This window comes from Phoenix dactylifera, chromosome 2, assembly GCF_051530095.1.
Source record: "Phoenix dactylifera cultivar Ajwa chromosome 2, Ajwa_hap1_PhDact_Kaust_v1.1, whole genome shotgun sequence".
NCBI lineage: Eukaryota > Viridiplantae > Streptophyta > Magnoliopsida > Arecales > Arecaceae > Phoenix > Phoenix dactylifera.
In genome coordinates, this window is record NC_143191.1 from 6107501 (window position 1) to 6229342 (window position 121842).

At 38.8% G+C, this 121842-nt stretch overlaps 7 protein-coding genes across 19 annotated transcripts in view; 4 read left to right on the forward strand and 3 right to left on the reverse strand.

The window, feature by feature from the left end:
- Positions 1–24249, forward strand: part of LOC103704336 (serine/threonine-protein kinase STY17-like) — a 45537-nt gene extending 21288 nt beyond the window's left edge. For 4 of the 11 annotated variants that reach the window (XM_088715107.2, XM_088715109.2, XM_088715110.2 and 1 more), the window contains exons 7-18: positions 1452–1502; positions 1816–1952; positions 2063–2170; positions 2339–2412; positions 10479–10654; positions 12444–12539; positions 21622–21702; positions 21817–21867; positions 23154–23294; positions 23372–23400; positions 23492–23621; positions 23783–24249. In XM_088715107.2, the coding sequence (XP_088571233.1) occupies positions 1452–1502; positions 1816–1952; positions 2063–2170; positions 2339–2412; positions 10479–10654; positions 12444–12539; positions 21622–21702; positions 21817–21867; positions 23154–23294; positions 23372–23400; positions 23492–23621; positions 23783–23842 (1134 nt within the window). In that variant the 3' untranslated portion in view covers positions 23843–24249. Of the gene's footprint in view, positions 1–1451; positions 1503–1815; positions 1953–2062; positions 2171–2338; positions 2413–10478; positions 10655–12443; positions 12540–21621; positions 21703–21816; positions 21868–23153; positions 23295–23371; positions 23401–23491; positions 23652–23782 lie in introns of all 11 variants that reach the window. The other 7 variants (XM_039131711.3, XM_088715111.2, XM_088715113.2 and 4 more) reach the window with 4 other exon arrangements.
- A 5305-nt stretch (positions 24250–29554) lies between these two features.
- Positions 29555–31454, reverse strand: LOC103704335 (uncharacterized). The gene is made up of 2 exons (XM_008787573.6): positions 30131–31454; positions 29555–29909 (listed from the first exon to the last, which is right to left on the reverse strand). The coding sequence occupies exon 1, from the start codon at positions 31272–31274 to the stop codon at positions 30159–30161; it is 1116 nt and encodes a 371-aa protein (XP_008785795.3). The 5' UTR covers positions 31275–31454; the 3' UTR covers positions 29555–29909; positions 30131–30158.
- Positions 31455–39288: 7834 nt separating this feature from the next.
- On the forward strand, positions 39289–42578 carry LOC103704334 (protein kinase family protein). Its single transcript, XM_008787571.5, has 8 exons — positions 39289–39676; positions 40795–40912; positions 41013–41071; positions 41156–41220; positions 41334–41427; positions 41491–41571; positions 41664–41775; positions 41848–42578. The coding sequence occupies exons 1-8, from the start codon at positions 39404–39406 to the stop codon at positions 41898–41900; spliced, it is 855 nt and encodes a 284-aa protein (XP_008785793.3). The 5' UTR covers positions 39289–39403; the 3' UTR covers positions 41901–42578.
- Positions 42579–43409: 831 nt separating this feature from the next.
- Positions 43410–45592, reverse strand: MEF21 (mitochondrial editing factor 21). Its single transcript, XM_088715114.2, has 2 exons — positions 45312–45592; positions 43410–45220 (listed from the first exon to the last, which is right to left on the reverse strand). Exon 2 carries the CDS (start codon positions 45153–45155, stop codon positions 43542–43544), a length of 1614 nt encoding a protein of 537 aa, XP_088571240.2. The 5' UTR covers positions 45156–45220; positions 45312–45592; the 3' UTR covers positions 43410–43541.
- A 2521-nt stretch (positions 45593–48113) lies between these two features.
- On the forward strand, positions 48114–55176 carry LOC103704333 (uncharacterized). Its single transcript, XM_008787570.6, has 3 exons — positions 48114–48313; positions 48409–48497; positions 54644–55176. Exons 1-3 carry the CDS (start codon positions 48136–48138, stop codon positions 54773–54775), a joined length of 399 nt encoding a protein of 132 aa, XP_008785792.2. The 5' UTR covers positions 48114–48135; the 3' UTR covers positions 54776–55176.
- Positions 55177–63031: 7855 nt separating this feature from the next.
- Positions 63032–76320, forward strand: LOC103704331 (PH, RCC1 and FYVE domains-containing protein 1-like). 3 transcript variants are annotated; one of them, XM_008787568.5, is made up of 9 exons: positions 63032–63532; positions 65468–65554; positions 66446–66535; positions 66650–66736; positions 66832–66951; positions 68757–70835; positions 70925–71071; positions 75145–75680; positions 75763–76320. In XM_008787568.5, the coding sequence occupies exons 1-9, from the start codon at positions 63485–63487 to the stop codon at positions 75890–75892; spliced, it is 3324 nt and encodes a 1107-aa protein (XP_008785790.3). In that variant the 5' UTR covers positions 63032–63484; the 3' UTR covers positions 75893–76320. The 3 variants fall into 3 exon arrangements, with proteins under 3 accessions (XP_008785790.3, XP_089784832.1, XP_089784833.1); XM_089928706.1 differs by having other exon boundaries at positions 63103–63532; positions 66086–66535; XM_089928707.1 differs by having other exon boundaries at positions 63103–63532; positions 66204–66535.
- Positions 76321–82153: 5833 nt separating this feature from the next.
- On the reverse strand, positions 82154–83715 carry LOC103704330 (U-box domain-containing protein 28-like). Its single transcript, XM_008787567.6, has one exon. The coding sequence runs from the start codon at positions 83618–83620 to the stop codon at positions 82355–82357; it is 1266 nt and encodes a 421-aa protein (XP_008785789.4). The 5' UTR covers positions 83621–83715; the 3' UTR covers positions 82154–82354.
- Between the last annotated feature and the right edge of the window lie 38127 nt (positions 83716–121842).

Sequence of the window (121842 nt, forward strand, 5' to 3'; positions counted from 1 at the left end):
TGGTACAGGTCCTATGTGGTTCTAGTTTGTTTTGGACCTTTCTTTATTTTTAAAATTTGAATTGAAGTCGGGATATGGTTGCTGACTTCAATTCAAAATTCAAAAATAAAGAAAAAAGAGGGAGGTGGGGATCGGTTTGGAATGAAGACGTGTCAAGGAGACTGCATGGTGAAGAGGGAGGGGTTTATAGAGAGAGAAGAGAGAGAGGGGGAAGAGGGAGGGAGGGAGGAATGTAACAATTGTAATCTCTCATAGGTTGTAATGGATGGCGATGATGGGTTACCAGAGCTCGAGTAGCAGCACGTGGGTCTTCTTTATCAAAGCCATGGTGTTTTTGGCCAGTGTCCTATCGATGGCTATGATGCTCCGCCTCTCAAGGTAATCGAGTTCCCTTAAAGCAAGGGTTAGAGAGAGAGAGGGAGGGAGGCGGTCAGCATACTTGGACAGTCGTCGATCGTTGAGATGGGTGAGGGCAGCAAGAGCATGAGCAAATGGGAGAGGAAAGGAAGAAACAAAGCCCTAATCCTTGAACCAGTGCCAATCTCGAATTTATAGTGCAAACTGTGATGGTTACCGACTGAACACAGTATTCCCCGAATTGGCCAGATTGGCAAGATTCAGCATTCCTTGGCTTGGGCCGCCAAAACTGTTGAAACTAAAATTCTTTTGGCTTGGTCAAGTCCAAACCAGAACCAGGATTCTGAACATTAATTATTTTAGAGGATCATGAAATTTGACAAGTGCCAAAATCAGCTGATTTTTATATAAATCTCTATGTGTCATCCAATGTGCCTTTTTCATTGTCCATGTCAAATTATCCTTCTGGCCTTTTTAGTACGAAGCATGCCTTTATTGTGAAAGATACATAAATACCCGAGAAGGGATCAGTAAACCACAAGTTACATAAAAGGAGGGTATAGCAAAAGGTTCCCTATTTTCTTTTCTGCTCTTCTTATCACTCTCCTATTCAATGGTTTTTCTAGAGCATATGTTGCATTTAGGAAGCATTGTTGTTTTGTTTCTCTATCAAGTGATGAATCAGAAATGTCTAGAGCTGGTGGTCATATGAAAAGCTCTTTCATTTCTATACACTCTTCTACATCCAAGGCATTCAATAGAATGGAACTTCCTTCTGCACGTGTGGAAACAATAGAAGTCGTGCATTTCTCTTCAGGCAGGAATTCAATTTATAGGTCACAGTGATTGCTTACACTGACATGGATCTCTGCATTCTTCTGTTTATTTTTTTCCACTTTGCTGCCTTATTTTAATACATTGTTTTATGGGCTTATGCCCATGAACCATGAACTGGATGATAAATTTGTCAACCTTTAATACTATCACTGTATGGGCCCTTGCAAACTAGTAAGGGCATTGCAATTCTGTTTTCTTTTATGGTAGGGATCTTTTCCAAGGCCCAAGTCTTGCTAACTTTACGATGGTATGCTCAGGCAACAGATGGTTTGCTCAAGCAACTCAAGAAGACAGTTGCAAGAAATGAGGTATATTTTTTCTGATAAATAAATCTGAATGACTAACTCTTTTTTGTCTATAATTTTCTTGCTCCTCTTTTCAGATAATTTAGATAAGTTTATCCCTTTACCACACTTTTGCAATTATACATCCAACGTCTTGCTGCTTCATAGCCAATACATGACTCGAAAAAAACTTCTTGTTCCCCCCCATTGAAACATGTGGAAGCAGATAGTATTTATCAGGACTTGCATCTGCATGGGTTTCTTTGTTGCTGTTGTTTATTTATGATTAACATATGATCTATTCTGCAATCTCCTTTTTCTCCCTTCGAACATGTAGGGGTCGTGGTCTGGCTCCTCTCATTCTTCAGCCGCGGAGAAAATACTTACGGTGCAATCAAATGGTTCTGATTGGGAAATTGACAAAAGATTGTTGAAGATGGGAGACAGGATTGCATGTGGATCTTGTGGAGATTTGTGAGTTGGGAATTGTGACATAGACTGCTGCTTCTGTTAGCAATTCTTCTTTTATGTATTTGTCAGAAGTTGAACGTTGTGGTCCACCTCATTCTGATGTTTATGTACAGGTATCGAGGGACTTATCTCGGTCAGGATGTTGCTATAAAAGTTCTTAGATCGGAGCATTTAAATGAAGCTCTGGGGGTAGAATTTGCTCAAGAAGTAATGATTTTAAGGTACATTTACATAGTATTGCCTATGTAACCTTTGATCATATCTTGTAACCTTTTTACTATTTTAGAGGCTAATTAATTCGTCTACTTGTTAAAAAAAGTCGACAATGACACAGATAACTTTGTTGTTTATAATTCTGGTTTTCTTTTTTCCTTTTCCTGTCATTTCAGGGAAGTCTATCATAGGAATGTCGTTCGCTTTATTGGTGCATGCACAAAACGTCCACAATTATGCATAGTAACAGGTAATCTTTTACTGGCATTGATTTCCTTGTTCTATTGTTGGTTTAAAAAGAAACTACTCTATCTTGCATCCATGCTTGTAGAAAGTTTATTTTTACAGTCCACTTTCTCTTAGAAGAAAGAATATGCCATGATGAATAGCAATTTTATTCTAAAATCTAGGATATATGGGTACTTCAAAATTCAAATTGCATTCTATTTCTGTAACCGATACCTAAGTGTCCTTTAAAAAATATGTAAAAAATAGAATGTGCTTATTGGATATGTATGGATGGTTCCTGGTTAATTTGGGGATGAGGGAGAAGCGTTTCATTTTTTCGCATGATGAATGCTAACCTTTTAGGATGGCAATCACTGATGGTTCATTTTAAAATGTGATATTCATGTAGTTGCACAGATGATGATGTTATTGTGGAATATAGAGTATGCTACTGTGATAAACCATTGTTCTTTTTAGATGCTTTTCTACATGCATAAAATATATTGTTATCATTTGTATGTGTCATCTTTTTGTTTTTTAAAATTTTTTTGCAGTTCTTATCCTGTGTATGTGTCCATGCCTCATAAGCTAAAACATTTTCTGTTTATGGGGTTATTTTTTTATGGGTACATTTAGATCAAAAAAGATTAAATTACTGTTTTAAGTCCATGGTCTGCCGTACCGGTCCATACCGGCCGGTACATACCGGTCCGGCCTCGGACTGGTACCAGATCAGCGTGGAATCCGGTACCAATAGCTTATCGTTGGAGAAACGGTATGGGACTGGTACGGACCGGTCCGGGCCGCCACCGTTACGCCGACCGGTAGCGGTATGGCGGATCTTGGTTTTAACTATATAAATTAACACAGGAATATATTTTTTGACATCTTAAACATTTGTTAATTTATGAACATCTAATCTTCATAGTAATTTTTCTTTATACTTAATAAGAATAAAATAATCCTAGTAACGTATTATTCAGGGCATACTGGATAATCCTATTGAATTCTCAGCATTGGAAACAGGATTTTTAGTATTATAGAATAAGAGGCCTGGCTGGCTGGCTCTATCCATGTCAACTGGACCTCTCTTAGTCCATTTCTGCAAGATGGAAAAGAAGACCTGTTGAGGTCCTTTTTTTCTCCCTATGGCATTCGAATTGGCCCACTCTGAAAAAATTCCTGTGAATTCTGTGAATATAGGCCTAGCCTGGTCTGTGTTCTCATGAATCCTGTTGGATCGCATAGTATTAACCAAACAGACCCTTAATGAATTCCTGTTATTATTACTAGAATATTATATAATTGAATATCTGACTTGATGTTTGGCTGAGGTTGCAACCCTGATATGACTGACATCTTCCATAAAATAAACATGTTTTTGGCATGTGCTGCCTGGTGGATGATACAATAACTCCAAGATGTGTATATGAGGATTTACATCAGGGTATTTTGTCTTATGAGTAACGAGTTAGACTAATGACCTGCATTTATTGTACATGTTGTAATGGTGGATATTATATTTAATATAAATTGTCAAAATATATTAGATATTTCTTTATTTTTACAAGGAAACGCTGTCATTAGAACCGTTATGAGGTTGGTAGTGATCTTTTGTGGAATACCCGAATTATTTGCACCTATTGGGTTTTTTTCTCCCCTATAGACCCCTCTATATTTTTTAATATTGCGCTGCTCTATGTACCACTATGTAATTTTCTTGTGTTTCTTCATCCATTTTATTTGTTTGCACTAATTTTAATAAACCATTGCCTTCATATGAATTTTTAAATTAATATTGGCGATGATTTTTACAATAATCAAGTACAAGTAGGTCATGGAGGCAATCTGTAAGAAACCAGACCAGATCCTCCATTTCAGTTTGAATTAACTAGAATTTGTTAACCAGTCAGTTGACTCAAAAAGCTTAAACAGATAGTGAAAGGGTCAACAATGTATATGCAGCTTCCTCCTGTGCGACTGGGATCATGCACGTGTAAGGATAACACAGCCAAGACATAACTAAATCAGGATAACAGATAACCGAAGATAATTTGATCAATAATTGAACTGTGGAGGGAATTCAAACTCCTGATGTATAGCAAGTCTGAGCTCTGATACTGTGTTAACTAACCAATTAAACGAAAAAGCTTAGGATGATTGGTAAAGGGTCAACAAGGTATATCTGCTTAACAGAACTAAATACGTCTATGGTCTGAATGTGACTTAATTAGCTGTGGAATATTATAAGACCTGATGATTTTTCTATTCTGCTTGAACCTTAAAATAGAAGGATCAGACTAAAAATGCAGCTAGTTTTTCATATGGTTTAATCTCATGCTGTTTTGGTTTACAAAGAAGAAAAGATTATAGGACACAAACATGTCCTTTCTGGTACTACAACTAGGTAACGACTAAACTACTATTGTTACAACCCAAGATCTCATCCAAAATGGCTAGCTGGAAGTTGTTTTTTGGGTTACTTGGCTCTATATAGATACCTAAGATCTACCTAGTGTATAGCCAATATGAGACTAAACACGGGCCCACACAAGGCCTCATGTGCTCCTCCTGTTTAAGTCCTGACATTCTCTTTAGGTTAAGGGTCTAAATTCATTCAAATCCAAACATAAGTACCATAATTCCAATCACAACCATCATGATCAGTCCGTGGTCAACCCAAGGGGCCTATGCTGCAGTGCCCCCAGTACACATGGGCTATGGGTTGGATCCACTCTAATACCATTTATCACAATCCAGGATCTCATCCAAAAAGATTAGCTGGAAGGTATTATTTGGGTTATTTGGCCCTGTATAAGTATCCAAGATCTACCCTGTACATAGTTGATGTGAGACTTAACACATGCCTACGTGGGTTCTCATAACTACTTAATCATCACAGACGAATACACTAGTCAACAAACATTAGAAAAGAGAACCTATTAGGGTGGAGATAATAATAATTCACACAGTTTAAGCAAACAATCTATCCTCTTGATTCATTTTTGACTAGAGCGGACACTTCATATTTTTGAAATCCAATTGAGCTGTGATGGCACTTGTTGGAGTAAGATTACAACAAAGAATGTTGAAGCAACCTGAACCAAGCGGTTCGGCCTGAATCGATGTTAGCCTGGAACAGTTTAGTCGTGCGGGTTGGTTTGAGTTATAAAATCTCTCTCCTTCCCTCTCGGTTTGAACTAGAGCTTCGAGAGCCTTCGACGACTCCATCCTGCTCTCTTTGCTAGATGCTCGGATCATCCGCTCTCTCTCTGTCGGACGATCACTCAAGGTAAGCGCTGTCTCTCTCGCGGTCCCTATCACCGAATCCGGATGGCTCGAAACTACTTCGAGCCCTTGCAAAGCCCTCACTTCCCGTCACTCCCTCTCCCTCCAACCTCTATCCCCTCATGAAGCTGTCGTCGGACGCCTCGGCCTCAACCTCTCTCTCTCCCCCCCTCTCTCTCTCTCCTTCCAATCTCTCCTCTCCCTCTCCCTCCCTCCTCTCTCTCTCTTCCTCCTCTGTCCCTCCTTGTCCTCCCTCTTCGCCTCTCTTTGTTTTGGTATGCTCTGGCATAGTACAACAAGGACCCATATCGGACCAAACTTGTTTCTGACCAATGCAAGCTCCGATACTAGTTTGACAGACCTTGGATGTAGAGTGTTAAATTTGTCTGTTGAGCCTTCTCAAGTATCAAATAGTATTTTAAAACCTGCTCAGGTTGAATAGATTGTCTTGTCGTAGTTGCCAACTGCCGAGTCTAGTTTCTAGACGTAGGTTTGATTTTTTTTTTTTAATTGTTTAGCCTGATGCTTTGACCACTTGAGTAGTTAAAGACCCTAGTTCAACATTTTTGAAAGATCAAATTTTAATATGTACCATGTAAAATGAAATAAAATTGCAATCCCCTTGAAGCCCAATCACTCTCAAACCCTAAATCGCTATTATCCCCCTCACAGTCTGGGTTCAAGTTTTTGAAAGATCAAACTTTATACGTTGCAAAATAAAATAAAATAAAGCCACATTCACCTAAAGCTCAATCTCTCAAACCATAAATCCCCATCACCCCCCTACAATCCCGAAGGAACCAGATGTAGGATATGGTGGTGGAGGGGGAATGGGCTTGGATCTATTAATGATGGGGCTTTTAACAACAATGGAGCAGTATTTTGGCATCAAAGATCAGAAAGTCAGAGTGGATGTTGTTGGTGTCAAAGAGGCAGTGCTGCTAGGGAGAATGGGAGACTGGGGTTTTGGGTAGTGGAGGTAGAAAGGCAATCTTAGCATAGGAGGGAAGGGTGTTGGGGCAAAGCTAAGGTCATGGTCAGCCGAACCGAACTGAACCATCTGGTTCGGCCCGTACTGAGCTGGCTTGGTGGGGGATCGGATCGGTTCGGCTATTAAATTCAGGATTGGTCCCGAATCGGCTAGAAATGGCCGAAACTGGACAGAACCTGTCACGCCCCCGCCTCCGCAGGGCACGTGCAGCACCCAGTGGCCACGTGGGGGCCACATGAGGGGAGAAATGGGGCTTCCTGTCAGATATTGTCTGGTTTCGGGGCCCGCATGCGCGCCGCACGCACCGCTCAGATACCTCTCCGGTTTTGTTTTCCACCTAAAATACGTCTGCAGGATTTGGAGACACCCGCCTCATATGCCCAGACTCTGGAACGAGTCTTTCCGATGCGGGACTATTGGGCCTCACACTCTTTCCACCATCGGACAAGAGCCGTCCTCGGCTCTGATACCAAATGTCACGCCCCTACCTCCATGGGGCACGTACGACACCTAGTGCCCATGTGGGAGCCACATGAGGGGAGAACACGGGGCTCCCCTGCCCGATATTGTCCGGTTCCGGGGCTCGCACGCGCGCCGCACGCACTGCTCAGACCCCTCTCCGGTTTTGTTTTCCACCCAAAATGCATCTGCAGGATTTGGAGATACCCCCCTCATATGCTCAGGCTCTGGAATGAGTCTTTTCGATGTAAGATCATTGGGCCTCACAGAACCTATCAGAACCGGTCGCGAACTTGCCGGAACCAGCCGGTTCCATGGACGGTTTGTACTGAGTCGGGATGGTTCGGAACTGGCCTCCTTCCCTTTTCTTCTTTGTTATAATAAGATGTTGGAAAGGCCCGAGAAACTCTTGAGCCTTCCCAATGTTTATTCTGTTCTCTAAACTTTTTTTTCTTTTCTTCGCGGTGAAAATCACACCGATTCAGCATGATTGAAGAAAGATCTAAGCCTAAATAAGGCGTGTCTCCTCGTTCTCATTCTTTCTATTTTTTTGGGCTCCAAAAAATAGCTCAAAATTTGCCAAATAAGAGAAGATCTCAGCAAAATTTTTGATTTTGGCTTGATTTAATGATATGTTGTTGATCTATGGATGATCTACATGATGACATAAAAAATTTTAATTTTTGAATTATATATAATTTTTAAAAATTAAAAATATATTTTCAGATTAAAAATAAAAGTATAAAAAATAAAATTCAAAAAAATTTGTAAAATCATAGGCGTATTTAGGGGCATGCAAGCTACTCTCCAGCAAAATTTGGTGTCCATTTATTCAAGTTTTGATGCGATCATATGCATAGTGGCCTGGGCAAGTCCACGAGTTTAAAAAAATATATGTAGTATCCATTGTTGGATTCAAAAAATTATGAAAATTAGTATCACATAATATATATTTCAAAAGGCCCTATGGAGAGTGTGGAGAAGCCTGTTCACTTAGATTTAAAAACTAGGAGTAGCAGCTTTGGTGGTCATGGATTTGCTGGCTAGCGAGTGGAGGACATGAGACCACCGTTTATGAGACAGTCATAGGATTATCTTCAATTCACGGGTGAGTTCTAGTTTACGCATGCTACACAGAATAGAGATCACGGTGCACGATTTGGTAGAGCCTGCGAGGATATGATTGCATATAGTTGATAGACTTCTTGAGATCATTCAGGAGGACATGATGCAGCTACAGATGACCTTGCACGTGGAGTAGAATCCATAGATGTTTCAGATTTCGAGTCGTATATTGGATTCTATTACCCACAGTCATAGGCAACCTATGTTCCGTACGGATACAATTATGGATATAGTGTCTGAGGCATTGTCTTCCGGTGGCTACTATTCTATGCTGTCCAGAGTATCTTATGGATCGAATTTTGCTGCCGGTTTATTCGGATGGATCCTTCCACAACCGTTTTATCAGATAGAGGACATCTCTCAGAGTCAGAACTTCAGCGAGAGATCTGAGAGTGCTTATAATCTAGAGCGTGTTCTTTATAGGATGAACATAAAAAACTACAACACTGCTTGGTTAGAAGGATGGGTTGATATGCCGTCTGGCTATGCTAATGATCTAGATTTCTACAAGAGGCATTGCCACTCGACGAAATTTTAGATATCGATATGTAGGATGTACTTTAAATATTTAATTGACAATAATATTTTATATTTTTTTATCTCATTAGTTGATTTTAAGATATTTCATGTTGCTTCTTGTGGCATATAACATCTCACTAATCATTTTATATTTTGTATCATTTTAAAAAAATAAAATATATTATTTAGATTAAATCGAATCATAGAAACATCAAAAAATATAAAAAGATTCAAAAAAAATCAAAGAACCATCAAATTAGACTTAAAACCATTTAAAAAGCTGCAAAAGATTGATTATCAATTAATTAAACTTGAAAAACTTGAAAAAAAAAAAATTGGGCGTGCCGGTCTTTATATTTTGTATCACTTTAAAACAATAAAATATATCATTTAGATTAAATCAAATCATAAAAACATCAAAAAATATAAAAAGATTAAAAAAAAACAAAAAACCATCAAATTAGACTTAAAACCATTTAAAAAGTTGCAAAAGATTGATTACCAATTAATTAAACTTGAAAAACTTGAAAAGAAAATTGGGCGTGCTGGTTCCCAAGCGTACCGTGTGTGGGTACGGTATAGTATCGACACACCGAACTGGCACGCCCAAGCGTACCGTATGTGGGTATGGTATAGTATTGGCACACCCAAGCGTACCGTATGTCGGTACGGTACTGAACCGGTACAGTACCGACCCGCCCGCCGACCAATATGGGTTTCGGTACCGGTTCGGCGGAGCATGGCTAGGGTACTATTGAGGATTGTTTGGTGTGCCTCCTGGTATGGAAAATAGAGGCCTTCTCCAAATGAAGCTCATGAGGACCACTATGGGAACGAAAAGGTGAGATTAGGGATTAAGATCACTAATCACAAATGTGTAAGGAAAATATGTTAAATGAAGGTCTTGGCCGGCCAAACCACTAACCCATGACAACAACCAAAACAGTTTGGGCCGTGATATGTGTTCAATCGCTGCTACTGAATCCATGTTAAGCGATCCTGATCAAAATTAACTGCAATTATATGAGAATATTGTTTTTTAAAAAAGATTTTTTAAATTATAGTAATTATGGCATGTAGCTGATCAAGGTGATGACACTTCTGTCTTATTCCATAATGTCATAGAAAAATCTTGTACAAATCCTGAAGAAAGAAGTTTTCATGGATATCAGTTACAATTTGTTTTGGATCTGGATTTTTTTTTTCAAAATTATCTGCAAATGGTTGCAACTACACTGAACAAGTTATTTAACTGACTACATCCTTGATTATTCTTACTTGTTTCCCATAATTTAATCATCTAATGGCTTATTTGCAAGTAGTTGTCTTCATTATAGTTTCATATAGTATTTCTAGTATAGTGGGTTTTGTATTTGAGCTGAATCATCTTTATGATCCTTGGAATTCGCCTCATTAACATCATACATGGTTTCTGTTCACCATTATACTTATACTCTATACATAATTTTGTATATTATTGACAAGGGAAACATCTTGTACTGCATTAGGATATTGTCTCTCTCTTGTAAGTTTAAGATGATAAATTTCATAATGAATAGTTAGTTTCAGTTCTTGAGAACGTTTTCATATTGTTTATCTTGCCATTAATGGGCAGAAAGCATATGTATAGCACTTTTGTTTGGCTGGTGTTTGTCATCTTGGAATATATTCTCATGGTTTACATAATGGTTAAAATTGTATTTCAGAGTACATGACTGGAGGAAATCTCTATGACCTCCTGCACAAGCATCATAATGTTTTGGAGCTCTCTCTTTTGCTGAAGTTTGCCATTGATATCTCCAGAGGGATGAGCTATCTGCACCAAAACGACATCATCCATAGGGATTTAAAGACAGCTAACCTGTTGATGGATACCAACAATGTGTGTAGCCTCTGTTGATATTGCATTATGTTGGATTATATATGATTATATGATTTCCTTACATCTTTGGTGTCTTAAAAATTTTATGTATTTCAAGATCATGCTTTTATGGTTGTGTGGAGCTAGATGCATATGGAAAGAAAAAAAATTCAGAAAGCTGACTTTATAACAAGTATTAGTTTCTGCAATCAAAAACATAACAGATGCACCTTTTTCTTTAATGTATGTATTTTTTATCGCCATCAGAATAAGAGAAGTTAAGGAGGGAATGGAAGAGTTCTAGTGTATTTCATGCCTGGAGGTTTCCAGTAGATTGTGTGCTATGATATTTGCATATGTTCATTACAAAAAAGAAGCAGCAATCAAATAGCACATGTTATGAAAGAAAAGGTCATAATACATGAATTTTTCTCTGCTTAGAAAACATAAGCTTTATATTAATGAATTTCATAACTGGACTATTTGACTGGTAAACTAACTTGTTTACACTAACTAGTATTAACTTTTTTAACGGCAGAAGAATTTGCTTGCTAAAGTTTGTATTCTCACATAAAATTTTGTGTTAGGAAATACAATCCAAATTGGGAATAGGACTAGTTCATGTGCTTAGTGAAATATATTTGTTTGCGTTCTATTTTACAATTCTGCAATTTTTTTTCTTTTTTCAGAAGGAAGATATGGTACCTTGAGTCATCCAAAAATTCCAGAGGTAATTGGATTGGTATGTCTTGTCAAAGCTACATTTTGAGATTTTAATCTTAGACAAGAATGCTGAGGTCGATATGCAATAAAATTTGGGAGAACTAGGATTTAGGATATAGTATCTTTGAAGAAATGTTAAAGTTGCATTGACAAGGATAAAATCAGTAAGGAAGGAGATGGTGTGACGTGGTGCAAAGGATAGAAGCTTGATATTTCTCACCTCCCAAAAACTAACCCAGCATAATCTCGGTCAGAGAAATGACATTTTCTCTAGTATTTTCAAACTCAAGATTTTATTGAGGCTATGTTTTAAAAATTTTACCAGAAAAGTAAAATTCAAGATTCAATAATTTTTGCTAGAATGAACCAGTAATTTATTCTACATGTTTTTTTCTCTTTTCTTCCTTAGAAGAAACACTTGTTTATGAATTAGATGTAGCAGCATAATTTGTTTTTAGGTGAGTAAAATTCATTTAGCTGAAAATTAGATGCAAATTCACCAAACTTTCTATACATGACTCTGGTACAAGCTAGATATTTTGGTGTTCTTTGACGATCATTACTTAATGTTGACTAACATCTATCTTTTCTTGAACAACTTTCAAGGAAACAATGGAAAGGCATTATTCTGTCCCTTTATATTAAGAGGATATACCATTTGTCCTAGTCTGAGAATGTGGGGTTTCTACCAGCAATTTTTAGATGCTCCAAAACCATGGACCCGAGGTCTGTTTTCTGTATCCGGTTTGGAAGTGACCAGAGGCTTTATTTTCTTGCTTGAGGCATTGTGTGTGTTGTTCCAAGGCCCTTGTCCCTGTGTTTCTGCTAAGTTTTGTCCTTAAGACTTCTCAGATCCTTCCTTTCATATTAAAACTCATAATGTAACTGAAAAAAATAAACACATGATTGAGGTACTTGTTTGCATGGATTTATATATATGTATTTTATATTTGAGGTTATTCTTTGTTTTTTGTATTTGAGGTTATTCTTTGTTTAAGTAATACTGATGCAATTCATTAATTTATTAGTTGAGGATCATGCAACTTCACTCAAGATGAGTTTTATAGTTTTACTTCTACTAACCTAGGTTGTGAAGGTGGCAGACTTTGGTGTGGCTCGGTTTCAAAGTCAAGAGGGAGATATGACTGCAGAAACTGGGACATACAGATGGATGGCACCTGAGGTATTATCTTCATTTTATAAATGGATTACTTATTTTGCTATATCTGTTGATAGTATGTATTAATCTATAATTTTATGTAATGAACCTCAGCTTATAGTTTTGTTTTTGTCCTTTGAATTTCTCTTTTACTGCCATTTCAGCAAAATAACAATCATTACTAAATTTTTCGAACTTGTTTTCTCAAACTGTTTTTTTACTGTAATCTGATATGTTAAATGACATGGTAGACATTAGAATGTTAACTGATGGCACTGATCGCTGCCACAGCTTTCCAAAATGGTAGCTACAGATATATAAACTAGTCCCTCCATGTTTCTTTTTTCTGTTCATTCTACAAATAGTCTTATCAAGTGAAATATTACCTGACCTCAGGAAGGTTCCCGTATCAATCATGCTATACACACAATCCAGTTAATGATGATTGTGTTTCAGCAAGATTTAGTGAAACTGATTTAAAATAGTTGATTAATTTTCTCTAAAGAAGAAATTATTAACTGGCCTGCATATATTTTTATCTAACTATTTGAAATTTTATAGTACTTTTAATTGAAAATTAGAATAAGGATTCATGAATCCTGAAACAACATCAGAGGCAACCCAAAATAGGTAAACATGGCGACTGTGAATTCACAAATCTGACCACACAGTTGGGACTAGGCTTGATCATTTTGGTTATGCTTATGGATTTAAAAGTTCAGAATGGAGTCAAAGCATTTTATATACAATCTGACAAAATGCTTTTGTTACACATAATGAAATTAAATGGAAATATGCACTATGAAATTCATTGTATAAAACATAAAGGTACAGGAAAACATATCGTCATTTAATTGTTAAAGATTATATAAACACAATTAGATGAATATGCTACCCAAATTGCATGGATAAAACTGAATGCTTTTCATATATGGTATATGGTAGTTCTGTTTGTTAAGCCCATTTGAGTCAGCCTAGGAATCAAAAATGGATTGAACAAAAAATAATGTAATGTACTGAAGTCAAAAGGAGTACAAAGGCCTACAAACTAATAGAATACTAAAGAATATTTAGCATAATCTCTTTTTCATGCGGCATTTCCAGGTAACATGTGTAGTTTATCATTTTGATATGTTGTCACACCCCTAACCCAAACTCAAGCTGGGCACGACATGGCTGCATATTTTTGTAAGCATAGCCGAGAGAATATGCAAGACATTCAAATCAATAAAAAATCTCAATTAGATTGAATAATATATAAATCATGTTCATTATTTTTTTAAAACAAACTAAATTATTTTCACTAGTAACAAATAATTATCCAGCTATAAGTTCCAAACACTCGAGTGGTATCAGAGATGCTCTAATTATTCCACTTCTTACTCATTACCACAAACTTAGCCTAGTTCGAAGCATCTTGTGGCTCTGAAAGGAAAAATAAAGGAATGATATAAGCTAACGACTCAGTAAGAATGTCCCCCACACATGGATATATATTAAATAACGGACAAAAGAAATTGTCTAACAACAAGTATAGCAGTTACAATAAGATAAAGATAGCATCATTATGAAATATATATTCAAAAGAACTAGTACTTGAATGCATCTTTCTTTCATTACATGAGACAATAACAATAATAATTAAGCAAGTAAAATTAATAACTCCATACTTTCACTAAATTGGTCATTCCCATTTATATTATTTTGTAAGGTATGCAATCTAGCAGACATCAGTTTACAAATGTAATTTAATTTGAATTCATCTTTGGGCTAATCTCGATCATGTTTCCAACCCATGATAGGGCAACAATAGTGTCGTATTTCTAGCATATGACGGGGCAATAATAGTGCCACAATTCTAGCTTGTGATAGGGCAATGATATTAATGAGACTAGCCCGTGGCCCACATCCATCCATACACATGGGGATTGCATGTCAAGTAATTAGTGTAAAACCCTACACACTAGTCTTCTTGCTTGGAAAGTCGTCCCCCTATTCAAAGCTAGGCCACCTAATGTTAGGAAAAATGATAAGAAAGATGATTACAAAGTGGTGGGGTCTGTTTAGGGTTAGGGTGGAAGATTACCCCACAAATGAGAACCTTGAGTTAACAGGAAAATTCGGGGAAGAGGTAGGGTGGCGGATGTCGAGAGAGAGAGAACAAAGTAGAGCGGAGGGGTGGTCGGTTTTTCGCGGTTGATGTTGGCTCTGAAAGAGTTGTGAATGGCACAGAAAGGAGCGAACAAAGAGGCATGACGAAGCACGAAGAGGTGGAGGTGGTGAAGTTCGATGGGTGCGGCAGTGAGATCGAATCAAGGTGCCGACAATCAAAACACGGGAGGAGGAAAGCAGGGTCCGGGGTTGGAAAAAATCAAGAAAAGTGAGATATGGAGTCCTTAGGCATTGATGAGCTGGGTAGGCCGGCTTAGATTTGAGAGAGGGAGAGGGGGAGAGAGAGAGTTGAGAGGCGGTGGTGGAAGTGAATGTTGGTGGATTTGAGAGGCAGCAGTGGAGTTGAGAGGTGGTGGAGAGGTTAGAAAAAGGGGAATAGGGAGAGCTGGTCCAGTGATGAGCCCGTTGCAGATGCAACGACCGTTGATAGTGAGAAACTGGAGGAAGAAGGGTGGTGGCGGTGGTGCTCAACAATGAAGGAACTGAAAAGATGATGACTCAAAATAGGGGAGACAAAATAGAAAACAAGGAAAGGTTGGTGCCTTGGTGGTTGATAGGCCGAGGACGACAAGCACGGAGAGATTATGGTTGGAAATGGTTGTGGTAGTCGCTTATCGAAAGAGGAAGTAGAGAAATAGAGGGAACATGGTGTTGGTTCTGCTCGCCCCGTCTTTATTGGTATGGTAGTTGCATGTCACCTTTATTCGGTGGCTATTCTGCATTCGATCCCATCTCCTAGCATTGGTTTCAAAACAACTCTCCTCTCCATGATGGCAAGGAGATGACTGCCTCTCCTATTTCGGGTTGTAGCTATGAGATAATCCAACCCTCAATTTGGGTCAGTTCATCTGGGCTGGTCCATTTGGATTTGTATCGGTTCTTGCTTCCTCTCCCCAAGAAAAAAAAATCATCCTTGAAATTGACATTATTTGGTCCTAAAATGTTGAGGGTACTTAACTCTAAATCTCATCTTCAAGTATCCATTAAGCCTCCCTCTAAATGTATTTGGTTCACTGAACTTTGTTATGAGGAATAGTGTAGCATCATGAAGTTTCAATCCATAATGTGTACTTCTTGTGGGTTAGATCCTCATGAAGTTTCAACAACTCAAACTCCACCACATAACTAGGATCAAGCACATACTTCCTCAGCATTGATACATGAAACACATTGTGTACTTCAGATGGTGGGTGTAATGCTAATATGCTACTACTCCCACTCTATCAAAAATTTCAAATAGACCCATATATCTGGAACTCAGCTTGCCGCGAATTCCAAACCTTATCACACTCTTAGTAGACGATACATTCAAGAAAACATGGTCTCCTACTTAAAATTCCAAAACTTTTCTATCTACTCCGAGTTGTACGGAGTCCTTCCGTAATTAGCTGAATGTTTTTCATAATTTGCTCTACCAACTCAAGGCCTAACAATCTTCTCGCCAACATCCCAGCATGGCGGACCCGCACCCTTTATCATATAGTGCCTCAAATGGTGCCTGCTGAATGGTTGCTTTGATAGCTGTAATTATAGGCAAATTCTATCAGAGACGTGGCTATCCCAAGCACCATCCAAGTAAGATATAGGCCCTCAACATATTTTCGAGAATTTGTATGGTCCTTTCAAACTGCTTATCAATTTGTGGGTGGAAAGCTGTATTGAAACTCAATCTAGACCAGTAGCTTTATGCAAGTTCTTAGAGAACTGAGATACGAACCTAGTATCTCTATTCGATACAATAGCAATTGGGACTCTATGCATCCTCACGATTTGCTTTATGGACAAATTTACCAACCTCTCCATAGAAAGACTAATTTTGTAGGGTAAGAAGCGTGCTGATTTTGTCAATCGATCAATAATCACCTATATAGCATCATTACCTTTAGGGGTTCTACATAGACCGGTCACGAAATCCATGGTAATATGCTCCCATTTCCACTAAGCGACGAGAATGGATTGCGATGGTCCTGCAGGTCTCTCATACGCTAAACGTAGATTTGCCGTACCAGTAGGTACCGTACCCTAGCGATACCAAACTGGTATGCAGTCTTATACCGTATTGATATTCGGTATGCCTCGCCGTCTCGTACCATACCGACATTCAGTATATCTCACCGTTTCGTGCTATGCCGTGTATCGACACTATAATAGGATGACACCAGTACGGGGTTTAGTATCGAGACGACGAACCTTGCATTAAATACTTGCTCATACACTAAAAACTATGCAACATACCGAGCAATATCTTTTTTCATATCGTTCCACTAGAAATTCTCTCTCAAATCTCTGTACATCTTGGTGTTGTTAGATGCACAATGTATGCGGAATTATGGGCAGATGCACAATGTATGTGAAATTATGGGCCTCAACCAAGATCTTTTTCTTCAACTCTAGAATTTTAGGTAGAAATAACCTGCTACCAAACCTTTGGGAGCCATCTTCATGTATTCTGAATTCTAGGTGGCATCAAATTCTGCCTCTCTAATCTTTGGAGTTCTGGATCTTATCCGTGAGATGCCTTAATCCTCTTGATTAGGGTAGGCTGCACTTTAAGATTAGCTAGCTAGGCATCAGGATGATGCAGCCGTACCTTAATTTCAAGCCTCTCTAGATCCATCAGAACATGCCCTTGTATGGTGATCAAAGTTGCTAAATCACTTGAAGATTTCCTGGTCAAAGCATCAGCTACAATATTTGCCTTACTTGAGTGATAATTAATAGTCAGATTATAATCTTTTACTAACTCCAACTATCTTCTCTACCTCACGTTTAGGTCCTTTTGGTGAACATGTACTTTAAACTTTTATAATCTATGAAGACCTTACGTGGCTCCTCATACAAACAATGCCTCCACTTTTCAAAGACCACATCTGCTATCTTCAAATCATGAGTGGGTTAATTCATCTCATTTGGCTTTAGCTCTCTGGAGGCATAGGTTACTACCTTTCCACTCTATATCAAAGCACAGTCCAAACCCTTCTAAGATGCATCACTAAAAATTATGAAACCTGTCACTGTTGGAATGGTTAGGACCAAGGCTATCACTAATTTCTTCTTTAGCTCCTCGAAGCTTTGTTCGCACTCTTTTGTTTCCTCAAACTTGGCTTGTTTCTAACTCAAGCGAGACAATGGTATAGCAATGCAAGATAATTCCTAACGAATCTTTAGTATTATGCAACCAATCCTAGGAAGCTGCGCACCTCAGATATATTAGTGGGCTGACTCCATTCAACCACTACCTCTACTTTCTTCTGGTCCATAGAGATGCCATCTTTAGAGATCACATGCCCAAAAAGCTCATATTGCTCAACTGAAACTCACATTTTTGCATCTTAGCATAAAGTTTCTTTTCTTTGAGGGTATGCAGTATTATCCTTTCCTCATGCTCTTCTTGGCCATTCAAATATGCTAAGATGTCATCAATAAACACTACCACAAATTGATTTAGGAAGGGTTTGAACATCCTATTCATTAGATCCGTAAAGCCTACAAGTGCATTCGTGAACCCAAAAGGCATCAGCAAGATTCATAATGTCTATACCTAGTTCTAAAAGCTATGTTGGGCACATCTTCAACCGTAATTTTTAACTGGTGGTACCGGGAGTGAAGATCAATTTTTGAGAAGACTTGCAATCCTTGTAACGGATTGAAAGATCATCAATTCTTTGCAAGGGATACTTGTTCCGTTGTTTAGCTCCTGGTAATCCATATAGAGTCCGATCAAGTAGTTCCTTTGGATTGCAGGTTATCCTTGGGATCCCGTACCTTTGGGATCGAGATGTAATCTTATACTGGCGTCTGAAGAAGTATCGTCTCATGAAAGATGTGGAGTTCATGATCAATGCCTCTAGAACACAAGGTAACATTGACCTTGTAGCTGATGCCCAGGCAAAGCGACTTGTTAATGCCTGGAATAAGTTTGTGATGATGGTACGAGAACTTAATACTACTTATAAGAGGCCAAACTCTCGTATGTTGGTTCCACTGACCGATTTACCGAGATTGAGATCAACGGAGGAATTGTCATAGTCATCAACGAGGAAGAACAAGGAGGGTACCTACCACGAAGTTCAGATGCAAGAGCAGAGCAAGTGGTTTGCCGAGACTCGAGAGCAAAGGAGAGCTAGGTCAGAAACCATCTTCGAGAAAAGCTAGGTGGGTCGACCGTGAGACGGGAAAGCAGATGTTTTTCCACTTTCAGTTCTAATTTAGTGGGAACTAAATACCCTAAATAGAGGGAGCCTTAATCCAGGAGGATCTTTAGATTCAATATGGATCACTTTGGCTATTACGAGTATCCAAGAGGATTACCAAACTCGATGGAGACTTTGGCCACTATAAGTATTCAAGAGGATCACCAGACTCGATATGGAATGCTTTGGCCACTATAAGCAGGGCTAGATAGGGTTCTGGAGCGAGATCTACCACATCGGAAAGTCGAGTCGCATGACAAACTTCCGAAGGTTATGTCTTGGTTATACTATGCCCGATTGAGATGATCTTTTTTTTCAAATTGGGTAGCTTTTCAAGATCTACAACGGAAAGGTTGAATTGGAACAAAATTCCACCATTTAGGCTCTGAAATGGGTTGGCCAAACCGAAAGTTTTCTTTTTGGATAAAACTTTGATCGGCATAGTTTTCTATTCGAGAAGAATCAGGCGGAGCGATAGAAGGCAGAGTTAATGTAAAAGTCGAGATCTACCTCCTCAGAAATTTTAGTTTGTTTTACAATATTTCTAAATTTTAATTTTTTCTAGAATATTTCTAATAATCATATTTATTTTAGGATATCTAGTCCTATTCGAGCAAGGAGAGGAATTCAATCCAAATTGTGAAAGGGGCTATGTACCTTAGTTTCAAATTCTATTTTTTAGTACCCCTTTCCGAAATTAATCGTAGTCCTATGTTTTCTCTAACCTAACCTTATTCCAAGTGAACTATTGAAATTAAATAAGGAGGTTAGGGGCTTACCTCGATCAAGTGATTAGTGCAAAAGGCTACACACTAGTCTTCTTGCTCGGAAAGTCATTCCCCTACACAAAATTAGACCACCTAGGGTCAGGGAAAATGATAAGAAAGATGATTACAAAGTGATGGGGGTTTGTTTAGGGTTAGGGTCAAAGATTACCCCAATAAGTGAGGGTTTTGAAGAGAGTTAATAGAAATTCGAGGAAGAAGGGTGGCGGGTATCAAGAGGGAGAAGAAAGTAGAATGGAGGGATGGTCAGTTTGTCATGGTTGGCATCGGCGCTGTAAGAGTTGTGAATGGTGCAAAAAAGGAATGATAAGGCTCGACAAGGTGGTGGTGATGAAATTTGGCGGGGCACTGCATTAAGATGGAATCAAGGCACCGACAATCAAAACGCAGGAGGTGGAGCATAAGGGTCTGGAGATGATGGAAAAAATAGGGGAAAGTGTGACTGGGGGCCCTTAGGCACTGATTGGTAGGGCAGGCTAGCTTAGATATGAGAAAGGGGAAAGGGCGAGAGAGAGAGAGCCGAGAGGTGGTGGTGGAACTAAATGTCGGCAGTGGATTTGAGAGGTGGTGGTGGAGTTGAGAAAAGGGGGAATAGGGAGAGTTGGTTTGGCGATGAGCCCCTCGCTGATGCGGTGATTGTTGACAGTGAGACACCGGAGGAAGGAAGGTGGTGGTGGTGGTGCTCAACGGTGAAAGAATCTGAAGGATGGTGACTCGAAACAGAGGAGAGAGAATGAAAAATAGGAGAGGAAAAGTTGATTCCTCGGTGGTAGATAGTCACTGGACGGTGAGCATGGAGAGGATTGAGGTTGGAAATGGCAGTGGTGGTAGCGAATCGAAAGATGAAGAGAGAGGGAACAAGGTGGTGGTTGTGCTTGCTGCATCCTCACTGATGCGGTTAGGCAATGGTTCCGCATGGATCATGCATGCACCTTTATCTGGTGGCAATTGCACATCCAGTCTCGTCTCTTGGTGATGGTTTCCCAACTGCTTACCTCTCTATGATGGCAGGGAGATAGACACTGCTCGAAGGCATCCATCGAGACCACCCATCCCTCATGTTGGGTTGGTTTGGCCGGATCGGTCCAATTGGACTAGTGATGTGTTTTTGAGCAAAGTGATCCAATGCTAAAATTTGTTGATTTATGTCAACTAAAAGTTGGTTGAATTTATATGGTTCAAATGAAAAGCCATCAACTTTATCAAATGCTATTTGTTTCAAATGAAAATGATCTGTTTAAATTGAAAAACATGAGTTGTTCAAAAGCATATGGAAATAATAGGAGTTATTCACATGTAATTTAGTATATGAAATTAGAAATCACTTCTAGTATCTGTCCTGATGGTCATAAACATCAATTGAATAAAATAAAAAATAGGCAAAGAGCTTGAAGCAGAAATTGTTCAAACTTTCATATAATCTTTTAATGATAAAGGACATTTTCAAGGACAGCAGACCCATCAAAACCAATTCTTTCGGATAAGAGGCATAAAAAGGAGAAAAAAAAAGATGTCATTGGCCTTGCTAGAAATAAAAATCTCATGAAAACAACCATAAAAAGAGAGAGTTATAGAATGGGCTTTCCTGCTGAAATTCCTTCCTGTTGTTCATGAGGCAGACTTTAGAGCCCTGGTGGGAAGAAGAAGATGCAAAATGAAATTATTAAAAGAAGTGGATAATCATCCAGGATTTTATATATAAGCTGTATTGCTGATAATAACTACATTGCATGATATAGGTCTATATGGGTGAAGTTATGGCTCATATCAGATAAAATTGAAGCTATAAACATGTGTTGACCTGAAAAATAAATTGTGAATGCTTCAAAATTACTTTCTCCCACAATTATAATCGATACATACCTCATACCATGTAAAGTAGTATTATCATACTTATATTTTAAATAATGATAAACATATTTTCTGATTTTTATATTACAACTTTGCTCTTTCCAGGTTATAAATCATCAACCATATGATCATAAGGCTGATGTATTCAGTTTTTCCATTGTGCTCTGGGAGCTAGTAACATCAAAGGTACATGCTGAAATTGCACTCTTTCAACTTATGGATTATTGATCCAGCAAATTTTGGAAGATGGGACCATATGATTATGAGGTGGAGTAACAAGTTTATGATGTCATTGTGCAGGTCCCATATGAAACCATGACACCCTTGCAAGCTGCATTAGGAGTAAGACTGGTTTGTATTTTTCATCACATAGAAAAATGTTCTCTGTGTTGATCATAAGGATCTAGTTGTCTTGGTTACAGATTGCTATGGTTATCATTGTTTCATACCTACTTGTGACAAGCTTAGGTGCTTTAGCTCAAGTTCATTGGCTGAATTGCAAGGACAATGTCCGCATATTTCCAAATTCTCTCTAGTCTTGTCATGTGAAAATATTTTAGGTTGAAAAATTATGTTTCATGTGTCTTATTAACATTCCTCCATGTGTCTTGGTGTTACTATCCAATGTATTATTTTATCAGAAAGATTGTAACTTACTATTTCAAGCACAGTTTTAAATCTCATGTGATGGGGATGTCCTGGTTTCTTCATGGAACGGGATGCCCCAAAGTCCCACACCATCCTGTCTCTCTCCCCCCTTCTTTCATTTCTTTCTTTCTTTTTTTTTTCTTCTTTATTTCCTTCTTTCTTTTTCTTCTACCTTTCGTTCTTTCCTTTCCTTTTTCTTTCTTGTATCCTTTCCTGTATTTCTTATTTATTTTTTCTTCTTCTTTCGCTTTCCTTTCTTCCTTCTTTCCTTTCTTTCTTTCATTTTGTTCTCCCTTCCTTTCTTTCTTCTTTTTCTTTTCTTTCCTTCCACTTTTTCCTTTTCTTCTTCTCTCCCCATGTGGATGGGTTTCGAATTCCTAACCCTATCCTATTCCCGTTTTCTCACAGGAATGGGACGGGACGGCTGGGACGCCTTTCGTCCCACTGGGACTTAAAAAACTTTGGTTTTAAGTGCTTTTCACACATGGACCGACTCTAGCTTTCTATTGTCTTGCATGATTGTTTTTGTTAGTTCAATATACAAGGTGTCAATGTCTATTGTAAAAATTTCTCTCCATGAAATAAATACTTTTGGCAGTGACATGGTTAGAATAGTGGTAATTATATGTTTCGAAAGCCCAACTTTTAGTTGGACATATAATGGATATTTGATGTAATAGTTTTTATATGGTGGAGAATGATACCTGTTATTTGACATGTTCATTTCTCATCTGATAAAAAATAAAAGTTAAATGTCCATCAAACTACATAAAGAGAAGTTTTTTAATATTGTCATGATCAAATAGTTTGCTTGTTTTATCTGTTCCCCTTTAAAAAGGCTAATAATAGACATTATTACAGCCATGATTTCAATCCAAATAAATGCCGGAAATGATATCATTGACTCATTGGTAGGCTAAATGCTAAAAATATTTTTTTATATAGTTTTTAACCATATTTACGTATTACTTCTTTATGTGCGATACTAGGGTTTGCGTCCAGAGATTCCGGAAAATACGCATCCTAAATTAGTTGAGTTGATGAAAAGATGTTGGGAGGCGGTTCCAGCGAAACGACCCTCTTTTTCGGAGATAACTATTGAACTTGAGGAACTCTTGCAACAAATTCAGGTAGATCCTCCATCTAGTTATTAAATTTAAAGTTGACTAGCTGTGCACCCATAATAATAGAAGTTGTTTAATCCAAGGTCCACAAAATTGGTACTAAACCATATCGGTACGTTACCGATTCGGTATGGCATCCATCAAGCTTGCAACACTCTTTTCTCTCTCTCAGCTATTTACTGCTCAAAAACCGGGCATTACAGGCCAGTATTGGGTTGTGTAGAGCAGTTCCGCTCGGTTTGGACCAGTTTGGCTGATATATTGAACCAAACCTCAGTACCCTATCACTACCTTACCAGTATAGTACAGCACGATCGGTATAGGGCACTACGGGTCGGTATGGCAGACCTCCAAATCTAAGGTGTTGGTATTTTTGTTATGTCTGCTAAAGTATCAACATTATTCTGATAAAGTTACTCTTCTTTAAATGAGGTTTCTTGTATGGTAGGGCAACTCATGACGTTGACGAGTCATTTGTTTTTCCGCATTGGCAGGGAACTGGGAAAACAAGTCAACAGGAAGAAGGGAAGATACCAAAACAATCAGCAACATAATTGTTCCGTGTGATTTTATTAGCAATCTGGTTAATGAATACTTTGTTTTGCTGGCTACTCTTTTCTGAGGTGTTGGCATGTGCAGATGCAAGCAGTGTTGTTGAGATGTCATGATGTATGCAATTATCTTTTTGCTACATTTTCTTTTTCTGTGATTTGGTTCATGTGTTGTAACTAGTTATTGCCATTGTCATTATCAAGAAGAATTACGAGCTTACCAGCTGCAAGCCACGCACACAAGTTTTGATTGTTATTGTGAATGTTCCTTTAGTGAACCTTTTCTACTGGAAGCCAGAAAGCATGTGTGTCACGTGGAAGATTAGTGAAAGAGACTTGTAAGAATTGAAAATTTACTGATTTTTTGTATTAAATACTAAATATTGGCTGTTGATGTGTTACCATCCTTCTATTTCGGAGTTTATAATGCTTGGAAGCTTCATGTTATTGATGTAATGGGATTCAGCAGGCTGGGGCATCTTTACTGCATACACTTTGTTAACCATATGGTGATATTCGTTGAATTTCTGATGGGTGTCCGATCGTAGCTAAGATTTACAAGTAAGCTAACTCGTCCATTTCCAGGAGGGTGAGACCTTGCTGCAGCATGAGTCCAAATATTACTTTCAGATTTCATCAGTCATTTTCAGTCCCGAAGTTACCCCCTCTTTTTAAAATGCGTAAAAATCTCATGCTAGTTAAAATTATGCTATACAAATTGGTTAGATATAGAAAATATCTGCCACAATCAGATAATTATGGTGAAACATCTAAATAAGAAATCTAAAAAAATGCCAAATAAATAAAATTAAGAGTAAATCACAAAAATTCTCCTAATGTTTATCCTTATTACATTTATATTTTATAGTTTATAAAAATGTATACTTACGTTTAGTTAAATTAATAATGTTAGCAAGGTTGTTCATCTTAGGTAAAAAGTCAAAATTGTCTTTGGGTGAAGGGAAGAATGTATATATTTTTTTAGTTCGTTGAGTGGTGGTTACATCACTTAAGATTGTTTTGGTCATTCTTCAATTTTTTTCGGGTTTTATTTAATGTTAACAGTCTAGCTAATGTTTTGCTAAGTTATGAGTTAAAGTGTTTTATAAAATAAGCCTCAAGGAGATAAATGTAGCCTTTTCAAATTATTAGGTGTAAGTGCAATTTATCTTTGATCTTAAGGAGGTTTTTATAATTTATTCTAACATAAATATATAGTGAACGAGTAAAAATATTTTGAATATAGAACATTATATCAAATTCTAGCTAATCATAATTGAGTACAATTGATGTGGTCGGATATTTACATTGAAGAAAAAGTCAGATAAAGAAAATTTGAAACTATTTCGGATTTGTAGTTGAATAATTATCATGAGTAGAAAATATCTGAGTAAAGAAAATTAAGAAATAAAGAAAAGTAAATAATCAGTGAGTACAATTTTTTAAATGAAGAAAATTTGAAATTATTTTAAGTCAAGTTAATCATAATTGAGTAAAATATTGGTGATTAGAATAATTTTAAATTAAAATAGTCAGATATATATATTGAATAGAAAATTATTAAATAAAGAAAATTAAAAAAATTATATAAAGAAAAATAAAAATTTATAGATTGCAGCAATGGGTTCATAAGTACTTGTCAATATATTAAACACTGATCAAACTAATGTCTCTTTGTTGAATATAGATTAAAACACATTTATATTCACCAGGGCCCTTAGCCCTGGCAATGTGGTTACCAACATGATCTAAGATCGAGATTCCTGATTAGTTTCAGGTATGGTTCCTGGAGTTGATTCTTGCCTCTTGATCCCATTGCATTAATGAGCACTGATGGATAGCATCATTTGCATTCTGTGCATGCAGTTGAAAGCATGATTTATAAACACCCCGATCTTGATTCCACCCAGGGCAAATGGAGTGTCCATTGGCCTAATGCTGTCGCATCAGGAGATCGAGTTAAGCATCCCCGGTTCAGTCTAGCCTATATTCATCATGCTTCTCCTACATCGATCAAATATTATTGGGAAACTTACCATCTGGTCCTTTGTTGAATGCCATTTTATGTGGATATCATTTTACATTTTAGTCCTTATACATGGTTGAGCTTGATATGTAAATAGAAGTGAAAGTAGATCGAATAATATCCATCTGTATCTATTTTTTATCCGAATTTATTCGAATCTAAATAGCAATTTGAGCATCTGACTAATATCCGTATCCATATCTATGTTCGACTCTATTTGTAACTCCATCTAATTTTATATAGCACTTATAAACTTTTAAGAAAAATAAACGACTACATTAACATGCTATTAATTAGATTTATCATCTATTTAGCAATATCTTTGATTCTATGATTATAAAATTTAATTAAACTTATATCCATATTTATATATATAATAGCATCCGATTTTATATCCGTATCTATTTAAAATAAATATAGCATTCATATTCATATCTATATTCATCAAAATAAAATATACATGAATATAAATACACTGGTATTAGATTCGGAGATGATCCTATTTCAGTTCTATATCTAAATGGATAATCCAAAGATGAGGAGTTAGCAGTCAATTCAAAGATGGATCCAGATTTTCTCCTAGCATTATTTGCATTTGGCTAATGATTGAGCATTTGAAGCGTTGACAATGTGGATATTGGACTCGAATTGTGGAGAATTGGGGATGGTTGTGGGAAAGGAGAGAGGGGGCCCATGAAAGAAATGGGTCGCATGTGGAGGTGGACAGCGGGAACTAATGCCGGATTACAACGGGAAGTAGCAGTGGAATCTCATTCCGATAAGACGGAAGCAAGCACGAACAAGAAACAAAAGGGTCAGATGCTGAGTGTGATGATAACGTGCATGGAAAAAATGGCCAAGGCGACGCGGAAAGCGAGACACCAGGCTGGCCGACCGGGCCCGCCCTCCGGGCTCTACTGACACTCCACGTCCCAAGATGATGTTCCCTCGTTATAACTCAATTATTGCACGTCTCCACTGTAACGATTGACGGTGCGAGGGTCAGTAGATTCCAACCCTTCTGCGTGGATTGTTGCCATTGGATGCACCCTGAGATTTTTCATGCATAAAAAAAAAAAATTTATTTGCATGTGATGCATATATTATTTTTTATTAAAATATTTTGTATAAAAAAATTAACACTGCAGTCGATTGAATAGTATCTTATGTATCAACTATACCGTAAGTATATTATAGAATTCTAACCCTCGCTAACTCTGGCAGATATATTTATATCTATTTGATTTATTAAAAAAATATAGTATATTAGATTTAAATATATAAGATCTATTTGAATGATTGGTTGAAAATATATGGCATTTATGGGTTGAGCTAGTATGACCAGCAGAATTATAGAATTGCAGGCTGGCTAGGTCTGTATTCGAAATACTCATAAATGACTTTGGAATGGACGGATCTGAAGGCTAATTTATTCCATTTTGCTGATAGTGGAAGCTTTGGTTCTTCATGTAAAGCTCAATGTCTGCCTGATTACGATGAGCTAGTTATTTTGATAATTACGAATTCACTCTTTTTACTGGAGAGTAAGTACGTAGTTTCTGACCTGATCACTACCACAAGGGCCCCACTCTGGGGAGGGTGGGGGAGTAGCTGTTGTTTGCATCTCAAAGCGAGCCCAGTTGCAGTGCTAATTGGATTGCCATGTAGTACTGACAGTCCAAGCGCCACTTATGGGTTACATAATCCATAGACAAGAATATATACATCGCGGAAAAAGCAAATGCAAAGCACAGAAATACGACAGAATAAACTAGTGGGAGAAGAGCGGCCAGGTTGTAAAGACAAAAGAATCATCACAAAAGCTAAAGCATGCAATTATTATAGGATCAATAGTACGTAGCTCAAGAGTAACAAAGCTGTAAAGACATATATATATATATATATATAAAAAGTCACAAAAAGCGAAGTCAAATCACATAAGTATGGCGGGATCGATTGGTGGCAAAGTTGTAAAGAAAAAAATTGCAGAAAAGCTAGATCATCCTTAGAATTAGATAGAAAAAACTAATTAAAGAATATATTTTTTTAAAAAAAAATAGGTAACATTTCATGCAAAGAGTTAATTATATGGTTTTGGAGAGGAGACAGAGGCACGCTTATATAAAAGCTAACAAATGAAAGTAGCCCAATCTTTCTTTAAAACACGACCATTACGTGATTCTAATTAGTTAAAATTATTGCTGTCCATTAGACTCCATGCACACTTTTCCTAGATCCAACATGGTTCTCCTTTATTGCTAGGATATGATCATGTTTGAAAGAAAAGGCCTCCAATTATTGCAGCTTGCGTGGAAGTTGCTGCCAAAGCTACCCTCCAAGAGTGAAGTCCAGCTTAAGATTTTTCTTTCCTGTAAGGTCTTCATCTTGGCGATCTTTTGACTAATCAAGCTCTTCATTGCCTTCTCTACTTCTGTGCACTTTCAGTTTCAGCTTTGAGGGTGAAGGTGGGCACGTATCTGAGCCACCAAATTCTGGTTCCATGACCCCACACTGACCTCTCTCCTTTCCAGCTTGGTGCAAGAACCAGTGGATAGGGAAAGAGAAGTTGAACAACAGTAATGTCGTAATCTACAACGAAAAGTTTTCAGAAGATTGTGAATGATACAAGGCACACAAATTAAAAAAATAAAAAAGAGGAGGAGGAAGAAGACAGCTAAGAGAATACGTCAGAAACCTCACAATAATTTAGGGATCTTTCAGTCTTTGTCGGCAGTTTGCCATCCAAGCAATCCAGTCCAAAGGTTGTACAAAAATCTGTATCGGCTGTCTGCTTTTCCTGATAATGGCCTTAATTGTCCTTTTGATCTCTGCTTTAATTTAGTTCATATTTTACACTTCTAACCACATTTTGGGACCATGCATTATGATTCACTCTTGATCTGGACTGGCGTTGCCTCTCAAGCTTAATTCATAGACCTGATAATATTAGCAAAAAGATAAATGCTGTTTCATGAGATCATGGCTTCTCTCCCTCCTTCAATCGATCCCAGGAACGAGGGTTGGCATGATTACTTGCAGAGTTCTACCATGCAATTCTTATATGGGCGGCGTGCTCTTTCTTTAAGGGAGATTATGAGAGGAGTAATGCTCGCATAGGGTGACTCTTTGAAGTCAGTTTTTTCTGACTGGCTTAATCATTTCTATCATGGAAAACATAAGCTAGGGATTATGTTTGCGGCCCACAAGATTTGTAGATTATTAGCTGCCTCATTGTGGTATCACTGAGTGCTTATTAATTTGGTAGTTCGAGGTGTTCTTGGTGGAAATTCAAATGGCCCAACTGCAATCAATATTGTTGTTACTAGCTATAGTTGATGTAAGGGTGGGTCATGAGTAACAACAAATTTAGTATGCATAAATCTCATCTATAGCTAGCTGCATTTGATCATAGGTATGATCACGATGTCGAACTACTTATCGACTTAAATTCACTTCCTCATTTAAAGTTATAGATGTTCCCCATTTTCATCCTCTTTTGCTCTATCACTAGCTGTTCAAACTTATCTTCATCATGTCTCTACTATGATGACAAACCGCTCCATGCAAATTAATTAGTCCTTAAATGTAAGAGCTTTTCACTCTTCATGGCCACTTTTTAATTACTTCAGATACCCGAAACTTTGTATAATGCGTGCATTCAACAACTGGACATACATGCTTCTACTGGCTACTTGCAAGTACAGTTATGATTGTAATAACTTCTGGGTTATAACTGAACATAGTAGGAGGGATTGAAGGAAATCCCTAGAGATTTGCCAAAATACTAACAAAAATACAATTCAAAAGCAGGAAAGAGCAAGTACATATGCTTATCTCCTCTTTCCACTCTTTTCCAGCTACTAAGCAGATGCTTCTGCATTACACGATATAAAGAAACTTTATTCACTCCATAGAAGCATCAGGGGCCACTTCTTTTGTAGAAGGAACCTCGATTGCTTTATTCTACTCTCCACAACCCTAGTAAAACCTGCACTTGATGCTGGTTCATATATGGCAACCATCAGGAAAGATAAGTCTTCATCCCTGCAAAATAATAAAAAACGAGAGGGGGGTTATGTTCCAATGGTGCTGTTTTAAAATTGCCCATGTGTTTTCCATTTGGCTTCGGCTTAATTAATTAGCTCTCTTAAAAAAAAAAGAGAAAGAAAACAAAGAAAGAAAGAACAAGAAACATCCGTTTGTTATTACTCCAAGTAACTTCATTTTTAACCATATTCTGAGCTCAGAAAATACAAGCAACTAACCCTTTTGGTTTCGACGGTGTTCTGCCGCTTAATAGTGATAGGGAGGAGGAGGAGGTGAAGTGTAGTGATAAACATGTGGAGGTGGTGGAGGAGACTTATACTTGTAGACTGGAGGGGGAGGTGGTGGTGACTTGTAGTGATAGGGAGGTGGCGGTGGTGATTTATACTTGTAAACAGGAGGGGGTGGTGGTGGTGACTTGTAGTGGTAGGGAGGTAGGGTTGGTGATATGTGATGGTAGGGAGGGGGTGGTGGTGATTTATATTTGTAGACAGGGGAAGGAGGACAAGGTGCCTTGTAATGGCGAGGGGGTGGTGGAGATTTGTACTTGTAGACATGGTGAGGAGGAGGTGGTGACTTGTACTTGTAGACAGGAGCAGGGCGGTGAAGAGGGGGTGGGGGAGATTTATACTTGTAAGCATGATGAGGGGGAGGTGGTGACTTGTACTTGTAGACAGGAGCAGGGTGGTGAAGAGGGGGTGGTGGAGATTTATATTTGTAAGCATGATGAGGGGGAGGTGGTGACTTGTACTTGTAGATAGGAGCAGGGTGGTAAGGAGGTGGTGGTGGAGATTTATACTTGTAGGGATGATGGTGAGGAGGAGCTGGTGATATATGGTGGTAAGGAGGTGGTGGTGGAGATGTATACTTGTAGGGATGATGGTGAGGAGGAGCTGGTGATATATGGTGGTAGGGAGGGGGTGGTGGAGACTTATACTTGTAGGCATGATGATGATGAGGAGCTGGTGATATGGGGTGGTAAGGAGGTGGTGGTGGAGACTTATACTTGTAGGCATGATGATGAGGAGGAGCTGGTGATATGGGGTGGTAAGGAGGTGGTGGTGGAGACTTATACTTGTAGGCATGATGATGAGGAGGAGCTGGTGATATGGGGTGGTAAGGAGGTGGTGGTGGAGATTTATACTTGTAGACATGGGGAGGGGGAGGTGGTGATTTGTAGTGGTAAACAGGAGGAGGTGGTAGTGTTGGTGGTTTGTGGTGGTGGAGAGGTGGTGGTGGTGGTGACTTGTATGGGTAAGGATAATTTGCTTGTGTCTGAAGAGGCAAGCTCAGAGAAACAAAGAGCACCATGAGAGTGGAAACAAGGCAGGCCATGGAGGCCTCCTCCCTTCCTCTCCTATCCATCAGTCTAACGTACGTGTCTCGACCCAGTTGAGCTTCCCTTGTCTGAGAACACCCAGGCTCTCAACCTTCCTTTATATAGGCGAAGAGACTAGGTAGTAGGTGCCGCGTTACTGGACTTGGCAACTGTGATTCAAATGAAAAATAAGACATGGACCTTAGTTTATCCATGCAAGGCTGCTGGTTACGAGTTTCTGGACTTCCTTGCTGACCCAAAAGGAAAACTTGGACACTGTCGTTTTCGCCCCGGAGAGTGCATGCCAGCTTGAAAACGTGACATGAACTTTTTTTTTCCCACTCGGGACCACTACTTCTTGACTAAGCTCTCTCTCTCTCTCTCTCTCTCTCTCTCTCTCTCTCTCACACACACACACACACACACACACACACACACACACACACACACACACACACACACACACACACACACACACACACACACACAATTATACCCTGTATCACATTGATATCACAATTATATCCCATATCACATGTATATCACAATTATACCCTACGTCTGATGTCCCAACTTAGCGGTGCACCAAGTCAATAATAGGCCATCACATGAACTCAAAGAGGGGAAAAAAATGTGGCTTCCGCTTTCTAGCCCTCTTTCTCTTCTTTCATGGCCTCCAGTCTCTCCCAATGCTAGGCTTGGATAAGGGTTTATGGACAGCTCAAAGCTCCTCATCCTCGGTGCGGCTCCTACTAGATTGCTTCTTTCGAAGCTTTGACAATATTTGATCGATGATTCCATCATTGACGAACTACATAAGAGCATGCAGAGTGCTCGGAGCTTATCCTTACTGCGGCTCTCATTGGGCTGCCAAGATGCGGAAGCTACATGGCTAGAGGTGGAAGGCAAGGCAAAAGAAAGTAGAGAGGGGAGGAAGAGTGCTAGGCTAGGGTTTCAGAGGAGGGGCAGAGTATTCGTTTGGAAAGCCTTTTTTTTTTTTTTTTTGTTTGCTGAGCTGATACACATGGCCAAAATACTCATTGGACGTAGGATATAATTTTTCTGTTTACCTCTTGCTCTCGCTCGAGAAAATATACCCTAGATCAAGTGCATTATATCAATGATGCGTTATTGGAATAATCCAAGCTGTACGATAAAATGTAAGTTCACAAAATAAAAAATTATGATTGGTGTGGTCCACGGGGCTGCCAGTTGTGCTTCTGGCCAAGGGTATAATTTCTTCTCTCGGCTTGCTTTCTCTCTTTCATACACACACGCGCATATGACACGCACATTTATTTCGTACGGCTAATATTATAAGTTAATAGCGTCTAATCACGTTCATTTGAGTGGGGGCAGTTTTGTACGATGGGTTCAATCATTTCGCTTGTAGCGGAATTAATGCCGGCGGATCTTTCCATATGCTTTTAATTATTCCCCCGACACTTCATGTGTTTATATTAATTGGTTTTAAGGACTAAAACTACTTCCACCTTGGTGTAATCCGGTGGGCTTATCCGTGATCATGGGCAAGGCCATGAAAATTTATTAAGATTATAAATTATGTTGAAAGTGGGACTCCAACCCAAATCACTAGTACCCAATCTTCAGTCATTTTATCACTTAAACTAATCATCACTCTCATAACTAAAATATACACTTTCAATAAACTATATTGATTATTCATGAATTAATAATAATAAATAACGATGTATACAATATCCATTTTTTTGTATTTCATGTTTAATTGAAGCCAAACATGATTTGTTCATGTAAATCTAAGACTATATCTTTCAATCCCTTAATTAAAGTTCCCTAGATCTTTTGATCCAGTTTCCTAGAAAAAAGAAAAAGAAAAGAAAAGTTATGTTCAGGCATTTGATACCACTACTCATCTTTTGATGTGAATCCATATCACATAATGACCTTGATAGGTTGCAACATGAACATGTTAATTCCTACACTGGCAGTATTATCCAAATCATTGGCTATATAAAAATATTTTTGTTTTCTAGAAAGTACCTAAACTTACCTTTACTCATCTACTCCGTAAAAACAAGGGCCCCTTGAGCCTGTCAAATTTGTCCAAGAATGAAATATTATTTGATTTACAAATAAATTTTATTATATAACAATCATTTATATCGATAATTAAAAAATGCGTGTAAAATACTAATCTTATTCAAACTCCTATATCTTCATAATGTCTGAATTCCTTTCTCTCAATCTAAACCAACTTCTCTCAAACAAGTTTATTTTCCTTCTATTCCTAATTTTATCTTTGATATCCTTATCCACCTCCAATTTTTAGCTATTATTTTTTTATTTTAATTTTTTTATTTACCTAATATTATTTTTTATTTTTATCTATTTTATTTTCTAAATAATCTTTCACTAAACCATTCTTGTATAAGAACAATATAAGTTGTGGCCGGTGGTTAAGAGCTCACCCTTCAGAGGGATTACTAGTTTGAAAATTCTCTTGTTTTTTGAATTTTAGATTATAAAATTTATTTTGAGAATTTTTTGCTTGTACTTATAATTTCTAAGATGGTACATAAGAAAATGCCATAAAAATATCAAGAAGGATATTTGCAACATTCTTGTTTGTTTATAGCGGTATTTGAAAATACTACTAATAATCATTTTTGTTGTAGTGATTGTAGTTACTCATGTACTAGTCACGAGAAGCAGTTTGCCAAAATTCCGAGTCTAATCTTCAAAATATTTTTTTTGTTAGAATAAAATACTAATTGCTACAAGGGCCATTATTATTCCTTATCATAGCAAATGGCAAATAATATAGTGAAACACCGATACAATGAAACCATTCCTTGTCACAATTAAGCATATTCAAAATCAAGAAAAATAGTATCATCCAAACATATATTTTTTCATTAATCTTAAGTTTTTCCATGTCAATGACCCAATTGTCACCTTGTCCTCAATTTTAGAAATTCCACTACCAAGAACTGATGACTTAAGGAAGCCCCTCCTTACAATTCTGGCGAGAAGCGAAAAAGAAGGAAAAGATAATAGCATTAATTTTAGAGAAATTTCTAAATGAATGCTCACAAAAAGGCAAATGGTTTAGTAGCTCATTCACAAAAGATATCAAAATTTACAAAAGAAAAAAAAAGACTCAAGCTATGGTGCTTTCAAATTGCTCCTCCGGCTGATAAATTATATGTTTGTCTGCTTATCTGCAAGGGACCCATAAAAAAATCCCTGTATTCCAAACTGTTGAGTTATTTACTCTTCCCCTAACTTTATATGCTTACACTGCTGAACAAGATGGCAGTAAGGTTGTTGTTAGTGAATAAGAATTTGAGAACCTGAAGACACGTTTATTTCATAAACTCTTGGCTGCTATATCCCTTAATTAGGATGTGCCTTCGATTCTAGACTTCTAGGCAATAATGTTAACTGAGCTCCGGCGTCACATGCATGTGGGCCCGGATGCGGCGTCTAGGAGTCTGCATTCAGCGGGGCCTAAAAGGCGCAAATCCGGCAAGTGGGGCATTGTTAGATCTTGACCTGTGGAAAAAAAGAATCACTTCAGTTTTTCAAAGCAGAAGGGCCTACAAGGGACTGCATTACAATTATCATGTCTCTTCAATCATGCATGCATGCATGCACGGTAAAAAGATAAGGAGGGCCCCAAGAGTTGTTGAATATATCTCTTTGCTAAGAAAATCTCTCTCCATTTTATTTTATTTTTTTGTGGCAAAACTGAATGCGAAAAAGGAGATTAGGAAGAATATGATGTGCCAATGATTTGCATTGAAACTTAGAGCTGAGGCTTGAAATTCTTGTCATATGTATTATATTGCGTAAATAATTTATCAAAGCTCGCGCACACACGTCCAAAATGGATGCCTTCAGCAACGCGGCAGTTGATTGCGATGTCTTCTTCTTATTGCATGGAAACACTTCATTGTGATGAGGACAATGTTTGCATTAAATTCTTCTTTTACTTTGATTTCTTTTAAACAAAATTGACCAACCCGCCCCTCTAGCTCCCTTTTTTTTTTTTTGTAAGACAGATGTGTTACACTGCACGAGAATTAGTATATCCTCTCGAATTGTTGGCAATATGAGTGGCGATCCAATTACTAGTAGAATTAGCTTGAGGAAAAGCATGCTTTTCTTGTAAAGCTTCCAGCTTCGTGGACATCCTCCAGATATCGATGATCGTAGGATGAACATCTAAATAAGGCATTGGATACTTACTATTAATTACTGTTTTTGAATCTCCTTCAAGGCAAATCTTCTGAGCTTTATTCAATTTCTCAGTAATATATACCATCTCCTCCTATGCAGCTCTTAAGTTCCACTATAGGCTAATTGGTGAGAAACAAGAGCACAAGACCAACTACTACTAACGCTCCTCGATAATCCGTAATAACATAGCCACACCATCAATGCTAATCCCTCCTCTATCCGATCCATTGAAATTTATGTTAATGGAACCGAGAGATGGAGGTTCCTAAGTGAATTGAATCATCTGCAGGAGAACAATGCACTTGGCAGGAGAAGCCCAGGTTTCCCTAGACCAAGTAAGATGACTTGGTGTTCAAGTTGGAGGTGTATTCCTTGGCATGCAGCTTGGCTCTTCAAGGGATCCAAGATGCACTCCAAGTTGCATGTCCACTTGAGCACATTCATTACATGAAGCCAGAATGTACAGACACATGATAATTTAACCCATCCAAGCTTCCACCAAAATAGAGCAACTCTTGGCTGAATCTTAAGTTTCCAAATCTATCCTACGTCCTGGTAACAGTCAAATTATTTCTATCACAAGCACTACCATGCACCAAATTTCTATCTTTTTCAATTCCTCAAGGTATAGGAATAGAATTGATTTGTTGCACCAATTGCTGGATAAAAAGTAATGGAGTCTCTAAATCTTACATTCTTTTCACTAATGAGTAGCTCAGGAATCTTACAGTTCAGTAATTAATTAGCATCAAATAAAGCAGTAAAATGAGAAAATGTTGCGGAGGTGAATCACCAAGGGTTGTTCCACACATCGATGTTTGAGCCATCTCCAATCATCCATTGTAAATAAGTTCTCATCACATCGGTATGCTTGCATAATTATCTCCAAATGGCTGAGTAATATCTGGGAGCTTTTAAGGTATATTCGACAATGCGAACCCTATATCTAGTCCTCATGTCAAGGATGAGAGATTATTAGGCTCTAAAATAAACAACCTTCCAAGCCATGAGATGCATTTTCCCAAGAACTAAGAACTGAATAGGTTAGAACAATTAATGAAGCCTGGCATGGTGATCTCCGTTTCCATCCTATAAGCTTAGTGGCAATTTTCTCGGAGAAAAAATTATAGTTAGAAGAATTAAGGCTTTAACTAGAGATTGGATTAACTCCAAGTGCTGCCAAGTACTAGCAGATTTAGTACTATCTCCAGCATGTACTATCTTTGCCTTTGCAAACAACAACAAACAGTCATCGACAAAATATTGATGGGAAATTTGAGGCGTCAGAGGAGTGAGTTGATAACCCTGTAACTTTGGTTTATTCAATAGCCTGATTTAGCAACGGAGACTCCAAGTTAGCACAAAATATGAACAGATACGGCGAGAGAGGACAGCCTTGTCCAAGACAAGAAGCCCACGGACCTGGAAGTCCCATCTCATGCGATCATATGCTCTTTTCGTATCAAGTTTAATTGCTGTCAAACTTTTGAGCAGCTGCGCTCTCTCCAATTCATGCATTATTCCTTGAGCTATGAGGATATTATCTAGAAAACTCCACCCCCGAAAATCAACGGGCTCGAAAAGAGCGCATAGTGTTTCAAAGAGTACTTGGTTAATAATGGCAAGACTCATTTGTTGGGGAGCACTATAAGGAAAGTTCTCTTGACCAACACTCTAGCTGTTTATACTTCTTTGAACGGTATTTTGTTTTCTAATTTTATTGGACATATTCATATTAGGCATGTATGATCTCCGCCTTATCAAAAATAAAAAAATAATAGCAAGACTCCAAGGCATCAGGTGTTTTAGAAATTAAAGTGATAGAAAGTTGACTTCTACTCTTCAAGCATGTATCAAGAAAGGGATTTTTTTCTTTTTGAGATGAAGTGAATGAGCTGTACAGCTCTAGTGTAAATCCAACCTTGAGAGTTGGTATACAAAAGATCTCGAAATTGGGAAGGAAGAAGAAACATGGAGTCCCAAAAAAACTGCACTACAGTGATGGACCATGTAAGAAGCAACCCAATCAACCATGCTGCTAGCTTCCTTGTACACATGTGATGTTTCAAAGTATACAAAAGTGGCTCCCGTTTGCTTGATGTTCTGTACTAAGGTTGAGTGCCTCCTACATCAGCCACCTGATGGACACCAGCTTATCATTGTTTTGAAATCACTTCTAAAGTGATGTGCATGCCCTAAAACTCTGTAGCATAACTCAACCCCTCCTATGCTCCATGCAACTTTGTATTGGTGCTGAAATGTCAAGAAGCTACGTACCCCTAGCAGCCAAAAAACATGCAACTATGGTTCTAGATAACAAAGCCGGCTCGCCCATGGCCACCTCCATCTTGAATGCTACCATCAAAATATATCGATCACAACGAAATAAGAGGATGGTGGCTCCCAAGTGAAAAATATTATGTTAGGAGATGCAAGAATTGCACGATAAGAACCATAGATTTTTCTAGCTATCAAAGATTTTTCTGAGGCAATCATCTGAATGAACCATTGCTTGCATGAAGGCTTTTAGAAGGATCAACTGGGGCTTCGTCCAATGCCCTAGAAACATATCCGTTCTTTGCAAGCCCAATAGTATGCCACGAAAAGAAAAATATTTTGATTGCAAGACACACCTTAGGTTAACTATCTTGCATTTCGTTAAATAACAAAATGGGGGGAAGCCATCTAGGGGCTTTCTTTGAAGACATAAAAAAATAATTGCTTTGATTTTCTGATTAGTGTGTGTTGAGTGTACGTGTGTTTGTATATAAATATGCATGTTTTTGTTATTTCCCTCACTGTGAAAACCTAATTTAGACCATTAAACTGATCTTCCTGCACTATAATCCTTGACATGTTGTTATGGTGCTTATGATTTGTTTCTTTTTGAAAAGTTAGTGAGTGTCAGCCCATTTTGTTGAGATAGTGAAAAAAAGGATTCAGCCATAAAGTTGAGGAGCAAATCAGAATCATATGAAAATTAGGGAAGAAAAACACCTTTTCCATGGAGTATGCAATCTCATGTTGATCCAATTAATCTCAAACATATTTAAGTCATGATTTTTGTGAGAGCACCAACCCATTCCCTCTTTTTTCTGTGTGATTTTCCTTCTACTTATCAGTATGCAGAGAAATTAAGAAAATCAAGGATATAATTCTACTTGACTACTTGACAACTAAAATTTGACCCCCTCCTTTTTCTTTTCAACCCTTCATAATAGGAAGATTTTAAGAACAGAAGATAATAACGGGAAAAAAAAAAGTATATCGAGCCCTAGGAAAAATATGATAAATCTTTAATTAAATTTTGGGGAGCAGAACTGGCTTTGGGCCTAGAAAACGCAATTTGAAAGTTGACCCAACGGAACTCTGGCCCATTTCAGTAGAGTGGGGTTGCATCTTTGGATAAAAATATTCATTGATCTTCGCACCAATCCACCGTTGAATCATCCATCAGTCACTTTGGGATTTGCGGAGGAGGATGATGATAGTACGAGTTGCTTTGAGATCTGTGCAGTGGTGATCTAATGATGGATTCATGCGAAGAAAGATGTATCCTCCTTTTGCATCAAAAATACAACTGCTTCCATTTTTAAGTATAAAAGGCGGTGCTTCACTATTTACCCCATTTCACTTATTTTTACTTATTATAGATTTGATTACATCATCTATTTAATAAAATTATCACATTCAAATCTAAAATTTTATCTATTTAATAAATTAATTAAATTTAAATTGATAAATTTTTGATCAACCGTCCATCCGGCTTGGCCCGGTTGCTATAATTGTCAACCCTGAATCACAGCCGACGGTTTATTTGGCGCTGGTTTGGGGAAAAGCGGGTCTACTTACCTTTGGGTAGCTGTCCGGGGACTCGCAAAACGCTTGAGATCGTGCTTGTCGGTTGGCTCGTGAGAACAGTGATGGCTTGTAGTGCGGAGAGGGGACCAGGATGAGAGAGAGCGAGGGACGGATGACGGAGGAGCGGCCACCGCCGTCCATCGCCGGCGACGGGGAGTACGAGGTGAGGGGGAGGCTGGGAGGGGAAGGGCCGTTCTCGATCGTGTGGAGGGCGGTCCACCGATCGAGCGGCCAGGACGTCGTCTTGAAGCAGGTCCGCCTCTCCGGGCTCACCAGGAACCTGAGGGAGTGCCTCGATTGCGAGATCAACTTCTTGGCAAGCGTCTGCCATCCCAACATCATCCGCCTCCTTGATGTCTTCCAGGTTCCCTTCCTTCCCTTTCCACTTCATTTCTCTTTTTTTTTTCTCTCATTTTTATTTCATTTGGACGTTAAACTTGTGTTTTAAAGCTTTTGATTGAGGGGAAAGAGCTTAAAATTGAGGCTTCTTGCGGGTTATGAATCAGAGATTTGATGTTTAGACTGAATTAAATAGTTCAGAAATGTAAAGATTTGAGCTTTCAATTGATTTCCCAGTTTGAAAGTTTTTGGTTGTTTATTCTATCGAGAAATTGGTTCCATTAGCTCTTTTGGATAGCCGCTAGTTGGGGTTTCGGAACCAGGTTTTGGTATTTGGATTGAATTCTTAGTTCGGAAATCAAATAGTTGGAGCTTTTGAGGAGTTGTTTGCTCGAACTTTAGGGCTTTTAATATCTAGAGTAATAGACTTCATTAGCTTCTGATCACATGCTTCATGGGAATATTTTGGGTTTGGGGGCAATTTATTGGAGGAGGATCAGTAACTTTGAGCTTTATATCCAGGGCTTGCTGTTCAGAATAGGAAATTTTGAACTTGCCAAGTAACGAAAATATTGCAAATTTTTTCTTAACCTGTTGTTGGAGGGCAATACCTTTTAACTAGGACTGGTGCTTCATTGCGGAGTTTTTACCAGAAATTCTGATGGTGGAGCCTTGGCTATTTTGTGTTCCATCATGGCTCTATCAAAATTTTTATGACGGAAGTTGGAAGGAAGGCCAATCATGAGTTTCTTCATCCATTAAAAGAGCAAAATGAAAGAAAATAAGATCAAATGCAACAGCTGAACACATTTAAAACTCCAAGAAACTTATAGAATTGATGTAGATCACCTTATTTTTCTTAAAGCTAGCTGTTTCACCTGAAGATTCAGTGGAAAAGAAGGGTTTTCAACTCCCTACTGAGGATTGTATTATGTGTATATCTACATGGGTGCCTTTTTACATCAATAAGGCCAAATAATTTGGGGCTTTTTTTATCACAAACACCAGCCATGTTCAAAACTTCCAAAGTAGAATTCAAAATAAGTTCCATTATTGTGAGTTATGCATCATGGTCCCTGTGATGAACATTAATAGAAGTTTTACGTTTTCACTCTTTTGCTTCTCGATATTTTCCCATTTCAGGTTGATGGATGCATATTCCTTGTTTTGGAGTTCTGTTCAGGAGGAAACTTAGCCACTTACATTCAGCAAAAAGGGAGGGTGCATGAAAATACTGTCAGAAAATTCATGAAGCAGCTAGGTATTTGTATCATCAATGAACTGATAAGTATCAAGCAAGTATTTTTGTCCCACTAATATTGTGGATATGATACAATAGTTCATTTATCTTCATATTGCAGGAGCAGGTTTGGAGGTAATGCATGCTCACCACATAATCCATCGGGACTTGAAACCGAAGGTACAGAACAATGTTAACCATCTAATTCTACTTATAGAATTCATGCTCTTCATAATTCATTGACATTTGCTGTTAGTGGAGCAGAATATTCTACTTTCTACTCCCAGCAGTGATGCTGTGCTAAAGATAGCTGATTTTGGTCTATCAAGGTATCGGTAGCAAATTACTGGAGTATTCCATATCAGAATTCAGAGTATTTTGTACAACTAATTGTTTATCTTCAGAAGGAATTCTTACATGTTCTCCTACTGCTTTCAAATAGAGCTGTTCATCCTGGCGAGTTTGCAGACTCAGTTTGTGGAACACCTTTCTACATGGCTCCAGAGGTTATGGAATTTCAACAGTATGACGACAAGGTAAAAGTCGCTCTCTCTCCTCCTACTCAAATGACAGCAAATTGAAATGCTTTCTCTAACCAGGTAGATATGTGGAGCATTGGTGCAATTTTCTTTGAGCTTCTGAATGGGTATCCACCTTTTCGTGGCAGTAACAATGTTCAGGTGGCTAATCTATTTACAAATAAGATTATTGCATCATTATTGTAACCTTCCTTTTTGCCTTTGTTCTGGCTTAATGTTGGTTTCTTCTGCAGCTTCTAAAAAGCATAAAGAGTAGTACGTCCTTGCCATTTTCACAGCTCATCCTCCCCAGTTTGCATCTTGACTCTATTGATATGTGTGCTAGGCTTTTGTGCAAAAACCCAGGTGTGTACTTTTAACCTCAATTTTTCATCTAGTGTTTCATGTGTTGCTGACGAAGTTCTCTATCCTTTGCAGTGAAACGCCTGTCATTTGATGAGTTCTATCATCACAGATTCTTGAGAATATGAGTTGTTTGTTTAGAAAGTAAGTTGTACAGCCAACAGGTCTTCAGCTAACTGTTCAGCTAAATCAAGCTGTATTCTGGTGTTTTTTATCTTTGGACTTTGGCATGCCCTTTGGATCTCTGCATTTAGCTTATTGTGTTCCAGCCTTCAAAAAATTTGAAGCTTACCATCAGTCCTGCTGGCAATGCCTGACAACATGAGGCAGCACCGATCATGAAATTGAATGCTTCCATCAGTTGCTTTCCACACTTTAGTTTATCTTGTGTTGGAGATTGATGAAGCTTCAACATTGCATTCTTTTTACGGAAGGATATTCTCCAGCTTCAATTGAAGGGTTTCTTCAATAGTATGCTCCTGGTTTCAAGCATGCAGGCTACTCTGTCAAAGATGTAACTTAGTACCTGGCCATTTCATCATTTTCAAAATCAAACAAGTACAGTTCATTCTCCTCTTCATCCCCCTACTCCAGCTGAAACGAAGCATTGGCTCTATCCTAGCCATAAGGTTGGATCCAGCTTTCTGAAGATCCGCTGATCCTGGAATTCTGTCACTGTATAAGTTGTATGTAAGATGAATCTGTTAGTATATTTGCAGACATTGTATATTTTGTATTTATCTGTAATTGCAAAGACATTTTTCTTTAGGATTTTAACTTCAAAGTGATCTTTACTGTGTTGTTCAGCGCATAGCCATAAGTTTCGCATGATGCTTCATTGTCAGTAACTAATGCAAAAACTTCAACCATTAGAGTGTTTATGTTTTTTTTATTTTGATCCATTACTGTGATGAACAATGATAAAGAACTCACAGGTCATGTTTTTAACCTAAAAGCGATTCTCGCTATGGGTTCAGTGCACAGTCCATGTGTTCCCCGAGTGCAAATCAAGCATTCAGAATAACTAATGTGAAAGGTTCAACCAAATTAGAGCATTTATTTTTTGTTTTCATCCATCATTATGATCAACAATAATAAAAAGTATGTTGGATGATTTCACCAGGGCCACCTTCTACTTGTTGCTGGAAAACACTAAAAACCATGGCATGTTAATGATCAAGAAGGATCACTGAATCCATTGTGGATTAGTTTAGCCACCAGGTAGGTCTAGGTAAGGTTTGCTATCAAGATCTGCTGCATCCAGGACAAAAATCATGACACGTAACTTTTAGAAATTATGCTTTCTCATCAAATATTTTTCTCAGCATTTAAGGTCAGTTTAATATCGTTTCTTCTGAGGTTCGTTGTCTCGGTACCGGATTCATACTGGTGCCATACTAGCATAGTATCAGTACGGTATAGTACGAAATTTTTTTTAGCATACCGAATATCGGTATACCATATGTACCAGGGTATCGGTACCAAATAGATATGATACGGCGTACCGTCCGGTTCGGATCAATATGGCGTATCATGGTTTCTTCTATAGAAAAAATCTTCATAAAGCATCATGGTATCAATTGACTACTGCAATTTTGTTTTGCCAATGACATACATGCAAGCAAAAGTATAGTGAGATGCAGTTTAAGTGTAGTCACTTGTTTGAGGAATTTCTTTTACCTCTTCTGTCTCGTCTTCGAGCTTTGCGTTATTTACTGAGCAAAACAAATATCGTTGCCGAGCTTGTGAGATGAATCTGTAAGCTTTGCTTATTCTTTAGATTCCATTGTTCTCTGATATCCATAATGGCCAAGCTGGGAGGCCAACAAGTATAGCATCCCTGATATCTCACCAAACTGCAGGTTCGAATCATCTCCAGCTACAAACTCCTGAACCACATTGTTCACCTCTATCAAGCTGCACCCTGGTGTCTTCTTCAAGCTCTTACTCCTTATCACTCTCCTCATCTTTGCAACACCATCCCATCTCCCGGCTGCTGCATATATATTCGAAAGCATGACATAGTTCCCAATGTCGTCTGGCTCGAGCTCAACGAGCCATTCCATTGCCTTCACAGCTGTCCCAATATTACCATGAGTTCTGCAAGCACTGAGCAAAGACCCCCAGACAGCCGCATCCGGTGGAACAGGCATGCTCTCGATAAATTCTACTGCACGATCAATGCAGCCTGAACGACCGAGAAGATCCACCATGCACCCATAATGCTCGACACCAGGATCAATACCATAGACCTCTTTCATCGAATCAAAGTACCTGAACCCCTCATCCAACAAACCAGCATGAGAACAAGCAGATAGGAGACCAATAAATGTAATGCCATTTGGACTCACTGTTTCATCTTTCTCCATTTCCACAAACAGTTCGATTGCTTTGTGAGCTCGCCCGTGCAATGCGAGACCTCCGATCATCGTGCTCCATGAGATCACATCCCTGTCTTTCATTTCCTCAAACAATCGAAGAGCCTGATCAATGCTCCCACATTTGGCATACATTTCTATAAGAGCATTACAAATGAAGCTCTTTTGAAGCAGTTCATGCTTATCACAGCAGGCATGGATCCATCTGCCCAGCTCCAGAGCCCCTAGCTGAGCACAAGCAGGCAAAACTGATACAATACTAATATCATCAGGCTCGAAGCCTTCCAATTGCATGCGATGAAAAACCTCCACCGCATCAAAGTACTGCGCAGCCATGGTGTACCCAGAGATCAATGCAGTCCAAGAAACCACTGTTCTACTAGGCATCGAGTTAAATAAAGCTCTAGCTTTCCTCATTTGCCCCAGCCTAGCATGCGCCGAGATGAGTGTATTCCATGAGACCGCATCTCTGTCCTCCATTTCATCAAACACTCTGCGTGCATCGACTAAATCATCACATTTTGCGTACATCTCCATCAGCGAATTCTGAATTATAGAGTTAGAGGTTAGCCCGGATCTAAATATATGGACATGAACCAGCTTGCCAAGAACAAGGAGAAGTAGACCGGCACAAGCTTTCAGTACAAATGGATAGGTAAATCTATCAGCAAGAACTGAATTTTGGGCGTGTCGACGATTCAACATCTGTTTGTAGAGGCTGATTGCTTCAGAGCAATGCTGGTTTTGGGTGCACGCTTTGATCATGGCATTGTAGAGGAACAGATTTGGTTCCTCCACTTGGTTGAAGACTAGAGCAGCATAGTCTACCCTTCGATTGCTATTGCAAATATTTATGATTTGAGTTCCAAGGAAGTTGCTTTGAGAAAGGGAAAAGACCAGAATGTGAGCGTGGAGTTGCTTCAATTTTTCCATATTGGTGCAGTTTCTCAACGCCGGCATGATTCGATTTTCCAATTCTCTGATAACCCAAGTGGGGAGTTTCATACCGAGCAAAACGGAGCTGCAAAGGATCGCAGAACCTCCTCAGGAGTTGTTCGAAGGATTTGATGCTGAAAGTGTGGATAAGATGGGTTTTAGTTCTGATCTTCATGTTGGGCAATGAACACATAGATTATGTATGAGAAAGTATTTAGTTCTGACACTGAAAGCATGCAGTGGTCTTGGAGAAGTTTGTGAAGGAACCCAGATCCAGGCTTTGTTGATTACAAATGGATGTTCTTGTTTAAACAATTGGATTTACTAGCAGCAAGAAAAGTATTTGATCAGACCGTGCCAAAGAATTAGATACTATGGACGACCTTGAGCTTAATGAAAATTTAAAAAAAAATCGAAAATGAAGCACTAAGCTTGCATGGTTGATCTCCTTGGCGGTGCAGGCCAAGTGAAAGATGCTAAGGATCTCGCAGACAACATGCTACTAGAAGCTAGTGTTGGCATTGGCAGACACCTCTAAGTGCTTGCAGGTACATAGACCTCAAGATGTGGAACCAACCAATAATAAAAAAAAAAAACCTCAAGATGGGCAAAGAAGTTGGAGAAATCCTGATAGGTGGAGAAAACAGTGGGAGCTTGTGCAGATGTGTATTTAATTCTATATTGGTTATTCGTTGAGAAGATCTTGGATACTTGTACAGAACTATGGAGCCCAAAAAAATATCTTTCGGCTAGCCATTTTGGACGAGATCTTAGGTTGTTAGAATGACCATATGAACTATGTGATGATGTCAAACATTTTCGCAAGAGCATGTGAGAGGTAAAGAAAGGCGGGTGCTCCAAGGTGGAGATCGACATGGATGGAGGTGATGACACCTGCCCCGTATCTGATAAAATGCATGCCCATCTTACACTTGGCGGACTAATAACGGATTCCTTGTCGATAAACCAATTTCAACCAGATTTTGTAACATTGTTATTAGAGTCACAAAAATAGAAACCACCAGGAAATTCAACCAAAATTCTGTCTCGGGCTACTAATAAACAAGAGAGGCACACAGGCCCAAACGAATCTGAATTATAAAATTTTTAGGATTAAAACTTATCACTCTTTATGGGGCTTTTGGTATAAGATGATCATCTCAAAATTAAAAATAATGTGGGTGGATATGACGAGACCACCATATTTGATTACACCATAATGATTTCTACATAGCAGTGATCCAAATCATCCTCATTTATTAAATCACCGTCTAACTTAGTGATGAAAAACCGGTGCTTGAGGTTGGGTATCCAAGATCATTCCAAGGCAGTGATCTCGGATTGAAATTTAGCAACAAAAATATCCCTCAGTCCAGTAAAAAAAGTTGATATCTTAATATACCTCACATATTATATCAATATATTATATTATACAATATTATGTTGATATTACATATATTGTATTTATAATATATATTATACTATAATATATTACTAATCATATACTGTCATAGATACCAATTATTGTATTTATAATTTATATTATCCTATCTTTATATTTTGAAATTATTTAATAGATTACTTCTATTTGCCTTATTTTTCCAATCAAAATAAATATTAGTATTAAAATAATAATATATTATAACCATAAACAAAAATATTAATTCTATAATAACAATTAATATATTTTTATAGAATTAATAAATATATTTTTATAGAATATATTAATAATATATATATATATATTATTTGATAAAAAATATATTTTATGGAATATATCAGATGTAATTTTGTATTATATGATTAGTGATCTTGGGTTTTTATATAATACCAAATAAGTTACTTATGGATACTTAGAAATCTTCAATCCCTAGAACATGGCATACCAAATACAATAATCAAAGATTATCAAGGATCAAATCACCTCAGGATATGGGTTACCAACGATCAAAGATTACTTTGGTAATCCCGTTTGGGTCACTAAACGCTATTTTAAAGAACTTTAAATGGAGAATGGTATTTTAAAAAATTCATGAAGAAACCACATAGAATTAGGGAGCTAAGGCTTGGGTTTTGACAATTGAAGAGGTACCGAAGTCAGGTGCGCTTGCTTGGGAACTAGAGGGGATGGGTAGAGAGGCGGTTGGCTGGCCTAGAAGCCATCCGCCATTGTTACAGCGGGCAGGAGAAAGTTTTTGAAAAGAGGGGAAGAAGAGGATAGCCTCTAGCGTCACTTATGACCTTGGTCATCATGGATAAGAGTTGTATCTTTTGCACGAAAAAATGATTTCCCTTCTTTCGCATAAATCCACTATTAGATTGTGCATACAGATGAATGAAAGAGTTTGGAGTATCTTGAGATATGTAGTGTGCAATCCAATAGTCGATATCGTGAAAAAATATTAATCATTTTTCATGCAAAAGATACAAACCAAACCAGCCTTTATTTAGTTCCACTTCAATATAATTGGATTATAAAAGACTTGGCAAATCTCACTAAGCTTTTATCTTAAATATGCCAAATTGGATAATTACTCTCGCAAAGTTGCTATTTGCATAGACATCTTTATACATGTATATTTTTTTGTATGTCTACACATTAAAAGTATTTCAATCATTTTAATTTTAAACTACTTATTTTTTTAACGGCATTAGATGATATAGGTACACATACAAAAAAAGAAATAAAAAAAAAGTATACATGCAAAACAAGTGTTTATGTAAGTATACATATAAATAACAACTTTATAAGAATATTCATACAATTTTATATATTTAGAAGTATATATATATATAAATAATATAGTATATATATGTATGTGTGTGTGTGTGTAAATCTCAATTCCAAACCCAATCTGAAAGTTCAGTAAGCCTGACTTTGATTCCGATCCATTTGTTCTCTGTCCGGTCCAGTTTAGGGTCGGCTCAAGTTTGCGTCAGGAATCAGCTTTACGGTGGGGCGTGAGGGCTGTACCTCTCTCGCAGAAGACGGCATATCATATGCCGTGTTTATTGGGAACTAGTATTCCAGGGTGGTGGGCCGGTACCTATGTTCGAGAGAATGGCACCGTCCAAACGAGGCAAAGCGAAGGGCGACTCCGCCGCTCCGGCCTCCATCGCCCCGGCAGCGCCGGCAGGAATTCCCGCCTGCCTCCGCCTCCTACCCACCTCCTCCGTCGCCATAACCGTCCACGCCAAACCGGGCTCTAAGGTCGCCACGATCACAGGTTCGCTCCCTCTCCTTAACCCCCCCTCCTTTTGATCACCTATTGCTATTTTGTCGCATTAAAACCCTAGTTTTCCTTCCGTCCGTCGGCCTCAGATTTCGGCGACGAGGCGCTGGGCGTGCAGATCGACGCTCCGGCGAGGGACGGCGAAGCCAACGCGGCGTTGGTCGACTACATCAGCTCGGTTAGCCCCCTAAATCGAAAGTTTTTTTTCCTTTCTTAATTTTCTCAAAATTACGTTTTCCTTGTAATTTGTTTAATTTATCATCTTACGATCTTTGAAGTTGAGTTCATCGGTGGTTTATGGGTTGGGACCTCTTGGGGGGAGAAGAGGTTATCTTATATTCTGGTTTCCGAGCAGTAGAGTCATTAGGAACGATATTATTGTGGTCTTTCCTTTGTTTTAAGTTGTAGATTTGGTTAGGAGTTCTCAACCTACTGATAGGGAGAAGAGTTGGAAGGGAATGCCATTTTCTTAAAGCTATGAATAAAAGAGTAAGTCTCACATCTGGATGGGGATTGTGTTACAAGATGAGGTTACATTAACATAGACATTAATGCCAAAGGCAATTCTGGTTTTTCAGATCAAGTTTACCTGTACATGTGCTATTTCATTTACTTTGATTATCTCAAGAATAATTAGTTGATTTCTCTCAAGGAGTAATATTGGAGAAATACATTAAAAAAGTAGCCATCCCTAGTTTGAGAAAGATGATGAGAAAAAAATACAAGCCAAAGTGTTTGATGCTTTGTTGGTTAATTTAGAAGCCTGAAATCAGGAACATTTTGTTGGAGATTTTTGCAACTTTAGGGTTTTTAGTTTACCAAAAAGAATCAGGAGAGTATGGTAACGGGAACTATAAATGTTTGTCATTTTCTTTTAATGGTTGCAGAACTAGAGTTCAGGAAGTCAGAATAAGGACACCCTTTTGGAAGGCAACAACTTTGAATTATTTGCACAATGAACTACAACAAAGGGGATTTAGTACGGAGAGTGCATTTACTTTAATGTGGTTTGAAGTTGAATTATGCAAAATTTGGAGATTGAGTTGACATCAATATGTTTCTGTTAGGTTACTTAGTTGTGGGTCTTCAGGAGGGATTTATGGCAAAGCAGAATCTGAGCAATCATCATTGTTGAATCATGTTGATAAAAAGCCAATAAAGTACTTGATCATAAGGGCATTTTCTACTTGTGTGGTTCTAAAGCTGAAAGGTGAGCTAAGCCTTGACATCTGGGTGAAATCGCTTTGGACAAAGAAGTGGTTTGTCGTTTTACCTTTTTATTGATGAGGCAAACATTATAATCCCCATAATTCTTCTTGCATTCTCCTCTTTGATCAAAATGGCTTTTACAAAGACATGCCTTGAATAATTCAATGGTGTTACTTTTTTGTTATGGTTAATTTCTCAACAGTGTTGATATTTCAGCTCACAACAGATGTTGCTTGAGAATTTAATGAGATGGTACCATTTACGTTTATATTTTGGGATCGGTATTTTCACAAAAAGGCGACTTTGAAAGTAACTCTTGTTAATGTAATTGCATTAATTTTAGGGTATGTGTTAGATTTCGTGCAGCTAAGTAGGCTTGCACTTCATGGCCTGCACATAGTTTTGACTGTAATTTAGGTGGAGTGGAGGCATTGACCTTTTATATGGGATAGAGGACTTTTTAGAATGGATGACCTTGGAAGATAATCCTATTAGCATGAGTAGATGTATTATAGGTCTTTTATTATGTGGTTCAAGGGGTACCATGAACTAAAATATTCATTTAAACTTTAAAGTGCATGTGATGATCTCTCTATAAAGGAAGAAGAGCTACCCAACAAATATAGTAGCAAGATAGGAGGAAGAAAGCAATGAGAATGACAACCACAACTTACAATGAGGGGAAAATAATTGGCAATTTTATTCAACCTAAGGTGGTATTTACTTGTCCAGGCGCCCCTATTTATAGATCTAAAATCCCTATGAATCTTTCTTTTATGTCTACATTCAGTCATAGTTGAAAAGAGAATATTTATTTATATATTATCTCCACAAAAATGCTGAAAGGAAAGATAGAAAAAAATCTTCATAATTTGATTTTCAAATCAATGGGGCTTTGGTGGTATCTCTATTGATTCTGATTTCAGATCTTCACCATCAAATCTTATATTCCATCTTTAGCTACTGTGATGTCAACATTGTGTTAGCAGTATCTTATGAAATCTACGAGATTTATTTCGTAGACAATGTCCTTCTGAGTATTTCTTCCACTTATAACTAAAAGGATTTTGGAGAATAAGATGAAATCTGGATTGCTGAAAAGAATTGGTAGATTTTAGTTCTCTACTAGTAATGCTTTATAATTGGTTCTTTCAAATCAATCACATGTGAAGTTCTTTGGACCTTTTTTCTTGAGCCAGTGCAATCTCTTGGCCTTTAAACATGGATTCTCAAGATAGATCTCGGCTAAACCTGTGGCTATTTTTCTCATTTCCTCTTGTGCTTATTCATTGTCAAACACAATACAAACCTTGGTCCTTTAGATTATTTAAAATTCTTAAATATTAAGAAGCACAAGAGAGTTGTCTAACATAACACTCAAGTCATCTTAGGACATCATTTTGCTTGAGGTAGTAAGAGTTGATGAGGATGGCTTCAATTGAGGTTGGTCCTAGAAGATATTGGGGCTAAACCAAGTCACATCTCCATGAATATGCAAGGTTATAAACTTATAATAGTAGAAACCATCTTAATAACAAAATTTACTCATGATTAAGTTTGAACAATATCTACAGAATTGAGGAATAAGGTGTTCTGACCATGAAATAGTATGACGGAAAGCGAAATGGGGGTTTGGTTCGGGCCAGACTTTAGGTTTGATTAAAAAAAAAAAATCTTAACCTAGATGCTGCCCAATTATAATCAAGTTGAAAAACTAGGCCATAATTAACCTGTTTATTTTATATCGTGTCATACTCAGCATGGAACGCAATTAGGCTGCACTTGTCAGTTCTGCCTCTAAAATGAAAATTGAATAGGTTCAAGAAGAGGGGACCTAGGGTTGGCTTCCTAATAAAGAGCCGGGGGGGGGGGGGGGGGGGGGGGGGGGGAGGATGGAGGTGGGACTGTGCAATAAAATTCTGATCGCATTATCCTTCTTCACTTTTTTCTTTTGTATTTCATGTTTTGTTCTTAACCATGAACTGCATTGTTGTCCTACTCACTAAAACCAGGCCTTGACTAATCCATGGCCTGCCATACTATTACAACTATCATGGGGACCTGTGGCTAGATTTCAAGGTTTGCCCAACCCATGGCTGCTTGTCGGGTCTGAGGGCCAAATTGAACCTGACCCAGTTATAATCGAGTTAGTCTTATGTAACCCAAACTCACCCATTTATAGAAACTCTCCACCATAGCCTTGTTTATTTCTGGCTTGTTTGGCCAAGTGATGTAACCCCGAATTGTTATGGGATCATATAATATTAATAGCTAAGAATTGATTCAAATCTCTAATTAGATTTGAATCCTGCAACTTCAGAAGCTGCTTTTTAACTATGCTGAAAGAACCTGCTGTTTAACAGCAGTGCTAAAGCGTAGAAAGTGGGAAGTAGAGTAGAAAAGAGTAGAAGACAGGAGATAATAATAGAAGAGTAGGAGAAGAAGACCCAGTGGAAGGCCAGTGGTTGCTCAAGTCAAAATGAACTTCTTGAACTATTTTGCCAGCCACAATGTCAATATATTTTGATAGCCTCAGCTGGACACCTTTCTTTATAACAGTAGGACTCCTAAACAAGAAAAAGTAATGCTATATGGCTCCCCTGATTGTTGAATTGCTAAGTTGGCCATTATGGGCCTGATGAACTTCTCGGGTGCAACCTGCGGGTGCCCAGAATCATTTTTCAACAAGAAATAATGAAAAGAGGAAATAATGATGAAGCCCACCCCACTAATTCTGGTCATATCCCTCTTTTTGAGCGATGTTAGGGTCTATTTGGCTCATGCTTTGGTTATTCCATAGGAATCTAATATGGAAGGTGATGAGCGGAAGTTAAATAGTGCAGAGAATGAGTATTTCTATTATTGGGCTGATTAAGGAACTAAGAATCCTAAAAAAACAGCAAATACTGTAAATCACCTTTTACAATCAATATTGCATCCTGATTTTTTCATGATTTTTTGCTTAGCGGATTCATCAAGGGTCGAGTTTCTTCCTTCATTTTGCAATGTCTCTCTTTGAATTAGTTTAGAGGAGATTTTATCTATGGAATATCTTATGAGGACATCCAAACAGGCCCCGTTAAATGGAAAAAAAGGGAGCTGAATCCTTTTAATTTTAAGAGGGATGTTCAGCTATTATAGTTCCCCAAAGTTTGACTCCATCTAGGAATCTTAATTAAAAATAAATTCACATATGGGGTGCCTGTATGCAGTGCAAATTGATGCATGGGAAACTTCTAAAAAAGTCTCTTAAGACTCAGCAAAATAATTCCAATAACAACTTGAAAATACTATAACTAAAGAAAACAAAAATAGACAAACTAATGGCCTGAAAGAGGTCGATGATAACTGCCTATGTTGACTTCTCTTTAGCCAGTGATGATCAGCCAAGAGAATGTGCATGACTGCTCCTTGTGGTCCTTGGACTGCAACACTAGGTTGGCGAGTCTCACCAAATTTTGCCACTCTTGTGTAAGAGTAACCTTGTGATAGACGTCCTGGTGGGTGGGTTGGGGGGGGGGAGGGGGGGGCAGGTTGCGGAAGAACCACAATGAGAATGCCACTAATTATTATTTAAGAGTCAAACACCTTCTAGAGTTTGAACCTAGACTGAAACACCTTCTGGAGGAGGGCCACAACCAGTGGGCTATATTGCCTCTATTGAAGCAAGAGTAATGGATAAAGCAGCTAAGAACTAGATGATATACTTCTCTTAAATCAAAGCTAAGGCTTTGACAAGATAAAATAGCTATTATTGATTGCTAAATTAAGCTTTATCACTTGATTTTCTGCACTCATGTTTAAAAGGTATGCATGGTTGGTCAACTTAATGTTTTTCAAATAGCCTTGGCAGCCCTAGGTAATGGACCCTTCTATAGCCTAGGCAATTAGATGACCGCGGAGGCAACAAATTTATATAATATCTGCAAAATAATTTAGGCTTCATATATTTCAATTACTAGTTAAAACTTGCATATGTTGTCAATAAATTATCCATCATACATGATCCAAAGGTGTGTCGGTAATAATTAAAGCATGACTTCTGCTTGAATCATATCACTTCTACATCTGCTAGGATAGTAGGAGTAACACAGTATGTTACTACTTTCTACCATGACAATAATAGTGACACAAGCTTGTTACTACTGTTAATGAGATAAAATTTGGAAAATATGAAAACAAAAAATAATACAAGAGGAAAAAAAGGAAAATGAAACAATTAAGTTCTCATTTTCTTAAAACAGATAACAATATAAAAACATTTCAAATGCATTGAAGCAGTAATAAAACTGAAAGTTGTCTTGCAATGGTTTTTTATTGAAAATCATTTGGAGGGGAAGCAAAGACAACAAAGATTATAAAGATGGAGGGAATCCAAAAAATCTGATCTAAGGGCCTTTTTGGTAATGTATTCTTTTGTGTTTGAATCTTCAGAACTTTCTGATTTCTGAGCTCTAACCCATATTTAAAAAGATAAAACAGAGAACTAATATCAAGATAGACTGACATGAAGTGCAAGTTGACAAAATGATGCTGCAATCCAGCATTGTGATTCTCACCCAGCAACGCATATCACTGCCTGCTTCTTGTCCTTTCTGTACTCTTGCTACTTGCTTGAATCCATTTAAGCAGGTTGAGTTTTCCAAGATCTCATCCCAAGCTCTCAGTTGACAATCCTAATCAATCCTAACAGGATGTCTTTGAAACTTTTCTGAAGCACAAGAATTAGTTAATGGAACCATGAAAACTGTGGAACATTAGGAGTAACAAGATAAAATACAATCATGTTAACAAATGATGCTGCAATCCCCGAAGTGGCTTCAGATGTGATATCCAGTATTTGCAGGAACTATGAGCATCTCTTGAAGCTTCATTATTCTTTATTTTCTATTCGAAATCATATTTTTTATTTGAATAGGAAGATAAACACGCATAAGACTAAAAACATTATGGCGATTTCTTCTGAAAACTAGGAAAAAAAATCACAATCCTAATATACAATTTACTTTTTATTCCAATGAGGGTTTTTCCCATGAACTATATCAATATTAAATTAATCAAATATACGATTTGCCTGACCAGTTGTTGAAAGCTCAGACCATGTATAAAATGCAGGTTTTAGGAGTGAAGAAAAGGCAGGTATCTATTGGTTCTGGTTCAAAATCCAGGGAAAAAGTCGTGATTGTCCAAGACACAAATCTTCAGAATGTTTTTGATGCTCTGAATAAGGTCTGCAAATGCCAATGAAGGACACCGAAGTACTTGAACCAGATGGGCATGTGATGTACAAGCTTCTATTATGTCTGAAACCTACAGAAGACCTCAAGTATTGATAAGACTGTAGAGTATTGTATATTTTTCAGTTTGCCATTCTTGACTTGCTAGATTTATGTCTGCAACATGTATGATCCATCTGCGAACTTGGCATCATAGTCATCTGACTCATGCTTGTATAGAAGCCTTTTGAACCTCTGAGAAGCTGCCAGATCTTAGAATCAGCCATGCGTAAAATGCTAAAACAGCTATACTATGATAACATGATGGCTAGGCATGGATGAATATGTTGATGCCAGTTTTACATTTGTCGGATCACTTCAGACAATGCAGACAATATTTACCAGTGCTTTGATAACTGAATTGTAGAAAAAGACTTCAATGGCTTGTTGCAAATGTCAGAACAGTTACAGCTTACAAATGTTGGAATTTGTAAGCCGAAGTATCTTTCTTGTATTTTTATATGGGCACTCCCTGTTTAGGGAAGACCTAGGATGACCATGATAGAGGTCTCTGTTTCCAGCTTGAAAGATTGAAAAAGGGAGAAAAAATGTATAGTTTTACAGAAAACTTGCATGGAAGCAGTGAAACAATATGTTGAAATACTTTGTTTTGGGGAGCCTGGTCCTGTATCTGAGAGCGAATTGGGATCTCCTCTTTGATAAGGTAAAAGCCCATTGCCTGTTACTAACATTTACCGTTTGTACCCATAGTTTGTTCATTTTGGATACATGTCTTCCTACTCTTGTCTTTTCCAGAATCTCCCTTGAGGAAATAGAAGCTGGAGAAGAAATATAAAAGGTAAGTTCACTTTGCTGAAATTGATGATTTTTCCTGCGTAACGCCTACCAATTCTGCTTATCCAAGTTATGATAGTTAAATAATTGCTCCCAATAGTTGCCATCAGGGGAAATTGATGCAAAAGAAGAGTAAAAAAAGTACGAACTGAAAATGATGGTTAAGAATGGGATTGTAACCATAAAGCATTTAAAACATATAATGGAAAACCCAGTGTTTATACCCCTTTACTTAGTAACCAGAGATTTGAGATTTATAAAACCATCAAGAAACAAATTTTATGCGTGGATATTCATTGTGATCAATTTGATTATTAGATACAAATCTAATTTATGATATTAATAAAGAGTTTTTGTGCTAGTATTTGCTCTCTTCGTACTTGAAAACAAATGAGAGGTTGTCATGTTCTAAAAAGAGGATTGGTGGTTTTATGAACAATTAAGGAGAACTTTAATCCAATTTTTTCTCCCCTCCCCTTCCCCCACTCCCCCTCTCCCCCCTGCTATGCCTCTTCGATGCTTATTCTTCTCATAAATCAGGTTTTGGTGTGAGTTTTTTAGTACATATACTTGTCTAGCTGTGAAATAGACCTTATACTCTTTTTTTTTGCTAAAAAGACCTTGTACTTTTCACACAGCTCAAATCCAACTGTTTGCAAATTGGGCTTGTAATTGAAACCCACTCATTGACAAATCTTGTGGGCAGAGCAGTTGGCCGACCCACGTAGCTCTAGTACTCACATTCTTGCACTGATTTGAACTCATGGCTACCAACAAACTTGAAGGCATGAAAGTGGAATCCAGTAGACTCTGAATCATGCTGTGAATTATTTTCCATCACATGTATCCTGAAGTATTGAGCAGGTATTCAAAAAGTGGGTGGATTTTACAAAAGAGGAACCATTTCATGCAATTTTATGGAGATATATAAGAAAAATGGAAAATATGAAAACTATGATGTTTTTGAACATTTGTAATTTTTATATACAGGTGAGCATTCCATTAAAATTTCTCAACGCTTTCTTTAGAAAATGGGGAGAGATGAGCACCACATTCTAATGGTGGTATTTATTGTTGAAAGAAATATTTGTCGTATAAATTGTCACCATAGCATTATTTTTATATATTGAGATCATTTTAAGTTTTGTTTACCAGCTCGCTTATCTTTGTGACGTTTCCCATGCAATGGAACGTCTCAAGAGAAAATGCTAGAGGATAATATTGCTGAAAGAATCATAGAAGGCCATGGACCTATAAACCAAAAGTTTTAGGCATATTAGCAATCACTTTGTCAAAGTGGAGCTTTCATCTTGAAAAAAACTTTGTGATTAGTGGAGCAACAACCATATCATAATTTTCAATGTGCATTTCTTTCTTTTTCCTTTGACCCCTCAGCTATTCTTATTAATGTATAATATCTCATGAGCAAGTAAATTCAGTTTCTTGATTGGCCCTAATGATATGTATGCATACATCATTGCTATGTCATAGACAAGGAGTTCTTAGTTCATTTGGAGCCCAAAATGTCTATTTTACACCCAATTTTCTCACAAAACCCAATCTTGGTATGTGTTGAGGTATACAAACAATTACTCTTACGCGCATCCAAGTTTCTGAGTTTTAAAGTTATTTTTATCTTTCGCATGCATATCATCGACCCATGAATATACCAGTCTATGATAACATGAGCATTTCTGGTGCCACACCAACCGATGATGCTACGGGTTATAGTGCAAATTCTACTTGAATTTTATCCATAATTTCATGTTTCCTTATCCCCCTTTTGTTAGAAACATTTGATATCAGCACGATACATGCATACATACATATATACTCTTATTTCAATGAAGACATTCCTCCACACCACTCTTACAAATTGATAGAAAAATTTAACAACTAATGCTTTCTTCTTGAATAAATACATGCGTGCAACAATGCAACATTGAGTGCATTTTTTTCACATATTCTATTTATTGCACAAAAACGTTTGCAACCCAGATTTGTGGCTCAAAAAATCACTCATCTGGCTTGTGGTCTCTTGCTCCTGTTTTCGAATTGGCATTGTGAATTGTGCCATGTGATGAAGCACAGAGTGCATGGTGCGAGGCAGCTATGGTGACTTTTCGGAGTGATTTTTCCGAGTGAGCAGAGGATTTGCTCAGCTTTTCCGACATTTCACTCCATTATTGGTGGATGTCATGAATCAAGAGAGGACTCGGAAATTATCAAAAAACATCATGCTGCCGCGGCGGAAAATCAAACTTTTCGCCATCACCAGGCCGCACGATCGGGACCCATCTGATGATGATTGGACGGCTCGCAGTGGGTCAAATCACCATAACATCATGTCTCCGTGCACCCCGGATCCGCACTTCGACATGTTACATCAGAGCCAGTTGTGCTGCGTCCGGAATCGGCCTCTTGTCCACGAGATGAGCAAAGACAAAAAGCCTGGACAGATACACCGATGGGATATGTCGGCGGTCAACAGTCAAACCTCTGCTCGTTACGTCACCCTTCTGTCCTCCACAGTAGATTCGTTCTTTTACGTAAGAAAAAAAAAATCCATGACTTTCATGCGTATGTAATAGCGTTTAATAAAAAATAATAACTATAATATTTTCATTCTATTTTGCCGGATGCTTATAAAGCTATTATTTAAAAAATATTTTTTTTTTGCAAAGTATTTCATGGTATCCGATCGTTATTATTATCAGATGGACGGCCATCTCTCTAAATTACGGTAAAAAAGAAAATGAAGTAATATTTATTTGATAAAAAATAAAATTTTGTTATCAATTGCCCATCTAGATCCTACTTTTTTTTCACACCATCCATTAATAAGATATAGGATAATGGTGTATGGTATCGCCATCCAAAGATAAACATCTAAACAGATTATCTATATAGTATAAGATTATTTTATTTGATGGCCATCCATCTGATAATAATAACTATCAATTACCATAGAATACTTTGTAAATATATATATATATATTAAATAACAACTTTATAGTTATTATAGTTATTATCTTTTATTACATGCTATTATTTGTTAAGATAATGATCTATTATGATACAAATAATTTTTAAAAAATTTCTCTCCTAAAATGATTATTTTTTCCCATCCATTGTTCTCCTGCTGTAGCACGCCATTATTTCAACAATTAGTTTGATATAAAAAGTAGAAAGAGACAATTTTTAGATACATAATGGTAGTAATGATGGCTTCAGGGAAGGTTTGCCGTTTTGATGTGACAAAGGTGATGAAATGTTATTTGAAACTATGCTTTTTCCTCGTTGCATCTCCTCGCCACAAACCCTCCCCCGCCAACCGGAATCAATCATCACGTATGGTTCTTTGGTATTAGAATATTACTTTTGGGGCCCATCAAAGCTAAAGGTGTGGGTTCTCCACGTGCACCAGGTAAAACTTTAGTTTTGGATAACAAGGCTAGTGATAGCGGAACACGTTGGAAAAACCTGCACCTCAAAGTAATATGATGAAAGTAAGCAACATTGTGATGTCTTCTTCCACCGTTCCTTAAAAGAGTTCACTGTGTCCTAGGCTGATTTTGATCAGAGCTGCTTCTCTAGCCCAAAATTTTATTTACGCAGCTGCTTTAAAGAAACCTTTGATGGCTAGGAAAACAATAGTTTTATGCTGCCAAGTTTATATTCTCTCAGACCGACTTCAACTTTTTTGAGAGCCATCCCTCTCATTGTGTCCTAAATTGATTTTGATGAGAGATGCTTCTCCGGCCCAAAAATTTATTTGCGCAGCTGCTTTAAAAAAATCTTTGATAGCAAGGAAAAATAATGGTTCCTATGCTGCGAAGTTTATATTCTCTCGACCGACTAATTTTTTTTTGAGAGGATCCACCTTTGTTATTAGAAGTTCAAGTGGTGAATTATTGGTGGCAGATGGAATTAAACTTTTTGTTGTAATAGCACTAATAACAAAATTGCGTGCTACTTGCGAAAGTTTACTGGATGCGATGAAATACCTTGAGGCATCCCATATTATTCTTGAGTAGAATTTTTTGATGGCAATTAGGTGGTTGTCAAATCTATCAAGTTCTGAGACTTCACAACCATTATTACATAACTATTAGAGAATGGCTTCTACACTATTTACTTATGAGGTGATGCATATTTTTCAAGAAGTTAATAGCACTGCTGATTGGATGGAGATATAGGTTGCTAATTACACTGAAACGATGTTGCGGATTATTGTGTCAGACATTTATTTTGATTTTTCATGCATCTTATTTTCTGATTCATATAGATGTATTTTTTTTTAGATTAGTATGAATAAAATCTGATTTTATAAAAAAAAAAAGAGTTTGTTGTCAAGATCGTCTGCAAAAAAAATATTCCTGTAATGGTTTATGAATCGGGTGAGGGATGTTCAAGAAGTAAAAGGCTTTACACTTCTATTTGATCAATGGAGATTGATGAGGAGCATCAGTTGAAAGAAATATTTTACACGATAATATGGCCTAATTTGGCCTTAACATCAACGATCATCGTTATCGTTCATATACTGCACAAACAATTTACTGGTTGCAACATGAAACAACACCCTTATTATCTGAAAGGTGGTGCTGCCTTGATGACTCAAATTTCTATTGTTTCATTAGCCAATATTGAGCATGAGTTCTTTGCGCCTCTTTTATTAGCCAAACTGCGATTCTCAAATCATGTAGTCACACTTGAGAATATGAATTAAAAGGCCCAATCTTAGGCCTTACTTAAGCTAGACTAGGTAGATTTCTTTATGCAATTCTTATGTTTAGCATTCAGCACCTGATAAATCCATTAGACCAGTAAAATGGAAGTCATGCAATGTAGTCGGACAAATCATCCTTATTTGAGAAGTTACAGACTAATGGCTCTGTGAACACAATGCTTGTGGCTATTTGGTTATCTCTATAGACTGATCTTTTCAAGATTATACTTATTGATCAGGAAGGTGCTGACCCTCTGATCGGCCAACATGCATACAGCTATTTAACATGATCACAACCCGCTCATGCGACACATGGAAACCCGGCAATGGCATAGATAGCAAGCGTGGACCGACAATAGGTACACAACTATGGATATCTTTGTATTGCCTTATGGTTGAGAATTTTGCTTTCTCATAGAATTAGGGAGGTTAATTTCAACTATTAATGAGATAACGACAAAGTGATAATTAAAAATAATACTTTATTACTCCTTCATGATGAAGAAGTAAAATGGCTATTTACTTAGTCCAGTGAGGGCATACGCCTCTTAATTGCTGGCGTGCTGAGAGGACTACAAAGATTAAAACTTCTAACATAATGTGGATCAAGAGTCCATGTAGTTAGGTTATTATTGTTTAAGTTGAATTGAGAGATGTCCAGCACCTTTCTGGAGCACATCCAGGAGGTAGTGAAATAAGCACCATAGGAGTTCTTAACCTAAGAAGAGATGATATGTGAATTAATATGTAGGAGCGTGAATGTTTTGGTAGGTAAGAAGGACCGGTGAGCTTTGATACCATGTTAAGATCCTATTTGAAAATCTTGGTATTTAGATGGATGGATTCAAGAGCATATAATTTCCACAAAAGTTCTTAATCTATTTGATGTAGAACTATTATTTCTCAACAACCTTAAAATATCCAAGTTTGTAGAACAACGAGACAAAGAATTTCGGTTGTCTTTTAAAACCCTCATATTAGAAAACAGCACCCATGTGCCACTGCTTTAGTGCACCTTTACTGAAGTTGATGCGAGCTTTTGAGAGCCATGCATCCTACCTTCATTGGCCACCTATCTCCTCACCAATCTGTTACTTTATATATATTAGGTTGTAACCTAGAATGACCATGTGGCAGCACACTACCCTCGTATGTAGCTATGCTTGATTCAATGTAAATGCCATAAATGAGATTGTTAACTTTGTGAGGAAATTGCCGTGAGAATTGAAGAAACTAAGGGTGTGTTTGATCCGTGACCAGAATTGGAATCGAAACAGATTGAAATGGTATTTGGAATCGGAATCAGAATAGAAATATTTTTACGTAAATTTTTGGAAAATCAGTTGTTTAAAGTAAACATGGAGAATAGGATTTGAATTCTAGGTGGAGAGTCGGAATTAGGTTTTGGAGGATTGGGGCATTCCCATCCCTCCTAGAATGGAATGTTAATAAGACTCTCTTCAATTAAATAGCTGGGTTGGGGCCACTCATTCCTATTTCCATTTAGAGCCCAAATCCACCCAACCAAATATGCCACAAATGATTTAGCTTTTCCTAATGCTTTGGGCTGTATCCATGTTACAACTTTATAGTGTGTCCAGTTTATGAAAAGCAAAAAATAAATAACACAAAGTATATTCATTGCCCCCAAGGCATCAATCTCATTTGATTGCAACATTTCTATTGCCAGCAAAAGCTTGACAAGTTAGGCTGCAATTTGGGCCAAATTAGATTTTGCTATTTCATCGTTTAAGATAGCAGAACAAAATATAATCTAGTTTGGCATTTGCTAGCCCCAATAAGACCAACTAAGCTAATGCTATAACATGCCATTGTGTTCATCACTGCTCGTACTAAAATAAATGCCAAATAGGGCTGGCAATCGGGTCGAGTCGGATCAGATATAGATCGGGGTGGATACGGATCGGGTCAAAATTTTATCAACCCAAATCCGACCTATTTATTAAATAGGTCAAAATTTCAAATCTAAATCCGACTTATTTATTAAATAGGTAATTCGACCCGATCTACATAATCCATTTATCAAACAAGTCAAGTCAGATTAAATGGATTAAATAGATTAAACGGATTTTTAATAGATTAAATGAATTTAAAAAGATTAAATAGATTAAGTGGGCTGGGTTAAATATATTAGAAATGGGTTAAGTAAGTTTCAAATAAGTTAAATAGGTCGTCATAATTCGATCCAATTATTGAACTAGTCCAAATATGTTAAATGGGCCAAAGATTTAAACCTGAACCCAACCTATTTAATAAACAGGTTTAGATGGGTTGACCCATTTAGGACCAAAATCCGTTTATGGCAAATCCAAACCTACTTAAAACGGATCGTTCGTGAGTCAAATTATAAATTGCCGCCCCCTAATGCCAATGCCATAATGCCACATCTGGGCCATGTTACTATCATACCAAATGGGGAATGAAGTGGCCAAAATAACGAGGGATGCAACATTTCTCTAGAAAAACTGGCCTAATGATCTGAACCAAAAAAAATTTATCACAACTAAAATATCTACTTAATATGGCAACCGGCAAAGAACCCTAAACCACTCCTAGCAAAAAAAAACAAAAAAAGAACCCTCAACCACGTAATGTTACACCGGCGGAACACCGAGAAATTTCCACGTACACCGTCCCACCCGTCCAAGTAACGTCTGCTGCCGCCACTGCGGTGACCCTAACGACTCGTTGCGATTATTCTACTCCCCGTCAAAGGGGTATTTATGCTTTCTTCTCTGACCCGTATCGTTACGGACTCGGCCAGGGAACTTAGATCCGGTCCTCCGCCGCGACCGCTCCTCCTCCGTTCACCCACTTCCCTACCCTCCCGTCGGCTGCCTCGCGGTTTCCCGACCCCCGGGGACCCCGTATTCCGATTTCCTCGCGTCCCGCCGCCGCCTTCCGAAGTCCCCGCTCCGTGGTCGGATTACTGCCGCCCCTCCCCTCTCTTCCCTCTCCTTCTTCCTCTCTCTCGCTCTCGTGCTGTCCTCCCGATTTCTAGGGTTTGTGGTGGAGTTTCTCCGTTGCCGGAGATTGATGAGAGTCCGGCGAAGGATCGGCGGCCATCGATGACGACCGGAGCGCCGGGGCGAGTTCGATGCGGGCGGCGCTTGCGAGGGGCTCTCACATGGAATGGCAGATCCTTCTGACTACGGGGGTGTCGATCGGGACATCGACAAGGTGAGCGAAGCACATCCTTTCTCCCATGGATCCTCTTTTTCTTGCTGTTTTTGGTTAGATTACTGCTTTGGAAACACGCCGGGTGTTTTATTCGATGAATTTGTAGAAGAAAGGGAGGATTCTTGGGTTTTGACTGTTGAGGCTAGTTAAACTGCAGGTAATGGAGCTCGTATTGGTTGTTTTAGGACTAACTCTTGTGCTGTGATTTGTGCGATATCGGACTGCTACTATCTATTAATCCCATTGTGGTGTGGAGCGGTCGCGAATGTTGCTTCTTGAGATAAAATTGTGGAAAGGATTAAATATGGAGAAATCCATGGAAATGCTGGTGATCAGTTTGAGATTTCAATTAAAGTTTCAATTTTCTCTGTATTTCTCTTTGATTACTTGCTTTTGTGGGGCCAAATGCAAAAGACTTGAACAGAGATGGTAGATTATGCGGTAGACTAGTTCTATGACTGCCACCATTTCCGAGAACTGAAGGCATGAGCCTGATAAATATGGAAAATGAGGCTAATGGGAGCATGATATCACATTACTCGAGGATTGACACCACTGAGTGCTGACCCCTTCTTCATGAGATCTCAAAACCAGCACAAAAGGCTCCCTAAAAGTTAAGTGGCTGTGGCAAGTGATCTAGCTAGATAGGTCCTCCCTTTCCTCCAAGGTTTCTGAAAACGGTAAGGTTGGCCATCTAGGTGGGTGGCTGATACCAAGATAACCAAAATCTTGGTTTATGTTGGCCGAGAAGTATAGCTCGGGAGAATTGGAAAGATCTGGATTCTGGCACATCCCAAGATTTCCCAATATCTCAGCCAATATTATAGGAACCGAGATATCGGAATATCAGCCATTATGGCAAATCCGAAATTACTTGTTGTATCAGAGGACTAATTTGAATATTTAATGATCAAAAAAATTAATTTAAATTTGTAGTATATTGCTTAGGAAATATCAGCCAACATATTAATATATCACATCAGCTGATAAATCAAAATATATCGGTATTCACTACTTGAGATTTTAAGGGCCAAGATATCATTTGTATCACGCTGTTGGGTGCATGATATTCATACACTTGGCCGATATATGTAAACATATTTTATACAATGGTGAGATCACAGTGGCCAAAATATCAATTATATCATCTCGGTGGGTGCTTCATACTGATAAAACCTTGTTTTCCTTTGACTAGCACTGTCTAACAATCTAACACCAAGATATGGATGGTGAATAGTTGGTCATAGAATCCTCACTTTATGCCTTTTCCCCTTTCACAGCATTTGTCTACATAAGTAAGACTTGTACTTGTGTAAGTAGAGCTACACAAAACACACCAAAAGAAAGCAGTATCATCATGGGAAGAATTAGAAGAGCACAAAACATATTTAGCAGTTAAGAGCTATGAATGTAAAAGTATGGTACCATCATCGCTTGAAGTAGTCTCCTATTATTTGTTACAAGTTGATTTACATATTCATGGTAGAACGTGGACCTGATAGGAGTATTTATGTTCATCACGAATGCTTTGCTACTATAATTTTATGATATTTCCATTTTTTTTTGTTTATCATATTCTACTTAACTTTTGCTTTTTCTCTTTCTTTTTCTAAATTTCCTTCTTCCTTTGACGTATGGAAACTGTTCAAGTTAACTGCAGATGCTTTTGCTGATAGGAATGGAGCTTTTGGTTTTAATTTTCAATAGTCAAAGACCCAGAACTAAAAAAAAATACTCTTGCGTAACAATTCACTTGCTTATCAAGATGTTTAAAACTATGTTCATGTTTAGGAACACTTAGCTTGTCAATAAGTAAAAATGCATGCTTATAAGTAAGGTTCATGGCTTTTCATTCTCTACCTTATTCTGATGCTTTCTGACTAGGGCCATTGGAAAATTGTTACTTTTGTTACTGTTGGCTTTCTATTTTTATAGGTACGTGTTGCTCTAAAGAAGGGTACTCTGTTGCTTAAATATGGTCGTAAAGGGAAGCCAAAGTTTTACCCATTCAGACTATCCAATGTGAGTTTGCTACCAAACTTCTTATACGAGCAAATTAGCTGAAAAATAATTATATTACATTCTGTCATATTCATGTGCACTTTATCTGGTTAATGGGCATTTGGACCATTTGTCTGCATATCATTTAAAGCTCAAGCAGATTTCCCAGTTTTTTTTTCTTTCACATTAGCATATCAATTTGGTTTTTTAATTTTTTATATTTCTATAGAAGTTCAAGCCTCTAACATTATTGATTCAATCATGGTCTGGAAGTTTGCATAATGTAGGTGGGCTGCCTAGACCTTGCCTTTTTGTTGACTTTGGTAGATCCATGTTTCTCTGTTTGGGTTAATGTTTAATTCCTTGACTTTGGCTTAAAACATAAAGACAAACAATATGTTTTCTAGCTTTCTACGATGGTGTAAATTGCATTAGATGCTATTTGGTGAAAACACATTAAAGATATCCCTGCTCTATGCTTGATATCCCTGCCATATGCTTAGCTGCTCTTAGATCTGGCTTGTAAAGTGGAAGTTTGTGCTGTTGTTGTAGCTTGTCAGCAAAAATTGGCTCAGCACAACAAGATGTGTGTAATGAAGTATTGGTCAGATACTCTCTATCAAAAACAGAAAAAGAATTGGTCAGATACTGAGTATCCACTTCAATGCAGATAGCGACCAGTTATAAGGGATGATAGACGTTCAAAATTCAAAACTCTATTCTTGGTCATGCAAATAAATCTGTATCGAGACTTTCTGATCAGAACCATGAATGGATTCTAAAACATATGCATTGGGATAGCATGACTCCATGGCAAGTAAACTGTTGGGGCATCTATCTGCAAATCATATCTGTGCTATTAGAGAGCATTGCTATGTGCTGACATCTGGAGTCCTGTTCCATGCATCACAGGATGAATCTTCTTTGATTTGGATTTCAAGTAGTGGAGAAAAAAGTTTGAAGTTGGCTTCTGTTTCAAGAATTATCTCAGGACAAAGAACTGTGAGATCATCTCCATAATCACTCACTTATTAAATTTCTATATAATGTTTATATTATGCTGCTTTGCAATGACTTGTGGAGTGAATTGTTATTTACCGTTGATTTACTTTTTAGTCTGTTTTTCAACGATACCCGTGTCCTGACAAAGACTACCAGTCCTTCTCACTTATATACAACAATGAAAAACGGTCTCTTGATCTGGTTAGTACCAATACTTTTTCTTGAGGTTTCTGTTATTCTTGTTTTTTAATGATTTTTGTCTTTCTGACTAACTTGATTTCATCATTGTCAAAAAGATATGCAAAGATAAAGTTGAGGCAGAGCTGTGGTTTGCAGGCCTCAAGGCATTGATTTCCTCGGGCCAATATGGGCGTTCAAAGATAGATGGATGGAGTGATGGAGGATTTTCTTTTGATGTAAATGATTTGCCTTATGCTGCATTATTATTTTTTAATGGTTGCACTATCATGTCATGATTTATTATGACATTAAGCCAATGCAGTTCTATTGGCTCTGTATCTACTTGTCATTTCAAATTTCCGTGCCCTAGGTTGTGTTATTATCTCCAACTACATTGACAAAAGCAGTTCTATGTTGGTTGATTAAGATGTTCAAAGCTTAAATATGTTGTTCCATGTTATATGTACTTGAGTTTTCTAACTAGCAAGTTAGGCATACCTACTTGTTCAAGTGTCTTGGGTTTTGTGATATCGCCTCTCTTGCTCAAGTATTTTTAGTACGATATCAAAGAAAAATTTTTAGATCAAGAGTTGGTCTTAAAGTGTTCTTGAACTATATTAACTTGATCTGTAAAGCAGACCTAGCTACTAAATTTATTTTCTTAGTCTATTATTTATAATCGATACAAGTTACGCTTGTTAGCTTCTGCATCATGTTTGTACTTTAATTTAAAAATGATATGAATTATACACTTGTTTCAAAACAGACATAACCTTGACCACTTAGGTGTCTGCAGCTATTTCAAGTTAGCTTTAGTTCTAGATAGTTTTTTCAGAGAGCCTTGCATTTATTAGTCTGCTTGTTAAATCACTTTAAATTTCCAGTTTTAGAAAGTTTGGAATTTTTCACTTCAGAGTTATTACAATTGGTAGCCTAGCTTGCTAACATTACTTTATAGTATTGATATGAGTACTGTTATTACCATGAGTCGAACTTGGAAGTACCATATCACTAGTCTTGTGCTGATCATACTGTATCATATTGGTAAGGTATTGGCACCAGTATGCCCCTTAGTTATGTACCGTACAAAGTACCAACAGATGGTATGACATCCCCCTTCTGCTGTGCTGGCACCAACAAGTTTAAACATTGGTTTTTTCCATGCATAAGATACTGATACCGAGAATTTAAACCTTGATTATTACATTTCTAACCAGACAAGAATACTATTATTACATTCACTGGCATTCTCAACACATTTTGTATCAAAATTTGCAAAGTGAAAACTTAAACCAACTCAAATGGGTGGTTCTTGTAAACCACAATTGAATATGCATGTTGGAAATTGGACCATTAAGTTTCCCTGCTCTGTATAATTGATGTACTACACCAGGAACTATGACTTGCAACGAAGTAAGATAAATCCATGAAGTATATTAATAGTCAGGGGGATTTACCTATCTCTTATGACAGAAAACAATATATGTATCAAAACAATGTAATTTGGGAGATTACTGCAAAATGCTTGGCATTTGCTCACTAATATGCTTGCATGAGTGTTCTGAATTAACAACGTCTTGTTTCTTTAAGCAGCTTGGCTTATTTAAGCTAGAGTTTGCTATGTTTCTATAGTTTATTAAAGTGCCATTTAAAATCCATACCCAAGGGTTCAGGAGTTCATTAAGATTATATCTTTTGACTTTTTAGTTAGCTTATCCATGTATTGTGAATTTAGCTGATAATATAAGTGTTACCGTTGCTATGGACATCAAACGTAGGCATTGCTTGTTTAGGACATGAGAATCATTAATTGTTGTACATTGGAATCTTGTTTTATTGTGCAGTAAAATCAAAAACTTTTTCTGTGTTTTTTATTCCTGATAGATCTGTCATTTTGTTAGGCTGTTCTATGCTCAAACTGTGTTTCTTAGTTCTGTTTACTGTAGTTTTCTTCATATCATGTTTATGTAACATGAATCTTGTTATCCGCTTAATAGCATGTCATGTTTTTGATGTATGGTTGCTTGGAATATTGTTACAGGATGGTAGAGACTTGATATCTAACTATTTAGATTACAAGTGTACCGATACCATACTAGATAGTCCTCAGAGCAAGATAAATACCATTAGTTTACCCAAAGACCATTCCTTTGAAAATTTGGTATATTCAGAAAGATCACATCCGACAAGTATGCAAGTAAAAGGAGCTTCTTCGGATATTAGAGTCAGTGTATCTAGTGCCCCTAGCACATCTAGTCATGGCTCTGCACAGGATGACGGTGATGCTTTTGGGGATGTATATGTGTGGGGCGAAGTCATATGTGACAGTTCTGGCAGGGTTGGCACTGATAGAGGTATTATCCCTTCCAGTGCAAGAACTGACATCCTCCTGCCGAAGCCTTTAGAGTCCAATGTAATGCTGGACATTCACCATGTGGCCTGTGGTGTCAGGCATGCCGCCCTTGTTACAAGGCAGGGAGAAGTATTTACATGGGGTGAAGAATCTGGTGGACGCCTTGGCCATGGAGTTCGGACCGACATTGTTCACCCTCGGCTTGTCGAATCTTTATCAGCCTGTAATATAGACTTTGTTGCCTGTGGGGAGTTCCATACTTGTGCACTTACTATGGCCGGCGAACTTTTTACTTGGGGAGATGGCACCCATAATGCAGGACTTCTTGGTCATGGCACTGATGCCTGTCACTGGATACCTAAAAGAATTTCAGGACCTTTGGAGGGGCTTCAGGTCTCTTTTGTTTCTTGCGGCACGTGGCATACGGCCTTGATTACAACAGCTGGACAGTTATTTACATTTGGTGATGGTACCTTTGGTGTCTTGGGGCATGGAAACCGAGAAACTGTTTTATATCCAAAGGAAGTAGAATCTTTGATGGGGTTGAGAACAATTGCTGTTTCATGTGGTGTATGGCATACTGCTGCAGTGGTAGACGTTATTGTGACACAGTCCAGCACATCGTCTGGAAAATTATTCACTTGGGGTGATGGAGACAAGTATCGCCTAGGCCATGGTGATAAGGAGCCACGACTTGAGCCCACTTGCGTAGCCTCTCTAATTGATTACAATTTTCATAAGTTAGCCTGTGGTCATAGTCTTACAATTGGCTTGACCACCTCTGGACATGTTTTCACCATGGGAAGTACTGTTTATGGTCAGCTCGGCAATCCCCAGTCTGATGGAAAGTTTCCATGCTTAGTTGAAGACAAGCTAGTTGGTGAATCTGTTGGAGAGGTTGCTTGTGGTTCGTATCATGTTGCGGTCTTGACAGCCACAGGTGAAGTTTACACATGGGGTAAGGGAGCTAATGGAAGATTGGGACATGGTGACCTTGAGGATCGTAAAACACCTACACTTGTTGAAGCTTTAAAGGACAGAGCAGTCAAGCATATTGCTTGTGGATCAAGCTTCACAGCTGCCATATGTCACCATAAATGGGTGTCAGGTGCAGAGCAGTCTCAGTGTTCAGCATGTAGACAGGCTTTTGGATTTACTCGAAAGAGGCACAATTGTTACAACTGTGGACTTGTACACTGTCATTCATGCAGCTCTAGAAAGGCTTTGAGAGCGGCATTAGCTCCAAATCCTGGGAAACCTTATCGTGTATGTGATTCCTGTTATGTGAAACTGAATAAAGTTTTGGAGTCTGGGGGAATTAATAATAAGAAAAATGTTATACCCCGCCCCTCAGGTGAAAGCAAAGATAGGCTTGATAAGGTGGATACAAAATTGTCCAAATCTGCTTTATCTAGCAATGTGGATTTGATCAAGAATTTGGACACAAAGGCTGCCAAACAAGGGAAGAAATCTGACTCCTTGTCTTTGATTCGCAACTCTCGAGTTCCTTCAAATTTGCAGCTGAAAGGTATTGCTTTTACTGCTGAAGTTGATGAGCAACAAGCAGTTCCCAGACCAGTCCACACATCAGTCCAGTCCGAAAATCATTCCAGATCTGTTTCACCTTTCTCAAGAAAACCTAGTCCTCCACGCTCTGCAACACCTATTCCCACGATGTCAGGTCTTTCATTCTCCAAAAGAGAGGCTGACAATCTGAAGAAAACAAATGAGCACCTGAATCAAGAAGTTCAGAAATTACGTGCCCAGGTAGTGTTGCTGGTTTTTGACTGCTTGTTAGTTAAACTTGTCGTCCTTGACCTGCAGACTCCTTATCTTTTCTCCTGCATGTGGATTAGGTTCATAGTCTAATGCAACGGTGTGAAGTTCAAGAATTTGAGTTGCAGACATCGGCAAAGAAAGCTCAAGAAGCCATGAAATTAGCTGCAGAGGAATCTGCAAAGTCTAAAGCAGCAAAAGAGGTTATAAAATCCTTGACTGCACAGGTAGTCTTCTATTGTATTCTTCCGTTTGTGTAGCTTGCATTTGCTTGTTGCAATGGTAAATGGCTTGGGCTGACAAATGCAATGGCATGGGTTTAAATTCTAGAGCAGCCACATTGGGCAAAAAAATGGCAAAGGTTAGGTCTGTCCCCAGTCTCCCAGTACCTTGGATTGCCGGGACTGTAACTGGGTAATGGCCTTTTTTCTAAGCTTGCATAATTTTAGGAACTGATCTTTGACAATTCAGTGATCCACTGAGAACTTAAATAAGATGGAGTGTAAGTGCTAATATAAATTCTATTATTGGGAAACTATACGGCCATTGCTATAAATAACATTGCTAATGTAGATAACACTGCAGAGCTAAGTTGGTCGATTAAGTTTTCAACATTTAACTTCTGCAAATATTAGCAGTTTTGACTATTTCTCAATGATTGTATCATGCCATGATGCACAGCAGAAAGTACAGACGTGCACCAACATAAATTATTACACTCATTTTTTATCAAATACACTTAAAATAGGCAGTTTGCCAAGGGGAATATTTATTTATCTATATTGTATGTATCTAACAATCTGACATCTTAACTCATCTAGAATGTCTGTTGATGTTAATAAACATATGAAAGTTCAGCTCACCTGTCATATACTAAATAAAAAATTGACTGTCAAATCATAATTCTAAAATTATACAATTATAATTTTTAAATAACATCAATAAACAAAACAAATTTTAATGTAAAATCATGACTATTCATAAGCAAAATGCCTTTTGTGATATGCAAGTGAAAATATACCAACTAAGAAGATGAATAAGCCAACTAAGATTTTCTGTTATAACGGCTTGTACACATTTAATGATAACGATCGGGCCCTGTCAAAACCATACGGAACCAGTGCTATAAATTATCATTTGCTAGTCATTCTTATTAAGGCTATATACAGGAAAGAAATGGAAGGGTGAAATGGGCAACAATGGTAAGAAGAAGTCACCGAAGTGGGAAGTGAGAAATGGTGTTGTATAATAATTAAAAAATTATCAAAAATTCGTAGCAAGATATTGAAACCAACAGTGGAACTATTTGGGAGCTAGTCCATTGTGGTTTCCTGATAGTGGTTTCTTGTCAGTTTCTCAAGAAAGGGCAATTTTGTGAAGAAACTAGAATATAGTTTATGGAAGCTGATAAGGCTCCCCCTCCCCTCGTCCCAGCTCCCTCCCTCCCTCTCCCCCACCCTTTTGGGTTAGTCACTCATTCTATTTCTTTTAACAATCTTAAAAAGTTTGGTGGGTTCTTTTATCAAGCCATATAGGTGGATTGCTCAATCTCTTTTTCCCCCCATTCCCTTCTCCATTTAATCCGTTGATAGGGCATGTCCATGGGGCAGAGGAGGAGACAACAGCAAGTGGGAGCAATGACGAGGTGACACATGGTCCCTTACGCCCCTATTACGAATCAGTTCCATCCATTTTTCTTGATCTTTGAGAAACCAAATTGAATGCATTTCCCAGATTCATTCTCATGAAACCTAAGTTTGATTGAGACATAAATTTCCTGGTAACTATGTTTTGTCTTTCTCTTTTCTTTGTAGAACCTCTGTCACAAATTCCAACACCTGTCCTTGGTGTATACTCATTCCTTGCTTTATAGCCTATCCTTCAAAAGTTAATGTACCCATTTTAGTATACTCTTTTTTGGGCTCTCTTTTTAGTGCAACATTATGAGCCATACGCATTGGAGACCTTACTGTTAATTTAAAAAAAATTTCTTCCAAGCCATGGTTGATTGTGTTGGTTACATGACACTTTAGTGGCATCTCACAGCTTCATTGATATGGTTCCTATTCAATAGGGTATGTCTTTATTTGTCTCTTCAGTCCATGGGGTGATATATCCTGGACAAGAAAATTGATCACACTTTGGTAATCGTTTGCCAATAATTTTAACTGGAGCCTCACTTTTGTATTTATTTTCATTCTGATGTGTTTTCATATACTATATTTATGTCCAAATTTTTAAACATTGTGGGTTTTCTCCATCATTTCGATTCATAGCTTTTTCATTTTTCTTCACCAATCAAACACTATATCATTTGCAAATAAAATCTAAAATATGTTCTGTACCTAAGTATAAGCAATAAGTTAAACTGTTATTAGTCTAAAGCAAGGTCTGTGGAACCATCTTGAACCGTCCAGTTTGGGGCAACCCAAGCTGTATCGGCGGCGGGCCGGGATAGTTCCGCCATTGAAACCAAGATGCCTCGCCGGAGGGAAAGAAGGAGAAGAGAAAAAGAGAGAGCGGGGAAGGGAGGGAGAGGGATAGGAAGAAAGAGAGGCCGGCCAGTGGAGGTCAGAGAGCCTCCGCGCAAAGGAGGCGGAGTCTGGGGAGACGCAGAGGTGGGGCTCTGCCTCCGAGCCCCTGTTTCAAATAAAATGTTTTGCCTCTAGGCCCTTGTTTTGAATGAAATGTTTGAAACATGGGCTTGGAGGGGGCCTCTTTTATTTTTTACTTTTTTTTAAAATAAAAAAATTAAGTGAAGTCAGAAAACCCATTGCTGACTTCAACTTAAAAAAAAGCAAAAATAAAAGGGGCCACTTTCGGGCCTCTGTTTCGAACAAAACATTTAAAACAGAGGCCCGGAGGCGGAGACCTGCCTCCGCGTCTCCCCGGCCTCTGCCTCCTCTGCGCGGAGGCTCCCCAGCTTCTGCCGGCCAGCCTCTCTTTTCTCCTCTCCCTCTCTCCCCCTCCCCCGCTCTCTCTCTCTCTCTCTTCTTCTCTTGTTCTTCCTCTCCCCCGTCGTAGAAGATGTGTTGGTGTGAGCCTAGCATGGCACGGTGCTGGCCCGTATTGACTTGTTCCGCCGGGCAACTGGTATGGTGCCCGGTACCGGTTCCGCCGTCCTTGGTCTAAAGTAATTCATGCAACTGCTGATCCTTGTTGTAAGCCTATTTTTGTTGAAAAATCACTTGTATTTATTCAACTGCTCTTGACATTTGTAGCTGTCCTTGCACCTAGCTCTCCAACTTAACACATTTCAGGAAGACAACTGCACGAGTTGATATACTTGATCAATTATTAATAATAATTATACATTTTGATGGAATAACTTCTTGGCTCTTGAATTAATATTGGAGGTGACCCTATATAGGAGTTCTTGGCAAATGAGGATCCTAAAACCTGACCCTGAATAGTTGGGTTAAGGATTGGTGGTCATGATAATGGAATGGTTTCTGGGTCAAATTAGGGCCTAGTATATTTAGATCCCCCCTAATGAATGAATTAGAAGAGATGAGATTTGCATCCACCTCAATATGAAGGAGATTTTTCTAATTACATTTGACACCATGAGTTGCTTCAATGAAATAGTCTGCTGTCAAGGCAACCTTGACAGTTATGCTTGCAGATGAGCAAAGTGAGACTTAGAGCTGTCACAGATCCTCTTGTCCACCTGAAATTTGATCATGTTGCCATTGCAAAAATCGATAGGAACCTATCATCAGTTTTCTACTCCTTTAGAGGAAATTGATGATCATTATTGCTTGCAATTTCTAACTGTCTACCTTTCCGCTGTAATTGTTTTGTATTGGTCTTATACTAAATCAGCAGGAAGAGGTTTATCATGAACCTCTGAAATTTTTTTAGCCAAGAATAAACTAGAACTACTGTCTTACTGATTAAGACAGATCTTTTGGTGCAATCATTTTTCTCCCAAGGAAGTCCCATCAAGTTCTTGAACTCTCTTAACCAACCATGATGACATTGTTTTCACCTACTCTAGTCTGCAAACTGAGTACCGCCGCAAGGCTGTGGCGCTTGCTAGTAGTAGTGACTTGCTAATAACTACAATGTGGACTAATGATATAGTGCCTGAGGTGGGACTTGGCCAAAGTGCATCTTGCTATATCTGTTTCATTGCATCCTCCATCATATGGGATGGGAGGTGATTTTAGTTTTATATACAAGATGAAGCTTAACATTGTTCTCCATTCTTATACGTGTTATCACTGGTAGAGCTTTCTGATTATCAGCACTTGAAGCTTTTGTAAAACACACTGATCAGTGTTATTTTCTTTGGTAGCTAAAAGAAATGGCAGAAAGGCTTCCACATGAGGTCCATGAGAGCAATGCCTTAAGATCAATCCACTTGCCAAATGGCATTGACCCATCTGCTATTCAGCACTCTGATCTGCATGAAGAGCACCTGTTGAGAAATAATGATAGCAACGATCCATATGTGCATCCAACCACAACTATTTATTCAGGTCATAAAAATGGATCCTCCGGCGAAAGTGATGCAGCAAAAGACATTTGTGAAGCTGATGAGATGAGAATGCATTTTCAGAATCATCGGGTTCCAAACCCCAATGAAGATGAAATATTGAAAACACAAGACCACAGCAATGGAGAAATGCCATCAACTAACAGTAGAATAAAGGATTCTGACAGCAAGGAATCCAAACCCCTGGAAAACAACAACAGTTTAAAGCCTGGAAGCCCCACTTCAGCTAGTAATCAGGTTGAGGCTGAATGGATAGAACAATATGAACCTGGTGTATATATAACTCTCATTACCCTTCATGATGGAACTATAGATTTGAAGAGGGTGCGATTCAGGTAGTTAAGAAAACCACATTTTGCCTATCTTATATCAAAGCTATTGATTTTTTATTTCCTGATAATAAAAATTCTCTTGCAGTCGGAGAAGGTTTGGTGAAAAGCAAGCCGAAACATGGTGGTCAGAAAACCGTGAGAGGGTGTATGAGAAATATAACATTCGTGGGTCAGATAGGGCCTCATCAGCAGTGCCCACTCAATCTGCATCCTGAAGAGAAAGAGGCATTTCAATCCTAAAGTAGTAGCAACAGCCTAATCTTTGAAAGAGGAACTAGGTGCCATGGCACATCGGAGTACAATTTTTCGTTTTTTCTTGGGGGAAGTGGGGCGGGGCAAGAATACAGGACTTTACGTGGTACATGGTTCCTTCAATTATGTTATTTGTTGATTAATCTACCATGCTCTGTGTCTTCCCTTGCCTGTTGTATTGGTGTATATAAAATTGTAAAAAAAATCAGATAGCATGGGCAAGAGAGGTTTTCTCCTCTGCCTATTGTACAACTCATCTTCTTCTTCTTGTGATTGAAGATGAATGACTTCTCTTTTCAACCTCATTTTAGCATATGTTTGTGAACGGAATATTGAATGGTGCTTATTGAAAGTATAATGCAAAAATTCACAGCTCAAGGATTATAACTAACCAAGGTTTGAAATCTCTCTCTCTCTCTCTCAAGTTTTAGTTGGGGTTCTAAAGTTATAATTATGGCAGGTCAAACATTTTCAGCAATTTCACTAGTTTCAAAGTTCTGGTCATAAAAAAAGCTCAAAAAAATTAAATATAAAGTAGGTCAAGGAAAGTTTTATGGGAATATTTTGTGATATGTAGGTGTTTTATTTGTGTAATTTTGACAATTTTAAACTGAATTTATTATTGCACGTACGTAAAGTTTATAAAGTTTATTGATTTTATGCACTGTGAATGTACATATTATTTTTTTTCTTGGACTAAATTTTGTCTAAAAAAATAATGATATCTAGTACTTCCAAAACTTTTTAACTGGCTAATGCATTTGAATTTTTCTTTAAACATTTGAATTTTTCTTTAAATATTTGAATTTCGCTCCAAAATGCATTACATCTAATGTCTTCAGTAGTTGTATTTGCACGTACACTACAACTAATACTAGAGTAACGGTGCGCCTAGATCAGGTTTCTACTCCACTGTCATGCACCATTCCTGGTTGGACAATGTCCATCTTTCACTGACTGCGTCTCAGCCATGGAAACACAAGGGTGCAAAAATCTGAGCTTTCTCGTGAAGCAGCTTGGTTGTTTCTTCTATCTCCAGATTTAGTTCTTAGCCCTTTCTCTAGACTCTTTTTGACTCTTTTGCCGAGGATGCCATAGCCCCTGCACATTTTCAGACAAAATTGCTTGGCTGTATCTTGGTAAAGCCTGAGCTTGATGTTGATATAATCTTTCGGGCAGCGTCCTCAAGATAGGGCAAAGCTTCTCTTAGATCCACATCAGTACGAACAAATCCATGTTGATTTTGAGAGAGCATAGTAGCTTTTAGCACTACTTTGCATCAGAGTCCTGACATGGTTTGAAGAAATGCCTGCACGGGCATAATTCAGTCTTGGAAACAGTTATACAAGATGCGACAGAGAGCTTGCTTAATGCTTTTTTTCTATCTTCTTTTCTTCCCTTCATACCATTGATTGAACTGCCCTTTGAGGTCCATGAGAACTGAAGATCAGGAAGAATATAATTTCCGGGTCACCTCACACTCAGTGTCGTGGATCGAGGGCATCTTGCTAGTATATCTCAAAGCTTTTCCTTTTGTCTCCAGCCTTATTTTCTTGGATTCCATTTCCAATACTTTTGATGATTCTTTTCTGCATGCTTTTGCTCTTTACGTATATGATTATTTATCCATGTTGCATGATGGCCACTCTTTGGTCGTATGGAGAGAGGATGGTGCAGATGGTTGATGGGCTTTGCATCATCCCTTTTATGGGCCCGTCGGTTCGAATCTCTGTATCTTTTTCGTGGTTCGGCTTCTTTCTTGCTCCCTTTGACTGGAAAGAGCTGAAAGTGTAAGAAAACAATGATACGTTGAAGATCTCGTCATTAGGGCCGGCAAACCAACCAGCAAGCAGGGGTGGCAATTAAGTTGGATTAAATCGGATCAGATTGGATAAAAAAAATTTATATCTGAATCTGGCCTATTTATTAAACAGGTAATCTGATCCAATTCATATAACCCATTTGTTAAACAAGTCAAGTTAGGTTAAATAAGTTTTTAATGGATTAAATATATTTAAACAGGTTAAACTGGTTAAGTGGATTGGGTTAAATAAGTCAGAAACATGTTAGGTAGGTTTTAAATAAGTTAAATGGGCCGGTTTATGATCTAACCTAATTATTAAATATGTCAAAGGTCAAAACCTGAACCCAACTCATTTAGTAAATGCTAAATGGATTGACCCATTTATGACCCAAATTTATTTATGTCAAACCTAAATCTATTTGAAGCGGATCATTCGCAGATCAAGTTAATAGGTCAAATTATAAATTGCCAACCCTACCAACAAGCTATTCATAGCCTAGCTCAAGTTCAGGCTTGCTCGGTTAATATTTTGAATTAATTATTTAAAGTAATTAAGATCAATACTTCAAATTATACAAATAAAAGTTTTAAATGAATTAACGAAAAAATGACAAAATGGTTTTTTGTTTGGTTAGATATTTCAAAGGAAAAAAGATAAAAAAATAGCATTTTCATGGAAATAATTTTTCATCTTCTACAGAAAATAGAAACCATATGCGACATAGAAAACCCACTTTTCCATTTGTCAGGAATCAAGGTAAAATTCTTTTTTTAAAAAATATTCTTAATCTTAGTGGCTTATATATTTTTTTCTCTTTATAGTTAGTTCATTAAGAGCATAAAAAGTATTTTATACAATTTTTCTAAAAAAATAGATCCTCCACCATACATCAAGCATGCCGACACTATTTTCTTATGTATAATATAATCAGACATCAGCTTTCTAAAAAAATATATTTTGGTGAGATAATAATTTTTTTCCTGCAAACTAAACAACTCCAAATTTAAAGTACCCATCAAGCGTGCTATGTTCTTTTGTAACGAACTAAAGTGAAAAAAGGGTTGGGAAAAAAGGAAAGAAGAAAAAGGAACTGAAACGCAACTTCTCGCGGGCTGTTAATGGTTGCCAGCACGTTTGAAAGATTGAAAGTAAAAAGCTCGATCTCTCTCTCTCTCTCTCTCTCTTTTTCTTTTTTGCTCCTATCTTCATTGTTGAACTCATTAGCTGGAACCAACGAGTCATATAATTATATTATAGCAAAGCCACAAAGTCTTCTTTGCGACTCTTCTTGGTATTATGTAAAACATGTAATACTAAAGAAAGATCGCAGGGAACGGCGTGGTCAAAACGGAAGCATAAGCTGATGTTTGAGTTTGCCGAAATCTTCAATCCACCGATCCTTTTCCACATCCTTCCGTCATCACAGAGAATTTTTCTACCCAAAGAATCCTCTTTCTGATAATTATTTATTCTTTCTCTTTTGGTTGGGTCGTAGGATCAAAAGCATCCGCCGCGGAGTCTGCATCTGGTCGGCTACTGGTTCAGCAATTCCGGCAATCTTTTCCATGTTTCCGGAGAATGTTTTCTCGGTGGCCTCCGCCCACAGGCCGGTAGGCATGCATGCATGTGGTCACCAACTCAGGTCTAGGAGGAAGACGGCCTGCTAATCGCCATTGGTGCACAGAGAAGGTCACAGGGAATTACTATGAGAAAGCCAAGCTAATGTTCTTCGTAGGAAGATGGTTAAAAGAGAACACAAAAGAAGAGAAAGGAAAAGTTCTCCCATTTCGTTCCGCCAAAGATGAGGAAATTCCAGGACCAAAATGAGCGGGGTGTCATTTTTGAGCCTTTTTTTTTGACGTCTTTATTCCACCTTTGGGTTGAGACGAATTCTCCAGAGATGCCTTTTCTTTTGATTCCAAGACTATCGGCTAGAATTATCAGATCTTGATTAGATATTGAGAGTCTCATGATATTAATGATGGAATCATTGGATGTGATATACTGTCACTAAACTGCTTACACAAAAAGAATTATATCATTTGAAGATTTCTAAACTATGCATTAAGTGGTCAAAAATAGGGTTCAAATATTCTCTCTCTATATATATATTCATCATTAGATGTATAAGCTAGGAGTCTCCAAAATTATAATTGAATGACAAAAATCAGCTCCATGAAGGTGTCCATGTATCTTACAATGAAGATTGTGGAATGAGAAGCTAAGAGTTTAGTTTGCGATGATATTACTTCTTTATCATCTAGATCATGGTGCAATACATGAACAACTTAAGTGGGAACTGGACTTCTTCAAGGCAACTACAAACTGAATAGGATCTAAACTCTGTAAAAAAAAAAAAAAACCTCTAAAGTGATTTGTTGTTGTTGTCATTGTCATGTTGGCAACAAATTTAGGAAGATCAATCTAATCAATTGAATAATACAAGTTGTGAATCCGAGAAATATCCAAGCATCACATCCATCATCTAATTAGAGGAGATTCCTTGGATGGTAAATTCTCTGGGTTTTCATACCTGATTAACTTATAAAAGATTGATTCTCCTCCATTTTATAAGAGAAAAAAAAATGCAAGTTAGACTTTCAACATATCACTTCAAGTACAAATAAATCAATACACCGTACATAATGAATGTGCCGTCTCTATTTCGTTGAGATTGAGATGTACTTACTCTAGCTTGTCTCATATGGAGTTCGAGTGAGGTCTTTATGAGAGAACACTGACGATCTTTCCATAACCATTGTATCCCTTGAGTGCTTTGAGATTCATTCTAGCATGATCAAATGGAAACAAGTCCCAAAAACTTTGTTAGTTTGGGCTTCTTCTTTAGAGCAACGAAGAGAGAGAAATCCACCTCTCTATCTGCTTGGATTGCTCTCTCTCCATCCATCTCTTCCCTTTCCTATCCTTTGACGCCATTCACAGCACCAGATCACTCCTTTTCAGTTAGGAAAATCATTGACCTTGTTATGGGCAAGGTAGATCATTGACATTGATGGTATATACAGTGCCAAGTAGCGCTATATCTAAAACTCAGTGATGAAGCATAATTTTTGGAGTGCTAAAATGAAGCTCTTGATGATTACTACAATGGTGCAATGACTTCAAGGGTTTGTCACACTTAGTTGATGCGAGAGGTTTAATGATATTTAGGTTCAAAACAAAAGTAATCAAAATAAGATATTCTTTTTTTAGTAAGAATTTGAGTGGGCATATCATTTAATTTGGAAGGAATCATGCAACATAACAGAAGATAAAGTTGATGTAGAGTCGAGATCTACCTCCAAGATTAATTTTAGCTTAATATAATTTTTTTTTTTTTACTACTTTAGAAAATTTTCAGTCTCTTTTGACTAGACAGAAAATTCAACCTAGTTTTGGAGACCCGAGACTCAATGTACCAATTTACGATCATCGATGTAAGCAAAATAGATTTAGAACCTTTCTTTCAAAATTCTATTATTTTAATATTATGTTATATCAGTTATCTAAGTTAAGTGAATTGAAGGATTTTTTTTCTCCATTTTCTCTCTAGTTAGATCACCTTCGAAGAAGAAGATCACTAGGAGCTCAACCTTCTTTTTTTTTTTGGTTACAATGGGGGTCATGAACCTCAATAACCAAGGAAAAGATAGCCAAAACCATCTGCATCAACTAAAAAAGAGATCTCCAAGGGATACTAGGACGAGCGAGCAACGAAGCCCTACTTCAATCTTTTTGTAGTTGCTACCTTGTTGGCCTCCCTGTAAGTGTGTGCAGCACGAAAGAACAAGGAGATTGCCCTTTAACTCCTTTATATCCACAAGAAATGTGTGATCTCCCATGGATGAGGTATTCGCATTGTGGAGTCACCTTCTATCTCCCTTCCAATATTGCCCGTAGTTCAAACATGGATATGGATTTTGCCTTCAAAGCCCTTGATCCTACGTGTAGGAAAACCAATTCCTGCATCACTGTTGCCAAGCGAGCCATCAAAATTGACTTTAAGCCCGTACCCGGCAAACTATATATAATTAGCAAGGTAGAGGTGTTCTTAGATTAACAGCACCATTGGCACTCATAAACTCGGCAACCAAATGTTTTTCTTTGAAATGTACTCGGCAATAGATATCTGGGGAATTGCCGAGGAATGCGGCAGCATTGGAGAAGAGAATGCGAGAAGATTAATAAAGACTTTGGGCTTAATAAAGTCCTAATGCTTGAGTAGATTGGCGTGCATGAAAGATTAAATGGGATCTTGTGCTCCATTCCAATGACTTATTAAACCTATAACAAGTTCAAGTTTTTAAAGTGCCATCACTATCCTTGAAATAATCAAGTCTTTGGTTTTTTATGGGCAATGTTAATAGAAGTATTTTGTCAAGAACACAAAATATTTCAACGCTGATGGTGTACAACAACTAAAAAAAATTAAACAAGTTTCTTTGTGGTGTATACATTTTTTTTCCATATCAAGTCAAAATTTCTATCCATTTACAAATCGTCTATTAGTATTTTTTTGACTCCACTCTGTTTGTTTCCTCTTGATTGCTGAACTCGAATCAAATTTATCTGTAAATAATCCACTATATTAATACTCTTTTAACTCCTCCCCTTGGGGGATTAGAAGGGCGTGATGTGGATGGTCTTGCTGTCGTATCCGGCGAGGCAGCTCTTGGCATCAGCCCGGAAGATCCTCAGCAGATCGCCGGCCATCCTCCCCGCCGCCGGGGAGCAGTCACCCTGCTTCAACACCAGGATCTTCGCCAGTCCCCCGCTCGCACCCGCCACCGCCTCCCTCGCCCTCTGGTCGCCGCCGCCGCCGCAGCACACCGCCCACAGCACCACCACCGCCGCCTCCCTCCCCTCCCTCCCCACCCTCATCACCCGCCCCATCACCGCCCCCACGCACTCCTCCGCTGCCTCGCAGATCGCCGCCCGCCCCTCCGCGCACGCCGCCACCTCCTCCATCACCCGCAGCGCCCGCTCCGCCGCCCCCGCCGCCACATCCTCCTCCGCCAGCGCCCGCGCGGCCGCCGCCACCAACCCTGCCCTCACCATCGGCACCCGTACCCGCCGACCCGCCGCCGCCAGGATACCGGTCAGGCACCGCAGCCCCGCGTCGGCCGCCGCCGGATCCACCTTAGTCTCGCCGCCGATCAGCCGGACCAGCTCCAGGATCAGCTCCGGCTTCTCCGCGATCGAGATCTTGGTCCCCTCGGCGACGCAATCGGAGGGCGACGAGAGGATCGAATCGAGAACCCGAGCGGAATCGATCCGGGATTCCAAGCTGCTGCCTTTCTGGAGCACGGCGATGAGGGCGGAGACGGATCCATCCAGATCATCCAAAAGGGCGGAAATCGCGACCCTTCCGTTGCCCTCGTGGGTGCCATCCATGGAGAGGACCAACGCGAGGACCCTGATCGCCGCCTCCACCGTCTCCATTCCGGCGTCCTCCTTGACGATCTGGGCGGCGAGGGCGGGCGCGAGGCCGCCGGCGGCGAGGAGGCGGTTCTTCTCGGTGTCGTCGACGGCGGGGTCGGAGAAGAAGGCGGCGAGGTCGCGGAGAGAAGGGAGGGGATCGGGGGAGGAGGAGATGTCGTCGGCGACGGCGGAGGAGGAGGAGGTGGAGGACCAGAGGTGGATGAGGCGGCGGAGGGTGAGGTTGGGAACGAGGTCGGTGGAAGGGAGTGGCTGGCGGGTGGCAGGGCAGGTGCGGTTACCAGAGTCGAGCCAGCGCTGGATGGAGGCGCGGTCGTAGGTGACGCCGGTGCAAAGGCTGACCGGAGACTTCATCACCTCGAGCGAGATCGGGCACCGGAAGTAGGTCGGTAACCTCACCTCCAGTGGCCGTACCCTCCTCCTCCTACTACTCTCTCTTCCCCCCATTTCGTCCCTTCTTTCGTCTCTCGACAGCGGTGGTGGGTTTTTGTAGTGCGTTGGAGGAGGGAGTCAAAGGATGACGACATCGGTCAATGGTCAACGAGAGCGCCAATCTCGCTCTCGCGCCCTGGCCGACGGGTGTTTTTGGTTAGTAGTTAATACTGTAATGTAACATCTGAAGGGCCTTCTGGGTGCGAGGAAAACTTTGTGAGGACGAGCATGAAAAGTTGACAACACTATTATTTTGGATGGAAACGTCTCTTGATGGTGCCCCTCCGTTGATTTTAGATTGTAGTATTTCTTTTCATAAGGAGAAAAGATTTGAGGTTACGTATGCTCTTGAAAAAATAAAAAAATCTCAAAAATAAATTATTTTTGAGATTGGCTCTCATCCACTATAATAGAATCTTTGAAAAATGAGACGAACGGTACCACATATCGGATGGCGACTTATGTGACTAATTATATTGGATTTATTTTATGGACTTCTTTATTGGATATTTCTACTCAATTTTTCAATATTTTATATTCTGATTTCTTTAGTTGAATTTATTCTAAATTGGTTTAATAATTTTGATTTACTAAAAAAAAACAAGTAAGTTACTTTATGGTTTGGCTTTACTCCCTTTCGGGTGTTAGGTTCAGACCATATTGCATTTACATTTTGGTCAATGGTCTTTATTTTATATATGCTGATGCTTATTTAATTTATATAAAAAGTAATCGTTAAAAATTAGAAGAGAGTTCTTTCTCAACAAGCAAAAAAAGAAAAAAAAAATAGTCTCTGATCTAATTGCTATTTGATGATTAGGACCCCATGACAGAAGGTATTTAATTCTGGTCCTTGGTTTTGTTGGCCAATTCATCTTTTGTCATTGTTTCATGTCATAATATGTAGGAACAAGAAATAAATATGTTTGTAACTGTTATAGAAATAAAGCACAATTGTCTATGAAGGACTAATAATGAAAAATTAAAAAAAAAAAGGGTATGGACTACTTATAAAATGACAAGCAAAGCAATGTTGAGAAGATAATTTGTCAAAAAGTTTTAAATGTTTATCATAATAAGGACCCAGAGTACAAATTTTCTCAATAAATGATCATCACATGATTGTCAAATGAAAGGTTGAAAGCTAGTTTCTATTAAAATTAAACTAGGGAATAATCCTAAACGATAAGGTTTGGATACAGTATGCGCCTTTCCTGTGGATGGAGAGGGAGCTGCTTGCGGTATTTGAATAGAGAACCATAAACTTGCTATCAGTAGCAATAACAAATTAAATTTAGTAAATATATTGCATCAAAGCAATATATTTATTGTATGAATGTGAAGGACAACTTTTCATTGGACCTACCATGAGGAAATTTCTCTTTCCATTTATAGAGCTCCTCTAGGTATTATAAGCAAAAGAAAAAAAATATTTGGGAAGTTTTGAAAAGAAATTAAACCAACCATGACCTCTTTACCGACTATGGGCATGGTCCTTTGAACTATAACGTCTCTGTGTTCTTTTCATAAATTTTTTTATTTAAAAACATGTGCATTTAATGCGGAAGGAGGCAGTTTCTTTTTCATGCTACATAGGTGCCTTTCATCGAGAAATACATGCAGGTTCAAAGTAGCAGCCTTCAACTGTACTTGTACATATAATTTATATAAGATCCAAAGAAGATATTGTTGAAAACTGCATTTAAATAAAAATACATAAATAGAGTTAGTGGTAGGCCAAAAGAATGCTGCTCAAGCCATACATAATTAAACACTTTATTTTATATATTGATATGGCAGCAAGTGATTGGAAAGACCTTGTTAAAGTTAGAAAATAGCTTCCAATCATATGCTGCCGCATCGGTAAATCATTACATAGGAAAATACTTTAACAAATTGTGTGGTTAGTGTATATAATTAATTAATTATGTTAACACTGGAAATCTACAGTGTTAGCATAATTTTAGAGATCATGTAATAATCTATATCGGTTCATAATATTTTTTTTATCAAAGTAATTTTGTATCAGTTAGTATTATTTTTCTTTATTTGCATATTCTTACTAGAGTAATTTTATGAATCACATAATAATTTATGCCAGCAAATAATATTTTTTTTTTGTTAGCATGATTCTATGTCAGCTTATATTATTTTTCTTTTATGAAGTCTGTACACGAGTATGTATAATTTTTAAGATGTACCGAATATTTTTTTATTTTTTTAAATATTTTAACAAATAATTTACTCAAAAGTGTCTCAAAAAATTATTTAAAATACATACTCTTTCTCTCTCCTTAGAAATTTTTGAGAAGTATAAAATTATCAAGTGCTTATTGCATCTTTGATTTTATGCTACTTCAGCTGTAATAGATTTAAGAAGCCAATTGGTTGAGTTGGTAAAAAATCACTTTATTTTAGGCATTCCTCATGTTCGATTATGCCAATATCCCAATTTTAGCTGAATTTTTTTCCTATCAAAGAAAAAAAGTTTCTTTTATTTTAATTTTTAAAATTAATAAAAATATAAAAAGAAAGACCATTAATGTGAGATAGGGATGGGGCGGCGACACCGGTCTTTGCATCACCATGCACGCAAAGTCACCGGTCAAGTTCGTGCACGTGAAACCCAATAAGAAAATATCACACGGATGTCATTGAGACAAATCGTGATCACTTGATCCATGCACGAGGAGTCGTCGTCGCCGTCTTCTTCTTTTTTTTCTTTCTTTTTTTTTTATTAAGATGGATGAATCATACCTGATACGTACGGATGCATCCAATAAAATTAAAAGCCAAAATATCTCAGAGTGCCTGTAGCAACTCTTCATCACCAGCCCATAAGGTTCTACCAAAGTGACTGGCTACATAAGTAGCCATTCAATTTGCAGTCCCATTAGCTTTACGGAATACATGGGGTCATTTGGTAAGCAATCAAGCACATCAACTGATGCGTGTGGAGTTGTGGTACTGAAGTCTCACTATAACCACTTGTAGCTGGACAAATATCTTAAGCTTGACAGCCTTGAGAAGCACGGATGTGGGTGGTGCCGCTTCTTTTGACTACGTTTTTAAGCTGTGTCTGGACTCTAACCTAAATTAGAGGCAGCTCATAAAGTTTATACCTATGGATCGAATGTGGGTTTCAAATCAAATTCAGTGGAGTATTTGTTCGATCAGCTATAGATTTTGCAGAGTCGAATCCAACTTGCTTGGAATCAACCCAAATTAAGAAAAAAAAGACAAAAAGAGTTCAAAAAGTTGGACGAGCTTGAATGTAAATCAAATCAAGACATAAACCTTATCTAACTCAAAAAGCTAACTTAAGCAATTCTATCTTTTTGAAAGAAAAATTCGATCATGATTCATGAGTAATGCTGCTTTAGATGGTGGCATCGCACAACACTGTGATGCTCGGATCACTGCTTGTCTCCTTCTCTCTTTATCAAGCAAATCTCATGTAGGCCATATTGATCACATGAAGGAAGCAGAATTTTCTGACATTAATTGGTTGGATATATGAAATCCATTTAGGAGACTTTTGTGCTAGAACCTTGGAAGATAAAACTATCCATGGAACACAAGCTACTTTTAATTATTTATAATAATTTATAAGAATTTTTGTATGAATACCCTTCTAAAAATTTAAATTTGCGTGAATATCCTCTTATAATTTATATTTATTTCTGTACTCCTATAAAATACTATTTTTGCACAATGTTCCTAATATAACGATTCTTCTAATACCATTAATAAAAACCATATTTATTTTAAATAAATATAAAATAGAACTTTAAAATTACTTTTTTTGTCTCCCATCGCGATCGCCTTATAAATGCTTCTTTTTGCACATCTATCTATTAAGGATATTTTAATCATTTTAAGTTGAAACCGTTAATTTTTTAACGGCGTTGGATGATGTGGGTATATATGCAAAAATAAGGATAAAAAAGGGTCGAATAGCAAAACAAATGTTTTACGAGGGGTATACATGCAAATATCAATTTTGGGAGGGTATTCATGAGGGTATTCATTCAAGAAATTTTAATCTATATGGAGATTAGGCTGCATCTTAGCTCTTCCTTCTTCACTTTTGAAAATTTAGAATTCTAATTCTCATAGATATGTTTATACAACTCATGAATAGTGCATCCATCCTACCAAAAAAAAACAAAAATTAAAGACAGTATCTTTAACAATTAGGTAAATCACCATTTAGCCTTTAGTAAACCTAACTGTGTCCTTTGAGACACGTCAATTAGAAAAGAGTAAATAATTATGACTAACTTATTTGCCAGCCAACGACAGCATAGAAAGCTAAGATCTTGCGTTCTGGCTTACGGCATTGGATACTAAGAGGATGATGAGTTTGACGATAACGATATTAGGGCTTCTCTTTGTGCTCCAAGTCAACAATTACTTAGCATGCAGTCGCACCCATGCTTGTGAACGTGAATACCAACTTTTTGATGGAAGAGACAACTCGCATCCACCTTTGCATTATGCCCGTGGACTTTAATTCCCACCACTTGAGGACTTTACGTCGAGGACTCGAAATGATTCGATCACACGGAACTCATCCATCGAATTAGAGTTGAAATCCGCTGAAACAAATTAGAGTATTATTTCAGTATAACTAAAAATTTATTTAATTCGTGAGAAAAAAAATTTTCTGCTAGAATATTTTTTTTTAAAAAAGTTGATGTCTGAGTATATAATGTTTTAAAAAGTAGTTTTTAAAAATTTGGTCGACTGTGAAAAAATGATATATTTCTGGATGGCTTATATTTGGTTGAACATAGGGGTGACAATCGGGTCGGGTCAGACATAAATGGGTCAAATCAGATATAAGATGGGTCAGAAAATTATAAATCTGAACCCAAGCTGTTTATTAAACATATCAGTAATTACAACCTGAACCTGACTTGTTTAATAAACAGGTCATCCGATCCGACTCGTTTAAGAAAAGAGAAAGGTGGGAGGGGGGTTGGGGAATGGGAGGGGAAGAGACTTGTGAGTGAGAGAGAGAGAGAGAGAGAGAGAGAGAGAGAGAGAGAGAGAGGAAGAGGAGCTGGAGAACTAAATACTACTTGTTAAGCTTCTAATGGCTAAACGTCTGGCAGCGGAGGGAGCTGAGGGTGAAGTCGAAGGTGATCAAGGACAAGTGCGCCGCTGCGGCCGCCGCCTCACCTGTGAGAAGACGAGTACTGGAGAACACCGAGAAGACAGATCAAATGGAGAGAGAGGTTTCTTCCGACAAGAGAGAGAGAGATGGGAGGGTGGGGTTCTTTCTGGCGACTGGCGAGAGAGAGAGGTGAGGGGTTGGGGTTCTAGCAAGAGAGAGAGGTGGGGGTTGGAATTTCTTTTGACAAGAGAGAGAGAGAGGTGGGAGGGTAAAGGAAAAAAAAATTACCTGCTCATCTTCCCCAATCGGCCTCCCTCGCTGTGGCTGCGCTCGAGCCGCCACCCCGCACCGCCCTGCGTTGCTGCCGGAGCTTCACCAGTCGAACCATCGCCTCGAGATTTGCCTCAAGATTTGCCGCGACCGCCTTGGGTTGAGTCAGACATAAACAAGTCGGGTCAGATACAGGTCGGGTCAGAAGTCAGTAATTACAACCTGAACCTGACCTGTTTAATAAACAGATCACCCGATCCGGCCCGTTTAAGGAAAGGGAAGGGGGGGAACGGGAATGGGAGGGGAAGAGACGAGAGAGAGAGAGAGAGAGAGAGAGGAAGAGGAGGTGGAGAACTAAATACCTACTTGACTACTTGTTAAGCTTCTCGTGGCTAGACGTCCGGCAGTGGAGGGAGCCGAGGATGAAGTCGGAGGAGATCAAGGACAAGTGCGACGCCGCGGCTGCCGCCTCGAGTACTGGAGAACGCCGAGAAGACGGACCAAATGGAGAGAGAAATTCCTTCTGGCAAGAGAGAGAGATAGATGGGAGGGTGGGGTTCCTTCTGGCGATTGGTGAGAGAGAGAGAGAGAGGTGGGGGGTTGGGGTTCTGGTAAGAGAGAGAGGTGGGAGGTTGGGGTTTTGGCAAGAGAGAGAGGTGGGGGTCGGGGCTCGGAATTTCTTTTAACAAGAGAGGGAGAGGTGGGAGGCCAGGAGGGTTCGAGAGAGAGAGAGAGAGCCATGGAGGCTTGGAGGGTTTGACGAAGAGAGAGATGAGGAGGGTTCCCGTCCCATCTCATTAAATCAGCGTAGGTACTAGATAGCCTACGCTGAAGCAGCTAAGCAGCTATCACTTTTCTTTGGGCCAAAGCTTGGGCCGGCTCTGTCTTATCCAACCCGACCTATATATTAAACGGGTTAAACAGGTCAGACATCTAAATTATGTATCCGACCGAAATTAATAAACAAGTTAAACAGGTCAATCTGTTTACGACCCAAACCTCTTTAGGCCAAACTCGAGTCTGTTTATGGCAAATCGAACACGGGTCGGGTTGACGGGTTGGGTCATATTTTGCCACCCCTAGTTGAACATCTACTTTTTTGAAAAAGTTGTGTAAATTATCTGTTATCCCCTTTATAAGGAAGAAGATGTTATCCAATTATATCTAAAAGCTTAAGGGCATATTTGGAAAAAAAAATACCGTAATTTCCAACCGGTGGAACTTGGACTTTTTCATGTTTTACATGGATTTTTTTATAAAATATGAGAATCTTATTTTCATGAAAAAACTACTTTTCTATTTTTATTCTTTGAAACTTCGACCGAATATGAGCTAGGTCTTTCTCCATTTTTTCGTTGAACACACTTTTCTCTTTTCTCTCTGCATCATGCTATTTTTCGTCAGCCGTCTTTGGATATAATTTAGAGAACATATTATTTTTTGTAATTTTTTTGGAAAAGATTTGGAAGAGAGACTAGAAGGAGTTTTTTCAAGTTTAAGAGAGATGCATAAATAGTCGAGGCTGAGATAAGACATTAATAAGCAAATCAGGAGGTGATTCAATACATAATGCTAGCTATTATATATTCTTTTCTTTGATCAGAAATAAATCACTAGATAATAGACAATCTATCAATAAACTTTCCAAATCCAATAAATTAGGACAGGATTTAGATTTATTTATGAAGTGAAACTATTAAGACCCTACTAATTAAAGAGCATTCCGAGAAAGAGATGCTATTTTTCTAAGACAATATGGAAATGGAGTGCTACTGTTGGCAAATGCGCTTATTGGACAACTTGGTCATCTACAAGTAGTATTAAGGCTTGACTGAGGGCCCCGACATGCCAAGTACCTCAGGCATGTAGAGGGCTTGCTACATTATATGATTGTATTGTTGGGTAATTTTGAATCTAACTTAATACATTTTTCCCAAAATTATTTAGAATTCTATAAATATAAATCCGATCTCCATGAAGTCTTGTGTGAGCCTCCGATCATCCATCTCCAAGATGTCTTGCGTAGGGGTGGCAATCGAATCGAGTTGGGTCAGATTGGATTGGATTGGGTTGGATCAAAAATTCGTCAACCCAAACCCAAATTATTCATTAAATAGGTCAAAAATTCAGATCTAAACCTAATATATTTATTAAATAGGTAATCTGATCCGACCTACATAATCCGTTTACTAAACAGGACAAGTCAGGTTAAATGGATTAAATAAGTTAAGTGGATTGTTAATGGATTAAATGGATTAAATGGATTTAAATGAGTTAAATAGGTCAAGCGGGTTTGGTTAAATAAGATAAAGGCGGGTTAAGTAGGTTTTAAACAGATTAAACAAATCTTAAATGAGTTAAATGGTCGGGTTATGCCCCGACACAATTATTAAATAGATCAAAACAAGGTAAACGGATCAAAACTGCAAACTTGAACCCAAACAATTTAATAAACATGTCTAGACTAACGTTCACTGTTTCGGTTCTGGACCTGTATTGGTGTCATTTTAATATAGTGTTAGTACGCGATACTGTATGAGATGGCGAAGAATACCGAGTGTTGGTACGGTACGAAATTGTGTTGATTTAGTATTCATGGCGATACGATATGTAGGACTGAAATCGGATTAGATACAGATCGAATATTAGTACATCTATATCCATATTTATTTTATATGATGAATACATATATGGATTCGGATGTTAGTCGGATGCAAAAATTTATATACATATTTATTTTAAATAAATATGAATATAAATCAGATATTAGAAGTATGGATATAAATACGAATATAAATTGGATAATTAAACTTTATGACTACAGAATCAAAGATACTACTAAATAGATAATAAATCAAGTTAATACCATATTAATGTGGTCATTTATTTTTCTTAAAAGTTCATGAGTTGTTATATAAAATTAAATAGAATTACAATAGGATTAGATATTCAGATATGCATCGAACAGTTATCTATCTATATCCGTATCTATTTTTTTTGACGGATATGGATACAGATACGGATATTAATCGGATGCTCAAATTTCTATCCATATCCGAATAATTTCGGATAAAAAAAAGATCCGGATGCATATTATCCGGTGCACTTTTTTCTCTAACGGTATGGTACCAACTGACGCATCAAACTTTAGTCTAGATAAGTTGATTTGTTCATAATCCAAATCCATTCATGTCAAATTTAAATATACTTAAAGCTCGTTCATTGATCGGATTGACAGGTCAGGTTATAAATTGCCTCCTTTAGTAGTGCACTACTGTTTAAAACAACTCCATATGAGATCAATATATATCCCAGTTAATTCAGTTTTGCTCTTAGAGGGAGAATCAATAGTACACTTATCAAATTATAACTAATAAAAAAAATAGATTATACGAATACATATACACATAGTACTTATGTGTATGTTAGGTTGTAAGAAAAAGCCTGAGATAATCATGGGATAACAGGTTAACTTAGCAAAAATACTTACTTTTTGCATAATAGTAATCAATGCTAAATAAGTCGTTTTTCATGGGTTCACGCATTCCTAGCACCAGGCCGAGATTTGATTTTTGTTTTCTTTTTCTTTTGTGTTGATAAACTGCCGAGATGTTCTTGTATTGATTGAGGTTCCATCTAGCAAGATTCATAGACAAGCGACATTTATGGACACAAGGGAGCAATTTCTGGCCCTTCACTAACTAGCTGGATCCTCCATCAACTGTTTATTTTACTCAGTGTTCTCCTATGTGAGCTGCTTTTTTTTTGGTAGTTGAAGGTAAGGCTGTTAACGAGCCGAGCCAAGCTCGAGCCTGGGAGAGCTCGGCTTGGCTCGTTTCACAGAAGCTCGGGCTCGGGCTCGGTAACAAGCTCTATATTGGGTTCGAGCTCGGGCTTGCTTGGCAAAGCAAAGGCTCGGACTTGAGCTCGTAAAGTTCGTTTCAATTACGAGCTCCAGAACGAGCCTGAATCGAGCTCGAGCTCGGGCTCAGGCTTGATAACATGCTATTTTTCTCTATGTGGTGAGATTTTTATGAATTATGGTGCTGAAATAAAATCTTTCAGTGGAAGACTAGAGCTCGTTTGGGCTCGTGAGCTGCTCGGACTCGAGCTCGAGCTCAAGCTCAGGCTTGGGTATAAACGAGCCTCATATTGGGCTCGAGCTTAGGCTCGTTTGACTAACGAGCCGAGCCTGAGCTGGGCTTTTACCGAGCCGAGCCCGAGCAGCTCGGCTCATCAACAACCCTAGTTGAAAGACCCTTTGGATTTTCTTATGATTTCTAGTGAATGACTAGTGATGATGCACCTATTGGCCCTTTTGGCTACCTTGCAAAAAAAAATGGAGCTGAGATAATTTGCCTTATATGTACAAATAGAATTCGGTCGGATCCTTTCGCAGAGTATAACAAACAGGAACCTAAAAAAATAAAAAAGGCCTATTCAGAAACAATAAAATGAAACAATGCATCAATAAGAGGTTAGTTCAATAAGTTTACTATTTTTTTTTTTATTTTTATAGATAAGTACCTTGTGGTACCAGACATGAGGAATGAGTGGTTGCTCAAGTTTTATCATCAATTCTCACCTATGTTGGTGTCATTTTTAGTGATCTCATAGTTTATAAGTGGTTGCTATGCAGATCAATGCTAGTTGTGTCTCATCCATACGTTTGAATTAAATATTTGCTTTGCAAAGTAAAGGTTGCAATTGGGATGGTCAGCTGAAAATTTTTCAACCTAAGGGTGGGACAGCCATGCTACCCTGGCTTCTCATTGTAGATCTTGGACATTGCATGATATCCTAGGCAAGTAGATTGTGTGTTGGAATGAGGATAGGAATCAATGCCTTATGTGCAGATGGGTGCACTATTTAGTCTTTACATTGCTTTGTTACTTTCTTTCTGCTTCAATTCTATATAACCATAGCTTTCATCATTTTTTTCGCTAGAAGTTGTGCTTTCGATTATTGTTCACATTATCACATATTTTTAGCAGCACGAGTGAACCATATATATCTCATTAACTTGTTCTTTTGCTGACAAAGCACTTCTCAACTTCTATAAGATATAACAATGATGACCTAACTTTAAAGAGCCGTCATCATCCCTAGATTATGCGTAGATTATTTAATATTCTAATATGTATGGAGTTAATTTTAATACTTGCATATTCTACAATTGTAAAAGGATATTTTGTAAGTTAATTGCGAAAAATTGCCAAACTTTCGACCAAAAGTTTTGGAGTCTATTCTTCGATAACCTTATCAGTGAATGACTCGCTAGCCATAACAGAATGAGTTGATCGATCAAGGTCATTAGCCCTATGTTCAAAGTCGACTACCCGACTTTGATCTCTAATCCGATACACTTGCTCATAACTAGAAGTCTATGTTTATCATCGAGCAAATGTCTTTTTGTACAATGAAGAATAGAAATAAGTACTCTCATTCATATTCCACAACCAAACAAAACATTATTAGAGCATCCATCACCCCCATGCTTCTACCCACTTCTATACATTATTTTTTCCGAGAAGAACAAGCATGAGACTAGGTTGGTGCACCAAAATATAGGAAAGAATGGGATTAGCTCACAAATGGAACACCAATGGAACGGTTGGGGTGGAAAGTTTGCTCTTCGTTATCCCAAAGGCTTTTTTCCTCCTCCATGAGCAAGACAACGATTCAGGGGACCGGGAAGCGTGATCGCAGATAGGAAGCCACACTTCGACCGCATCCTGTCTCCACAAAAGAATGTAGTAAATGAATATTCAATAGGAAAAGGGCTTTCCGGCACGCAAACCCTCAAACGTACCTGCATAAACAAAGGTTAATTTCTTTCATATTTATAACAAAATCACGCTAATTCTAATTGGAAACTACCTTATTATTAACTTTTACTTCGGGTATGGTTTAGAAATGTGTGCTCATGCTCAATACTTCCACTTGCCTCCTACTTCTTGATGTGTAATAAAGTCCCCATTTCTAACTTCTCGCCTATGACTTTGCTTAATCTGCTAATTAAACATGTTGTAAAGAATTTTCTTCTCGATTTTCCTACTTGACTAGCTTAGGTAGGGCATCACATATTGGGTAGCTTTTGGTGACCTAAATGGGATCATCAACATGTATTAGGTCACTGGTGATCCTTATCTAACATAATATGATCTTTGATGATTTAAAATCACCGTATTTCGTATATTATGTTCGAGTGATTGAAGATACCCAAATACTTATGACTAACTTGTTTGGTATAGAAATCTATTGGGAGAAATATTGGATACCTCAACCTTGAGACAAACCTGCTCCTTTTCTTCAGACGTAAACTGAGGAGAATAACCTCAGCTCCAGTCAAGTAGCCGACCAACCGAAGTGAGCTCTTCAGTTCCAGCCAAAGAGCCGATTAACCAAGGAGAACAATCAGCACGTGCTGACAAAGACTGACAATTTCAACAACCAATAGCTCTGACAGCCCACAGTCATGGTAGCGCTGCGGTCTATGCCACGTCAGACTATGGAAAGACAAAATGGGCTTCCTTACATAAAGAGGCAGGCCGGAGGACTTTAGGTATACATACAATATTACTCATAGAGACTACACTCCGCTGAAATTCTCTCACTTTTATGTTGTTTTCTTGCTTTTCTAATTTAGGCATCGAAGGGTCCCCCGACAGAAACTCTTCGGCAAGTGGACCTCTTGTAGGCCCTCTCTGGAGGAACTCAGCATCCGATGCATCAACCGGCCTACTTAGCTCGCCTCCAGCTGACCTCAAGGTCGTCCGAGCTGCACTCTCACCTCGGTCTGGATTCGGCGACAACAGAATCCAAGATCACCGACCATATAATACCAAATCTACTCTTGATATATTACATAAAATATTTTTGATAGTCCTATAAATTATTAATCCTGTAAGAATATATTAATTATTATTACAGAATTAATATTTTTATTTATTCTTATAATATATTATTTTCTAATACAAATATTTATATTGATAAAAAATAAGGCAAATAGATGAAATATATTAAATAATTTTATTATAGAAATATAAATTACAATAATATATTTTTACTATAATTTAAAATTATTAATGAATAATAATATGACAAAATATGACTAATAATATATTATAAAATAATATATATCATAAATACAATATATATTATATCAATATAATATAATATGTATGATATTAATATAATATATTAGTGGTATATTAATATACCAATTTTTTTTGCTTGACTGAGGGACATTTTTGTTCTTAAATTTCAACTTAAAATCATCACTGCTTTTGGGTAATCTTAGAAACCTGACCTTAGGAACAAATATCCTATCACTAGATTAGGCAGCAATTTGAGGAGTGGGTGTGATTTAGGATCACTCTGGTGCAACCAAATATGGTGATTTCATTACCTCCACTCACATCATCTTTGATCTGAGATGATTATTCCATACCAAATGCCCTCTTAGGGTGATCCTTTGGTACCTTTTCTTTGCACTATCCATATATCTTAAATGGATGGTCTGGATCAAACATTTTGCTATCTCTTTTTTTCATAATAACATAGATATATTATATATTTCTTATATCGATACATCTATAAGAGTCAAAAGTACGCAAGATCTTTGAGAGAAGGGGCAGTGGAAACGGAGTCCCTCAATATAGTTTCGTTTAATTGGCCACATAAGCAACCACCCAACCCAATCAATAAGCATCGTTGGCTTCCTTATAATTAAACATGCGTCATCTTGAAGGACTGATCTCATTGCTTTGCCACGCATTTGTGGAAGGAGGAGGTGGCAGGCAATGTGAGCACGAGCAGGAGACGGTGGGACTGAACAAGAAGAGTTGGGGTGGGGGGGAGCTCCTTGAGTCACCCACCATCTGATGCAGGACTCATAAAATCACTCACCATTAATTATCACATGCAAGTTTAGACAAAGAAGGAGACTAAGAACCCTCCTCCCCATACTCACATATTAGAGAACTTTAAATTACTTAACTACTGTTGTACCACTTGTTTAATGCATTACAAAGATAGCTCTTCCCTTCTTGAAAACCTTGAGACTAAATGTGTCAAAAAAACAATTACAGAAAATCTATGGTAATAAAGAAAAGCCCAACATATGGTAAAGTTGTGCTAGTATGGCTCTTCCCTTGAGTACGAGCACCCGCACTGCATACTATTCTAGCAGCAATTCTCAAGCCTTATCATTGCAATTTTGTGGTGAGTTTTGGTACACAGTTTCTGATCTAGGCCAGGCATGGTTTAAATGTCATTTCATGGGAATTGGGTCTCATAGTAACCTGCTTTCTCTATACTTAGACAAATTGAAGAAACAACAAGAACATTCTTGTCCAATACTAAAAAAGGTTTTATATTTTCTTATCCCAACGTATGACCAAGCTGAAATTGGATTTATTACCTAAATGAAGGAATCTTGGAGGAACGAACAGGGATTGCTACCCCTAATTTTTTTATCTTGCAGCTAAGAAGCCTGTAGAAAGATAACCACGAAGATGGGACATAAAAAAAAAAAAAAAACGATAAATTTGATCTCAAATTCACATATAATCACTGTAAGGGCCCATGATGCTCTTAAATCCCATTGAAAAATATAGTTTTCTTTTTGTAAACATACCCTCCCCATACACTCAAATAAAATGACTATGGAAAAGGTATATAAACTAAGAGAGTATATGTATCAAATCTATTATAGACTTTTATTAATGGATCATTCCCATCAAATGCTCTTTATTGAATAACCAATGCACAAGCTGTGCTAAGATCTAATTAGGGTCACAAATGTACTCAATCTTTGGACAAGTTTGATTTAACCCAATGGTAGCTATTCAATATGTTGCGCCAAACATAGGATCCAAATGGCAAATAGAACAATACACATAATTGAGAGAGGAAGAGGAAGAGAAATTGAACACATGAATGTTATGTGGTTCAGCAATGTGCCTACGTCCATGGGAGCAAAACGGGTGTATCTTTCACGATCTCTCAAATAATAATGATTATAAGATATTTATAGTTAAACCCTAGCATCAGAGACCCAACCCCTATCAGCATCCCTGATAAAACACTATATAATTATCCCAAAAATAAACATATCCCGTTGCTTCGCTCCGATCCGTTAGAATACCAGTGTACCACTCAAATAATGTGGAGTGATTGATTAAAACCCTATTTGATTTTGATGAGCTCAAAGCATTTGAGTATATCTTTTGTTTACTAATGAATTCAATTGAGTGTTTCAGTGAAAATCTTGTCTAAGTGTCTCTAGATTTGGTTCAAGATAGTTTGGATAAGTTAAGAAGTCAGTTTGAACTAAAGTCTGAGACTCGAGTCGACTCCAGAATATTACGAGTCGACTCCAAGCGTATCAGAATCACTGGCACGGGCTCGAGTCGACTCCGGATCATTACGAGTCGACTCCGACTGAGAACAGACAGACGAACAGAAAGCATCAACTCAAAACCTGTCAGCGAGTCGACTCCTGAAGTGTGCGAGTCGACTCCGATGCTTACCGAGTCGACTCCGGAGTAATATGAGTCGACTCCAAGGAGTTACAGATAGAAAAGTCAGAGAGCGATTTTCGACCCTGAGATTCGAGTCGACTCCTGTGGAACGCGAGTCGACTCCGATGGTTGGCAGGTCGACTCCAAAGAAAGCGAGAGTCGACTCTCAGTGGTTCACAAGGCAAAAGTCAGAGAGCAGTTTTCGGACTCTGAGATTCGAGTCGACTCCCGCAATGCGCGAGTCGACTCCGAGACAGCGCGATCCCAAAAAGACAGAAGACCAAATTATTGTCTCTGAGAGCCGAGTCGACTCCCAGACAGCTCGAGTCGACTCCAAGGCAGAAGGGTATGTTTCGGAAACTGAGAGCCGAGTCGACTCCGGAACAGTCCGAGTCGACTCCAAGACTGGACGAGGCAAATGACAGAAGATCGGAAGTTCGGGCTCTGAGCGCCGAGTCGACTCCCAGGACTGTCGAGTCGACTCGAGTGGGCCAAGTTGAAAATTAGCTCCATGGACTTCATGGGATGAGCCGACTCCGAGAATGCCAAGTCAGCTCCAGAAGTTGGCGAGTCGACTCCGGGTTAAGTCGAGTCGACTCCCAGTCGAGGAGGTCACTTTAATTCAAATCCGGAACAGTTGCCGAGCCGACTCCAGAAAAGCATGAGTCGACTCCCGCTACAGCCGAGTCGACTCCAGATCGCGCGAGTCGACTCCGACCCCCAACGGACATATTGTCAGGTTGTGCAGAGTGTGCAGAACGGGCAGAAAAAGGTGTCTAACGGCTAGTTTCCGTAGGGGATGGGTTAAATAGCCACAGAGGACTGTAGCAAGGCAGAGAACTACCATTCCATTCAAAAAGATCAAGCATTCATTCTCTGCAAGTGGTTTTTCAACGAAAAGAGGGAAGAGCGCCATTAACTCCTTCCAACCACATCTTCCCAACATTGAAAGAGATCTCCTCCTGCCTTCAAGTCGTCCAGAATTTCAAGAGGAGACCCGAAGTTCAAGAAGTCCTTTCTCTTCTCCAACTTAAACGCGTTTGAGGGCTCTTAACTTTGCTTTTATTAATATTGCTGTATATTTGTTTTTGAGAAGCTCTGTTTTTCTGTTTGTCCTCATTATTAGCATATTGTCTTAGCTTGGTTCAATCGGGGGATTGAATCAAGGGTGTAGAGGTTGGTTGGTGAGCCTAGGTTAAAACCAACGTGTAAGGGTTCGATTGTGATCCCGGAAAAACAATCGGGGTGGTTCTAGTCGGTGAGCCAGGAAAAACCGACCGAGTTCGTTGTGAGCTCGTAAAATAACAAGTTTGGTTGTGAGCTTGTAAAACAACCGACTGTAATCCAGGGGGTTATAGTGAATTCCCAAGTGAGACTTGGGGAGTGGACGTAGGAGCAAGGGTTAGCTCCGAACCACTATAAAAATCTTGTGTTTGTGATTGTTTGTCCCTTTCTCTTACTCTCATCTCACTCACAGCACATAGCAACTAACTAATCATCTTGCTAAAGTCTTAATTAGTCTTCCACAAATATTTTAGTTGCAAATTATTTTAAAAACCCAATTCACCCCCCCTCTTGGGTTGTCTATCTGGGCAACAAGTGGTATCAGAGCCTAAACTCTTCTACCCTAAGAGTCAAAGATTAAAATGACAACCCCATTTGGATCTTTCCACATCGAGGGTCAGTCCACCCAAAGACCCCCATTCTTTAATGGATCCGACTACTCATATTGGAAGGCTAGGATGAGGATATTTATCCAAGCCCAAGATTATGAGATGTGGACCATCATATTGAATGGACCATACATCCCATCCATCCATGTAGAGGGTGTCACAGTACCCAAACTAGAAAAGGATTGGGATGACCATGACTTTAGGAAGGCACAACTCAATGCCAAAGCAATGAATGTGCTCTATTGTGCACTAGATAGGAATGAATTCAATAGAGTCTCTACTTGCAATTCTGCAAAAGAGATTTGGGATAGACTTGAAGTGACCCATGAGGGCACAAATCAAGTCAAAGAATCCAAAATAAATATATTGGTTCATAAGTATGAACTATTTAAGATGGATTCTAATGAAACAATCACATGCATGTTCACTAGATTTACTGATATTGTTAATGGCCTAAAAAGCCTTGGCAAAAACTATACTAACAGTGATCTTGTCAGGAAGATTCTTCGCTGCTTACCAAGGTCATGGGAAGCCAAAGTGACGGCAATCCAAGAAGCAAAGGATTTGAACAAGCTTCCTCTTGAGGAGCTTCTTGGATCTCTAATGACGCACGAGCTAACCATGAAGCAACACAACGAAGAAGAGTCCTCCCATAAGAAAAAGGTAATAGCTCTTAAATCTACTTCAACTAATAAAGACTTGTCTTGCAGTAGCAGCAGTGAAGAAGAGGATCATGAGGGAGATGATGATGAGGCTCTTCTCGTGCGCAAGTTCAGAAAATTCATCAACCAAAAGAAGACCTTTCATCAAAGGAGAGGCCCCTCAAATTCCTATCGCAAGGATAAAGGTAAGAAAAGGAAAAATGAGGGGATTGGGTGTTATGAGTGCAAGAAGCCGGGGCATATCAGAGCTGAGTGTCCCCTACTGAAGAAGGGGAGCAAGTACAAGAAGAAGAAAGCTCTTGTCACCACCCTATCGGACTCCGACGCATCATCGTCATCATCGGATGAGGAACTAGAAGAAAAGGCCAATTTCTGCTTCATGGCCAATGACAATGAGGTAACATCCGCACCACATTTAGATTTTACTTTCGATGAACTATATGATGCTTTCAATGAATTAATGGATGAATACAAAACAATAAACGTTAAAAACAAAGAACTAAAAGTAACTAACCAAACTCATCTCCGTAAGTATGATTCATTAGTTAAGGATAAAGATATTTTATCAAAGAGAATGCAGAACTTAAAACAAGCAACCAAATCTTAGTACAAAAGAATAATACCTTAACTAAAGAAAATGAAAGGCTGAACAAAGAAACATTAGAACCCAAAAACAATAAACATATAAATGAGAGTATCACAAAAGAACTAAATGATCTAAAAGCAGAAAAACAAACACTAACTAAAGAACTTGAAAAATACAAACCCTTGGTTGAAAAATTTACATATAGTTCAGAAAAATTGAATATGATACTTAATAGTCAACGAGCGGTATTCAATAGAGCAGGTTTAGAATATAAACCTAAAAATAAGCAAAAACTTCTTAGTAACTTCTTTGTTAAAGCAGGAGAAAGCAAAACTAAGAAAATAACCTGTTTTTGTTGTGGAACCTTAGGACATAAAGCAAATATGTGCAATTATAGAAAAGAAAAAATAAAAAGAAAAATTAAAAGGATATGGGTTCCAAAAGGAACCAACATGACTAACCATGAAGGACCCAAGAAAACTTGGGTACCTAAGATTATATGATTTGCTTGTGTAGGAGCGTCTTGCAGCCAAGGTCAACAAAAATTGCTGGTACTTGGATAGTGGCTGCTCAAAACACATGACGGGTGACAAGGATCAATTCTTCACCCTTGAAGCTAAGGAGGGAGGTGCTGTGACTTTTGGAGACAATAACCGAGGTCACATCATTGGTATAGGTAAAGTTCAAATTACCCCTTCTACTTTTATTGATAATGTTCGATATGTTGATGGTCTTAAGCATAATTTATTAAGCATTAGTCAATTATGTGATAGAGGTTATAATGTTATGTTTAAACCATTACTATGCATCATAACAAACCCAAATGACAATAGCTTAGTTTTTAAAGGAATAAGACGTGGAAATGTGTATGTTGTAGACCTTGAGGAGCTTGCCAAACACAACCCGTGTTTAGTTGTTAATGAAACTAAGGATAATGATGCTAGTTGGTTATGGCACCGTAAGTTAGGTCATGCAAGCATGGACACAATATCTAAACTAGTTAAAAGAGATTCTGTGATAGGTTTGCCAAAATTAAAGTTTGAAAAGAATAAAATATGTGAAGCATGTCAATTTGGCAAACAATCAAGGAACTCCTTTAAATCTATAAATTGTGTCTCTACCTCTAGACCTCTAGAACTACTACACATGGACCTATTCGGACCAACTAGAACAACAAGCCTAGGTGGAAATAAATATGGTCTAGTTATTGTAGATGATTATTCTAGATACACTTGGGTCATGTTCTTAGTTCATAAGGATCAAGCTTTTTCAATTTTCAAGAAATTTCATAAAGAAGTAACCAATGCTAGAGATACTTCAGTAGTAGCTATTAGAAGTGACCATGGTACCGAATTTGAAAATCATTTATTTGATGAGTTTTGTAGTAAAAAGGGGATAACACACAATTTTTCTGCACCTAGGACACCACAACAAAATGGAGTTGTGGAGAGGAAAAATAGAACTCTAGAGGAAATGGCTAGAACTATGTTATGTGAAAGTAACATCCCTAAGTACTTTTGGGGAGAAGCCATTAATACTTCTTGTCATATATTAAATAGAGTTTTATTGAGACCTATTATAAAGAAAACACCTTATGAACTTTGGAAAAACAGAAAACCAAAGGTAAACTATTTTCATATCTTTGGATGTAGGTGTTTTGTTCATAATAATGGGAAAGATAATCTAGAAAAATTTGATTCTAAATCTGATGAGGGCATATTCTTAGGGTACTCTACAACTAGTAAAGCATATAGAGTCTTTAATAAAAGAACCCTAGTTATAGAAGAATCCATACATGTTGTCTTCGATGATTCTAGTGATATCTCTTCTAGTAAGAGAGTTAATTTTGATGATGATACGGAAATTCTTGAAGAAAAGATTGACGAGATGACATTACAAGATAACAGTCAAAAATTAATTGAAGATGCATCATCAAGCCAAGAGACTATAGTAGATCATGGGCTAACTAAAGCTTGGAGATATGCTCACGGGCATCCTAAGGAATTAATTCTAGATGATCCGTCTCAACCTATTAGGACTAGAGCATCCCTTAGGAACTTAAACAATCATCTAGCTTTCGTTTCACATTTTGAGCCTAAACGCATAGAAGAAGCTGAAAAAGATGTAAATTGGATAAATGAAATGCAAGAAGAATTAAACCAATTTACTAGAAACAAAGTATGGAATCTAGTTGAAAGACCTTCTGAATATCCAATTATAGGTACCAAATGGATTTATAAAAATAAACTTGATGAAAATGGAATTGTCATAAGGAATAAGGCTAGACTAGTAGCAAAGGGCTATAATCAAGAAGAAGGTATAGATTTTGATGAAACCTTTGCTACTGTAGCTAGACTTGAGGCTATTAGATTATTATTAGCATATGCATGCTCTAAGGACTTCAAACTATTTCAAATGGATGTAAAAAGTGCATTTTTAAATGGGTATATTAATGAGGAGGTATGTGTAGAACAACCTCCTAGTTTTGAAAATCATCAATACCCTAATCATGTATATAAATAGAACAAAGCACTTTATGGTTTGAAACAAGCACCTAGAGCATGGTATGAGAGGCTTAGCAAATTTCTGTTAGAACATGAGTTCTCTAGGGGTAATGTAGATACAACACTATTTCTGAAAAAGCAAAACAAAGATATGTTATTAGTGCAGATTTACGTTGATGATATTATTTTCGGTGCTACTAACAATCGCCTCTGCGAAGAATTTGCTGATTTGATGCAGAGTGAATTTGAGATAAGCATGATGGGAGAGTTGAACTACTTCCTCGGACTTCAAATCAAACAGTTTGAAGGAGGCATCTTCATCAATCAAGCCAAATATATCAAGGAGATACTTAAAAAGTTTGATATGGAGGGGAACAAGTCAATCAGCACCCCCATGAGCTCTTCATGCAAATTAGACCAAGATGAATCAGGTAAATCTGTAGATCAGAAACTATATAGAGGTATGATAGGATCTTTATTGTATCTTACTGCAAGTAGACCTGATATCATGTTTAGTATTTGCATGTGTGCTAGATATCAGTCTAATCCTAAGGAATCACATCTAATTGCAGTTAAGAGAATCTTTAAATACCTAATAGGAACTAAGAATATAGGTTTATGGTATTCTAAAGAATCTAGCCTGAACTTAATAGGATATACAGATTCAGACTTTGCTGGATGTAAACTTGATAGAAAAAGCACCAGCGGGTCATGTCAATTCCTAGGAGAAAACTTAATATCATGGTTTAGCAAGAAACAAAACTCGGTTGCATTATCTACTGCTGAAGCTGAATATGTTGCAGCCGGGAGTTGTTGTGCTCAAATCTTGTGGATCAAACAACAATTAGAAGATTATGGCATTAAACAAGATAAAATATCCATTAATTGTGATAATACAAGTGCCATTAATCTAACTAAAAATCCAATTCAGCATTCAAGAACTAAACATATTGAGATAAGACATCACTTCATAAGAGATCATGTACTGAATGGTGATGTGACACTACAATTTGTTTGCACTGATGATCAATTAGCTGACATTTTTACAAAACCCCTAAGTGAAGAGAGATTTAGTGTGCTTAGGAGGGGATTAGGAGTGATTGATCCATCCTAGTGGTATTTTCCACTAGTTCATTGATTTTGATGATTAGATCATGGTTAATTTAGAGTTTCTTTACAATGATCATCAAATCAGATCATAACTTAGTGATTTTCCCTCATTCGGCACGAACATAGCATGATTTTTAGGTGCGTGCCAGAGTTCGAGACGACTCGAGCAAGTTTCAGAGTCGGCTCGTAAGGGGGAGTCGACTCGCACATTTACGGGAGTCGACTCGAGAACGATGGCAGCAGAGGGGGAGTCGACTCGCATACAGTCGGGAGTCGACTCGAGGTAAACAGGCGCATAAGGAGAGTCGACTCGCGCATATTTTGGAGTCGACTCGAGGTCGAGTCGACTCGCGACTCAGTGGAGTCGACTCGCAGTCGGGATCCGACTTTTTAACCCTAACTCCATCGTTTAGAAAACACATCTTTTCACCGCCGCCACTGTTCAAAATCCTAGAGTCGACTCCTAGAACGTCTCCGGCCGCCTCTAGGTCCTTTTCCCGTCGATTTTTCATTGTCCATTAGGTTTTCATCCCGTTCTAGGTCAACCATGCCTCGCAAAACCACTGTCCCAAGCCGGAAGAGGCCCCATTCCGCGACCGGTGCCGAGCGGCGTTCCAAGGCCCGGAACGACCCTGTGAGGCCACAACCTCCGGCTTGTTCCCCGCCGAGGGCCGTTCCCTCGAGGCCGTGTGCCGGGAAGGCGGTCTCCACCGGGAGATACGTCGATTTCGACTATCTCTCCCGGGAGGGCTTTACGATAGGAGAGAGGTTACGAGTCCAGGGACTAGAGTATTTCCTTACCCTAGATCTCCCCACATACCCTGGACTAGTTAGGGAGTTTTATGGTACCGTCCATAGGGGAGATGGGGTATAGAGGGCACGGTAGCCGGTGTCCCTTTGTTCATCTCGGAGGATATCATTGCCCAAATTCTCCACCTTCCACAAGTAGGGGTGGCTCCCACACACCCCGAGGATAGGACTGAGGCCCTTACGGCCATTCTAGGTTATCCACCTCAGTCCCCCTTAGTTGAGGTATCCGCTAGCTCACTTCCAGTTGAGGTGCGGATCCTCCTGAGCATCCTGTCTAGGTCCCTCTTCCCGAAGATTGGCCGCTTCGATTTTGTTTCTGAGAGGGACCTCGCCCTTATGTTCTATATTCTCCAGGACACCCCAGTCAACTTCCCAAAACTTATTTATAGATATCTATGTGAGCCACTAGATAGACCTAGGCTCACCCTCCCCTACGGCATGATGTTCACCCTGTTGTTTAGGGAGGCCGAGATCCCTATTCCTGAGGGGGAACCCTCTCGTGCATTGCGATGGACAGATCGCACGCGAGCGGGAACCCTGCACAGGATGGGCTTTCGGAAGGTAGAGGGGACATGGGTTAGGAAGTCTTCTACCTCCACACATACCACCAGACATTCTCCTAGTCCAGACCCTGATTCTGATTATCCCACTCAGCCTTCCACTCCAGTACCCTCCACCTCAGCCGGACCCTCCTACTCAGCTCCACCTACTCAGCCCATGGAGGTTCGGATCGCTCCTGAGCAGCTCCGGGAGTTGCGGCAGGAGATAGTTAGAGATCTCCGGGACGACCTACTTAGGGAGCTCCGGGGTTCAGTGCCTGCTCCTTCTCCTGCACCTTCTTCAGCGTTGGTCCCTTCCCTGTCCGCCGTGGCTGAGATGACGGCCCATGTGCGGGAAGAGATCGACGATGTAAGGTTCCTGGTCCGAGCCCAGTTCCATAGCATGAGCGAAGTCTCGAGCACCACTCGGAAGATGCGCGATAACGTCCGACAGGATATGGGCACCACTACCCAGAGGGCCGAGCGCTTGGCGAATGTGCTCATCGACAAGCTGGACACACTTCAGAAGTCGGTGACCGAGCTCGATACGACACATAGCAGGGCCACCTTGGCCATTATCCGACAGCTCGAGCACGTCACCAATGCAGTCACACTACTTGCAGAGCGCATGCCTCGGGGACCCGCATCCTCCTCGAGGAAGCCTTAGATCATTTTGTGTTATTTTGACATGTATTTTTTTTGTTTTACTTATTGTATTCTAAAATGTCTTTACATACAAATCAATACAATGAGTAGACATATTCTCTTCAATTCTGTGCAATTTGATCTATGATTGATTGTGTGTTCTGCTTACCTCCTTTTTTGATACGATGACAAAAAGGGGGAGAAATACTTAATAGATATGTAAATGGAATCAACATAAAAAGAATCAAAATGAAATTTGTTCTTAGTGGATTTGGTACCTCGAGGCTCATTATCTCTCTGTTGGGGCTCCTAATGGAGTAATCTCCAGAATCTATTCAAGGGATATTCGGAGATTAGTTGAATCCAACTCAAGAACAAATTGACAGATTTTTCCTCTAAAAACCAAAAATTTCAGTCCAAAAACTTCAATGCATTAAAAAGAAATTCAGAGAACCAAAACAAAGATGAATGCATATGTTGAGGGGGAGAATCTGAATTTTCTTAAGAAAGCTAAATCATTAAATATATATAAGCCAAACAATTGATTGCATGATATGAAGGCTTATATAATTCCAAATGAAAGGGGGAGCTTTAACTCCAAAATTTATTGTTTCACACCTTTCAAGCTTGGATAAATTAAATAACCAGACACTTGAATTCATTTATGGATTTTATTTTCCTGTTTATTGAGCAATTCACTTTACATATACTCAATGTTTTGTCATCATCAAAAAGGGGGAGATTGTGGAGTGATTGATTAAAACCCTATTTGATTTTGATGAGCTCAAAGCATTTGAGTATATCTTTTGTTTACTAATGAATTCAATTGAGTGTTTCAGTAAAAATCTTGTCTAAGTGTCTCTAGATTTGGTTCAAGATAGTTTGGATAAGTTAAGAAGTCAGTTTGAACCAAAGTCTGAGACTCGAGTCGACTCCAGAATATTACGAGTCGACTCCAAGCGTATCAGAATCACTGGCACGGGCTCGAGTCGACTCCGGATCATTACGAGTCGACTCCGACTGAGAACAGACAGACGAACAGAAAGCATCAACTCAAAATCTGTCAGCGAGTCGACTCCTGAAGTGCGCGAGTCGACTCCGATGCTTACCGAGTCGACTCCGGAGTAATATGAGTCGACTCCAAGGAGTTACAGACAGAAAAGTCAGAGAGCGATTTTCGACCCTGAGATTCGAGTCGACTCCTGTGGAACGCGAGTCGACTCCGATGGTTGGCAGGTCGACTCCAAAGAAAGCGAGAGTCGACTCTCAGTGGTTCACAAGGCAAAAGTCAGAGAGCAGTTTTCGGACTCTGAGATTCGAGTCGACTCCCGCAATGCGCGAGTCGACTCCGAGACAGCGCGATCCCAAAAAGACAGAAGACCAAATTATTGTCTCTGAGAGCCGAGTCGACTCCCAGACAGCTCGAGTCGACTCCAAGGCAGAAGGGTATGTTTCGAAAACTGAGAGCCGAGTCGACTCCGGAACAGTCCGAGTCGACTCCAAGACTGGACGAGGCAAATGACAGAAGATCGGGAGTTCGGGCTCTGAGCGCCGAGTCGACTCCCAGGACTGTCGAGTCGACTCGAGTGGGCCAAGTTGAAAATTAGCTCCATGGACTTCATGGGATGAGCCGACTCCGAGAATGCCAAGTCAGCTCCAGAAGTTGGCGAGTCGACTCCGGGTTAAGTCGAGTCGACTCCCAGTCGAGGAGGTCACTTTAATTCAAATCCGGAACAGTTGCCGAGCCGACTCCAGAAAAGCATGAGTCGACTCCCGCTACAGCCGAGTCGACTCCAGATCGCGCGAGTCGACTCCGACCCCCAACGGACATATTGTCAGGTTGTGCAGAGTGTGCAGAACGGGCAGAAAAAGGTGTCTAACGGCTAGTTTCCGTAGGGGATGGGTTAAATAGCCACAGAGGACTGTAGCAAGGCAGAGAACTACCATTCCATTCAAAAAGATCAAGCATTCATTCTCTGCAAGTGGTTTTTCAACGAAAAGAGGGAAGAGCGCCATTAACTCCTTCCAACCACATCTTCCCAACATTGAAAGAGATCTCCTCCTGCCTTCAAGTCGTCCAGAATTTCAAGAGGAGACCCGAAGTTCAAGAAGTCCTTTCTCTTCTCCAACTTAAACGCGTTTGAGGGCTCTTAACTTTGCTTTTATTAATATTGCTGTATATTTGTTTTTGAGAAGCTCTGTTTTTCTGTTTGTCCTCATTATTAGCATATTGTCTTAGCTTGGTTCAATCGGGGGATTGAATCAAGGGTGTAGAGGTTGGTTGGTGAGCCTAGGTTAAAACCAACGTGTAAGGGTTCGATTGTGATCCCGGAAAAACAATCGGGGTGGTTCTAGTCGGTGAGCCAGGAAAAACCGACCGAGTTCGTTGTGAGCTCGTAAAACAACAAGTTTGGTTGTGAGCTTGTAAAACAACCGACTGTAATCCAGGGGGTTATAGTGAATTCCCAAGTGAGACTTGGGGAGTGGACGTAGGAGCAAGGGTTAGCTCCGAACCACTATAAAAATCTTGTGTTTGTGATTGTTTGTCCCTTTCTCTTACTCTCATCTCACTCACAGCACATAGCAACTAACTAATCATCTTGCTAAAGTCTTAATTAGTCTTCCACAAATATTTTAGTTGCAAATTATTTTAAAAACCCAATTCACCCCCCCTCTTGGGTTGTCTATCTGGGCAACAAGTGGTATCAGAGCCTAAACTCTTCTACCCTAAGAGTCAAAGATTAAAATGACAACCCCATTTGGATCTTTCCACATCGAGGGTCAGTCCACCCAAAGACCCCCATTCTTTAATGGATCCGACTACTCATATTGGAAGGCTAGGATGAGGATATTTATCCAAGCCCAAGATTATGAGATGTGGACCATCATATTGAATGGACCATACATCCCATCCATCCATGTAGAGGGTGTCACAGTACCCAAACTAGAAAAGGATTGGGATGACCATGACTTTAGGAAGGCACAACTCAATGCCAAAGCAATGAATGTGCTCTATTGTGCACTAGATAGGAATGAATTCAATAGAGTCTCTACTTGCAATTCTGCAAAAGAGATTTGGGATAGACTTGAAGTGACCCATGAGGGCACAAATCAAGTCAAAGAATCCAAAATAAATATATTGGTTCATAAGTATGAACTATTTAAGATGGATTCTAATGAAACAATCACATGCATGTTCACTAGATTTACTGACATTGTTAATGGCCTAAAAAGCCTTGGCAAAAACTATACTAACAGTGATCTTGTCAGGAAGATTCTTCGCTGCTTACCAAGGTCATGGGAAGCCAAAGTGACGGCAATCCAAGAAGCAAAGGATTTGAACAAGCTTCCTCTTGAGGAGCTTCTTGGATCTCTAATGACGCACGAGCTAACCATGAAGCAACACAACGAAGAAGAGTCCTCCCATAAGAAAAAGGTAATAGCTCTTAAATCTACTTCAACTAATAAAGACTTGTCTTGCAGTAGCAGCAGTGAAGAAGAGGATCATGAGGGAGATGATGATGAGGCTCTTCTCGTGCGCAAGTTCAGAAAATTCATCAACCAAAAGAAGACCTTTCATCAAAGGAGAGGCCCCTCAAATTCCTATCGCAAAGATAAAGGTAAGAAAAGGAAAAATGAGGGGATTGGGTGTTATGAGTGCAAGAAGCCGGGGCATATCAGAGCTGAGTGTCCCCTACTGAAGAAGGGGAGCAAGTACAAGAAGAAGAAAGCTCTTGTCACCACCCTATCGGACTCCGACGCATCATCGTCATCATCGGATGAGGAACTAGAAGAAAAGGCCAATTTCTGCTTCATGGCCAATGACAATGAGGTAACATCCGCACCACATTTAGATTTTACTTTCGATGAACTATATGATGCTTTCAATGAATTAATGGATGAATACAAAACAATAAACGTTAAAAACAAAGAACTAAAAGTAACTAACCAAACTCATCTCCGTAAGTATGATTCATTAGTTAAGGATAAAGATATTTTATCAAAGAGAATGCAGAACTTAAAACAAGCAACTAAATCTTAGTACAAAAGAATAATACCTTAACTAAAGAAAATGAAAGGCTGAACAAAGAAACATTAGAACCCAAAAACAATAAACATATAAATGAGAGTATCACAAAAGAACTAAATGATCTAAAAGCAGAAAAACAAACACTAACTAAAGAACTTGAAAAATACAAACCCTTGGTTGAAAAATTTACATATAGTTCAGAAAAATTGAATATGATACTTAATAGTCAACGAGCGGTATTCAATAGAGCAGGTTTAGAATATAAACCTAAAAATAAGCAAAAACTTCTTAGTAACTTCTTTGTTAAAGCAGGAGAAAGCAAAACTAAGAAAATAACCTGTTTTTGTTGTGGAACCTTAGGACATAAAGCAAATGTGTGCAATTATAGAAAAAAAAAATAAAAAGAAAAATTAAAAGGCTATGGGTTCCAAAAGGAACCAACATGACTAACCATGAAGGACCCAAGAAAACTTGGGTACCTAAGATTATATGATTTGCTTGTGTAGGAGCGTCTTGCAGCCAAGGTCAACAAAAATTGCTGGTACTTGGATAGTGGCTGCTCAAGACACATGACGGGTGACAAGGATCAATTCTTCACCCTTGAAGCTAAGGAGGGAGGTGCTGTGACTTTTGGAGACAATAACCGAGGTCACATCATTGGTATAGGTAAAGTTCAAATTACCCCTTCTACTTTTATTGATAATGTTCGATATGTTGATGGTCTTAAGCATAATTTATTAAGCATTAGTCAATTATGTGATAGAGGTTATAATGTTATGTTTAAACCATTACTATGCATCATAACAAACCCAAATGACAATAGCTTAGTTTTTAAAGGAATAAGACGTGGAAATGTGTATGTTGTAGACCTTGAGGAGCTTGCCAAACACAACCCGTGTTTAGTTGTTAATGAAACTAAGGATAATGATGCTAGTTGGTTATGGCACCGTAAGTTAGGTCATGCAAGCATGGACACAATATCTAAACTAGTTAAAAGAGATTCTGTGATAGGTTTGCCAAAATTAAAGTTTGAAAAGAATAAAATATGTGAAGCATGTCAATTTGGCAAACAATCAAGGAACTCCTTTAAATCTATAAATTGTGTCTCTACCTCTAGACCTCTAGAACTACTACACATGGACCTATTCGGACCAACTAGAACAACAAGCCTAGGTGGAAATAAATATGGTCTAGTTATTGTAGATGATTATTCTAGATACACTTGGGTCATGTTCTTAGCTCATAAGGATCAAGCTTTTTCAGTTTTCAAGAAATTTCATAAAGAAGTAACCAATGCTAGAGATACTTCAGTAGTAGCTATTAGAAGTGACCATGGTACCGAATTTGAAAATCATTTATTTGATGAGTTTTGTAGTAAAAAGGGGATAACACACAATTTTTCTGCACCTAGGACACCACAACAAAATGGAGTTGTGGAGAGAAAAAATAGAACTCTATAGGAAATGGCTAGAACTATGTTATGTGAAAGTAACCTCCCTAAGTACTTTTGGGGAGAAGCCATTAATACTTCTTGTCATATATTAAATAGAGTTTTATTGAGACCTATTATAAAGAAAACACCTTATGAACTTTGGAAAAACAGAAAACCAAAGGTAAACTATTTTCATATCTTTGGATGTAGGTGTTTTGTTCATAATAATGGGAAAGATAATCTAGGAAAATTTGATTCTAAATCTGATGAGGGCATATTCTTAGGGTACTCTACAACTAGTAAAGCATATAGAGTCTTTAATAAAAGAACCCTAGTTATAGAAGAATCCATACATGTTGTCTTCGATGATTCTAGTGATATCTCTTCTAGTAAGAGAGTTAATTTTGATGATGATACGGAAATTCTTGAAGAAAAGATTGACGAGATGACATTACAAGATAACAGTCAAAAATTAATTGAAGATGCATCATCAAGCCAAGAGACTATAGTAGATCATGGGCTAACTAAAGCTTGGAGGTATGCTCACGGGCATCCTAAGGAATTAATTCTAGATGATCCGTCTCAACCTATTAGGACTAGAGCATCCCTTAGGAACTTAAACAATCATCTAGCTTTCGTTTCACATTTTGAGCCTAAACGCATAGAAGAAGCTGAAAAAGATGTAAATTGGATAAATGAAATGCAAGAAGAATTAAACCAATTTACTAGAAACAAAGTATGGAATCTAGTTGAAAGACCTTCTGAATATCCAATTATAGGTACCAAATGGATTTATAAAAATAAACTTGATGAAAATGGAATTGTCATAAGGAATAAGGCTAGACTAGTAGCAAAGGGCTATAATCAAGAAGAAGGTATAGATTTTGATGAAACCTTTGCTCCTGTAGCTAGACTTGAGGCTATTAGATTATTATTAGCATATGCATGCTCTAAGGACTTCAAACTATTTCAAATGGATGTAAAAAGTGCATTTTTAAATGGGTATATTAATGAGGAGGTATGTGTAGAACAACCTCCTGGTTTTGAAAATCATCAATACCCTAATCATGTATATAAATAGAACAAAGCACTTTATGGTTTGAAACAAGCACCTAGAGCATGGTATGAGAGGCTTAGCAAATTTCTGTTAGAACATGAGTTCTCTAGGGGTAATGTAGATACAACACTATTTCTGAAAAAGCAAAACAAAGATATGTTATTAGTGCAGATTTACGTTGATGATATTATTTTCGGTGCTACTAACAATCGCCTCTGCGAAGAATTTGCTGATTTGATGCAGAGTGAATTTGAGATAAGCATGATGGGAGAGTTGAACTACTTCCTCGGACTTCAAATCAAACAGTTTGAAGGAGGCATCTTCATCAATCAAGCCAAATATATCAAGGAGATACTTAAAAAGTTTGATATGGAGGGGAACAAGTCAATCAGCACCCCCATGAGCTCTTCATGCAAATTAGACCAAGATGAATCAGGTAAATCTGTAGATCAGAAACTATATAGAGGTATGATAGGATCTTTATTGTATCTTACTGCAAGTAGACCTGATATCATGTTTAGTATTTGCATGTGTGCTAGATATCAGTCTAATCCTAAGGAATCACATCTAATTGCAGTTAAGAGAATCTTTAAATACCTAATAGGAACTAAGAATATAGGTTTATGGTATTCTAAAGAATCTAGCCTGAACTTAATAGGATATACAGATTCAGACTTTGCTGGATGTAAACTTGATAGAAAAAGCACCAGCGGGTCATGTCAATTCCTAGGAGAAAACTTAATATCATGGTTTAGCAAGAAACAAAACTCGGTTGCATTATCTACTGCTGAAGCTGAATATGTTGCAGCCGGGAGTTGTTGTGCTCAAATCTTGTGGATCAAACAACAATTAGAAGATTATGGCATTAAACAAGATAAAATATCCATTAATTGTGATAATACAAGTGCCATTAATCTAACTAAAAATCCAATTCAGCATTCAAGAACTAAACATATTGAGATAAGACATCACTTCATAAGAGATCATGTACTGAATGGTGATGTGACACTACAATTTGTTTGCACTGATGATCAATTAGCTGACATTTTTACAAAACCCCTAAGTGAAGAGAGATTTAGTGTGCTTAGGAGGGGATTAGGAGTGATTGATCCATCCTAGTGGTATTTTCCACTAGTTCATTGATTTTGATGATTAGATCATGGTTAATTTAGAGTTTCTTTACAATGATCATCAAATCAGATCATAACTTAGTGATTTTCCCTCATTCGGCACGAACATAGCATGATTTTTAGGTGCGTGCCAGAGTTCGAGACGACTCGAGCAAGTTTCAGAGTCGGCTCGTAAGGGGGAGTCGACTCGCACATTTACGGGAGTCGACTCGAGAACGATGGCAGCAGAGGGGGAGTCGACTCGCATACAGTCGGGAGTCGACTCGAGGTAAATAGGCGCATAAGGAGAGTCGACTCGCGCATATTTTGGAGTCGACTCGAGGTCGAGTCGACTCGCGACTCAGTGGAGTCGACTCGCAGTCGGGATCCGACTTTTTAACCCTAACTCCATCGTTTAGAAAACACATCTTTTCACCGCCGCCACTGTTCAAAACCCTAGAGTCGACTCCTAGAACGTCTCCGGCCGCCTCTAGGTCCTTTTCCCGTCGATTTTTCATTGTCCATTAGGTTTTCATCCCGTTCTAGGTCAACCATGCCTCGCAAAACCACTGTCCCAAGCCGGAAGAGGCCCCATTCCGCGACCGGTGCCGAGCGGCGTTCCAAGGCCCGGAACGACCCTGTGAGGCCACAACCTCCGGCTTGTTCCCCGCCGAGGGCCGTTCCCTCGAGGCCGTGTGCCGGGAAGGCAGTCTCCACCGGGAGATACGTCGATTTCGACTATCTCTCCCGGGAGGGCTTTACGATAGGAGAGAGGTTACGAGTCCAGGGACTAGAGTATTTCCTTACCCTAGATCTCCCCACATACCCTGGACTAGTTAGGGAGTTTTATGGTACCGTCCATAGGGGAGATGGGGTATAGAGGGCACGGTAGCCGGTGTCCCTTTGTTCATCTCGGAGGATATCATTGCCCAAATTCTCCACCTTCCACAAGTAGGGGTGGCTCCCACACACCCCGAGGATAGGACTGAGGCCCTTACGGCCATTCTAGGTTATCCACCTCAGTCCCCCTTAGTTGAGGTATCTGCTAGCTCACTTCCAGTTGAGGTGCGGATCCTCCTGAGCATCCTGTCTAGGTCCCTCTTCCCGAAGATTGGCCGCTTCGATTTTGTTTCTGAGAGGGACCTCGCCCTTATGTTCTATATTCTCCAGGACACCCCAGTCAACTTCCCAAAACTTATTTATAGATATCTATGTGAGCCACTAGATAGACCAAGGCTCATCCTCCCCTACGGCATGATGTTCACCCTGTTGTTTAGGGAGGCCGAGATCCCTATTCCTGAGGGGGAACCCTCTCGTGCATTGCGATGGACAGATCGCACGCGAGCGGGAACCCTGCACAGGATGGGCTTTCGGAAGGTAGAGGGGACATGGGTTAGGAAGTCTTCTACCTCCACACATACCACCAGACATTCTCCTAGTCCAGACCCTGATTCTGATTATCCCACTCAGCCTTCCACTCCAGTACCCTCCACCTCAGCCGGACCCTCCTCCTCAGCTCCACCTACTCAGCCCATGGAGGTTCGGATCGCTCCTGAGCAGCTCCGGGAGTTGCGGCAGGAGATAGTTAGAGATCTCCGGGACGACCTACTTAGGGAGCTCCGGGGTTCAGTGCCTGCTCCTTCTCCTGCACCTTCTTCAGCGTTGGTCCCTTCCCTGTCCGCCGTGGCTGAGATGACGGCCCATGTGCGGGAAGAGATCGACGATGTAAGGTTCCTGGTCCGAGCCCAGTTCCATAGCATGAGCGAAGTCTCGAGCACCACTCGGAAGATGCGCGATAACGTCCGACAGGATATGGGCACCACTACCCAGGGGGCCGAGCGCTTGGCGAATGTGCTCATCGACAAGCTGGACACACTTCAGAAGTCGGTGACCGAGCTCGATACGACACATAGCAGGGCCACCTTGGCCATTATCCGACAGCTCGAGCACGTCACCAATGCAGTCACACTACTTGCAGAGCGCATGCCTCGGGGACCCGCATCCTCCTCGAGGAAGCCTTAGATCATTTTGTGTTATTTTGACATGTATTTTTTTTGTTTTACTTATTGTATTCTAAAATGTCTTTACATACAAATCAATACAATGAGTAGACATATTCTCTTCAATTCTGTGCAATTTGATCTATGATTGATTGTGTGTTCTGCTTACCTCCTTTTTTGATACGATGACAAAAAGGGGGAGAAATACTTAATAGATATGTAAATGGAATCAACATAAAAAGAATCAAAATGAAATTTGTTCTTAGTGGATTTGGTACCTCGAGGCTCATTATCTCTCTGTTGGGGCTCCTAATGGAGTAACCTCCAGAATCTATTCAAGGGATATTCGGAGATTAGTTGAATCCAACTCAAGAACAAATTGACAGATTTTTCCTCTAAAAACCAAAAATTTCAGTCCAAAAACTTCAATGCATTAAAAAGAAATTCAGAGAACCAAAACAAAGATGAATGCATATGTTGAGGGGGAGAATCTGAATTTTCTTAAGAAAGCTAAATCATTAAATATATATAAGCCAAACAATTGATTGCATGATATGAAGGCTTATATAATTCCAAATGAAAGGGGGAGCTTTAACTCCAAAATTTATTGTTTCACACCTTTCAAGCTTGGATAAATTAAATAACCAGACACTTGAATTCATTTATGGATTTTATTTTCCTGTTTATTGAGCAATTCACTTTACATATACTCAATGTTTTGTCATCATCAAAAAGGGGGAGATTGTGGAGTGATTGATTAAAACCCTATTTGATTTTGATGAGCTCAAAGCATTTGAGTATATCTTTTGTTTACTAATGAATTCAATTGAGTGTTTCAGTAAAAATCTTGTCTAAGTGTCTCTAGATTTGGTTCAAGATAGTTTGGATAAGTTAAGAAGTCAGTTTGAACCAAAGTCTGAGACTCGAGTCGACTCCAGAATATTACGAGTCGACTCCAAGCGTATCAGAATCACTGGCACGGGCTCGAGTCGACTCCGGATCATTACGAGTCGACTCCGACTGAGAACAGACAGACGAACAGAAAGCATCAACTCAAAATCTGTCAGCGAGTCGACTCCTGAAGTGCGCGAGTCGACTCCGATGCTTACCGAGTCGACTCCGGAGTAATATGAGTCGACTCCAAGGAGTTACAGACAGAAAAGTCAGAGAGCGATTTTCGACCCTGAGATTCGAGTCGACTCCTGTGGAACGCGAGTCGACTCCGATGGTTGGCAGGTCGACTCCAAAGAAAGCGAGAGTCGACTCTCAGTGGTTCACAAGGCAAAAGTCAGAGAGCAGTTTTCGGACTCTGAGATTCGAGTCGACTCCCGCAATGCGCGAGTCGACTCCGAGACAGCGCGATCCCAAAAAGACAGAAGACCAAATTATTGTCTCTGAGAGCCGAGTCGACTCCCAGACAGCTCGAGTCGACTCCAAGGCAGAAGGGTATGTTTCGGAAACTGAGAGCCGAGTCGACTCCGGAACAGTCCGAGTCGACTCCAAGACTGGACGAGGCAAATGACAGAAGATCGGGAGTTCGGGCTCTGAGCGCCGAGTCGACTCCCAGGACTGTCGAGTCGACTCGAGTAGGCTAAGTTGAAAATTAGCTCCATGGACTTCATGGGATGAGCCGACTCCGAGAATGCCAAGTCAGCTCCAGAAGTTGGCGAGTCGACTCCCAGTCGAGGAGGTCACTTTAATTCAAATCCGGAACAGTTGCCGAGCCGACTCCAGAAAAGCATGAGTCGACTCCCGCTACAGCCGAGTCGACTCCAGATCACGCGAGTCGACTCCGACCCCCAACGGACATATTGTCAGGTTGTGCAGAGTGTGCAGAACGGGCAGAAAAAGGTGTCTAACGGCTAGTTTCCGTGGGGGATGGGTTAAATAGCCACAGAGGACTGTAGCAAGGCAGAGAACTACCATTCCATTCAAAAAGATTAAGCATTCATTCTCTGCAAGTGGTTTTTCAACGAAAAGAGGGAAGAGCGCCATTAACTCCTTCCAACCACATCTTCCCAACATTGAAAGAGATCTCCTCCTGCCTTCAAGTCGTCCAGAATTTCAAGAGGAGACCCGAAGTTCAAGAAGCCCTTTCTCTTCTCCAACTTAAACGCGTTTGAGGGCTCTTAACTTTGCTTTTATTAATATTGCTGTATATTTGCTTTTGAGAAGCTCTGTTTTTTTGTTTGTCCTCATTATTAGCATATTGTCTTAGCTTGGTTCAATCGGGGGATTGAATCAAGGGTGTAGAGGTTGGTTGGTGAGCCTAGGTTAAAACCAACGTGTAAGGGTTCGATTGTGATCCCGGGAAAACAATCGGGGTGGTTCTAGTCGGTGAGCGAGGAAAAACCGACCGAGTTCGTTGTGAGCTCGTAAAACAACAAGTTTGGTTGTGAGCTTGTAAAACAACCGACTGTAATCCAGGGGGTTATAGTGAATTCCCAAGTGAGACTTGGAGAGTGGACGTAGGAGCAAGGGTTAGCTCCGAACCACTATAAAAACCTTGTGTTTGTGATTGTTTGTCCCTTTCTCTTACTCTCATCTCACTCACCGCACATAGCAACTAACTAATCATCTTGCTAAAGTCTTAATTAGTCTTCCACAAATATTTTAGTTGCAAATTATTTTAAAAACCCAATTCACCCCCCCTCTTAGGTTGTCTATCTGGGCAACAAATAAGGATATCTTAATATGAGCCATTTACTCTAACACAATCTTATTCACATGTTTAGATAGAAAGGTGTGGAAACAAACAAGCAGTTATTATCCCCTTTCTTTGTTAAATGGAAATGCTAAAACATTAACAACTCTCACGGGCGACTTGTATATAATACTATCATCACAAAAACTACAGTGCTTAGGGTAAAAGGCTCCATGCTCGAGTAACAATTACCTCACATGCAAAAATTTAAGGTGGCCTAGAATCATGTTAGAAGTACCCAAATATATATTTTGAGGGTTGTTTTGTTAACTAGTTTATCACTGTTCTTCTCCTCTCATGCTGTTGCACTCTACTTCCACATCCATACACAAGCCATCTATATAATTTGAATCATATTATCATACCCAAAAGATTACAGAAAATTGCTTAATTTTTCTAAGTAGAGAACATCATACTAGAGCATTCACTGCCAATTCCATGGACTCTTGTTTGATGCCATCCTATCAAACAAGTCCATTAGCCTTAGGAAAAAAAAAAACTAGTCCATTACAAAAACCCATGAGACAGGTAGTCCTGTCCGTGGCTAGAACAGCAGCTCACTTTCCTCGTTCGGCCATTTAATTCCAGTGGCCCCCTCCTTTCACCTACCCAGAGGACACGACCCCTCTTTTTATCTTTTTTTTTTTTCTACTTAACCCTTCCCTCTGGATTCTTGCCTTTGTTTTCTTCCCTCTTCCTCTCTGCTCCCTTTCACTTCCTTTCTGTCCCTCATGATCTTTATGCCATCGCTCCTCCACCGTCCAAAGGATCGTTCCAAACTCTCTCCAACCCCCTCGAACGTTCAAACCCCCAGTCTACTATTCCAAACTAAGCCAAAATCCCAGTCCAACCTTCATTTATTTCCCAGCCCGTGTTCTCTCTTGTCCTCACCATCCGCCTCTCATATCCCATCAAACCCCCAGTAACCACCCCATACTTCATACTTTAATGTCTCCCAAAGTACTCTTATTTATATCCATTCCCCTTGCCACTCCCGTTTACCACCTTCTCACAGCACAAGTACCTTCCCACAAAACCTTGTCTCTCTTCTCCCTCTTCCCTCCCATCACCTTCTACTCCTTCCTCCAATCCTTCTCTCTTGTTTGGGCCCAATGGGCCAAGCCGGCAGAGGCCGAAGTTTGGTATTTCTCTTCCTTCTCTTGATCATATGTTGCCATGGCTCGAGGGACATGCAAGCTTTCTACGTGAAGCCGGCGAGGGCGAAGCAAGCGGAAAACTTCTTTGGCTTTCTGCCAAGGGCAATGCCAATTCCTCCTTCGGGGCCTTCGAAGCAGCACAACTCCATTGGCTTGAAGAACCAGAGATCACCTTAAGGTAATGTGGCAAAATCTAGCTAGAGAAGGTGGCAAGTATACAGCACAACATGGTGGGCTTCCGATGGCACATCCTTTCTTTCCTTCCATTTTCGGCTTAGATTTTTTCAGAAGCCTCTCTCCCCCTGGAAGCACTGAAATCTTCTATTTTGTGCTCGGACTTCAGGGGCTTCTTTCTCTCTCCAGATGCATTGTGGTATCATGATAGCTTATGACCACACAGAATGATTGGGTCAAAAGTCTTTGAGAGAGAAAGAGAGTGACTGATCTTGGGATGTCCTGCCACTTTTGAATTTGTGCAGCAAAAGGTTGACAAAAGCCTTAACAGTTCGGAAGTGTCTAAAGATGTGATTTTCTTTCCTATTCTTTCTTCTCATGTTCTTTCTCCCCTTTTGAGAACCAGGCTTCTGCAATCTATCTAGAAAAGGATATTGATACTTGTGTAGTCTTCTTCTATTGGAAATTCTATTTAAGTGGCATGGGGAGTGAAGCCCCTTGGTAGTGATAATATACACTCAAAAGAATGGAAAAGGATCACATATTATTTTGCCTTGAATCCAGTTCTTCTGCAACCTTTTATGCATACATAGAAGAAGGGGCACAGCCCACAAAACATACCATGTTCTCTTTCTTGTATTGTTTTAAAAGTAGGAGGAGATGGAGCTGATGATGCTTGTTGTGTGGGAAGTCCAGCTAAGGGTGAAGTACTTCTCCTTTACTTAATCTGCACGATAAAGTGGGTGCACAGAGGACCGAGGAGAATACATATATTATTCTTAAGAGATTTGAGGGGGTTGATGGATGGGTCGTGCATTGGAGCCTTGTACCCATCATTTGACCCCGAAGGTACGACTACGACATAGGGGTATGGCATGGGTGTCACCACCCACGTACATAAAGCTCGAACATGAGTGCAACTTCGATTTTAACAAAAAAGTTCAAATTTGGTCTAATGACTGAAACCTAGCTTATTTTTTTGCCGAGTTGCATCTTTCCTGCGGTTGGCAATTGTTAGCGTAAAGGTCTCGTCTCTTTTTCTTTTTTTTTTATAGCTTTAGAAAGAAAAAAAAAAAAAGATAAGGACGACCTCACCCGCATAGCAACTCCTACTGGGCCCCTTTCC

Coding starts and splice junctions, on each gene's coding strand:
- LOC103704335 (XM_008787573.6), bottom strand. CDS start 31,274: ATGGATAGGAGAGGAAGGGAGGAGGCCTCCATGGCCTGCCTTGTTTCC.
- LOC103704334 (XM_008787571.5), top strand. CDS start 39,404: ATGAGAGAGAGCGAGGGACGGATGACGGAGGAGCGGCCACCGCCGTCC. Junction 39,677..40,794: donor GCCTCCTTGATGTCTTCCAG/GTTCCCTTCCTT, acceptor TTCCCATTTCAG/GTTGATGGATGCATATTCCT. Junction 41,428..41,490: donor TTCAACAGTATGACGACAAG/GTAAAAGTCGCT, acceptor TTCTCTAACCAG/GTAGATATGTGGAGCATTGG.
- MEF21 (XM_088715114.2), bottom strand. CDS start 45,155: ATGAAACTCCCCACTTGGGTTATCAGAGAATTGGAAAATCGAATCATG.
- LOC103704333 (XM_008787570.6), top strand. CDS start 48,136: ATGTTCGAGAGAATGGCACCGTCCAAACGAGGCAAAGCGAAGGGCGAC. Junction 48,314..48,408: donor TAAGGTCGCCACGATCACAG/GTTCGCTCCCTC, acceptor CGTCGGCCTCAG/ATTTCGGCGACGAGGCGCTG. Junction 48,498..54,643: donor TGGTCGACTACATCAGCTCG/GTTAGCCCCCTA, acceptor TATAAAATGCAG/GTTTTAGGAGTGAAGAAAAG.
- LOC103704331 (XM_008787568.5), top strand. CDS start 63,485: ATGGCAGATCCTTCTGACTACGGGGGTGTCGATCGGGACATCGACAAG. Junction 66,536..66,649: donor TTATCTCAGGACAAAGAACT/GTGAGATCATCT, acceptor TTTACTTTTTAG/TCTGTTTTTCAACGATACCC. Junction 66,737..66,831: donor AAAAACGGTCTCTTGATCTG/GTTAGTACCAAT, acceptor ATTGTCAAAAAG/ATATGCAAAGATAAAGTTGA.
- LOC103704330 (XM_008787567.6), bottom strand. CDS start 83,620: ATGGGGGGAAGAGAGAGTAGTAGGAGGAGGAGGGTACGGCCACTGGAG.